Genomic DNA, 144,179 nt, shown 5'->3' on the forward strand with positions numbered 1-144,179 from the left:
TGCCATTAGATGACCCATGCATTTACTGCAGGACATGAAAAGACATTCCATTAAATTGCTTACCTGCCATCCTTAAGTGTGTAGATGGGGGGCGGGCAGGACAGAGGCATAGAATGCACAGGTGGCAGTTGGACAACTAGAGAAAGTGGCTGGCAGAAACTGCTGAGAGCCTCTATTATACCCTTTTCACATTGAAAACCTGGATCCAACCTGGGTTATTCAACACAGTTTCAAGTTGTGTCACAGCTGCTAAAATTGTGTTCACACTATAGGCTGGACCCAGGTTGTTGCCAGGTCGTCCCTTTCAAACTGCACCAGTGTGCCATCTGTGTGCAGATTTGCGTATTATCAGAGTGCCACGGAAAAAAACACAGTCGGCTCCCGGCGGTGGAAGAGAGGGCCGATGATGTCAGCATTGGCACAGATTTCCCTTACTTATGCGGCCGCTGCACGGGGGATGAGATTGCGAATGGATTTCCCCCTATTTGCACGGCTGCAAAGTAATTTGCTCCTGTGCACAGGGGCGGGATTTCACTCTGGCGAGAAGGCAGCTAACTGATCGCTGCACTGAAAAAAGTGGCAGCTCAGCGATTAGATCTGAATCGGGCCCAATAACCGATGGCAGTCCAGCATTAACTGGAATGCTGTGCGCGTCCCTGTAATGATGAAGATTGGGGCATTCTGTGAAACCATAACCCACACTCCGTTTTGGAGGTGTTGATTTGGCACACTGCATTTCACCAACCCCGGAGAGGTCACTAGTCTATGGGCTTTATGTAATAGCCTGCGAGATAAAGGCACAGGTGTGGTTACAGCAGGTCTGCTCAGATTTTTAAAGGGACAATAATTTGAAAGGAAAAACCAACCGAGTTTTCATGGAACTACTATAGTGGGAGATTTACCTAGCTTGGGCCCAGTAATTATACCATAAGTTAATGGAACCTGTTGCAAAATTTGCCTGGAAAAGGATTTATTTATTACGTTTCCTATATAGCGCAGCATATTTCATTGCGCTTTACAATAGGAGACAGTGATACAACAAACTGGGTATTTACAGACAGTCAAAGGTCTGAGGGCCCTGCTCGCAAGCTTACAATCTATATCAATAGTATCCCGTCTCAGTATTTAGCTATTGCATATTTGGAGTATGATGATAACGCATACAGAGTAGGGTATCTGATTGGTCCACAGTGTCTAGGTCAGTGGTGTCAAACTCATGACCCTCCAGCTGTTGTGAAACTCAGGGCAGGTGACAGGGGGGGGGGGGGTAAAGGGGACACTCGTACCGGGCCCCAAGCTTGTGAGGGGCCCCAAGGCTCTGAGGGGCTCAGGGGATGTAAATATGGCTAGTTTATAAAGGTGCTGCCTGCCCACCTGGCTTCCTGGAAGGAAACTTACATGGATCCCAATCCAGTAACCCCCCTCAGTCTGGTCACCTGTCCGGCTACCAGTGACATCACACAACACAGCTAACCATAGGACGAACCAATGCTGCGCTCTCCCATCTGCCCTGCCCAATTATATTGCATAGTGAATATTAATTATCATTTTTTTACTAATAATAAAAACACATTCAATATTAATAAATTCTGGGTGTGTCGTTGGGGGGGCCCCAGAGATATCAGTGTACCGGGCCCCAAGATTTCTGTTGCCGGGCCCTGGTGAAACTACACGACCCAGCATTCCCTGCTACAGATTTTACATAATTTATTGCTAAAACTGTGGCTGGGCATGCTGGGACGTGTAGTTCCACAACAGCTGGAGGGCCATGAGTTTGACACCACCACCACCACCAGTCAATATGTCGGCCAATATTGGTTGACTGGCAATAAATCAACACATGGAAAAGGTTTTTCATGATTTGTTTTTAAAACTGTCTTACTTTACAATTCAAGTGGGCGTAGAGGGAGAATATATTAGTGTGCCAAGTAAAGAAAGGCGCCGAGCCTGAAGCATGGCGAGCTAAGCAAGCTATGCGAGGGGACGCATTGGACTAATTGGCTACACTAACTGACGCTTTACACTAATGTCAACATAGACACCAAAAAACAACAACATAAAACGAATAGTGTTGACTGTTTCCTTTGTCGACCATTTCCATGTCGACATTTTTCTTATGCTGACCTTATGTCAATGTAAATTTTTTGCATGTCGACCTTTTTCATGTGATGACCCATTGCCTGTTGACCAATAGTGGTCGACCTACTGACTGTTAAGCCTAGACACTATTGACCTAACAATCCAGACCCGAAGGTGGGTCCAGGCAGCTAGGAGGGCCCAGCAGCAGGAATGTGCGAGTAACTTGCTTTCCCGCTCAGTACACAAGCCATGTCTCTGCCCTCAGCCAGTTCAGCAGTCTTAGGGGCCCATTTACTATTATAAATTTGCGGCTAATTCCCTGAAAACACCCATTTTGGGGGGTTAACGGCAAATATTAAGTAACCCCACACACACACACACACACACACACACACGTATCACAGAGGAACCGCAGCAGGACTCTCCAAACCCTACTGTAATCCCTCCTGCGCTGCCTCATCCCCCATAGGTTTTTATGGGGACGCAATGCTGCCTGATGTATCAACATCGGTCGACATCAGAGTGGGTCCTGGGTGGGGACCATTCTAAGATGGCAGTAGCCTATGGGCTATGGACAGCACTGCCAGGGGGCAGTGTGGTAGCAGAGTTGGTGGTGGGTTGCTGCATCTGCAGGGATAGACATTCAGGATAAAGGACCGGATATTGCAATGCGATCCTGGGCAGTACATTTTACATCTGCCCCCCTGCAGTGCACATGGTTTTGTCCATCTAAGAAGGAATTTGTCAGAAAGAGTGAACCAAAATAACCCCCAATGTTCTGGGACTGGGGTGGATGCTGTCTGCTGTCCTGTTGCTAATTCAGCACTAGTCCTGCCAGTCTGAGACCACCATGTATTGCCAGGTGCCATCCATAAAGGGCACTGTCAGATGCGGAAAAAGACATCAAACAAAGGGGCCCATTTATCATATAATATTTGCGGCTAATTTTCGGGGGTTTGGGGGTTAGCCGCAAATATTTAGGATTACCAGAACGTATGTAGGAGGGACCAAAGCAGGAATCTCTGATCCCTGCTGCAATCCCTCCTCTTGGTCGCATCCCTCATAGGTTACTATGGGCCAGATGTACTAAGCTTCAAAAGTGATAAAATGGAGAGTGATAAACCACCAGCCAATCAGCTCCTACCTGCCATGTCACAGACTGTGTTTGAAAAATGTCAGACAGGAGCTGATTGGCTGGTGGTTTATCAATCTCTAGTTTATCACTTTTGAAGCTTAGTACATCTGGCCCTTTGGCAGATGTTAAGTTGCCAACTGTATCAAAATTGGAATGCACGGCAGTGGTCCATTCTGAAATGTTGGTACCGCACTGTAACCTATGCGCTACAGACCGCACTGCTGGTGGGGCAGTGTAGTCAGTGGGGTCGACCAGGGGTCAGTGCTAACCAGCGGCGTAACTACATTTTGGGCGCCCCCCCGCCGTTAAAGGGAGGGCGCCTAGCCACTCACCCGTCCCTCCGCCCGCCGCACCAACCCCCGCAAAGCCCCCCCCCCCAGTCTTACCTAGGTTCAGTACGCGCTGGTCCCAGCTCCCTTCTTCTGCTATGAGGACTACCACAAAATGTCCGCCCCCATACAGCAGACAGTTTCAGAGAACTGTCTGCTAAATGGGGGCGGACATTTTGTGGTGGTCCTCATAGCAGAAGAAGGGAGCCGGGACCAGCGCGTACTGAACACAGGTAAAGACTGGGGATGGGGGGTTTGCGGGGGTTGGTGCGGCGGTCGGCGGGGTGTAACTATAGCACTGCAGCCCCCGGCGCCGCGGTCACAGGGGCTGCGGTGCTATAGTTACGCCACTGGTGCTAACCATGCATGCGCAGACCCCCCGCACCTGGCAAAACAGAGCTCTGAGATGGGTTCCCTTCTGAGCCCATGTACCTGTATCTGCAGGTTGATACATTCAACTGAAAGGATTGCATATTGCAATGCGATCCTGGGCTGTAAATGGGCCCAGAGTTTCAGAGACTCATGCCCTGAACAGCCCCAGCCAGAGACAAAGAAGAAAATTAAATCAGAAGTTCTCAGAGAATGCCAATAGACAGCAGTGTCTGCTGTCTATTGTCTAATGAGCTCCTAACAGGCCAAGTTACAGGCTGGGTTTGAAAAATGACAGATAGGAGCTGATTGGCTGGTTGTTAATAACTCTCCACTTTATCACTGGTCCACAGAAACAGCCAGTAGCCCTCCATACACTCAGTAGCTCACAGAGACAACCAGCAGTCAGCCAGTAGCCAGTAAGACAGCAAATAGCTCACAGAGGCACCCAGTAGCCAAACAGGACAACATGCTAACAAGGTGACAAAAGTGACAAAGCAATCTAGCAGTCAAAGTGGTTTCATAACACAGACTTAACAAACCTTAGCTTGCGAGAAAAAAAATCCATTTGGATAGTTTATATTTTTAGAACAAATACTTTGTTCTTTAGCAAGTTGACATTTGCAGCTCTAAATAATTGACTGCACATTCATTTGTGTGTATTGATGAAAGTTCTGAGTGGGATTACATCACTCCAACTGCTTTTCAAGGATAAATAGTTGTCCAGAGAAGCCACCTGTACCTAGCTGGGGTCGAATCTTTTACTGTTGTAATGTTTTTATTGGAAATATTCTCAATAAGGAAGAAGCAGAATGATCTAAAGTAGTGTTCGCATGGATCTAAAATATGTATGCTATGGCTGTATTCCCGTTATGTGAATGATACGGTCTTTGCGGCCTTTCATACATCTGACACCAGGCTCAACAGTGGGCATTAAGTTCTCGGCAGTTGCTAAAGACTAGGCAGCCCCACCAGATCACTAATAATTAATGGCTCCATTACAACAGTGATGATGAATAGGCCCCAAAACCAATAGATTTATTTGGTTACTCTTGTGAGGGACTTCCTGTTGTTCAGATTCCTATCTCACCAACTGTATATGTATAAAGGAGAATGGGATAAAACCACTTTCATTGTCCTTAAAAGCAATCACATTTGGAGTGGCACAAGCAAGGGGGCAGGGGGTGTTTTCTGAGTACCTAAAAACCCCATGATGGGCCACATTTCTTTTGCAGACAGAGACAGTTGTGTCTATCTCAGCACACACTGCGACCACAATCGTGATTACGGAGTTGCCACCACAAAGAGCTCTGATCCACAGATTGCCCATCCTCACACTGACACTTGTCTGCTCTAAGCCCTGGGCACAGCCGGACCGGCCATCTGGTGAAGACCTGATGAGCCAGTTAGCCATAAAAGCCTGGCCAAGCAGCTCTGCCTGTCCACCCGGCAACAGAAAAGCAGAGGGGGTACCCACTGATATAGAGCTTGTTGTCAGCATCATTAATGCAGCCAACCTGACAGAATGACTGGCTTGGCTACCACAGGAGTTCAGGGGGAAATATGTGGGAACCTCCCTTAGGTTCCAGGCTACTGACAATAAAATAACAGCTTTCCTTAAATGACAAAATAACTAAGTGCATTTTCTTTAAATTGATAAAATTCCTAAAACTCATTTATAAAATGTACTTTTGTGTTATTGAAATAGTGTGAATGCGGTTCTCCTTTCCATTCCATACTGCATGTGACTCCTTGCCTAGTGTTGGCTAATCAGAATATGCTGTTTCTCTGAATCCTACCGCCGCATTGTACATTCTATCCTGCTGATTGCTCGCTTTTCATTTACATTAACTGCAGCAATTAACAGTTTTTTTTAGCAAGGCAGAATTTGCTTCTACTAATCAAACACACCGACACTTATTTCCAAGCATCATTAGAACATTTGCCTCATTTGCTAGAGTAACAGATAAAAGTTCTGTTTATCATGTCATGCCTGCTGGTCATACGCTGCAGCTAAATGACCCAGAAGGCAATTTGTGCAAGTCTATTGCAGCAGGTGCCAGTTTAGGGAATTACACACAGATGGATTAGGTGGCACAGGCATAATACATGTAATAAGATATTCATGATAATCTTGCAGTAATAGCTGACTGAAAGACGTACTTTATGAAAAGCACTGGAATGTGATGGAGTGATCTCCTCCTTTATCTCAGGGCTGCTGACACATCTACAGTAAATGCTGCCTTGCTCTGTATCAGAACATTATGTACTGGGAGACACATTGGCATGTACAGCAGTGTGTGCTTCGCTGTGGTTGGTGGAGATGACAGAGTGACACATACACGCTGCCTCCCTGCAGGAGGTACTGCTTCGTGACACATGGCCTGTCTGGCACATGCTCCAAGAGTTAACCTTTGCAAGGACTCAAAAGCACAAAATGCTAATTATATTAGGTCTTCATTTCTACAGTAGCGCTAAAGATGCAGTGCAGCCTAGCAAACAGATCTGAATCAGGCCCATTGTCTGCCACATTAAACTTTTTTTGCTCAGGACACATTGCCTACAAGGGATTTACCAAAAAGTGTTAAGCCACCATACATGTTTTTAATGCTTAAAAATCTAATGGGGCCTACACCATACTTGCCTACCCTCCCGGAATGGCCGGGAGGGTCCCGCAAATCGGGTCCCCCTCCCGGTCCCCTGGGAAGGGGGGCAAGTCTCCCGCATTTCCCTACAGCCCCGGCTCCCCCTCTCCCCGCGGTCTAAAAACTATGACTTTCGCGGGTCCGCGGGGAGGGGGCGGGGCTAAATGACGCAATTCGCGGCATTTCGCTGCATTTTTAGCCCCTCCCCCCACCCACGGACCCGCAAATTTAGGCTTCAGTCCGTCATGGGGGCGGGGCTTGATGACATCACCCGTGCCCCGCCCCCAAAACGAAGCCTCTACCCGCCCCCTTTCACTCCTCTCCGGGCTTCTCCAGGAAAGGAGTATGCCAAAGTCGGCAAGTATGGCCTACACACAGGGAGATTTTGCTTAGTGATCTGAGCAATGCTAGTTCTGAGCACACGGGGCTGCACAGCGATGTGTGCTAAGCTATCTGTTAGGGCCACGCTTCTGTGGAGAGAACACTGGCCCTGGCTGGCAATTAACTAGATTTATCCAGCATTCTAGATTTGAATCGCTGAACGATAGCACCGCTTTCGCTATGGCCCCTACACAGGGAGTGATTTTGGGGCATTTTCGAAGCGATCTAGTCAAATTAAGTCAGATCGCTTAGAAAATGCTCTGAAATCTTCTCAGATGTAGGTACCATTGGAATTTATGTACATGTTCTTTTTTTCTTGTACACACACACACATAGAGGTGGAACTACCATTGGTGCAGCAGGTGCATTACACCAGGGCCCCTGAGGACTAAGGGGCCCACTGCTGCCACCCACTGCTGTGTAACATATTGTGAACTTGGGATGGAGTGGGGGGGGGGGGGGGGAAGCAAATTATATTTTTGCACCTGGGCCTACCGCTCACAAGTTCCGCCACTGCACACACGTATATACTAGCTACCTTTAGACAAAGTGGCTGCTAGTGTAACTTTGTGCGACACAGCAATATTAAGGCCTGACCAGTCCCATGAGTAATGCTTTTTCCGCAGGACCTTATATAATAAGTGTCCCATGGCTGTGGCATTACCCTGATTGAGCCTGGTTCTGGTTTCCAAAATACAGGGGACCCCTACTCCTCTTGTCCCAAAACAATTTGGATACTAGGACTGGGTCAATAACCTGGTGCTGGTTATAGAAATACAGCGGGACCCCATTTGATTTTTCCCTCTTTATTTCAGCAACCAGGACCGACTCAATGAGCACGGGGCTGGCTATGCTCGTGGGGGGCTGGGCCCCACGCTGTTTTTATTAAACAATTTTTTTTTTTTTTTTTTTACACAGAGAAGCCTGCAAGGATCTGACTGATCTGTACAATGCTTAAAGGTCCCCATACACGGTCCGTTCGCTGGCGGTCCGTTTTGTACTTTGAGATGCGCGCTCCCGCGCTTCTCATCGTACAGTACAAAAAGTATGTGCTGCACATACTTTTTGTACTTGCTTTACATTGCATCGCATCACATTGCATGCACACTGCATGCACAAGGCATGCAATGCGATGCGATGTGTACTATGTAAGTACAAAACGGATCCATTAAACGGACCGTGTATGGGGACCTTAAGCCTGAGGAGTATTTTCTAGTCATATTTTCTGCTGAATTATCGGCCGAATTCAGTAGAACTATTGTTAGTAAATGAGCATACCACCATAGAAATCATGGCCATATTCTGCCAAGTGCTAATGATGGTTTATTCATTTGCAGATGCTGATTTACCAGCCATATTTGACATCAAATGGGTACGAATATGTGCATTCATTCCCAGGGCAGCCATCAAGGGAGACTCCAAGGACTCCAGTCGCAGACAGAAAGGGGGCCCAGGACTGGAGTTTATAAAGTATAATTTGTGATAAACAAAGTTTACATTTCCCATGAAGCAATGTAATGGTTGAGTAGTGCAGCCAGTTTTACTAAATGCCCCCCCCCAGAGTATTATTAAGTGATGATTTGCTACTGACAACCAGCGAATCACCAAAAAAGCAGATGGAGCGAGGGGACAGAGATAGCCCATCCTGTCATACATAAAAGTTGGTCAATACCTGGATAGAACAACTCTGGCATCTGTCACAGCTAATAGTTTCCTGTGATACGTTTCTATTGGGTGCTTGCGTGGGTTTCTTCGGGGTACCCCAGCTAACTGGCTCCCAATATAAATTAACCCTAGAATGAGTGTGTGTAAGTACATGTGGTAGTGCAGTGGTCTCCAAACTTTTTTGGGGTGTGAGTTACTCGCGGCAAAATAAACCACCCGATGAGCTACTAAAATAAATGAAAAAAAAAAATCTGCCTAATAACCAAATAATGTCCTTTACACATTATGCCACACACTGTAATGCCCATGACACACTATGCCACATACATAACTGCGTGGATGCGCAGTAGGCGCGCCAAAAAAAATTGGGTGTAGCCACATGGGGTGCGTCCAATGAAAATGGGGTTGTGATGTACATATGCCCCTAATAGTGCAGTGCCAGATACACATATGCCCAAATAGTGCCAGATACACATACTGTATGCCCCCAATAGTGCCAGATACACATATGCTCCCACGTGCCAGGTATGCCCCCACAGTGCCAGAAACAGGAATATCCCCACAGTGCAATCTATGCCCCCATGGTGCTGGGTATGCCCCCACAGTGCCAGCAAGTAGTATGCCCCCACAGTGCCAGCAATTAGTACAGTATGCTCCACAGTGCCAGCAAGTAGTATGCCCCCACAGTGCCAACAAGTAGAATGCCCCCACAGTGCCAGCAAGTAGTACAGTATGACCCACCGTGCCAGCAAGTAGTATGCCCCCACAATGCCAGCAAGTAGTACAGTATGCCCCCACAGTGCCTGCAAGTAGAATGCCCCCACAGTGCCAGCAAGTAGTATGCACACTCACACACACACAGCACACTCACCATTGGGCCCGGTGTCCTCCTGCAGTGTCAGTGTCGCTGCCGTTGCTTCTCCTCTTCCCAGGGAAGGAGAGCACAGCACAATGCGCCTCTCTCCTTCCCTTCACTTCCTTGTGACTGAGCCTTCCGCCAATCAAAGTTCGCGGGCCGGCTCCTGATTGACTGCCGGCCCGCGAGCTCTGATTGGCGGACGGGCGGCCAAGTCATAGGGATGCACAGCACGGATGTGTCCATGCTGTCTGCTGAAGGGGGCACTATGGCTGCTGAAGGGGGGGCACACAAATGGGGGGAACTAATGGGCTGCTTAACTTGGGGGCTGATGATGAGGGGAAAAGTAAAGGGAAAATTAAAGGGTACATCTAGTAAGGGGGAACTACTGAACTACTACAACATATTAATAGTCAGGGTACAACTAGTAAGGGGGAACTACTGGGATTTAAACTAATAGGTACTGTATAGGATACTATTATGGGGTCATTACTAAGGGGGGCTGCAATATGGGACTGCTGTGGGGGACTACTAAGGGGAGCTGCAATATGGGACTGCAGTGGGGGACAACTATGTTTTTTCTTTTTACTGCAGGGCTGCCTGCTATAAGTCCAGCTGTGCTGCCCAGTATCCCGTATCAGTCCAGGGGAGCTGACCCCCATTTATTAATTAAAATAAAAAATGTGTTGTTTTTTTCCCTCAAGGGGTCTTAAGTGTCCCATATCATTCCAGCTGTGCTGCTCCGTGTCCCATATCAGTCCAGGGGAGCTGCCCCCCATTTTTTAATTAAAAAAAAGTTTTTTTTTAAACTGCAAGGGCTATTAAGTGTGCCACATCATGGCCCTTATTCTGGTTCGGACGGTACGGCCCGCGTGCGGCCGTACCGCCGATGTTTTTATTCTGCACATGCGCAGAGGTCAATCTGCGCATGTGCAGCCCCCTTCGCCGCAGACGTATTTCGTCCGCCGCAAAGGGGGCGTATAGGGGCGTGAGGGGCTTCATACCCTCATTTCCCTATGTGTACGCCCCGCGTTTCATGGGCGTTCCCATGCAAACGCGGGGCGTATGCATGGTAATGAGGGTATGACGCAACTCATGGGGGCGGAAAGCTGACGTCGCCGGATGTCAGCTCTCAGCCCCCATACAAGCTAGCACACGGACGATTGTCCGTGTGGTCTCAGCTTGCGGGAGCTGCTGGGGCGTGCGGACCTGCCTTCGATGGTCGACGACCATCGAATGCAGGGGGCAGCTCCCACCATGGTGGAGGCGTACGCCTCCACCATTTTTATGCGGATCGCCAGCCGTCCGTGTACGGACGGCCGTGGCGATCCGTCTCGTGGGCGGGGATTGGTTTGTGCGGCCGGAGCACCGTGTGCGGCTCCGGCCGCACCAACCAGAATAAGGGCCCATAACAGGGGTGTTGTATCAGTCCAGGGTTCAGCCAAGCCTGCTGTATAATTCTTGGGGTCAGCCAAGGGTGTAATATAATTTCTAGGGTGAGCAAAGTGTGTAATATAATTTCTGGTGTGCTACTAAATCAACTGTGCAGTTCCTGGGGAGCTGCCCTTTTTATTAAAAGAATTAAAAAAAAACTTCTTTTTCTTTTTTAATTGCAGGATTTCTGTCATGTGTGCTGTATAATTCCATGTGTGCTACCAAGTGTGCCGTATCAGTTCAGGGGTGCCGCCATCTGTGCCGTATAATTCCTGTGGTGAGCCGTACCAGTCCAGAGGGGATGCTAAATGTGCTGTATCAATCCAGAGGTGATGCTACATGTGCCGTATCCGCATAGGCGCTGAAACCGTGGGTACTCCAGGGCCCGAGCACCCACGGAAGGTAAGGAGCACCCACGGGCCATGGCCGGAGCTCACCGTCGGGGATCCTGGCAGCGCCGCAGCGGGGTCCCAGCAGCAGATATGCCGTCAGCAGCGGGGGTCTCTATGGCGGATGGGTACTAGTAGTGGTATTAATACCGCTGCTAGTTCCCATCTTCCGCAGGGCCCCCCCGCTGCTGATGATATATCTGCTGCTGGGACTCCGCTGCGGCGCTGCCAGGACCCCCTGTCTACCTCCATCCAGGACTGGGGGGCACCCTTGAGCACCCACTGGCAAAAATGTAAGCCGGCGCCCCTGCGTATCAGTCCAGGGGTGATGCTAAATGTGCCGTATCAGACTAGGGGTGATGCTACCTGTGCCATATCAGTCCAGGAGTGATGCTACCTGTGCAATATCAGTCCAGGGGTGATGCTACCTGTGCCGTATCAGTCCAGGAGTGATGCTAGGTGTGCTGTATCAGTCCATGAGTGATGCTACCTGTGCCGTATCAGTCCAGAGGTGATGCTACCTGTGCCGTATCAGTCCAGAGGTGATGCTACCTGTGCTGTATCAGTCCAGGGGTGATGCTACCTGTGCCGTATCAGTCCAGGGGTGATGCTACCTGTGCCATATCAGTCCAGGGGTGATGCTACCTGTGCCGTATCAGTCCAGGAGTGATGCTAGGTGTGCTGTGTCAGTCCAGGAGTGATGCTACCTGTGCCGTATCAGTCCAGAGGTGATGCTACCTGTGCCGTATCAGTCCAGAGGTGATGCTACCTGTGCTGTATCAGTCCAGGGGTGATGCTACCTGTGCCATATCAGTCCAGGGGTGATGCTACCTGTGCCGTATCAGTCCAGGAGTGATGCTTCCTGTGCCGTATCAGTCCAGGGGTGATGCTACCTGTGCCGTATCAGTCCAGGGGTGATGCTAGGTGTGCCGTATCAGTCCAGGGGTGATGCTAGGTGTGCCGTATCAGTCCAGGAGTGATGCTACCTGTGCCGTATCAGTCCAGAGGTGATGCTACCTGTGCTGTATCAGTCCAGGGGTGATGCTACCTGTGCTGTATCAGTCCAGGGGTGATGCTATCTGTGCCGTATCAGTCCAGGAGTGATGCTACCTGTGCCGTATCAGTCCAGGGGTGATGCTAAGTGTGTCGTGTCAGTCCAGGGGTGTTAATAAATGTGCCGTATCAGTCTAGGGGTGATGCTAAGTGTGTCATGTCAGTCCAGAGGTGATGCTAAATGTGCAGTTTCAGTTCAGGGGTGATGCTACCTGTGCCGTATCAATCCAGGGGTGATGCTACCTGTGCCGTATCAGTCCAGGGGTGATGCTAGGTGTCCTCCCCACTTGCATGGCTTAGCATAGATATCCAGCTACCTCGGTGCAACCTTTTGCCCTAAAAACAATATTGTGAGGTGTGAGGTGATCAGAATAGACTGGAAATGAGTGGAAATGAATGATATTGAGGTTAATAATAGCGTAGGAGCAAAAAAAAAAAAAAAAAACTGCAATTTTAGCAGTTTTTATGCTTTAAAAAAAAAATCAGAGCACAAAACACAAACATAAAACACGAAAATGGTGGTGTTTTGGAACAGATCCAAAACACTGCCCGAGATAGTGATACAGACCAAAAAAGCTTTTCACAAAACATGAAAAGTGCCCGGTGGACATCCCTAGATTAAATAGACTGCATATTTACCATTAACACTGCATGAAGGCCAAAATGGGGTCATTAATATCTTACAAATAGATGACAACCAGTGAAATTATATCAGGGATGCACCATACTTGCCTACCTGACCCTCTCCATGCGGGAGAAAATGCTCTGCTCCTGGACTTCCCTGGTAATGTATGATTGCCATCACCTGTGGGGAGCTAGGTAAAGGTGTTTCACCACAGGTGATGGCAATCATACATTACCAGGGAAGTCCAGGAGCAGAGCATTTTCTCCTGCATGGAGAGGGTCAGGTAGGCAAGTATGGGGTTGCCTACTTGACCCTCTCCTTCAGGGAGAAAATGCTCTGCTCCTGGGCTTCCCTCCTAATGTATGATTGCCATCACCTGTGGTGAAACACCTTTCTTATCAATTAAGAAAGCTCACAGGTGATCATACATTACCAGGGAAGTCCAGGAACAAAGCATTTACTCCCTCATGGAGAGGGTCAGGTAGGCAACCCTGAATTATAAAACAACAAAAGCAGGGAGGCGAATCGGCGCTCAGAGAAAGTACTAGTTCAAGTGCTTGCATCAATTCAATAAAAAATATTTAATAATTAATAAATAAATTCATACATACACATATACACAATAAACACAAGAAAAATAAATATAAACATAAAAACAATGAATGGCAATGGAGAATTATATTCATACACAGGTCATCTGTTCAAAACTAAATATTTGTTTTTCTTTATTAATCATTTTAAAGATTTTATATTGGTTTTGCATGGTCCTGAATACTACTGTAGGTTATTGTCAAAACAACATTTACAACATGGGCTTCCCCTTGTGGGCAGTTTTGGTATTTTGTGTTCTCTCTTGTGAATTACAGTAAGCTGCAAACTGCATAACGTGGTGCTATATAAGGGTGCCCCAATGCAAATTTGGGGTGTTGAACCAGCAGTAACTCTGTACCAGTTAAAAAATCCCAAAACAGCATATGATATAAAGAGGGAAACCACATACAGCAAATAAATAATGCACCATGAATATCACACTGCAGCACTAAGGACATACTGTACCTACTGTATGACTCAGATTTATGTGACTAAGAAGAGGCAGGATTGGTTAATTAATGACTATCTTTTTTTTTTTTTACAAATGGTTTCTTTCACGCAGTAGAAGCACACAGTACATCTAGGATAGAGTATTTTTGGTAGTGATCCAAACTATCCATAATATACCTGTAGGTGGCCTTGTAAATGTGGTGCTTGAGCCATTTCTTATTAAATAGCTCCAAACCTCTATCTATGCATACAATACCCCAGGCATGGGATGTTTCAGGTCTTCCTGACAGGGTTTTGTATAAACAGTCTTATATACATCGCCACCCTTCGCTGCTTGGCCACCGCGATGCCAGCACATATGTACTAACATATGCAGCTGGCATTGCGGTGCGGTGATGGAGGTCCCCTGCGATACCTCTAATGTGGTGTGCGGGGGGTCTCCATCACCTCCCTGGTGCCTCCTCCTCCCCTCATGCCAGGACTGCTCAGCGTGGAAGTCCCCAGCGCCTCCTCCTCCCCCCTGCAGCCGGAAGGACGTCCAGCTGCCTTGCTAGGGGGAGGAGGGATTTACCTTCCGGGTCCAGGCAGACCTGCAGCAAGGTAAGCAGGAGGGAGAGGGGGGTCGGCAGAGGAGGCGGGCGGCGAAAAGAAGCCCATAGACTTCTATAGGGTATCGCCACCCAAAAGTTGCAATACCCTGCCCTGAAGTAAAGTGGCGTCGGGGTTTTAGTACATATAAAAATGCTGTAAAACAGGGGTTTTACCATATTTTCGGCTTAGTACATCCCGCCCCCTGTGAGATATCTTTCTGAACATTTCATTCATATATTTTCTTCAACTTTATATTTGAATATCTTATATATCAGAGAAAATTTTAACCTGTTACTTAAAAAAGATATACTGTATATAAGGTTTTTAACCACATTCACCACATTACAGTACAGTACCTCTTACAAGCATACATGTTAGACAGATTACTATAAACACTGTACATTGAAATATGTTATTCAAAATGACTGAGCCCTATACCTCTCTCCAGAGCAGAACCAGGGGAGAGAGGAATGAGGGTACACAATACAAAGCTAGTGAACCACCCCCTCAATTTTATGGTTGCCATAGTAACAGTACAATTTCAGAGCCCCACTACATTTATAAATATTTATAGTTGTCTGAATTTAAAAAGGTAATCGTCATGATTACACCTATTACTGCATGTCATTCCATAGAAATGGTCTCACCGGGGATGGGGGATAATCATTTGCAAGGTACTTGACAAATTGCCTTTTATTATTGATTGTTGATTTTGTGGTCTCTCATCCAAAATATTGTGTGTGAATGAATGAGATCAGGAGATTTTCTTTTAACATTGTCACATAGCGGCAGCGTTTTGTACTAATTATATTACAGTAGTCATATCCCTTGGAACTAGACTACTGACTCTCCATTCTGGGAGTAATAATACCATGATTTATTTTACCAATATACCCCTTCATTTCTAAATATAAAGCCAGAGTTTATACCCTGAAAGACAAATCCTTGGATAAATGGGAAAAGTCTCATACATTAACCAAGATTGCTAAGAGGTACGGACCTTTCTGTATGTAACAATGTAAATCACCAGTCACGTTGATAAACACAGGTGAGAATAGCTAGGAGAAGTCTTGCTTCAGGATTGATAAGGATTATTTGTTCCTCTTTCTTCGCACTACATCAGCATCCCAAGTGTGCAGTGTTCCGTGTAATTGCTTGGCTAATGATTGACGACACCAATACAGTAAAGGGCCCTACATACGCAGAGATGTGTGCCAGAGATACATAACGGAAGATTCAGCACAAGAGATTTCACTCTTGTGGCTCATTTCAGACAATGAGCCACATACAGAGAGATTTGTGTCAGAGATTCAAATTGGGAGATTCAGCATGGGAGATTTCAAATTTGTCACAGAAAGTGAAGTAAAACACTGCATTTCATCACAAAAATGTTATTATTACTGAACACATTTAGCACATAACTAACGTCTTCTTTAATAAGTATTCTTTCACCTCCCCCTAATATTGCCCCCCCCCCCCAAAAAAAGTTAATCATTGGTGGTGGCTAGTGGACCCCCCCCCCCCCCCCCCCCAAAAAAAAAAATGTAAGCATGGTGGCTAGTGGTGCCCCCCCCCCCATATGCAAACTTTTAAACGTTGGTGGGTACGGACATAAAAAAAATACTTACCAAGTCCGGGGTCCAGCGTCTCGTCCTGTCATACAGACAATAATTTTGTAAAATAAAAAAATGGCATGGGGTCACCCCCCAGGCTTTTTGAGTGGTCCTGGTTCCCAAAATCCAGAGGACAAAATGCGTGGGGTCCCCCGGACCAGCACCAGGCTCTTGAGCTGGCCCTGGTTTCCAAAATACGGGGGACAAAATGAATAGGGGTCCCCCGTATTTTGGAGACCAGCACCAGGCTCCACTAGCAGGGGGTGTAATGCCATAGCCAGGGGACACGCTTGAGGGTGTCCCGTGGCCAAAGCATTACCCACCCTAACTAGTCAGCCCAGGCCGGGAGTTTTTGGGGAGGTGGGGACCCCCCAAATAAGGGGGTCCCCCCTCTCCAGGGCACCCCAGGCCTGGGCTGCAGCCCGGGGCTATCCCCTGCACCCCTGGGCAGGGTTGCTTGTTTAACAGTAATATTGTCTTTTACAGTAGGACAACAGGTCCCAGCAAGCCTGCCCCACATGCTGGCACTTGGGAGAACCACAGGTATCAGCATGTGGGGCATTAAAGGCCTGTAAGTACCTATAGCCCCCCTGTAAAGGAAATATTAAAATAAAACACAAACACAGATGTTTTAGTATTTTATTAACTGCATCTGGTCTTCACCCAGGGGGGCTCCTGCCCCCCCCCCCAGGGCTTCTGCGGTGTCTACACCTGGGGGCAGCGGCCCCCTAAGCTCTTTTGCATGGCCGCCACCTCCCAGGGCTTCTGCCTCTTCATCTGTGTTCTTCACCTGGGGGCGGCGGCCTTTTAAGCTCTTTTGCATTGGCCGCGCCTCCCAGGACTTCAGGAGCTCTTCTCTCCTCCTCCGCCGTCGGACTGACTGCCCCTACCCTGTCTCGAGCTGGCTAATATAGCCAGCTCTAGGGGGCGGGGCAATGACGCAGCGAGCCGTGATTGGCTGGCCGCGGCCATTTTGAAATTTGAAATGTATTTTTTTTAAACATTTCCGTCCCGATGCCGCCCCGCTGCCGCCGAGAGGAGAGGTGAGGTGGGGGTGGCGATGGGTGCTACTGCTGGTGGGGGAGGGGGGTCAGGGGTGGCGGCGGGTTCTGCGGCATCTGCAGTCGCTCGCCCTGCTCATCTGCCCGCAGCCACACATGCGGGAGATGAGCAGGAGCTTTCTGAGCGACTGCTCTGAATTGTACAGCCCGTCTTGGACAGATTCAGAACGGTGGGGGCGCGCATGTAAATCGCTGTGTAGGCTATATACACAGCGATTTACATGCATTTTCAGGCATTTTCTGAGCGATTTGTTAGAATCGCTCAGAAAATGCCTGAATATCGTGCTGTGTGTGGGGCCCATAAGACCCTTGTTTGAAGGCTGTAACTCCCATCAAGCTGGCCCCCAACATGAATCCTCACAGCAGGCCAATGTTATTAAAGCTTAAAATACATATGAAAGAGAAATCATTCATTCATATGCTGACCACATACATAGAAAATGTGAGTTCCAGCCTTCTGTCCACCTATTTTTCAAAGTCCCACTATTGGTATTATCTTAGGTGTTTATATAGCGCCAGCATATCCTATTGCGCTTTACAGTTGGGAACAAAATAGCAATAAATCAAGACTGTTTAATAACAGGGATAGATATAGATAATAGGGCACTGCTCACAATCTATAGGCCATTCCCTGTACCTAAAACTACCCCATGATATAACCATAATTGCACCAGTGGTTCAAACCCATAAATCCGTATCAAGCCCACCCAGGGCCAGATTACAGTTGGAGCAGTTCCCATTGGAGCTGCTCCTGGCGATAGAATCACCATTTGCCAGCCGCCGCCTCCCATTCCTTCAGAGCCCTCCACCACCCTCAGTAGCTCCCCCCATCCCCACCCATCCTGACTTGCACGTCTCCGTCAGATGGAGAGCCTGTCTGCCAGCCTGCGCCAACTCAGGTCATTTGGCGATAGAACAGGCTGACTGACTTGCGCTCCATCTGTAAGTGCCACATGGGCCTAGAGTTGATATTGATCAAGTGCAGGGCCAATTTAAGGTTTGTAATGGCCCTGGGCAACAAACTTGGTTGGGCTCCTTTCAATAAAAGTGATATAAGTGACACACTGGCCCTTATTCAGGTTTGATCGCAGCACAAATTTGTTCTCAAAATGGGCAAAACCATGTGCACTGCAGGTGGGGCAGATGTAACATGTGCAGAGAGAGTTAGATTTGTGTGAGTTGTTTTGTTTCTGTGCAGGGTAAATGCTGGCTGCATTATTTTTACACTGTAATTTAGATTTCAGTTTCAACACACCCCACCCAAATCTAACTCTCTCTGCACATGTTACATCTGCCCCACCTGCAGTGCACATGGTTTCGCCCATTTTAAGAACAAATTTGTACTGCGATCAGACCTGAATAAGGGCCACTGTGCCAGTTAGAGCCCCTTAGACACACTGCGCCAGGATTATGTACACTGTAATGCCCATTACATATTATGCCACACAGCGGTATGCCCATTATATATGATACCATATACTATAATGCCTATTACATATTATGCCACATAACTGCTGCTTACCTAGATTCTCAATACCATGGGTTACATGCGTATTGCCAGGGGCTACATGCTCCTCACTATGGGGTACATGCTCATTGCCAGGGGTTTCATGCTTCTTGCACTAGAGGGATACAAGGTTAAGGTTACATGCTCATCACTACGGAGTTACATGCTCATTACCAGGGGAAGTAACATGCTTGTTTCCACAGGGGATATATGCATGCAGGCCTGAGTGTGGGCAAGTGTGTGGCCGGGCATAAGCGTGTAATGAAGGAGGGATCGGAAGGTATAGGGGTACTGGGTACTTATATGTTAGTTGGGCGCCCACTAAGCTATTTGCTTAGTTTTCCGCATCCACTCGCCACGCTTCGGGCACAGTGGCTCGCTGCCGACATGGATAGTGGGGGTATGAGCGAAGTAACTATAGTGGGCGCCCAACTAACATATAAGTATAGGGTACTGTGTACTGTAATGTAGCCTCCCCCACAGCACATGCTCTGATCAACCAGGACTGCATCATTTGCCTGCCACCGCCAGCTGCCTACACGGCCATCTAGGTTGATCACAGATGGTGCTGCGGGCAAATGAGCAGGGAGGTGCCAGACATTAGGGGCTGCTGGACAGTATGTGGGGGCCCCAGGTCAACCTCCCCCTTTTGCCCCAGTACAGCATTGGACAAAATCATATTTATAAAAAAATGCGGCATTTTACCTGCGGCATATATGATTACTAAAAAATAACCTTCAAATGGACCACCTACCCTTCTTTCACCTGAATCATCTAAATGTATCGCCTGGCTTGTCACTCTCTAAAGGTGGCCATACACATGCAGATTTATCTGCAGATCTGTCTGGTTGGAACAAAAACATGGTTATGGATGAGAGCAAATGACAGTTGACCATTTGCTTGGAAATGCTGGAAAACTGACAAACTGACACTCATCCATAACCATGTTCTTGTTCCAACCAGACAGATCTGCAGATAAATCTTAAGGGGTGTACACATGGAGCAAATTTGCGCTATTTTCTAAGCAATCTGACTACATTGCTTAGAAAGTAAGCACAGATCTCTCTGTGTGTATGCTCCGAGAGATTAAATATCTTTTGCTAACTAAGTCAGTGCATGCAGTCAAAATCTAGTCAAATTGCTTAGCAAATGACTGCAAATCTCTCAGTGTGTACCGAATGAGAGATACTGATCACAATCTCTCATTCTGAACCATTACCCGGCCTTTTTTTGCTTAAGCAAAATTGCTTAGCAAAATCACTTAGCACAAATCTCTGCATGTGTATGTGCTCCCCATGGGAGATCTTGACACCAGCAAAATTGCTCAGCAAAATAGCTTAGCACAGATCTCTACGTGTGTATGCCCCTTTACTAGTGTATGGGCACCTTTACACCATACTTGCCTACCTGACCCTCTCCTTCAGGGAGAAAATGCTCTGCTCCTGGACTTCCCTGGTAATGTATGATTGCCATCACCTGTGGTCTTTCTTATCAATGACCTAGCTCCCCACAGGTGATGGCAATCCTACATTACCAGGGAAGCCCAGGAACAGAGCATTTTCTCCCTGAAGGAGAGGGTCAGGTAGGCAACCTTGTCTTACACTTCTATACACTTTTGGAGAGTGGAGAGAGATAAACTAACAACCAGAGCAGTAAGTACTACACATTACATCCATGATGAGATACATTCAACTACCTGTCAAATGCATACCATTATTAAGGGGAAAATTCAGCATAGACTGCTAATGTGAGAAATCACAGCGAACTGCGAGGAATAACCTGCTGCACATAAGAAAGAGAAAACGCCCCTTGTTAAATTGCAAATGGATCGATTATTGCCATTCACTCGCAAATTCATACTCAATTTCCAAACATGCAAAGAGATTTTTACATGCAAATTAAGTAGGTCTGAGGCCTCCATTTATCTTCGACTGAGACAGGGTGGAACACCCATGGGCACTACCTGCGGTTTTTCTCTACACCCAGAAAACAGCAGGTTCCCACCCTAAAATGTTGGCTTCCTGTCAGGCAATCTGCAAAGGGATTACTATTTCAATGCATAAGCATGCAGCAATCGGTCTACAGGCCGATTGCACTAACATCGGTGGTCATGAAAGTGCTTGAACGTATGGTGCTGAACCACCTGAGAGTTGTGACAAATGCTCACCTCGACCCCCTGCAGTTTGCCTACCGAGCAAACAGAAGTGTCAAGGATGCAGTCAACCTAGGGCTGCACCACATTCTACAGCACCTGGACAGTCCAGGCATCTATGCAAGGATACTATTGGTTGATTTCAGCTCGGCATTCAACACTATCGTCCCTCACATCCTGGAGCCAAAACTCCGTTCACTAGGAGTCCCAGAACCTACATGCTCCTGGATCACTGACTTCCTGACTGAAATTAAACAGGCGGTGAAAGCAGGGGCATTCATGTCAAACACATGCACAATTAGCACCGGTGCCCCTCAAGGAGGTGTCCCAACATCATTACAACTGTCAAGAAGGCTCAGCATCAGCAGCGGTTGTTCTTCATGGGGCAACTCAAGAAATTCAACATCCCGCAAGAGCTGCTGCTCATCTTCTACACTGCCATAGTAGAGTCTGTCCTTTGCTCCTCGATCACAATCTGGTTCGGAGGAGCAAACGAGAATGACAGACGAAGGTTGCAAAGAGTGGTGAGGATGATCATTGGGGCAGAGCTCTCCACTGTCCAAGAACTATACCTAGCCAGGGTCAATAAGTGTGCAAGAAAGATCTTGGCAGACAAGCTACACCCTGGCCACAACCTGTTTGAACCCCTTCCGTCAGGCAGACATTTTAGGTCCATCCCAGCAAAGACGACAAGAACTACAAAAGGCTTCTTCCCAATAGGTGTCCACCAACTAAACAGTATTGAACGTACCAAATACTAACTCGAACTGTTCTAGATATATGTGAAATATATGTGATGTATGTTTATGCCTCTCTTCCCACCCCCCTTGTGTTCCCTGCTTGATGCTGCACTGTTACCACAAAAAATTCCAAGCATACGCAAGTATACCTGGCCAATAAAGATGATTCTGATTAGATAATCACTTGATTTGCAAATTCTCTGTTTCACAATCCATGCTGAATTAGCCCCTAAGACCAATATGTACCTAGAAATGCAAATAAAATAAAAAAGACAGCTCTTCTGATAAGAGGTTTCCAGGTTTATGGCTCAGTATTCCTTCTGCGGACGTGCAGTATGACGCAAGTGTGAAAAGAAGCCCATAAGCTTCTATTGGGCTTCTATCTGTAATTGGCTTCTACTGGCCAATTCCATCTCTATTGCTTAATGTGTCCAGGGATGTATTGCATACCAGTGCTTGGTACGTGCCTGCATTTACCCTTTGCAGTCCATTTTTTTTTAATCCAAACAGTCTGGTTTAAATTAATTGTATTTTTTTTATTCAAAAATGGTCTACATTGAATGTTGAATGATGTTAATATTCTTATTTTAAAGTGGCTCACCATTGGATCTGCTACTAGCGCTAGGGCTGTTGAGCCTGACTAGACGTTGGACTTGTAAGGGTTAAGACTTTGGGATTTTGTGCCTTTTGTGAACAATTTGACTTTTCTAATTAATAAAAAACTATGGTCCATGTTATAATTGGATGTACCTTTCCTTATAGCAATGAATCATTAAGGATGTTGATTCTTTATTCTATTTCTTATTGGTAATACTTGCATTATTACAGATAGATAAATGCATAATGTCCTCCTTGCTGTTTTCTCCTTCCTTCTCTCTCTATCTCCACTTGCTGATCACATGTCCTTCTGTGTTACACAATGGGCCTTATTCAGACCTGATCGCAGGACAAACTTGTTCTCAAAATGAACAAAACCATGCTGTACTGCAGGTGGGGCAGATGTAACATGCAGAGAGAGTTAAGGCCCATACACATTGGGCGACTGAGCTGAAAGCCGCTGAAAACAGCCATTTTGAGCGGCTTTCGGCTCAAAGCCGCCCAGTGTGTATGCCCCAGTGATGAGCGCTGCTGCGCGCTCCTGCGCGCTCCTGCATCATCGCTGGGAAAGCCGCTCATCTGCTGGTAATACCAACAGATGAGCGGCTTTGAGGACGGCTTTGCATAGCTCTGCAAAGTTGTCCTCCCCCCTCTGTCATCATCGCTGTCCATACACGTTGGGCATAGTCGCCCAGTGTGTATGGACCTGTAAATTTCAATGAGTTATTTTGTTTCTGTACAGGGCAAATACTGGCTACTTACTTTTTTACACTGCAATTTAGATTTCAGATTGAACACACCCCACCCAAATCTAACTCTCGCTGCACGTTAGATCTGCCTCACCTGCAGTACAACATGGTTTTGACCATTTTGAGTACAAATCTGCTCTGCAATCAAGTCTGAATTAGGCCAGATGTGTCTACCAAGCAACCTCATAAGCCAGGCATTCCCAACCACGGTCCTCAAGGCACACCAACAGGGCAGGTTTTAGTGATATCCTGGCTTCAGCACAGTTGGTTAAATCAAAATAACAGAGGTGCTAATTAAGTCACTTATGATCAAGCCTGAATACCACCAAAACCTGCACTGCTGGTGTACCTTGAGGACCGTGGTTGGGAATGCCGGTCATAAGCAATGAGATCTGGCGGGGTATCCACCATAGGCATCAGTATACCCACTTTCCAATTTCCCCCCTCCCCGCCCGTCCGCCCGTCCTGCCCCCCGTGCCCCCTCCCCCCATTGCAGCATGCTTACCTGTCCGCACGTCCCGGCTCCCCTCCTGGCTTCAATAAATTCTATGCATACGGACCACGATAAAATGGCCGCCCCCATACCGCAGACAGTTTCAGAGAACAGTCTGCTTTATGGGGCGGCCATTTTATCGTGGTCCGTCTCCATAGCATTGATTGAAGCCAGGGGAGCCGGGACGTGCGGACAGGTAAGCATGCGGGGGATGGGGGGCGGGGGGATTACTATAGCACCGCAGCCCCCCCGGCACCCCCATATGTGGTGCTATAGTTACGCCACTGATGCCCCATCCTTCAGTACGTATTCATAAAGTCTGGTACCTAGTGCCATGGAAATTAAAAGAGTGTCTGGTAAATTCCAAAGCACTGCTGCCATTGACACTGGACTCCAGAGGGGTAAGTATTAAAAGGATGGATGCAGCATGTGCACTGTGGGGCCACCTGGACTTAGAGGCCTGTGTGCACTGCATACTATACCCATTACAAATAACTAAGCACCTGTATATAATCAAAAGAAAATGGAAGGCGTAGAAAAACATTTTTAGCTGTGAAATTAATGCGGAATATTAGGTAATCCTGCCACAAATGCTATGTAAAAAAGTGAGGGGCAGTACAAACAGTATAATGGTTCACTTTACTGCCTCACAGCACTGAGGTCATGGGTTCCATTCCCACCATGGCCCTAACTGTGGAGTTTGTATATTCTCCCCGTACTTGCGTGGGTTTCCTCCAGGTCCTCAAGTTTCCTCTCACAATCCAAAATTATACTGGTAGGTTAATTGGCTCCCAACAAAAGTAACTGTAGAATGTCTGTGTGTGCGCGTGTACATGTTATAGATAATATAGATTGTAAGCTCCACTGGGGCAGGGACTGATGTAAATGGACAAATATTCTCTGTAAAGCGCTGCGGAATATGTGTGCGCTATATAAGAAATAGGTGACTGACATAACTTCCAGGAATAGAACAATAGTGGGTGCCTGATATATTCTTATTAATAATATCTATAATTTTCATGTTTTTCTCTGGAAGTTTTAAATTCTTGCACTAGAAATTATTAACGTAGGATGATTACTTGCCTACGGCTCCAACTTAAGTGGCTTGGTAATGAAAGTATACAGCTCTGCCAGATAATATCACTGACTAAATAACTATTAATTAGAAAAGTCAAACAAATATTCTTTCAGTTTCAGGAAAGAAAACAGCAGCGAGTGGGCAAGCACAAGCTAAAGCCATTTGAAAGCTAAATAGAATATCTATAGAAGCATACGTGGGTCTCCATCCCAATACGTTCTCCTCTCTCCCCAGATGTGCCCCAGAGATGAATGATTGGGTGCAAGGCTTTGAACCAAATGCCTTCAAGGTAGCTAGCAGGTGCTAGAGCAGGGCTGGGCAATTGCGGCCCTCCAGATGTTAAGGAACTACACATCCCAGCATGCCTTGCATCAGTTTCAGCATGGCCACATAGCAAAACAAATGCAAAGCATCCTGGGATGTGTAGTTCCTCAACATCTGGAGGGACTCAATTGCCCAGCCCTGTGCTAGAGCCTAGTTCACTTTTAACCTGTTGAAGGGAGCCAAGGAGACTGATGCCCCTCCAATCACTCTCTGGTGACTCAGATTTGCTGCACCCAGCTATGTGAACATGGCGGGGCAGCTGACATCCGGTGACATCAGCTGCTCACCCCCGGCACCTGCGTCACTGCCATTAGCATGGGAACACCCAGCGTTTGCTTGGGAACATCCATGAAATGCTGGGCATTACAATGGGCGCTACCAGTGTCCGCCGCCACAAGCTCCGTGTATCAGCGTCTCATCACCTACCCATACACACTGAGCGGCTTTGGAGCTGAAAACAGCTCAAATGACAAAACTGTTTTATATCAAGTGGTATAGAAAGGGAGCTGCGCACCGAGATGGTGTGCCAAGTAGCTGCTATTATAGAGTATTGGGGGTAGAAGCTCCCCCCGGTCAAAAAAAAAACAGGTAACAGCACTAATACACCGGTATTTAAAAGTTCACAAATGTAATATTAAATTGACATATGAAACGCGTTGATCCTGCTGCCCGTGGAGGAGAGAAGAACCTGCCCGCCTCACCCAGTCATCCAGATCAAGCCCAGTGACGCCTTCATCCATCAGCGATGACACGCGCTGAAGCAGTGAAAGTGATGGAGTGGAGCAGTGGCGTAGCTACGTTTTGGGCACCCCCCGCCGTTAGGGGCCCCCCGCCCTGCCAAGCACCCCCTCCCCCCCCCCGCCGCCCATGCAACCCCCCGCCACAAAATGGCCGCCCCCATTCAGCAGACAGTTTCAGAGAACTGTGTGCTATATGGGGGCAGCCATTTTGTGGTGGTCCTCAGCAGAACGGAGCCGCCGGGACCAGCGAGATAGGTAAGTAGGGGATTGGGGGGGGGTGTAACTATAGCACCGCAGCCCCCCCCCCCCCCCCCCCCCCCGCGCGGTGGCGGGGGCTGCGGTGCTATAGTGCTGGAGCGGAGATAGACGTGGCTCTCACAACTACTGCCGCCAGCTCCTAACACTGCACACAGAGGCCTGGATAGAGGTAGGGACAGTGTCAGCATTCCACATGGACATTGCAAACACTCCTTTAAAGGAGCGTAAACATATTAACAAGTTTATCTTACAGGTGCTTTTTTGTTTCTTCTCCCGTGTTTTTTTTGTATCTTCTCCCGTGTTTTCTGCTACTCTAAATTTTCTCTCATCTTACAGTACCTTTTAGCGCTCATTCCCCACAATGCATGTATATCTGATGAGCTGCTTTTCCAAAGATTTTAGTGCAAGTGAATCTTTCCAATTACATCACCTCTTAGAACGTATGTGTGAAACCAATGGGTGAATGTATTTCATTAACACGTACATGTATTTGGCTATGGTATTTTAAATCTACAATGTCTAGGTCTACAGTCATATGGTCGGCCACTAATGGTCGACAGTCAAAAAGTCACCAGGGTCCAAAAGGTCAACAGTGAAAAAGGTCGACAGGGTCAAAAGGTTTTGGGTGTCTATGTCAACATGGGCAGTGTCTAAGTGTACCGCGCCCGCGCTCCGCACACTATTATATTCTCCCTCCACGCTGTAGTGGATGGTAGGGTATGAAATACCGCCTGTCGGCACATGACAGCTCAAAATTTTATAAAACAGCATGTCGGCCTTTTTCATATCGACCATTTGTCTGTCGTCCTTTGGACCTGGTCAATCTATCATGAGTCTGGTTACCATCTGGTCTTTGTGTGATGCTTATTTTCAGTTAATTGCAACCTTTATGGGAAAAAAGCACATGGAGCTGGGATGGAGACGATCCAATAGTAGTCCTTCATGACTAGCATTAAGCGCATACCACGAATATCAATTGCTTCCTAATAGATCAGTGGTTCCCAACCTGGGGTACTAGTACCCCTGGGGGTACTTTGCAGACCAGTTGGGGGTACTTGAAAATAATATTGGTAATGGCGGACAATGAAAAGGTCTGTTGATGTTTGAAGAAGACCCATTGCCATGGAGACAAACCATGTTGTGTCATATGCCTGACCAGCAATCCACTGGGAGCTTCCCATGCTGCCCTCAGACATCAGCAGTTATCTGCTCAGCAGCGGTGTAGCTAGGTGCCACGGCGCCCGGAGCAAGGGCATGTTTTGCGCCCCCCCCCCAATTTGTAGTAGGTGAGGCTCCTGCGCAGTGAAAAGGGGGCGTGGCCTAACATTACACAACACGCTATAATGCCCATTACACGTTATACCAAACTCCGTAATGCCCATTACACGTTATGCCACACACTGTAATGTCCATTATATATAATACCACACACCGTGATGCCCATTACATATAATACCACACACTCTTATGCCAATTACACCTTATGCCACACACCGTAATGCTTATTACATATTATACCACACACCATCATGCCCATTACACATTATGCCACACACTGTAATGCCTATTATATATTATGCCAGACAAATGCGGCTTACCTAAATGCTTGTTGCCAGGAGTTACATGCTCGATGCCAGGGGTTTCATGCTCGTTGCCATGAGAAATTCATGCTCGTTGCCATTGGGACTCACATGCTCCTTGCCCAGAGGGTTATATGTGTAATACCCCCATAGTAGATACATTATGGTTGTGGTTGTTACCCCCATTTCCCCCTTGGCAGCAGCAGGGCAGACAGGTATACACTCATATTCACCTTATTACAGGCCAGCAGAAGAAGGGGAGCCCACCCCCTATGTTTGCCACTCCGAGTTCTTTTATTAAACTAACAGCGGGGCAGGGAGGATAAAGAGGGGAGCCCAGCCCGTATAATGTGTCCTGAATTTGCAGAGTATTGCAGCGGAAGGGGTAACAAGGGCAGAGTGGTGCAGCAGAAGGGCATGTGGAGTCTTACCCTCTGTTGTGGCGCATCTGCCCCCTTCGATCTCCAGCTGCTGTGATCTTCAGCGCTGCCCGGGATGCCAAGCACCGCTCCAGGCTGCGCACTTTGTCCAGGGCTGTCCTTCTGCTGCAGACGCCGGGGTGAGGTCCTCCACGGAACTCGGCGGTTCCTTCACTGACTCGCGGTACAGGGAAGTGCAAGGCTGGCGGCGCCCTGCATGTCACCCGGGCCCCGGCACAGCGGTAAATGCTGAGCGGGCGGCAGAGCAGGTAGGGCTGGCGGCGCCCTGCTTGTCACCCGGCCGACACAGTGGTGAGCGGGGAGGCGGGAGCGGCTGGGGGAGCAGGTAGGGCGGCTGGCGGTGCAGGGCTAGGACGCGATGGAGGCACGGCTCCGGCGCCATTTGATCTTCCTGCGCCCGGAGCTGGTGCTCCGCCAGAGCCACCCTCGCTACGCCTCTGCTGCTCAGCACTGACAAAGGTAGAGGAAGCAGCGGCATTAATCCTACTGGTGTTAGTGGGAATCCTGGAGATAATACACAACCAGTGTCTAGACACAGAAGGGCATGATTCCTTGCTGTATACTACTCCTCCGCTCCTCCTTAATATAAGGACATGCATAAGGATCCGCATACCGCTAAGTACTGTCCATATTTCAAAATGAGAGGGGGTACTTATCAATGAAAAGCCTAATCAAGGGGTACGGGAGAGAAAAAAGGTTGGGAACCACTGTAATAGATGATGGTGGCCAGTGGGAAGTTAAGCAGTGCTTACACCTGGCCACACCAAAGGATGCTGCAAACACTATGCTAGGCAAGTAGAATCAGCGGTGGTGGCAGAAGCACCCCATTAGTACCATACTTCTGTAGCCTTATTAATGCTGCCCTTTTATTTCTATGTCATTAATAAAGACAATATTACTATTTTTGCCATTTTACTTAATAGGACTACTACAGTTGGCATATTCATTGGCCTTACAGTTGCCATTTCTGGTATTATAATTGTTGCTGGCTACATATTAATATCTACTATCAGTGATCGTGTATGATTGGTCATTAAGAAAACTGCTAGAAATACTACTGTGTGTTATTACTACTACTGGCAAACGGTGCTGCACACACTCTCTGATAGTAGTTAGCAAAGGTTAGTACAACTAAGTCTGAACCTAACATAAGAACCTTTTAAAAAACACATGAAAAAGACACGGATGGATTAATAAGACATTTATATTCTTCTGGAAAATTAAAAGGCATCAGTTTCTTATTCCTATCTTTTTAACTTTATTAATAAAAATTGCTATTTTTTTATAGCGGAATTATATACAATTATATTGAATTGCATGTAAGCCATTAAAGTACCTTCCAATTACTGATGTTTGACTTGTTTTTTTTTCCTTTGGTAATATGAAACTAATTAAAAAAAAATCCTCCTGACGCCGGAAATCCTTCACCGATATAAGAAGGCCACACAACGTAATGCCCATTACACAATATGCCGCACCCCATATGGGCATTATAATGCCACAAACCATAATGCCCATTACACATTATGATGCAAACTGCAATGCCTATTAAACCACATGCCTCACACTATAATGCCTATTACACAATGGCAAATGTCTCATTAGGCGGGTGAGGGGCATCTGAATTGTAGGGGGTGTCAGAACCACTGTTCTATAGTGTGTATGGGGCTTAAGAATGCACTACTCAGCATTACTGCATGTACTGATGCTGAGAGTGGGCATCTCAGTCCTTGCACATTGGCTGCATAGATGTACACAACAGATGGACTTGTAGGAGGTATTTGCATAAAGTCACAGAACTGCCAATAGATGCCTCTGTGTCCACCTCTGAATCAGGTCTTGTGTGCCCTCTCAGATGTCTGTCTATCTCCCAGCAGTAATTGTGTCTGTCCCTCAGACTCACTTGTGTTTCAGGTTTTAATAGGGAGATTAGGTCCCAGTCCTGATTGTGTGTCGTCCAGTGCAGTCATGCCAATTTGTGATGGATATCGGTATTCAACCACAAACCAGGAGTTTGTGCAATATTAACTGCACTACAGACATGTTATAGTGTGTAATCGCATTTAACACCAATATCACTAGATAACATTTTGTGAATATGCAAACCTTTGGGAGTCAGTGAATAAGACCCAAATGGGTAATGTATGAATGGTTATTAGGGAGAAAAGCGGTATTAGTGTTATTAACTGTGCTGATAGCAAAGATCTCAGATCTATGAAGGTATAAAGTGAAGTACCAGCCAATCATCTCCTGTCTTGTTACAGCCTGTGTTTGATAGATTACCATTACATATCTGTTTTCATACATCTTTGTTGCAGTCCCACCAAATAGCCTCATCACACACCAGGTGGGTCGAGACTTTTCATGTGTCTTCTTCAGGGCTGAAACAGATGCCTTAGACTTGAAATGCATTGGTAATGACACCCTGATTCCAAACTCCTCAGATTTGCAGATGGAGTTTTACCGAAACGCACAGGAGCCACAGCAGGGTATTCCAGACTAGCTTGATAAACCACCACCTGCAAATCTTCCACAAATCCTATGGTACGATCCACTATCAATCTAATTTTATGATATATATACAAGTTTTAACTGCTTTTTTTGCCATTCATACGAGTTAATAAATCTTGGAATAAATCTTTTATTTAATTAAGGTTATGCTCAAGTTGTCCACCATTATTTTTTTGTGTGTGTTTTTTCACTGGCAAGCACCCATTACATACATTTATTGTTTGTTTAACTATTTACCTAAGGTTTAAGGGTAACACTGTTATATGTACATGCTATCCTTGTTATGCCCATAAATTCTTTCCACAGTTTACGCTGGGTGAGAATCTTTTTACAGTCTGTACAAAAAGTGCTAAGCCACAGCTATTTTCCAATACCAGGTATGTTCTGTATACAGATTCAGGAGTCTATTTACAAAGCCCTGGATTAAGATAAAGTGGACAGAGTGGAAGTACCAGACAATGAGCTCCTAACTGCCATGTTGCTGGCTGTGTTCCAAACATGACAGGAGCTCATTGGTTGGTTATTTATATCCTTCCAAGTCTTAATAAATAGATCCCTCAGTCACATACAGTATTCAAGTGTCAAATAATAAATTAATCAGCATGGTCTCCTGGAGCTTACCATTCACAAAGCATTGCTATTAAGACTTTCAAATGTTAGAGTCACACAAGACCTGTTGGCTCACTCGCATTTTTGTGTATTGAAGATACACGTATGGTGACACATCTATAGTAGCTGGCTGGCTTTTACTTTGGCTGTGTCCTCTGTCTCTTTCAGAGGTTTATTACGCTGAGAACAGTGGGAACATTGCATTATCCTGGAAGGTGTGGGGACATCCCAGTAAGAGTAGACGAGTGCATAGGTATGGTTATTGCCCTGGACACGGGACAGGTGAAGGAGGTGGAGGCATTTAGTGTTACAGTGGAGAAAATTGGAAAGGAGTAACACTATTCCTTAGAGTTGGTAACTGGAAAAAAAGCAACCAAATATCCGGTGGATAGGTAAAAACAGCCTGCAAATATGGTGAAATATTTTGATTATGGTGTATTCCGAATCTTACCTTTAAAAGTCTGAAGATGAGGAGTCACCCCCTGCCCATTCCTAGCTTCCATCCCATGACCAAGATTAATCCTAAACTGCCACTGGATGCACGCACACACACACACACACACACACACACAAAAAAAAAAAGCAGGTACCATCTTACTATTGCAAAGGACAAATAGCCACGTATTGGGCATTGATGCTGTCCTTCGCCCCTACACATGAGGTAGGACATGAGTTGCGTTGCATGACAGACCTTCCCTAAAGTAAAAGTCTATCTTTTTCCACAATTAAACCATGTGTAACTATGGGGGTTATTTTGGTTCACTCTTTCTGACAAAATCCTTCTTAGATGGACAAAACCATGTGCACTGCAGGTGGGGCAGATGTTACTTGTGCAGAGAGAATTAGATTTGGGTGGGGTTTTACTTCAAAGTGAGATCTATATTGCAGTGTAAAAATAAAGCAGGCAGGGGTAGATTTATTAACGGACAATCAGGGGAATATGCGCTATCCCCGTGCCTTATGGCAGGGGATAGCGCTTCCCCTGATCTATGACACCCGCAGAGCGGCAGTGTGGGGCAGGAGGCATAGCGCACCTACAATAATTTGTATTGCGCGCCTGCCTCCTGCCTGATTTATGAACAGTTAGCATCGCTTCGGCGCACAAGATCTTAGTAGATCTTGTCGCTCTCCCCTCCTGCTTCGCCTCGCTACTGAGGCGAAGCAGGAAGTGTTATAGCACCGCTATAATAAATCTACCCCTCAGTATTTTCCCTGCACAGAAACAAAATAACTCACCCAAATCGAATTCTCTCTGCACATTTTACATCTGCCCCCCTGCAGTGCGCATGGTCTTGTCCATCTAAGAAGGATTTTTTCAGATAACAGTATATAGGGGCTATTTTGGTTCACTCTAAGTGGTACCATATACTGTGTATTCTGCACAGGGGTCTATTTATTACACATGTTGGGGTAAATTTACTAAGATGGGAGTTTTACTGAAGAGGGGATATTACCCATAGCAACCAACCAATTTAGTACCTTCTAGAACAGGGACCGGCAACTGGCGGACCGCGGTCCATCTCCGGACCGCAGAAGCCAGATCACCGGACCGTCACCGCACAGTTATTGTGTAAAAAATGCCAGGGGAAGTGAGACTGACATGACGAGCGAGCGTGCTATCACGTGGGCGGGGGCTGAAGACGCACCCAGCGTGATCAGGGGGAGACGCCGCGCACGCCAAGCCCTCCCCCCCTCCCTACCGCCCGTCCGCCGAGTGAAGGAGCTGACGCCAGTGCCGCACTCCACGCCTGAGCAGGGGCTGTCAAGCAAGGGCTGTCCCAGCGATCCCCATCCACTGCTGGAGAGAGGTGCAGGCAGCGGAGCCGGGAGGCACTTTTAAGTGCATCTGTGGGTTGCTGCCTGCCCGTCCACTTTTAAAGTACAGTATGCAGAGTTTGCATTTTTAAAAAGGTGAGCAGAATGTGCCTTCATTGTCACTGTATTGCCAGCATTGTCCCAGTGTTCAATACAGGGACAATGCTGCCAATACAGGGACAATGCTGCCAATACAGGGACAATGCTGCCAATACAGGGACAATGCTGCCAATACAGTGTATTGCCAGCATTGTTCCTGTATTGGCAGCATTGTCCCCGTATTGGCAGCATTGTGCCTTGTATTGGCAGCATTGTGCCCGTATTGCCAGCATTGTCCTTGTATTGCCTGCATTGTGCCCGTATTGGCAGCATTGTCCCCGATTTATCGGATCTAGAAAAAGCACTTGCGAGGGTCACATACAATACATTGTGGCAGATGTATTACGCCTGGCAAAGAGATAAACTGGAGATAAAGGGGGGGTATTCAATGTCAGGGGCACGGCTGTCGAGCAAGCTCGACAGCCGTGCCCCTGTCCAGTTCTTGCTTTGCTCAACTTGAGCTCGGCGGTCGGGATTCAATGTCCCGGCCGCCGAGTGCCGAGAAAGGGCGTGGGCGCGAGTTTAGGACGGAAATAGACGAGCTCCGGCCGGGATTTCGCCTATCTCCGGCTTTCCTCGGCAGAACGAGCCCAACAGCTTGTGATGTCAGGCTCGGTCTGCGGAGAACCCCTGTTTAATGCTGTCGGGGAAGACAGCGTTGAATAGGGCCCCGCAGCCATCTCCCCCGTCGGGAGATGGCTGTGGGAGCACGACAAAGTTTGAATACCCCCCTAAGTGGAAGGAGATGACGCACCTGCCAATTAACTCCCAACTGTCCTATGTCAAACACAGCTGATTGGCTGGTGCGTTAACTCCTTTCACTTTATATCCAGATTATCTCTTTGCCAGGTTTAATACATCTGCTCCAATGTGTGCTAAAGGACCTCATATGATGTATTGTATGTGGTCCAGCCGCTGGGGAACTGATGACAGAGAAAATGATTTACAGTAGTCATGTATCAACAAAGACCTAAATCAGACATTAGCTACACAAAATAAAATATTATTATCAATGAATGCAATTGTCAAATAGCTGACATTGTGAAAAAGCTGACATATTATCAGCTGCTTCAGTAAGCTATTTTCTGCAAGTTCCTCCGTCGTCAAGATCTACTGTCCCTGGCAACAGGCAGAACTATGTCTAGAAATTTGGCTGTCCCCAGATAACTGCTGGGACTGATAAACACAAGTTAGAAATGTGGCATGGGGACACCATTTCCAAGGGTGCTGTTGGTTGCCTAGGTTATCAGATCCTTTAAATAAAAATATATATATTCATGCACGAGACCGACACCCAATAATCACCATAACTTTTACTTGCTGGGGTGCCTTCCGGGAACCATCAGGTCCAATATATAGAAAAGGGCAGACCGGCGGCACTCCATCAGACTGAATAATGATGTTAAAACAGGGCTGGGCAATTGCGGCCCTCCAGATGTTGATGAACTACACATCCCAGCATGCCTTGCATCAGTTTCAGCATGGCCAAAACTAATGCAAAGCATCCTGGGATGTGTAGTTCATCAACATCTGGAGGGCCGCAATTGCCCAGCCCTGTTTTAACATCATTATTCAGTCTGATGGAGTGCCGCCGGTCTGCCCTTTTCTATATATTGGACCTGATGGTTCCCGGAAGGCACCCCAGCAAGTAAAAGTTATGGTGATTATTGAGCCCCAGCCTCGGCCATGAAAAATTATATATATTTATTATAACCCCAGAACAGCTGAATTGGATGTAGCAGAGGGAGTCTAGTTTTATTCCCCACTAACTGCTTCCTTATTAATTAGCTACATTTGTATGTAGTTGGTTGACGAATACTGCATTCACACCACAAGTGCAGGGTCGCATCGGGACTTTAAAACGGGTTAGTCCTGATGCAACCCTACATGTGTGGTTTGTTCACATCGCATTAGCAAACCGGCAATATTGCCAGTTCGCTAACGTCATCCAGGGGCACGGCAGAGCGTCATGGGGGGTGTAGGAGGAGGCAGTTCTGCTCCAAGTACTGCCTCCTCCATAGTGTGAACGGGAACTGGGTATTTCGACCCGATTAACCCATTCACACCGTAAAGAAACACAGCAATGAACCGTTAAGAACCCTTCTTTTAACCGGTTCCTAATGTCGTGTTGCTACCGGTTTGCTGTAACCGGTAACCCCTTTCACATCGTACCAATTACCAGGTCGAACCAGCAAGAAACCGGCATGAACCAAGTAATTAGGTGCAATGTGAAAGGGGTATCAGATTCAGCGTACCCTATACAATGATTACACATTTCACAAATGAAATATTTTCAGACCATGCTTAAATAAAACTGCATAGAAAACGGCCATTATTACTTTGTTTATTCAGGACATTTTATTTCCCATATGTAACAAACAAAAACAATATCATATGGTTGGATCCAGACTCCTTTATTAACACACGAGCACAGTCTGTACAGTGTTGTGCTTTCAGAACGGTACTAAACATGGAGAAAAAAAGCTTTGCTGTAGGTAATGAAATCAGTCAAAGAAGTGGTCAACAGAATGGGTAAAAAGAAAATCTATGTGCACAACGTCCCTCCTCCTCCTCCACGACCTACCCGCATGAGCCAACGATCCAAGAACAAGGCATGGCAACCCCACATCCAGGGAATAAATAGAAGCACAGAGCAAATTCAGAATATGGAAAGGAGGAGAGTGCTACAGCGAGAAATATGCCCCCACCCTCCCCCTGCCCTGTGGGGTTGTGCAGGTGCAGTTAGGGTTAATTATTGCCATAAGTTTCTATTTTGTTTTCTCAAAAAAGCTGCATGGACAATATACAAAGATAAAACTACAACAAGAAATCCTCTCAGCATCCTTCAATCCGAATGCAAAAGGCAGTCAGGAACAGGCTGGTCAAAGAAAAAAAACAAATGATAAATTGTTATTCCAGCTAATAACACTGACTGAACCAGGCGATACGCTGCTGCTCCTGGCTCTGATGTACCAGTTCTGTCCAACCTAGAGGAGTAATAGCAATCTCCGGAATTCTGTCAAACAAAGTAGAGAAAAGCCAGTAAGGCTATCACTGGCGCATTAGTATATATAGAAAAGAATAACTGAAAGGTGGGGAAATAAGGGACCGTCTGCCTCCTACCCCCCAATATCTCACATGGTGGTAAATAGTGGGTGGTGTATGTTAGGGGGGAGGGAGCAGACAGGGTCTTACTGGAGCATGGGCTCCAGTGAGGGCAGAAGCCTCTGCCATTACTACAATACTTCTGTCACACGGCTGTGTCACATGGTTTTTTTCTTTGTCTTTTGGGCACATGTAATGGCAAAGCAGGATTACTAAGCACTTTCACCAAAACCTCTTCCCTCTTCGTCATCATCTTCTTCTTCCATCACTGGATCAGAGTCCCAACATGTAATGTCAATCTCTGAAAGAAACAAGTTATTTCTAATATGGTGTCCAATTTATACACTTTTCACTTATACAAGAAATCACAATAAAGTGCACATTCCCAACCAGCTAAAGCATTTGCAATCTTTTGTACCTACAGTGTTCATTTTACCTCAAAATGGAGATTTAAGGGTAACTAGAAGACATTTGCTACTTTAATTCCCCATTATATCAATATGAGAATTCAGCAATACTGGAGTAGCCCCACACAGAGGAGTAAGCAGCACCAGTGTCGAGAGAAAGCTCCCCCATCCCTAATACGTGGTCCCCACTCATTTAGCTGCCTCCCATGGCAAAAATGACAGGAATCATAGACCATTCTATAAATGAGGGGCAATCTAATAATAATTATTTTTCTTTTTCACTATTACAATCCCCTTTAAAGTCACCCATCTAAGCAATGACATTTAACAGCATAAATATTAGGTTATTACAGATGGAAAAGGGAAATATACATTTACTCAACCAAATGCTTCTACATTGCTAACACATTAAGGGCCATTTCTGCAAATAAAAGTCCCTACCTGAAGTGCTGCACAAAGACTGCCTGGTGGATCATTATCTTCTTGGTTGCCAGGGGCAACCACTTCAAAGGCCAAGGAAAAGTGCTATGACCAATCCCAGCCTGAAAAGCTATTAATTTTAAACAAACCAGGCAGTTCTCCTATAAGCATTTGTATGAGTGTTTAGTGAAGGTAGCATTATGGTGAAACAGCAACAATCAGATAAACAAATACAATGAGGGATGCAAGTAGAAGAAATGACAGATAGAGGGAAAAAATTGGATTGAAAAAAAGTTAAAATGGGAGGAGGCGGTGGCAGAACGAAACTGCACCCAAAAAAAAAAAAAAAAAAAAAAGACTTTTACATAGTATGGAGATATGAATACAAAAATAAGCACCTTTTTTTCTTGGGGGGGGGGGGGGGGTGGACGGACGACAGAGCACTAGGACACAATTAATGATATTTACCACCCACAGCTACAGCTCCCTCCATATAACAAACCACATATGAACTAGGACTGTCTCTGATAACAAAAAAAACAACAAAATAAAAAACCTTGGATTTGTTACCTGGGGGTTTGTTGTAAAACACTGGCGGTGGAGCTTTTGCAGACAAGTCGTCGGGCTGAGCAAAGTCCTCATCTTGTGACTGGCTGAAATACCCTTCACTTGCCTGGAGAAACATGCACACAACAATTTAGAGCCATGTTAATTATCATACGAGGGCCTTCAGAACAATACTGATTATTAAGGAAAGCAACAAATTCATAAACTGCATTGTGGGGAAGCAGGATATACTGTATAGAGGGAAGGGGGAACCAATTACCTGATAATTGACCACTGGTGACCATTTTGTTGAAAACTAAAACCTATATTGAATCACAAGCTAAAAGCACTTATTTAATGTAGTCTCTAACTCAGAGGACATTAAAAGCAGTATTCTTCTTGATATAAGGACTGGAAATGTAAGAGAAATATGACATTTCATGGCTTGGTTTGCCTGGAAAGTAGTAAATCATCTAAGTTACAGATACAGGGGAGTATCCAATTATGTGGGTTTTTTATTATTACAAGTCAATAGCTCACCGGTAAAGAAAAAAAAAAAAAATGTACAAAAACACCTGTTCAGTAAAATCTGTGTTTTCACTGCCCGTACACCCATTTTCATGAGACAAAAGGGGTGCTTTTAGAGATTTGGTTTTGCCTGCCTGAAGCAGATGAAATAAAATCCCTGATAAGTGGTGGTTCATGCCAGTTTTTTGGGGCTAATTATATTTTCCCTGTCAAAGCAATTACATGAAATATAATTTATATTGAACAGAAACAAAATTTAGGAACGTTATCTATTGAGGCCAAAGACTATCATCAAGAGAAATAGATGAAAACTTGTCTACCCTTTTATTGTACCAAAAAGGTATCACTACATATATGGAGATGCATTAGTATATACACTATTTCTTTTCTTACTAAGGTTTCAATGGGCCTTATTTTGGTTCATTCTTTCTGACAAAATCCTTCTTAGATGGGCAAAACCATGTGCACTGCAGGTGGGGCAGATGTAACATGTGCAGAGAGAATTAGATTTGGGTGGGGTTTTACTTCAAAGTGAGATCTATATTGCAGTGTAAAAATAAAGCAGTCAGTATTTTCCCTGCACAGAAACAAAATTACTCACCCAAATCTAATTCTCTCTGCACATGTTACATCTGCCCCCCCTGCAGTGCACATGGTTTTGTCCATCTAAGAAGGATTTTGTCAGAAAGAATGAACCAAAATAAGGCCCAATGTTCTGTCACTTTTCACTGCGCTGAATAGAAAGTCTCCACACTCAGCTGCAGTATTAAAAAGCTCCTCGCTGCTACTTAACCAAAAACAACACTCTGTGCCAGTTGAAGCCTCAGAATGCTGTGCAGGCACTTTAGGGCTACATAATTAAATCCTGCTATGAGTGAAGAGAACTCAAATGTGCCTATATTCTGAGCAGAAAGTGCCACAAGGTAATGGAGGGAAAAAGGTCCCAGAATAGAATCCTATTTATTAGTTATGGTGCAAGAGTTGTCATCAAAGCCAAACGCACTGTGATAGCACCGGAATAGGCTGCCATCAACAAAAAGTAACAAAGTGTAGTTTGTACTTTACAGAGAATAAAACGGACTTAAAACAGCAAATAAATACAGGGGAGGAGGAGAAGTGATGAAGATATACACTTCACATATGTCGGACTAGTTTATAGAGGACAAGGCAATGGCGGGCTTTGGTATGGTGCCATATCTAACGTACTAGTTATCCAATTTCTAAGCCCCTGAGAAGTTAATGTTGGGTATCTTGCAGTCAAGGTGGCAATCACCATTGGTTGCACTAAGTCAGTGCCTTAAAACTACAAATATAACAAGCATCCCATATCAAAGCAAGGACACCGTCTAGCTGAAGGATTTTGGTTAATTAGATGCAACAGTTTCATATAAAAAAAGTTTTCATAATCTTTAGCTAGAAAGCTATAATAACTTGCTATAACAGCCTATACATAAAATTAAGCATGTTCATTAAGCAATTGTAACAGCAGTATACAATTAGCCCCTAAAAGCCGGTGCAAGTAATAATGGGGCTCTGGAAACACGTTTCACTGAAACTGTTTTTACAAGAAAATGTTGTGCGTGTCTTAATAGAATCGCCCAAAACAAATATTGGTGAATTTGCTCCAGATAATTTTTTACCACTGATTGGATACCCCCATTATTTTTTAGCCCACAGTCTGCTCTCTCAAATTAGTAGACCTGTTTACCAGAAAATAAGAATTGGGAGGGGGAAATTGATATTTTTTCAGGCATAAAATACCCAGGGGCTTATTAAATAAATAGGCAGGAGGGGTGTGAGCAGAAATCCACTAGACGGACTTAGCAGTGCGCTGATCGGAACATCAGCTCCCTCCCGGCGCTATTCACACCGCGGTGGATTGAATTGACCCTAATGTGTAAAGCAGTTTAGATATAACTTCTTGAGAACAAACCAGGTCAGTCCAGAGAAAGGTATCTGGCTATAAACATTAACCAATTAACTGATTGTGGTAAAGGAATTCAGAATACACCAATGTATAGGTTCTCAAACTCGGTCCCCAGGAAGCCAAAAAGTGCATGTTTTCTGGGTCTCCTCCTGGTAGAGATGAATACACCTGTGCACCTACTAGGTGACCTGGAAAACATGAGCTGCTTGGGGTCCCGAGGACAGAGTTTGAGAACCATTGCACCAAAAAATAAACAATGTTGGATTTTAAACAAGAAGTTTAGCAGCTATTTATGTACCATGATCAAACCCTCCCATAGGTGCAAGAATGCTTTTGGGTGAATGACTTAATACCCAACTGGGCGTGTAGCTCGCTATTCACATTTGTTAGACTTTTGCAATAATGACTTTTATAACCACATGTTCACTTTGGCATGTTTCTACGTATCCAAATTCGGCCCAGTTTTCGATGGTGGGGGTCTGCGCAGAAATAAAAGTCAGTTTCGTTTTTTTCAAAGGGGAGAAAAATAATTTAATGGTCGGGGACCATGGAATGATTTCTCTTCCCTTTGGCCGCTCTCGTACACATCCCCTTGCTTACTATTGAGGGGATGCGGGTGGCGAGGGAGAGGCCACGCGCAGGGCTGACCTGTTCGCTAGGCTGTGAGTATACGCAGCCTAGCGACCAGGTCTAAATCAGGCCCTATGTTACATGTACATTTGATGCATATCAGAATACGATATTGGAATAATAATCGTGATCTTAATAAGCAGTTACTTAAGTTTTTAAAAACATAAAAATAATTTTGTTGGGGAAAGTGGGAGCTTAATACTATCTAAGAATTTGGATAGATTATTAATACTAGACAGACTCAGTAAAGCCAGTCTAATAGTCTGCCCGATTCAAGTGGCAATTGATTTTGTTTTTGACAGAGAATTAACATTTGTGTTCTATTTGTTTTGCTTGGACAGTTATTAAGAAGATGAGATTTTTAGCACACCTGAGTTCCTTCCCTTTGTGATGTCTCCCCATTTGTAAGAGAGTCTGTGAGTTCTGGCTGGTGGCAAGAGGCTTCCTGGAGTGCATGCTGATAGCTCAGAGTCATCTGATGGGGACCCTCAATGTGAATGATACTCTGTGGATCCTCCTCTGCCTCCATATCACAGAACGTAGGGGGTGGTTGTGGTAGCTCTTCAAAGTTCAGCAGATTATCATCAGGGACAGGAGGACATACCTCCGTTTCCCCAATGACCTTTTGCTCTGTGTGGCTGGTCTGATGAGTCATCAAATTGCCATCTGTCCAGGTAGAATCCTGGGCTTCGTCATTCTGCCACAGATCCAGCAAATTAGAGGATTCTTGTTTTGGAGGTGGATGATCACTAGACATCAAGTCAACCTCTCCCAGCTCCATAACCGCTTCCTCCTCACTCCCCGTCAACTGAGGAGCAGCCGGGAATCCAACATCCTCATCTCGGGTCTCCATAAACACATCTTCTGTGAGCCCCTGTGGCTGCCATGCTCCATCTTGGACAGGCTCCACTGAACTCAGGGCTTTGTTCCACTCTTCCCCCAGGCTACTACGACGTTCTTTTTCTGGAGAATGAGGTGGACCTGCTTCTGAGGAACTTCTCACTGCTTCAAGTGAAGAACACGAAGCATCACAAGTTAAAGTAAACTCTAAAGGAAAATAATACTAATATAAATTAGTGACATTATATGCTTGTTAAAAGTGTGCCAAACCAAAAGCACTTGACAAATAGGATACGGCTAAACATCCTTATAGAAAAATATATTTATTTTGGAAACTTGTATTTTGTTAAGCTCAAATTAAAAAGGAATATCATAATAGGCTCCCTTTTATGGACAGGGAAATAAAGCAGTCACAACATCATCCCAAATTTAGAGAGATGGAGAGAGACTACTGGAACTTTTCTATAGCCAAAACAGAGGTGCACTAAAACTAGGTACACACTATACAGTTCTTGGGGCAATTGTCCAGCCATCAGATGAGCCGGTTTTATTAAAAAATGTGTGAAGGCAACTTGAATAAATCTATCCAAAATAGTCCAGAAACATTTGGCATGGATAATGTGATAGGATATGGGTGACAAAAGGACTGGACATTGTGCAGTGTGTGTGTTTTCAAAATAAGTTACCCATATTTCCTATGGTTTAGCCTGATTACATGATCCCAGTGGTGCAAAAATGCTTTTGAATCACGGCACCGTAAGGTATCAATATTTTTTTTCATGGCACCAAAATGTATAAATTATTATAATTTATCAACTTCTGCATCTTAACAAAGGGGTTTGTATACCCCAAAACGTTGGCTACCATGCATTTTGTTTAATAAGCATGTTTGAATGATGACAGTCTCAGAGTACTGCCATTTCTAAAGGTTTAAATTGCATCCTTTTGCAGGGCACTGAAGCATCTACTTCGTAAATCTGGTACAGGATGGGAGCAAAGTTAATGTGTTATTTAGTAATTTGCTCCCAAAATCTGAAAACGGACCAAAAACTGTCAGTTAAACAAGGGGGCATATTCAATCTTGGCCGAGTTTTTCACTGGGTAAAAAACCCCAAAGATTTGCCTTTCACTATTCCAATCCCGGGCATTTTTGGCCATTTATTTAGTTAATTTTCACCAATGCCATTTCACTTTTTTGTTGGGGCGCAACCAGCATGGGTGAAACCATCTGTGAATTGGCCAAAAGCACATGAATTTGAGGCAATTTTGTCGATCCACATGGTTTTCGCTGATGCGGCTATAAAAAAAATAGGATTCCCCGCTTAGTGTGCAAACTTCCACTGACAAATTGTCAATATAAAAAATTTCATAGTGTGTAGCTAGTTTTAGTTCCAAGAAATTTTACTGAAATTGTCAAGTACCAACAGTGACGATGAAGGGTTGACACTCGGATTCTCTGCAAACATTACAAGATTTTTAGCATTATCTAAGTTTAAATTAAAATGAGTGCTGTTCTTATTAATTGAAAGTTGTAGTGCAAGTAATTGTAAAAAAAATAAATCTATATATATATATATATATATATATATATATATATATCTAATATATATATATATATATCTAATATATATATATATATATATATCTAATATATATATATATATATCTAATATATATATATATATATCTAATATATATATATATATATCATATATATATATATATATATATATATATATATATATATATATATATATATATATATATATATATATATATATATATATATTTTTTTTTTTTTTTTTTTTTTTTTTTATAGTACAACAAAGAAGTTCCACTGCATATATCTCTCTACTCCCACAGTGACCCACAAATGTGGAACAGTGCAGCTGTCTGAAATACCACTGACTTCACCATACAGAAAGATAATAATAATAATAATAATAATAATAATACTACTACAGGTTGAGTATCCCTTATCCATAGTTCCCAGAATGTCGGGTTTTTTTTTAAAGCACTACTGGGACATCTGTATCTGGCACTAAGTATCTGCAAGAAAATGATTGCTAGGCATTCAAATGCAGCGCCCAAGATAGCACACCAACTTTGTTTCATGTTTTGAAACCTTGTTTCGTGCACAAATAAAATATATTTGTGTGTATTTCATGTGTTTGATGCGTTTAAACAACATAAATGCAAGATACTTCATTGAAATATAACAATATTTAAAAATACAGAACAATACGTTATCCAAAATGCTTCTGGTCCCGAGCATTTTGGATAAGGGATACTCAACCTGTATTGCTATTCATCAGGCTAAAAAGATTTGATAGATACTGCATATGAATGCATGCTTCATTCATCGGTTCACACTGATCCATCTTAAAACATACCCGTCCTAGGGGTTAACAACAAAACACTGCCATCTGATGTGGCTCTCTCTTGCTTTTTGAAAAACTCCCGTGGATTTTCTGTGCGCTGCGCAATAATGGCTGCAGCTTCCTGTTGAGAGGAAACAAGAAGAACAATTACTGAAAGCACACCTCTCCTCTTCAGGAAAGAACATTTGGAGACTGCTGCTTTTTGGAGACATATTTTATGTTGGTGCTCAGGCATTTGTACGTCCCTGTATAATACAGATGCTGGCATATTAACAGTGCTTTGGCATCAAAGTTAATGATGCCAATTTGTGGAAAATGGAAGCCATATTCATCCTACAGGTGTCATTTCCGGTGAACAGCAACACAACACACTGATAGTGATGCTGGTTGGATTGCAAAAGCAAACTCCTTTAATAGACAAAACCATGCTGCACTGCATGTGGGGCTGATGTAACATGTGCAGAGAGTTAGATTTGGGCAAGTTATTTTGTTTCTGAGCAGGATAAATACTGGCTGCTTTATTGTGGGTGCTGAATTAGAATGAAAAGCACACATGGCTGGTCGCATGGACCTGGGCCAGAATTATGCTGTTTTTTTTTTTTAAATACATTTTTATTAGAATTATGCTGCTTTAAAGAGCATCATGGGAATATGTGTGATCAGGTGCAGTTATATAGTGATCATCACTTTAATGGTTTATTCAAATAACATGTACTTCTCCTTCAGGGAACTCCAGCAACAAATGAGTGTGCTGAAAAGCAGTTAATGAGTTTTAATGACAGCACATGTAGATGATTGTTTTAGCAGCCCCGAGTCCCTTCCCTGAGACCTACAGTAAGGAGCAATAATAAATTAGCAACAGCAGGGGAAATAACAGCATGAACACATCAATCTACTTTCATGGTATACTAGGGAAAATACATGCTACTGACCTCCGCTGAGGAACATTCATCAGCCAATCAAGGCAAGGGTCTCTTCTGCCTTACCTCCACTTCACTTTCTGTCCTCTTCTGCTCCGCCCCCTCCTCCTCGTCTCTCTGATCCATCTGGCAGGGTATGAACAGACAATTCTATTAACAATAATAAAGCACTGCTGGCTTATTACAGGTGGTGGAAATGGCCTAGAACTCAAAGATTCACTCACAAATATAGAGTTGCCCTGTAGCCTTTTTTTTGCCTCCTCTTCCTCCTCATCTTGCAGCTTCCTTCTGTCAGTGAACCAGACAACACAACCACTAAAGTGATTTTTAAACATACAGTTAGTTCCAAGTCAATGTAGATCACTATATACATGGTCTAGCCATATAAGCAGTTGTTTGCATAAGAAATGAATAAACAAAACATAAGGGCTAATGTATTATGTACTGGTTTAGAACAAAATAGGTCTACGTAAATGGCTAACTACTCGCTGTAAAATGCTGCAGAATATGTGCGCTACATAAATAACAGGTAATATAGAAATAATAAATATGTAATAAACAAAACAAAAATCTAAAAAAAGACATGATCTTCCTTGCAACTGCATATAAGCAAACCGATTGCCCGATTGTCACAAGAACCGAGCCTGTGTTACTGATCAATACACGATCATTGCTTGGAAACTTTCATATAGCATCTATGTGCAGACACCGTTTCAATGTTCCCATTTGGATAAAGAAAGCAGGTACCTGTGTTCCTCTATCTGCTGCTCTCTTTCTTGATAACGTTTCTCACGTTCTTCTTGCTCTTTCCGCTCCTGCTCCATGCGTTCCTGCTCAAAGCGTAGCCTCTCTTCCAGAGCCTTCTGCCTCTCTTCCTCCTTCCTCTCCTCTTCCTCTCTCTGGTGGGCACAGAACCGCAGGAGTGTAAAGTAAGCAATACAAGAGGTGGGAAAAACACATATCCAATGCATTCATATAAAGGAACAAAGAAAATGTTATTACTGGCAGAATTCATTTGGCGTGTGGGATATTTAAGGCTTGGCCTCCAATTTAATCCAGCCTCATTATAAGGCCCCACCAAAAGGCCACAAATCCAGTTTCTTAGTTGCCGAAATTAGGACATTAATAAGTTACTTTATAATGAATAGTTGCAGTATCGGTATGAATCTATGCTGTCTTATGGTAGAGCGGTGATCGGTAACCAGATACACAGACCTCTAACCTTCTCCAAGATGATAGAACATTAGCTTTCTAAATAATCCTAAAATACAATAATCAAAAAAGACTAGTAATAGCATAGAAAGCAGGCATTTTACACAAGTTTCTAGGCTATAACAAACAGCCCTGAATATAAAGAATTAAGAAGCTTGGGTCATAGATGAAGGTTGGAGAACCACCTGATGTCCTACAATGGAGAAGTGTCTGAGGAAGGACAGGTGGGGTTAAAAAAGAAGAAAAATATTAATTGGGATTTATCAGCTCAATGCTAAGAAAGCAACAAAAGGTGTTATGACGCCGAACTACTATAGTCTTAACATTTCAGATCAGAGGCTAAACACTGAATTATTGAAGATCAGACCAAAACATGAGTTTGTTGGAGTGAAATAAAGAACATGGAATAAAGGTGTATTCATTCAAGAACAGAGGTACATAAAAAAGGGTTTTACTTTTGCTTGTTCCCAGAACTGTTCTCTATTGAGCCGTTTCATTTCCACAGCTGCATTTGTTTTCTGGTAATTGGTTCCCTGTGTAGGAGATAAAACGTGAGATTTCCATTAAGTATATACACCCCAATGATTCTGTACTCCTCACGCTGGGCTGTACTCACCACAGGGTCACCACTTCCCTCTTCTCGGACCTGCAGCCGCTGTAGGACAGGACTGGCAAGTCGTCCAGAGCCATTGGATAGGCGCTGGCTGATGGCCAACGGATCTATGTCCTCCACACTGCTGGCATTCACTATAACATCCACACCCTATATAACACAAGAAAACAGCAAGATTTAAAAACAAAAACTGCAAGTCGGTGATGGGTATCTTTGTATAGGAAAAATACCACAATTCACCGCAGGGCTAGTCTGGCTACTTCTCATTATTGATACCTAAACTCATTTAACAATTCATTTTTCTCTGGTAATATTTCCCACCTGGAAAAAATCTGCCACTTGTGCCACATGACTGGCACATGTACACTTCCTGGCATCCGGTACATCTTCGCCAACCTAAAGAAAAAAAGGAGAATAATAATAATGCTTACTTGCTTAACCTTGCTGCAGTGCAGTGACTTATTACACACATCTGAAAATACAAAATCCAGACATGGCTTTCTACAGCCCCATGCATACTAGAATATACAATACAGAGAATTTTCCAAAGTACTAGCGCAGTAGTGAAAATTTTTTTCTTATCACTTGGGATCTTCTATTTTCTGTATCAGATCCTTTCTGGTGTCTAATGGAAACTGACTTACAGTGAAATTCTAGCAGGTGTACCCGTAGCAGTTTCTTTAAGGACACTTCAATTTCTCAGGAGAATATACAGCATGAAACAAACTTACATGAGCTTCCAATCACGCGTGCACATCAAGGTTTCTTTGTCTTAGGATGATGACGGACCCAAATTGCAGGTAAAGTATTTATTTGCACAACAATCCAGGTATTCCAACATGGAAAAAAAGTTTAAAAAATAGTCTCAAGCAGGTGGGTGGATCACTGGTGGCTGTTATCCTCTGTCCTGGGTATGCTGCAGACAATGCCGGACAGGAGAGGAGAAGCTTGTGTACGCCACTGCAGGTCTGTCCTCACGCTGCTTGTAGGATGCGGCCAATCAACGCGTTTCAGATAGTAGTCTATCCTTTTTCAAGATGAAAAAGGATAGACTACTATCTGAAACGCGTTGATTGGCCGCATCCTACAAGCAGCGTGAGGACAGACCTGCAGTGGCGTACACAAGCTTCTCCTCTCCTGTCCGGCATTGTCTGCAGCATACCCAGGACAGAGGATAACAGCCACCAGTGATCCACCCACCTGCTTGAGACTATTTTTTAAACTTTTTTTCCATGTTGGAATACCTGGATTGTTGTGCAAATAAATACTTTACCTGCAATTTGGGTCCGTCATCATCCTAAGACAAAGAAACCTTGATGTGCACGCGTGATTGGAAGCTCATGTAAGTTTGTTTCATGCTGTATATTCTCCTGAGAAATTGAAGTGTCCTTAAAGAAACTGCTACGGGTACACCTGCTAGAATTTCACTGTAAGTCAGTTTCCATTAGACACCAGAAAGGATCTGATACAGAAAATAGAAGATCCCAAGTGATAAGAAAAAAAATTTCACTACTGCGCTAGTACTTTGGAAAATTCTCTGTATTGTATATGTCTCAAATTGGGTTAGGGCGTTAACCCTCTCCATAGTACACAGCTGCACCTCATCCAGCGCTGGGTTCTCACAAAACCTTTCTCATACTAGAATATATTCAGCTATTCCCCCTTGAGGTAATGTTAAGTTGAGCTGTGTGTACAGACAACAGGGGATGTCAATAACCCGGGAAAATGCATTATGAATGATGTTGAGCATTCACACTAAGGGCGGGATGCTCTAACATCTGCACCCCGCGACCGCCGCACATCGCCGGATACCGCTGACATAACTATCGCATATGCTCTAACATATGCGATAAATATGGTAAAGGACAGCTTTTGCTCTCATAAGAGGATTTTTAGTGCAGGGAGGAGGAGGTCACCGTTCCGGGCAGCACAGCGCTGTGCTGCCCGGACACAGTTGAGGGGGGAGTCAGCGCGAGGTGGCGGGGGTCCATTCGGGGCGGCATGGGTATGTTAAGAAGCCCATAGGCTTCTATGAGGTATCGCCAGCTTTTGCTGCCGATACCCCATGCAGTGAAAACCCGATGTGCATGTTTTGCTGCATATCGAAATGTGGTAAAAACCCGGATAACGGGGTTTTTACGGCATATTTAGATTAGCGCATCCCCCCCCCCCCCTATGCGATATTACAAACTAGATCGCACATAAGGGCCAAAATACGTGATCGTGATGAAATCTCGCTAAAAGGGGAGCACATTTTTGTATTGGGCTGGACTGGGGCGGAGCCTAGGGGGAGGCCCACTTGACAGGGGTTGGAAGGAGCGTTATGGGTATCAGGGTAATAGGGTTTGGGGGTGTGCCTGCGTAGTGACATGGGGGGAGGGGAGGGGCTTAACGGGGTGGCAGGACGGTATATATTGAGGGGGCGCGTAGCCCCAGGTCAGACATTTTGTCAGGGATCAAGAAGCTCAGTGTCACCTCAGACAGAATGGCAGAAATTGACGCTGCGCTGGCCTCCTTGAGAAAGGCGGCCGGTACACAGGGAGCGGCCTGGCTACAGGAGCAGGTAGCGGGCCTCATTAGGGGGTTGGGGACGGACGCTGATACGTCTGACCCCTCTGGCGCACGGCCTCGGAGGTCTAGGCCTCCGGAGCGCCTTAGCCCTTCTTTCACCCCCAGAACCCGGCGCCGGTCCAGGAGCCCCATTCGGGACCCTCCAGGCAGTTCCGCGGGACGGACACCTTCCTCCCGGCAGGTGCGGTCTGGGAGGAATCCTACAAGGCGGCGGGGTTCACAGCGCGGGAAGGGTCGCCTCCCCGTGCGAGAAGAGGCAGCAGAGATATCAGCGGGCACGAGTGCGGTGGAAGATGGCGCCCATACGGAGCTCCGGGGAGAAGGCAGCAGCACAAGCGGGGGGAGAGCCCCTGGGAGCGAGCGGCAGCCGGCTGGCTTCGCCGGCGAGGAAGAGCCTGCACGCAGTGCGGCACCCGCAGGATCTGGGACGGGTGCGCGCCCGGCCGTCAGACCAAGCAGAGCTGAGGAGACGCCAGGAACATCTGGAATTGAAGGTCCGCGTCAGGACACAGGAGCTGCGGCTGCTGGGTTCACAGCCCCCAGGCAGCCTGGTGAGTCATCATCTTTGTCTTCTGGGCTCCTGTCAGGTAGTCAGGGGGGGACAGGAGTAGGTCAGCAGAGTGAGGCTACTAAGGGTATGTTGGAGTTGGTGACTGGGTTTGCGGAATGGTTTACTACAGTGAGGCAGGGGTCAGGTCAGTCGCCAGCAAGCGCATGGGTTACGCCAAGCAGCGGGGTGGGTGCTGGCAGCGTAAGTGTGACACAGACTAGTGGGGAGACTGTAGTGGAAACGGTCCAGGTTAGTGACTCTGCTAAGGGTGAAGTCTATGTTTGTTTTGAGGGGCTGCTTGGGGCTCATTTGAAACAGGAGGTTAGGGACAAAGTGTGGAAAGGGGAGTATGTGGACTTATTCTCTCTGCTCCCATTGGAGCGCTTTAATTTGGATAGGCCGCGGAAGGAAGAAAAGAAAGAGGAGGAGGAACGTCGGAGGTATCGGCTGATACCGAGGACATTTTCTAATTGGCTCCAGGCTTTTGCAATTTTAGCTAGTGTGATTGGGGAGAAAGCGCCTGAGAATTGTTCATCCCTGTTTTGTTACATGGATGCGATTGCGGAGGCAGAGAGGGTTTACGGGGGTCAGGCTTGGCTGAGATATGATGAACAGTTTAGGCAGCGGAAGGCTGTGCGGCCTAATATCAGGTGGGATCATAAGGATATTGGGCTCTGGTTGAAGGTGACAGCACCAAATAGGTTGGGGCAGCCCTTTCGGTGGGACAGGGGGGGAGCAAGAGAGGGGGTTAGTAATACGGCCTTACAGAAGGGCCTCTGTTTTGCATTCAATGAGGGATCATGTCGTTTTGGAGCAAAGTGCAAGTTTAAGCATGAGTGCTCCTCATGCGGGGGTACTCATGGAGCAAACAAGTGCTTCAGGGGAAAACCGCGGGAGTCCACCTCAAAAGGGGGAGACGCCAATACGATTGGAAAGGATGTTGGGTTATCTGCATAGATACCCAAACAGGCAGGCGGCGGTGTTGTTAGAAGAGGGGTTTAGGGACGGGTTTACAATTCCTTCGGAGGTTGCGGGGCCAGGGGTTTTTAAGGGGAATTTGAAATCAGCCAGGGAGCACCCCGAGATAGTGGGGGAAAAATTGAAAAAGGAGGTGCAGCTGGGGAGAATGTCTGGTCCTTTTTCGTCACCGCCTATGGCGGATATGATAGTGTCCCCATTGGGGGTTGTGCCCAAGAAAGAGCCGAATAAATTCCGCCTCATTCATCATCTTTCTTTCCCGAAAGGGGCGTCGGTGAATGATGGTATTGATCCAGAAATCTGTTCTGTGGTTTACACGTCATTTGATGAGGCTGTACAATGGGTGAAGAGATTTGGGAAGGGAGCTCTATTGGCAAAGACTGACATAGAGGCCGCTTTTCGGTTGTTGCCGGTTCACCCAGCGAGTATCCGGTTGTTAGGTTGTTTTTGGGAGGGGGGGTACTTTTTGGATCGTTGTCTTCCAATGGGGTGCTCCCTGTCGTGTGCCTACTTTGAGGCCTTTAGCTCCTTTCTGGAGTGGGTGGTTAGGGACGTTTCAGGGTGCAGTTCAATTATCCATTATTTGGATGATTTTTTTATGCATTGGCCCGGGGGACGGCAAGGTTTGTGCGCTGTTGCTGTGCACAGTAGAACGGGTGGCGGCAGATTTTGGTGTGCCGTTGGCTCCGGATAAAACTGAGGGGCCGACGTCAGAGATTAGTTTCCTGGGAATTACTATTGACACCGTGCGGATGGAATGTCGGTTACCTGCAGACAAGCTAGCGTCACTCAAGGCAGATGTTGGGAGGGCGGTAAGATTAAAGAAAATCAAGTTGAGGGAGCTGCAGTCGTTGTTAGGCAAATTAAACTTTGCCTGTCGTATTATCCCAATGGGCAGGATTTTCAGCAGACGCTTGGCAGGGGCGACGGCCGGAGTTACGTCCCCTCATCATTTTATCAGGTTAGGGAGAGAGTTGCGGGCTGATCTGAAGGTGTGGGCGGAATTTTTGGAGTCATTTAACGGCAGGGCCATGTGGATGTCAGACGTGGTGGTGGCATTTGACATGGATCTGTTTACTGACGCTGCCGGGAGCGTTGGTTACGGGGCCTATTGCCAGGGTCACTGGAGCACAGGAAAATGGCCACAGTCATGGTTTACTCGGGGCTGGGTGCGTAATCTAGCGTTGTTAGAACTGTTCCCCATATTGGTAGCGGTGGTGATTTGGGGGCCATTATTCCAAGACAGGAAAGTCTGCTTCCATTGTGATAATATGAGTGTAGTGGAGGCAGTCAATCACTTGTCGGCATCGTCACCTCCGGTGGTTAAGGTGTTACAACGGTTGGTGTTAGAGTGTTTAGCCTTGAATGCTTGGGTGGTGGCTAGACATGTTCCGGGAGTGGCTAATTGTATAGCGGACTCCTTGTCTCGTTGGCAGTGGGAGCGTTTCAGGGAGCTGGCACCTGGAGCGGACCAAGATGGGGTCGATTGCCCGAGGCATCTTTGGGAGCTTCTGGAAGAATAGTGGATCAGCTCATCAAGGATTCGCTCGCACCCGGCACGTGGTCTGCTTACTGCCAGGAGTGGCAGCAATGGAATGAGTGGTGCAGATCTGTAGGCCTGCCGGAGGGAGAGGATGAGATCAGGGTGTTGCTGTACATAGGCCATTGTAAAGAGCTGGGGTGGTCTGTGGCAAAGATAGGCAGGTGCATGGCAGGATTGGCATTTGGTTTCCGGGCGAGCGCAAGGCCAGATGCCACTAAGACTTTTTTGGTATCACGTGCACTAAAAGGGTGGAGAAAGGGTCATGCGGTGCAGGATAAGAGGAGGCCGGTCTCGTTTAAATTACTGCAGGATCTGGGCAGGCAGTTGGGGTCAGTCTGCAGATCTGTTTACGAGACAAACCTGTTCAGATTGGCATTTTCACTGGCGTTTTTTGGGGCATTGAGGTTGGGGGAACTGGTCAGTCCAAGCGTTGGGGCACCGGGGGGCCTCAGGTACGGGGAGGTGATGTTGTTTTCAGACAGGGTGGAATTCGTTATAAGACGGTCAAAAACGGACCAATTAGGAAGGGGAAAGCGGGTTGTGTTATTTGAGGTACGGGGTTCTTTTATGTGCCCTGTGGAATGCCTCAGAGTTTTCAAAGACTGCAGGTTTGCAGAGGGGCAGCAGAGTGACCCATTGTTAGTGCATGCTGACGGTTCATTTCTCTCCCGTTTTCAATTTGTTAGTGTTTTTAGGAAGGGGCTGCGGTTGTTAGGCCTCAGTGAGCAGGACTATGCAGGGCACTCGTTCAGGATCGGGGCAGCCACAGAGGCAGCACGCTTAGGTTTTGGGGAAGATTTAATCAAAAAGATTGGAAGGTGGGATTCGGCTCGTTTCAAATCCTATGTGAGAGTAGGAATGTTATAAGGTGTAGGGAGCTGATTATTGGGAGTTTGTTTCGTTTTTTATTTCTTTATGTTTAGGGCAACCTTCATGTCTCATATGGATCATGGGACACTCATACGTCTTTTGGGGCGCCGTTCGAGCTGGAATGAGACCGAACGGATGACGATTGGGTTTGGATGGCCGGGAATTCGAAGTCCGTTGGCTGGGGAAGCGAGGCATGGTCTGGAGTGGCGTACTGCCGGAGTTCCATCGTTTCGTGAGGCTGGACAGGCCCCCCGAGATCTTGGTGTTACATGTTGGGGGTAATGATTTGGGGGTTAGGCCTTTCCGGGAGTTAATTCGAGATATCAAGTTCGACTTGTTACGCCTCTGGGCTTTGTTTCCGAAGGTTATTACAGTATGGTCCGACATAGTGCCCAGAAAGGTTTGGAGGGAGGCGCGTTCAGTGGAGAGGATTAATAAGGCCAGGATCAAGGTTAATAGGGCTATTAGTAAATTTGTGGCTAGGAATGGTGGAGTGATGGTGCGCCACTTAGAGCTGGAATCTGGGTTGGGCGCATTCTGGAGGGCGGATGGGGTCCACCTGAACGCGGTGGGCATGGATATGTGGGCGCTGGCAATACAGGACGGGGTAGAAGTGGCCGTGGCTTTGTGGCGGATACGCAAGGGGTAAGGGGTTAACCCCATGCGTTGTGGCGGAGGGGATCCTCGAGGTTGGTGGTCATGGAGGCTTGGTTTTGTGGAGGGGAGGGCCCCATGGCGGGGGCTGGACTCCTCGGGGTGAGGCTATATGGGTACATTGATAATGAGCACGGGGTCTATGCAGACCGGTGCCCTCGAGCCTGCGTCAACGGCTGGGGGTAAAAAGTGTGAGGGAGAGTGCTCTGATATGTATGCCAGGTTTTTAGGGGTTTTGGGCCTCGAGGATCACCTTTGACGGGTTATGTGGGGATCATGAAAATGTTATTTGTTATGCGTTACTGTTTTAATAAAGATGGCTGCTGTGGCCAATTTAATCCAACATCAAGGAGTGGAGTATTATTTTGGGAAAGGGGTTGGAAAAATAAAGGGGGTCACAGCGATTTGACAATACCCTGTCATGCAATTTTCTAAGCAATATGACTAGATTGCTTAGAAAGTAGGCATAGATCTCTCCGTGTGTATGACTCGAGAGATTCATTATCTCCTGCTAACTAAGTCAGTGCATGCAGTCAAAATCTAGTCAAATTGCTTAGCAAGTGAGTGCAAATCTCTGTGTGTACAGAATCAGAGATACTGATCGCAATCTCTTTATTCTGAACCACTATCCGGCCATTTTTTGCCTAAGCAAAATCGCTTAGCACAAATCTCTGCATGTGTATGTGCTCCCCATGGGAGATCTGGACACCAGGAAATCGACTATCCTAAATAGCTTAGCAAAATTGCTTAGTACACATCTCTACGGGTGTATGCCCCTTTAGTGTGTATGGGGCTTTAGAAGTAACGGAGATTCCAGATCACATGCAGAGAAGATTATAAAAGCTTTGTGTATTGAGAATTGCCTCACTTAGGACATTCTAAAGGTTACTGGCCACTACATTGTAACAGGTATGGGTCATCATTACGAAGGTGGAAGGTCATTAGGTCGACACAAAAAAAGGTAGATATGAGTTTTTCATGGTTTGTGTGTCTATGTCCACTTAAATCGCCATGGACACCATATAAGCGTAACGCTTCCCTCGCCATGCTTCTGGCACAGTGCCACGCTAGGCACACTATTGTATACTCTATCCCCACTTGGATGGTAAAGTATGAAAAAAAAGAAAAACTAATGTCGAGCTAATGCTTGTGACGAACGAATGCCCATGTCCATCTAGTGACTGTCGACCTAATGCTTGTAGACCTACTGTAGTGAACGCATCCCATTGTAACAACTACAATATAACAACTACATTGTAACAATTACAATTTAGTGGACATAACCTACATATAAACACCCGGTTGGTCTCTCGTTCAGTAAAGTTGCCTTCTGGGTAATATTCTGAACACTCTTAAATGTTTTTCCACTAGGGGGCAGCAATAGTACCACATATTATACATAACCATTCATCCTTGGCCATGCTTACAGCCTCCAGTTCTCATTTGTTCTTACAATGCCCAGACAGGATACGGAGAACCATCCAGTAATTTCCTTTTACAAGTGGCTCGGGAGTCAAAAATAATTGCTATAACATTTTTATCAAATTGGTATTATTAAATCAGGATCACAACAGTTAAGATCTTAAATAGGCATCCTCCGTTGTAAGTGTATTGATTAGTTCCAATTAAAAACAGATGAGAAACATGAAAACATGAAATAAATTCATGTACAAAGCAAAGGTTCATACAGGGCACAATGATAAAATGGTGTAATATTTGCGCAATAACCGATTTCCTGACTTGATTCATGAAGCGCATTCTATGCAAAAAAGCACAAAAACTCTGCTGTAAGAAATACATTGCGTAGGAAAGAATAGCACAAGATAGGTCCTTATAGGTCTTCAGTATATTTATGCATAGGAGGGCCCTCTCCAACGAAATTAGGATCGGTCAGGATTACGGTTTTATTAGGGGCGTGCTTCCACTGGACAGGTAATAGGACATTCAAATAGGACAGATCTTTCCTATTCAAAGACAAATACTATTACGTATAGTATATTAATGCACACCAATGACTTCTGATACTGGACACCCTTCCAAATGAATGTCAAATTCCATTGAACAACCTTTGAATGGTTGTCCGAGAAAACAAAGCTCTTCTAACATTTATAGAAAGACCATATAGTTCCTATTCTCTTACATAACCAACTGCATTTATCTGGTGTAGTTAACCTACTGTATATAACCAAACAGGTATTTTTGATAGAACAACATCTACATTTACAAAGCTGTAACTACTATATACAGTATAGGGACGTCAAAAGTAACTAAAATGAATGCGAGTGTGTAAGAAGGCCGACAATGATCTACTGTACACACTTATTGGCAAATGCAGTTCTCCACATTTCAATTGGAATGCACTTGCTTTGGACATTACTTTGGTGGGTGGGATCTTCAAGTTTTCTAATACCGCTTTCAGACCGCAAATGCAGGGTCGCAATGGTACTTTGAAACTGTTCAGTCCCGGTGCGACCCTGTATTTGCGGTCTGTTCACATTGCATCAGCGATCCAGCAATATTGCCAGTTCGCTGATGTCATCTGGGGGTGCGGCAGAGCGGCATCGTGGTGGAGGAGGAGGCAGCGCTTACGAGCTGGCACTGCTCCAAATACTACCTCCTCCATAGTGTGAACGGGAAACAGGTCACTCGACCTGAGTAACCTGTTCACAACACAAAGCAACGAACCGATAAGAACACTTCTTTTTAACCGGTTCGCATTGCGGTGTTGCTACCAGTTTGCTGTAACCGGTAAACCCTTTCACATTGCACCAAGTACTGGGTCGAATCGACAAGAAACTGGCATGAACCCTGTAAATTAGGTGCAATGTGAAAGGGGTATTAGATTAAGTAGGGCTTCATCCAGACAGGAACCTGCTCAACACAAAATATATGTGTTGGGTACATTGCGGGACGAGGGTCAATTAAAGTACTATTTGAGAGTCAGGACAGAAACAAACTACAGTATTTTAATGTTGGTTACATTGGCAAAAGGTACTTTAGTAAATTCCCTCCATGCCAGTGATATCACTGTGAACCATTTTTTGGGATCTAATATCTTAAAGCTTTAATGCCAGCCTGAGAGCAATTTTTTGCCACTTCCTGAAATAAAATAAAAAATCTGCTAATTCAATCATTGTTTCCTCAAATAGTATTATAAAGGGAATGAGGATTCTATAAAGCATGTCACACTTGTAGCACATGCATTAACTCCATTCGCCACACACATTGTAACCTAAGCACCAAAGCAAGTGTTACGTCATTGGGGTAATCTTCTGACATCCAGGTCACATTTTGGTCCTACAGGTAGGACTAGCTTCTCTTCCATATCTCATTTTTAGATGATCACATCAGAATGTTGCATCCCAATGTATGGAGGCGATATACAGCAAGTTTTTCCAGATCAGACAATGGTGCTGAGCAAAGGGACCATTACATGTGTGAGCTGGTTGCAATATACTGTACAATGCTGCTTCCTCTTAACATTTTAATATTCCCATCCTGGAAATTGCAATTCACAGCAAATATGTCTGAAGTAATGCGGAACAGTGTCTATCTCTCACCCAGTTGATGAGCACATATCGAGCTAGCATTGCATGGGGCTCCTTCACACTGCAGAATCCATACATCACTTTCTGGTTCACAAAGTGGCTCGCAAGTCCATGCAAGCCACCGCCTGGAATAAACAAGAGACAGAACAAAAGCTATAAGGAAGAACAGCTAGGCAAGTTCTCATGGCTATGGCAGGGGAGGAAACAAAAAAGTAAGTAACTATATAGTCCTGATTACTAGAGGATTGTAATCCAGTTTCCAAAAATGGCCACAGAGACAGAACACTAGCAATATACACTTTGATGTTGCCATTTCCCTGGCAGTGGCATTTAGACTATAGCCGAATACTGCCTACCAGATTACTGATGAAAGTAGCTGTGGAATGAAGCAGGTACTTGTCCCATTAGGGGACCGATTCTGGTTCACTTGCAAAAGCAAATTCTCCCTCTAATGGACAAAACCATGATCACTGCAGCAGGGGGGGGGGGGTGATGTAAAATGCAGAGAGAGTTAGATTTTGGTGGGGTATGTTCTTCAAACAGATATTTATACACGTTACATCTGCCCCACCTGCAGTGCACATGTTTTGTCCATTAGAGAGAGTTTTTGCTTTTGCAAGTGAACCAGACTCAGGCCCTAGGTTTTGATTTCAACACACATCCAACAGTAACTTTAAAAGCGTAACCTGCTGACGGCACCATACAGCAACATACCATTGAGGATACCTTACAGCGGAGGTTCCTAAACTTAGTCCTCGAGGCACCCTAACAGTCCAAATTCTAAAGGATAACCAAGCATGAGCACAGGTGACTATTAGTCCCCCATTCAATTCGATTTAACCATCTGTGCTCAGCCAGATATCCGTAAATCCTGGACTGTTATTGTAGGTACAAATTAGATGATATTTGTTCCAGCTGATCATGAATATGAATTGCCCTAATCAGAATATGTGCATCCCCACAGTTGTAAGTGAGGACTTCCAGTCATCCCTGCTGCAGGGCCAACAGAAGACCGCTAACAAGGGTTATGTTGCTAAATGCAGCATGGCCGCCCCTATCTCTTCCTGTAGTGGTAAGTGTATATGCACTTGCCGATGCAGGGCCCCTGTCGCCTGTGAAGCTGAGCTAGGTACACATTGTTTAATGTGTACCCAACTTTAGGGTGCCTTGAGGACTTTGTTTAGGAACCTCTGCCTGCACAAGATCTTGTATAATGCAGCCATGAATATAAGTTATTTCTCTCTCTAATTAGCCATGTAAGAATTCAAAAGGCTCCATATAATCTCCCATATACATTAACAAAACCAGTTTTAAATTTATGCAGGTACTTCATCTTTGTGGCCACCGATACACCAGTTACGTTAGCTGCTATATTCACGATTGTCCCCCGCTACATAAGGATTTTCAGCGAGGGAACCATTACAAATCCTGTGTCTATGTCACCATCGATTACCTTTAGTAAAGGTTTGGCAAGCTAAGCGAGCCACTGAGCCCGAAGCTGGCCGAGCGAAGCGAGCCCGCAGGGGGACAATGCTATGTAAGTTCCGTAGCATAAGCGGTGGCCGCAAACATGGGAATACCTTTATGCAATGAGAATAGTGTTCTAGAAAATACAATTATTAATAAATAAAAAAAAAAGACTTTAATCCATGGTATCCCCCCCAAGAAGCTTACACACCAGTGCAACTTCATTATAAAAACTATATAATTTAGTGACATTTTACTTTTTTTTTTTCATCAAAACCAAATACAGGGGTAGATTTATGACCCGGCGGTGTGGGGCATATGCGCTATCGGCGGACGGTGCGGGGGCGGCGACGTAGCGCATGTACTGTTTTAAGTACAGCGCTCAACAGTCATACCTAATTTATGAACGGTCATCATCGCTGACCGTTCCGCTGCCTGCACCTATTGACTTCGACAGCTGCCTACAGCAGGGACAGCGCTGTCCCTGATGCTGGCTCTGAGCTGCGCTGGGGATCTTGCTTGAGTAGCGAGATCCCGCGCATGCGCAGTCCAGCCGGCCGGGGAGAAGTATCGCCAGCTGAAGGAGGTATCGCCGGAGGGGGGAGTTAGCGCTCCCCCGCTTCGGCGGGCAAGATGTTCGTAGATCTTGTCGCTCTACCCTCCTGCTTCGCCTCGCTACTGAGGCGAAGCAGGAAGTGTTATAGTGGCGCTTTTAGCACCGCTATAATAAATCTACCCCATAGTTCCCGTTAACTTTTAAATTTTAAACACATGGTGCCTACACTTCCATAGGTCCTAGGTCTTGTTTCTGTGTGCAAATATGCTCATTCACATAGCCTCCAAATGTACAATCCTGTTTTTATGGTCTGTATTGGCTAAAATGGGCTTTTAACGGTTTTCAGTGTGTTACCCAGCTGTATTGATTCCTATGGGAATGCCACATGGTCACGTCTCCTTTACCCATGGCCACGCCTCTTTTGCCAATTTGCACCAGTTTTCTGTCCAGCCACTTTGGAGTGTTCCCATATCTCTGCATGACATATGTCTCTACCAGCCCACCCCTGACTTCTCTCTCCTCTCTTATCCTGCATGTCCAACTGCCTGGTTGATATTTCCACCTAGAAGTCCTAAAGCACAACATGTTCACCACAAAGGATCTTATCTACCTCCCTCTAATCGCTCTCACAGTTGATAATATCAGAAGCTCCCCTTCTTCCCAAGCCCTCACAGTTCCTTAACTTCATCCCACACATCCTTCTTTAAAATATTGTCAGAATGCTGTACTTTAGCAGACTCCTCATTCATTATCTTATTTACTCTCACCTAGACTATTGTGGTCTCCTATCTGGCATTCCCATCACCCGTCTTTCCGCTCTAAAATCCATCCTAAATGTCGTGGCAAAAATGTGCTTCCTCTCTTGCTGTACCACTTGGCAAATTCCTACATAGATTCCCCGTTTCCTCCAGAATTAATTGAAAACTGCTCACCCTCCTCAACCCCCTCCTACATAAATCTCTGTCCTTCTCATGAGAAACCATACCTCCCCTTCACAATATGCTCTAGTATGACCTACACCTCTTCTCCTCTCTAGCAGCCACCTCAAACCTTCTCCTGTGATGTTGTCAAATATGCAACACCTTAAAGACTATCCCAACCTAAGTCATTCACAAGTGCTCTTAAAATCACTATTTAGTATACCCCAATCTGAGACTTCACCACTTCTACCAACTGCAGTCCCATATTGTCACTCTAGCTTATGGTCTCTATATTTTGCATTGGTGCCAAAAGTGGTTTGCAGCTCCATACATATATTACAATACAGAGCAGTGATAACAATTGGCAACAAAATCCTCGGTACACAGAGTGGAGATGTAGGGAAGCAAAGGAGTTGTCCCCATGTTTCCAGGGGTGGGTTGTTATTGGTCGAGATGAATTCATACAAGCGAGAAGAGATGTGGGTATAGATGGTAGCTAAGTGAGAGAGAGCTATAACTGAAGTGCGATAAAGAACAGGAGGGAAGAGGGCCCTGCTCCAATGAGCTCAGTCTTGCATTATCTGGAACAGACTATCCGGAGCTGCATAGCTAGCTGTTACCACTTACCTCCTGATGCTGCCAGCATGAGGTTATCTGTGCCATCTTCATATGTGTACAATGCCCTGTAAAAGGGAGAGAATTCAAATTATTTACTACAATTTCTTAATTTTAACCCATAGTCCCATCCCATCACCACACACACACACAGAGTATATATATATATATATATATATATATATATATATATATATATATATATATATATATATATATATATATATATATATATATATATATATATATTTTCACCCTATAGTTCAGAAGTCCTCCCAATATCTATAGTACCATTACTTACACAGCTTTCAGAACGCAATGCCAGTTAGGAACAGGGAACTTGATTCAGGGCCTGACCGGGTTCAGCACTTTCACAAATTAACCCGGGTCGCCCGCTATACACAAGGAGACCCGGATTTAACCGACCTTAAAACCCAGGTCGAATAGCAGGGTTGGTCAGCCAAGGCTATTCGGTTCAGTACTAGCACACTGCACCTCCACGTGGCAGCAACCCAGCAATTACCCGGGGTTTCAGTGCGATCTGAATGGGTGATACGTGACTTAGGATCTATGTTGGTAGAAAATATACTGTGCTATAAACCAATTTATACTAACAAGTAAGCTTTTATAGAGTCACGTTTGTGTCTTAAAACAGTAAACAAATGGAACTAGGATTGTTTTTAGCCTATAAATGGGAGAGGTTATATTCTTCTTTAAGGCTATATAGCTCTAATACATAGTAACTGATGCTATATTTAGGTTTCAACTTACAAGCTCCCCCTCAAAATGATTCCTATATTACACAGAAAATGTCCTCTCAAACATTTTCTGTATCAGGTTTAAATAACGACATAGCGCTAAATGCATAAATGAGACAAGTACGGTACTTTCTAGAATTGAATATTTAGAGGTTTGGAGTTAGAGATATTCATATGCAGAGATCTAGAATATATTTCTAGGTCTCTATTTATAGGTATAAGATGCATTATAAATGTCCTATAAACATAAACATTATGCAAATTCATCCCAAGGTATTCCAAATGACCCTGTTCTTTTGTTATGTTGTGGACGTCCACAAAGATCGAACATCAATTAACCATATACAAATAAAAAAGGTAACCGTATACAAATGACCAAGAAATAATGATGGTTACTTTAGATCGCAGCTCATTTTATTTATTAGCGTTGCATAGAACATTTGTGGACCGTGTTGATAATGGTAATAGCTGCCATTGCTTATAGTTACACAGCAGTAACCTGGATTTCCTCACAGCGGAATATATAGCTGATGTGAGCAATCCGATCATTGAACTTGTACAGCCAGTGATAATAGCGTGCCCAGGATTCTGCTACAATAACAATGGGCATGATCTCCTAAGTGGCAACTGCTGGGTCCAATGCTGCTGCTGCCACCCATTCTTCTCTAAGCATTGGTAAACCAAAAGCCTAATGTGAGCCTTAAACTGGTGACATGACCTCGCTAAAAGGGAACTTTGCTTTAAAAATTGGCTAAAGATAGCACAAGTAGGAGATTCTTACTGTAATAGAAGGGTCTAGTTCAGGGCTGGGCAACACCGGCCCTCCAGATGTTAATGAACTACACATACCAGGATGCTTTGCATTAGTTTTGCTATGTGGCCATGCTGAAACTGATGCAAGGCATGCTGGGATGTGTAGTTCATCAACATCTGGAGGGCGGGTGTTGCCCAGCCCTGGTCTAGTTACTAAAGCACCACACACACACTATGAGCAATATCGGCAGCGCTTCCCCCTGAACTCACGGGCAAACGACATTCAGTGAATGAACGCACTGAACTATATCGGTCAGTGGTTATATCGACCGGCGTGTTGAGCAGATGGGGAAGGATGAGGGCGGGTGTTGTTATGATGAGCAGGAGTGCGCATCATTAATGATACTGAGTGTAGAGGGCCCTTCTGGACAACATCTTTTACATTCTCCTCTAGTGTGTATAGTGTATAGGGTAAATACTGACTGCTTTATTTTTACACTGCAATATACTGTAGATCTCACTTCGAAGTAAAACCCCACCCAAATCTAATTCTCTCTGCACAAGTAATATCGGCCCCACCTGCAGTGCACATGGTTTTGTCCATCTAAGAAGGATTTTGTCAGAAAGAGTGAACTAGAATAAGGCCCTTGGAGAGAGATAACAGTAGCAGCCAATCAGCTCCTAAATATCATGTGCTGGCTGGCACTTTGCTTCTCTCCAGGGCTTACTGCACTAGGCATAGACATAAGGTTCCATCCAACCAGCTTCTGTAATTTCTCAAACACAGACTGTAAAATAATGCATAGCCACAGCCATCTGGTAGTCCCTTTGAAAGACTTAACTTGACAATGGGCAGATAACCAAAAAGCCACCAACATGAAATGAAGGTCTATTTTATTACCAGCCCCCCCCCCCCCCCCCCCCCCCCCTTCCCTCCAATCAGCATTGGGGCCTCTACTATTTGGCATTATCTCGGGTTCTAAAATTGAAATCTGCTCAGGGAATAAGAGAATGAGGAGTTCCCTCCTTTACGGAAAAGGAGGTTGCACATCATGCAAAGCAGGAGGAGGAGCTAGCCAGGTCATTGGTAATTATGGCGAGGGAGTGGTGCATCAAAAGACTTAGGGGCTGAGGTAACAAGCTTCAAAGAGTGATAAAATGAAGAGCGCTAAACAACCAACTCCTAATTGTCATTACAGTCAGGGTTTAAAAAATGAAAGTTGTAGGCTGACTGGTTGGTTGTTTATCACTTTTTTGAAGCTTGATACATCTGGCCTTCAGGGACATGTCTCTCTCTAATATTCTGTCCTAGGTGATGCTGCCCCCCAGACATGGCCCTCCAGTATGCCTGTGCAGTGCACCTCTCTAGATTTGCCAGGATGCACACCCAAATGAACTGTGCTGCACATCCTCATTAATGTGTATGAACCAGTGGGATTTGTTTGATGGGAAGTAATAAGTATTATAGATGCCAGGTTTGTCAGTGCACCCCCCCCCCGCCCCCCAGACATGGCCCTCCAGTATGCCTGTGCATTGCACCTCTCTAGATTTCCCAGGATGCACACCCAAATGAACTGTGCTGCACATCCTCATTAATGTGTATGAACCAGTGGGATTTGTTTGAGGGAAAGTAATAAGTATTATAGTTGCTACAAATACATAGTCCCCAGGTCCGGCCGGATCCTCCTGCTGCCTGCTGCCCAGGGATTTTGTCAGTCCAGGGACCCACAATTCCTGATGGCAGCCCTGCTTAAGGCCCTCATGCACTAGTAAAATTTGGTCTGATTTGATCCGCTATCGACAGATCGGGCCGATAACTCAGACCAAATATCATGTTTTGACATCCTGTCCGGTGAGTGGTCACCTGCACATAGGATCGGAGTTGGGAGGTTGAACAGGCTGCATATAGCTTATAAATCTTATGTGCAGCCCGCAACCAGCTTCTGGGAAAAAGGGTGGAGGGCAGGGACTAAGAGAAGCGATGAGTGGACGCGGGTGGGGGAAGCTGGGTGGCGATGTTTGTGGAGAGCCAGGCAGGGGAGCCAGGGTGCAAAAAACCCATACAAACGAATGGGGGGGTCGCTGATTGGCTGAGATCAGCCAAAAGCCCGATCTCCCATTCAATTGTACAGTTTTTTTTCTACAGCTCGTCTCCTGGCTCCCTTGCCCGGCTCTCCGTGAACTCCTTTAGAAAATGCCATTACATTGCTCCATAACGATAAATCTAGTGAGATTGCTGGTCACAGCCAGTGTTCTCCCCAGAGAACACTGGCCCTGACAGATCGCTCAGCTCTGATATGAGTCTGTGCAGCATTGTGTGCGCCACTTAAAAAAAAAAAATAAAAAAAGGTAGAAAACCACTGCTTTAGGGGGGGTATTCATTCGCCGGTGACCATCTCCCCACGGGGAGATGTCTTCCGGGCCCTGTTCAATGCCGTCTTCCCCGACAGCATTGAGCAGGGTTCCTCGGCCGGGAAGTGACGAGCTGCCGGCTGCAGCTCGCCTCTTCCTGGCCGCAACTCGCGGCCACACCCCCTTCTCGTCCCACTTCAGGTGGGACAATGAATCCCACCTGCATGTTCTCGGTCGAGCTGACCTACACATTGAATACCCCCCTTAGATTTACTATTTACCACGGACAAAAAAATAAATTTGCTATATACATATAATATTGGTCTTTTCATATTGGCCAAATCATGTGGTTCTTAAGTGGTTAATATACAGGGGGCAAAGTAGACTATTGCCCTCATTTGCTGCACAAAAATAATTGCAACATGTCATTACTTATAGTTTCATAAGCCAATATTTGTTGAGCAAGGGTTGCAATGATAAATAGTTAAACCTTCCTGAGGATTGCATTGCCTGTGTGTGTGTGTAGTGTGGAGCTGTGCTCCCAGGTCAGCACAGTCACTGACAGCCAACATATGTCCCACATACTGGCTGGTGCTACCATTACCCTCAGGGCACTGTAATGGTAAAGTGATCCACTAGGCCAGCTTGTGCGTGCTGCTGCAGAGAGAACCGTGAATAAACATACATCTCCCTATTAATTCACAACCGAGAGACACATGACCCAGGGCTCACACATTGGACACTGTTTAATATCTTCCTAAAAGACTATTAAAATGCATTTTGACATTGACTATACACAGAAAAAGACCCGTATCTCTGACATTTACTGTGCCTGTCTTTTGTATTGCGATGTGTAACAATACTTTGTAAAAGGTTATGGAAAAGCTGTTCTAGAACACTCATCTAAGGACACAGAACCCAGTACTGCAAGGAACCCTCCATGTGGGGAAATTATTGCAATCTAATGCTTTTATAAAGCAAAGTACAAATAACATTTTCCTATAACAGCATGTACAAACCCTGGGAGAGGTAGAATAATAATGTGTTTAGCCGGCAAGTGCCAGGCATCTATCTGGTTGCTTTTCTCATTAATGCTAATTATATGATTAACACAGTGGCACAACGGATGGACGGAAATGGGGGATGGTACAGAGTGGGATGTTAGGAGAGATGTTGGGGGGGGGGGATATGTGAAATATATGAAGAAATTGGTGCTAGAGACTGTGATAGTGCTGGGTTCTGCGCTTCTCCATAAACGCACAGACAAAAGCAGACCCCACAGCTCTCCAATAACAGGGGGCTACAATATGTTGCCATGGTAGCAGACTGAGGAACCTCATGATGGAATAAATGCATGAAGCACTGAGGACACCGAGCTACCTGTTAATAAACATGTCAGATTTCTGGCGTTTTGGAATGATGAGATAAAAGCGAGAAGGCGGAACAGGACATATAAAACTGCACACTTCCATCGGGGGGGAAAAAGTGTTTACAAAAGGATATTGTGAAATTGTTTTACAGTTTTTAAATATAGGATATGATTATTAAAACAATGGCGTAGACCTGCACACTCAGCTATGCTGAATATCACCAAGTCGTGCACAGCAGCTATATCTCACGGAACATTTTCCTTCATTTAATCATTCAGCCTGGTCCAGGTTACCAAGGCTTTAGGCTACACAGTCAGCTAATTAGGGACAACACAACCACCTATTGTTTGCAGCACAGTGGCAGAGTGATAAGCATTAGAACTGAAGCTGCCCATATACTGTATGCTATATTAATGTCAGCCAATTAAGCTGGTAAAGGCCATTGGGCATGCTATACTGGAGTCTAAACAACTGCGATGTTGATCATCATTTAATAGAGGTGTTTCAGATGTTGAATAGTTAGGCTGGAAACTCTGCTTATTTACAAAAACACTCAGAAATTGCTTTATTTAAAAAAAAACAAATACTTATTATTATGATTATTATTATTAGGGTTCCACAGCACATAACAATACAATTTTATTGTACATGATCTATAAAAATAACATGACATAATAATAGTTTTTGCAGCTATAGAGTGTGTCAGCAAACCGGGCAAGAACAATACTATAATAGTGAATTAGTATTGCTTGACCGTACAAACGTTTTGGAGGCTGAAGCCAAAATTGCCCAGATATCGATTCACAAAAGCAAAATGGCGAGTTCATAAAACTGTATGCTTCTTTCCAGCTGTCAATGTAAGTCTTGCCTGTTAAATAAGGTATACCGGGGTGTGTAATTGGATGCAGTTGTACCAAATGCTCAGCGCAATTTTAAGTAATGCGTACGAGCGACAGAATCCTCTTTGACACTTTTTTTTCCATCTAGCATATTTTCATCTAGCCTGGAGAAAATGCAAAATTGCATTATGACAATAGTGGTGGCCAGAGTTAAGGTGCCCATACACTGAGACGATTTGGTCCGATTTCGACCAATCGGCCCGTTAAATTGGACCAAATCGCCTCTCCCTGACATGCCGTCAGGACCTGCTGCACGTCCGACCACCCGTCCTGGGACCTCCCTACTGGCGGTGACAAGTTTGTATTGCCGTTATTATATATATTATTATATATTAATATAGACCATGGGATTTCTGGTTGGGGCTGCAGTTGGCACTTAACCAGCCACCAAGTGAGATGCTGACTTGTACTGTAGGACAGAACGAGAAATGAAGATGTTCTATTTCGAAACACTTCCAACTGGAATTCCCGAAAGCAGAACTTGGCGTACTGAATGATCTCTGTCTCCACAATGTCACCCTCCTCTTTGAATCTGTAATGTCTTAGTATTCACTTCAGATACATCTGATCAGATCATTGGTGCAACACCAATCTTCCATTACATGCAAGCATCCCATGGCAGCACTAAACAAGCTCTCACTTATGGCATAGCCAAGCTTCCAATAACCTGACTACATCAGCTAGACTTTTGAATATTGGTAACCAGTATAGAGAAATCAAAATGGAGTTTACAGTGTAAGGGGGCAGTCAGACAGCCAAGGCTCAATACAATGGTCTGTAAATCAAACAAAATATTGCTTACTTGACACCTACAGTAAAACACTGTACAAACTATATGATAAAGGCAGACGATATGCATGATCAGGTTATCAGTATTATCATGCATATCTGTTCAGTGTATACGAACGATAACTATGCATTCTCCATCCGGTCGTTATTGAACCGCTTATCAGTACATGCAGTCACATTTTCCCTATGTCGGTTTAGTGTTCAATCTAGCACCCGCTATCTTTGAAAACCCATGCAGTTCCTCTTCCCTGCCTGGGGTGTCGCTGTCTGCTGTGGTGTTTCTAGCACAGTGTGGTCTGTATATCAGCACTTATATGCAATCCAGACCTGTGCTAGAAACACCACACCAGACAGCGACACCCCAGACAGGGAAGAGGAACTGTATGGGTTTTCAAAGATAGCGGGTGCTAGAATGAACACTACGTTTGTGAGTAGATGCATATCGTTTAGTGTGTATAAACGATAACAATAAAGATAAATCTATCATAATACAAGATGACCAGTGGTAAAGCAAACACCTTGGGTGGTATTCAATTGCATTTACCAACATTTCAGCTTGCTATCCCTGGGGGCGGTGAGCTGAAATGCACAAATACACTGGTAAACTGGACTATAATTAATACAAGATGACCAGTGGTAAAGCAAACACCTTGGGTGGTATTCAATTGCATTTACCAACATTTCAGCTTGCTATCCCTGGGGGCGGTGAGCTGAAATGCACAAATACACTGGTAAACTGGACTATAATTAGCACTCTATGTGCAAAAAAAAAAAAAAAATAGATCAATTCGATATCATCCTACAATTTCCCATCAATATAGACAGGACACTGCAGGAGATCTAACAATTGAATACCACCCTTTATCTTTAGAAATCCTTCCGTGTGTATGCTTTATATCAGGAGTAGCCAACTCCAGTCCTCGAGAGCTACCAACAATGCATGTGTTCCAGGTCTCCTCACAGAATCACAAGTGAAGTAATTAGCTCTACCTGTGGATCATTTATAATGTGTCAGTCAGTAATGAGTGCACCTGTGCCCCAGCTAGAAAACGTGAACTGTTGGTAGCTCTCGAGGACTGGCGTTGGCTACCACTGCTCTATATCTTTCATTCTGTAACTCCGGGGAGTTCAAGGGAAATCGTTAACATTGCCGTCTGCCTTTATCATATAGTGTTTGCAGCTTAATAGAAATAAAGAGAAAAAAAAGCTGTATAAAAATGGATTTTACAATTTGTGTGCATGTTCATGAAATTATAAAAAAATTATTTTATAGCAAAATCTAAAACACAAGACATAAAAGATTCTATTAAATATTAGAAATACCATAATAGCAAATGACTAAAAAGGTAGTACTACTGTCAGTTTAGTTTGCGCTGACACCTCTTGCAGAAGCAGACATTGGAAGTCCCTCGCCATTGCACGTAGTGTATTATCAACGTCTCTGGCTGGGTACTAAAATGTGTTTTTGCTAATGTGGAAACTGCAGCAAACTGAGGCAAGCGGCATCCCTCCGTTACCATGGCAATGCTGCGACTGCTGAGCTGGGCAGCTGACAGGTTCTTTAGTATGGAAGGAACAAAACGCCTCGACCCACCATTCTCCTAGCAAGCAATATAAGCCTTGAAGACACCCCCACTAATAATTACAGACTATCCAGAGCAGCTGGGAGAAAGGAGGGAAATCTCTATTGTCTGAATTGAGGCCGACATGAATTGAATCTAGTTCAGCAGCCTTAATGTGTCATCAGACACTCATAGGGGAAGCAGATATGACAATCTAAGTAGGCTTGTAAAAGGCAAAGCAATGCCCAGGAAGGGGGGGGGGGGGGGGGATGCAGACAGATCTCATGAAATGAGTGATGGACTAATGAGGTCATATCCTGCAGGGATAGGGGGAAATGTGACCTTCCATCCCACAGAGAACAAAGAACTTTATCTTTAAAGTAGAGGACCATTGGCTGTTGCAGTACATGAACCTTTGACATCCCCCAAAATCTGAGCAATTGCAGAGCTACTGGGAACAAAACAACACCTTTACTAAAGGAGACATTTACAGGGCGGCTACATTTTTCCTTTAATATAGATACTAAAAATTAATTTCACCTGGTTTTCAGCCATTGATCCTGTGTAATTCAAAGGTGTCCCTGAGTAAAGGAATAGCAACCCTATCTGGCAGTCACTTTGACAATGTCATTATGTCCCCTCAGTACCCTTGTGCTTCCTCACTGGTGTGAAGGGGCAAAAATAAATATACAGCAATACCACGTACCACATGGGTTTGACATGTAATGTAACCACCTCACTATAGGAAAGGGGGTGGAGGAAGCTATCCATTAAAGCCCAGAATGTAGATGTACATGGGAAAGTGTATATGTAACGGCAGCCAGTAGGTTCCATCCAATACACCTTGCTTTTAATGATGTGCCATAAGTGGGTAAAATACATTATTATAATAGAATGGTCAATGCTTATAAGGAAGGTCTATGGACGTGTTGCTGCTGCATTTACAACTACCATGCAAATTGAATACGGTTTAAGACCACCTTGGAGCACTACAATCCCCATCATGCCATATTTAGCAAAAGAACACAATAGAAGTATTTTTTGCATAAAATATACTAAATAAAACACATTGTTTTTTAACATAGGCTGATAAACACCTTTTTCCATGCTCCATTTCCTAGCTTCAATGAAGCATGGAAAACATATAGCACACTGATATAAAGTAGTTTGCAGTTAAAAAAAAAAAATGGTTTCGCCAATAATCCATACATTATAGGGCAAGGGAAGCCCTAACCATCTGTTTTCCGGCTCACCATTTGGGGGAAACATTGAGAGTTGATTCCAGGTGGATTGTCTTGATGAAAGATACCTTTATAGGCGTATATTACCTGCATTCGCAGTGAGTACGGTACGCCATTATTTGGACCACCCTGATTGTATGGCTGGTGACCGATGTTGATGAGTTTGAAAAGATACCTTTACACACTTTATTCCTGTATTTCACCAGTGAGTATGGTACGCATGCCAGAGCAACTGTTCATCACAGTTGGTGTACCCCTAAAAAGACACCGTTACACATTTCAAGCACATCACTTCAGTGTAAGTCTCGGTACGATATTGGAACTGGGATTCCTTAAACCACACCCACCTTTGTGTTTTGCTGTGTCACTTAAACTCGAGATATGAAACAATAAACAAAAAACGTGTGTATCACATCATTGGACATACAAGTCAAGCGCCATCAATTCCCCATCTTTTCCGGAAATGTCTTGCAAGTGAGAATTATTGAGTGGTCCTTTTTTTCGAGATTGAGGCTGCAAGGACTTTATAGCGCCTTGGGACTTTTCTGTATTTGTTTAGAGCTAAAATATAAGTTTAGTCATTCTCTATGGGCTACCTGCAGCCAAAATGGAAATTGGGGGAAAGCTTAAGTGACTACCAATAGGCATATTCATAGACATTGGTATTGAAATACGGCCGTATATTTGTGTTTTTAGAATTTCCTAAGGCCAGCACACGCGTGTTCTTATTTATCTACAAACGGTATATTCATTCATATTTTGTTTAACGGATGAATACACTATTGAAAGTATATGGATGGATTTTACCATTCACCTAAATGGTGAATCCAAATGTACCAATTAGGCCCTATGCTAAATGCGGCTGTAATTGTTCAGAAAATACTCCCCATTTTCCCAGGTGTATTGGCCTGAAGCCTGCACGGATCAGTCAGATCCCTGCAGGCTTCTCTGTGTAAAAATATAGAATAAATCATTTAAAACCAGGTGTGCAGTCCTCCCGTCCTGCATTTACCGGGGGGGGGGGGGGGGGGGAGTAGGAGTCCCCCATATTTTGGCAACCAGCACCGGGCTCTAAACAGCTAGCAGACTAATGCCATAGCTGGGCGACACTTTATACAAGCTCCCCCGGCCAAAGCATTACCCGGTGGCTAAATCCCACAATTTTCATGAAAGGAAGAATTCCCATCAGTACGATCCTAGCCACACAAAGGAGGGGGCAGGAAATCTGGACCTCACAGTCTACCAAAGTCTGACATCATACAGTGTTGAAGCATTGCATTAAGGGAAATAAAGATACCGGACAGCAGGAAATGATCACAGTTGGGAACAGCCAGCTTAAAAGGCTCTTGTTGCTCTACGTAACTGGAGGAAGCGTAAATAAGAAATGGAAGCATTACATGGGAGGTGAGTGATATGCCTGAGAATCAGCAGCAGTCTTGTGCTATGTGGCCCTGGGCAGCTTCCTAGCACCTGATCTACTGGAGCCAATCACAGCCTCAGTAACGGACATGAAAACAACACATTCACAAGTTATCTACAGTACATCTCCACCATACACTTATTGTATTCTCTCTCTTTCTATCATTCACTTTTAACGCTATATACTTCTCTCTCAGTAACGAATTTGCCCTTTACCACTCTCCACATCAGGGCTCATGTGCAATTGTATTGCCCAGTTCCTCCCCGACAAGGAACTATAGCAAGGGCTGGGACACAGCCAGAGTCTTTGATCTCCTCTGTGCAGACATCAATGTCATTTTGTCATAGCCCTGTTCGGAGTCCCAATATCAGTGCCTAAAGAAACAGAAATGGCTTTTGCCATTGCCATCCCTGAAGAAAGTGCCAAAAAATGGCACCAATGACTGCTGGAGTACAGGGTAGGGAGCAAAGCTTCTTGACTCATGGGTCTGTGAGCACTTTGCACCCAATACAGATGTGCCACTACTCTCCATTCTACCCCCATGAACCATTATAGTTCCTGTACCCGCCACACTCTGCAGCATACCTAGGAAGAAAAAAAAGTCGTCCTTGCATGTCCCTCTTTATGGCTGTGGGCAAACACTCACGCACCCTGGGTAACCCCCACTATTTGCTCATCTACCTCATTCAACTCCAAAATGTTCCATTCATTGCTCATTTTCACCCCCTCTCTTCCCTGCAAGATCCGTATGTAACAATTTGCGTCCACACCCAATGTACATTCGTTTCTAAATCGCTCAACCTTTTTTTTTTGCAGAAACCGATTTACAAAGGCCTCCTACAGAGGTCTTGCCCTCTGCCACACTCCATGCCCAGGGTACAGAAAGTTTCTGTGGTCGGCATTGTACTCTCATGCTTTCTAGAGTCAGCCCTGCTGTCACTAAAAACTTAATTAACTTCCTTCTTCATTTACTACCCACTGTGATACCTCTGACCACCTCTTCTCCTACTTCTGTACAATCTCTTGTTCTTCCATATTGGATTTCTGACTATAAATGACTTTTGTTCAGGATAATTTAATTGTGTGTCTGCACTCCAAATCACAGGCACACAGCAACACCAAAATACCCTAACCTGGGGAGATGTAGCACAATGTTAAGCAAAGCAACTAAGTAAGATCACTTTGCAGCTTGGTATTTAGAAACGGTTGATGTCCTTACCAGCAGCCATTAACAAGCCTCATTGGGGGTTTTTTTCTTCATATTTTAGAAAAACAAGGAGACTAGGCTGGTGACGTGCGACATGCTGTTCCATATCCTTGTAGGGTGGCTCAGAGGTTGTGCGTTTGCTAACTCCTCACTTTAGATGTGCTAATTGCTCATATTTTGTAATAGGAGTCAGCATGTGCCTTTGTGCTGCATTATTGCAGAGAGTATTGAATAGCTGATACCCCTTTCACATCGCACTTTTAAAACGGTAAATTGCCGATTTTTTTTTTTTTCATTTTAAAACGTTTAAGCCTGCACTGTGAATGCACCAGAGCCGATTTACTGTTTAAAGTTAACTGGTATTTCGAACCGTGTAAAAAGCAGCGTCCTACACGGTTCCTTGCCGTTTTTTGAGCAATGTGAATGTGTACAATGTGTCTGAAACGGTATTTCAGGCAAACAACACAAGCTACAGAGCAGTGATAGGCTGTCCCCTTTAAAATGACAGGCAATTTTGACACTCTGGCTTGAAACGTGTTCGGGTTGAAACGGTTTGACTGCTATGTTGAATGAGACTTAACCGGTATTTAAAACGGTAATCTGCGGCAATGTTAAGGCTCTGACCCGTTTTAATTACCGTTTTAAAATACCGGTTTTTAAAACGTGTCGGCGATGTGAAAGGGGTATCATAGTCTGGTTCCAGAATATGGCTTTAATCAACCATTGGTAAACATCAGTTGTTGTTTTGCTTTCTTTATAGTTAACCCTTTAGACTGGTTTGCCAGTTTATGAAGGATATGGTGAGGCTGAGTAAGACTCCCATCCTTTCTTTGGCAGGGATTGATGATGACGGCCCATCCAATTACAGCATTTGTGCCAAGCACCCTGACAATAGGATTGCTGGCAATGCAACATTTCTCTGCAGTGACAGTGCCAGTGTTGGCAGCCTCAGCCAGGATTACATGCAAGGTAAAGGAATTAAATGGCAGTAACTTTATTTCCAACCCCCATAAAGAATTATTATTATAAATACCTGCCGATAAAGCACTCAGATTCTTTGTGACCGATATAACCAAATTCCTCAGCTACTGTATACACTAATTCCTATTGCAAAACAACTGTCAGCAGGATTTGCTGTAGAACATTGTTTGTTCTGCATGTTGCCTGTGTAATGTAGTGAAAGGTTATCGGCAGTATAAAATGGCTAGAAATAATTGCTGCTAGCTTTCCCTCTATTCCAGAAATAGCGCTGGATTTAATTGTATTCAATCTTTGGCCCTGTTTTTTTTATGTTTGACCAAACGCACAATGGCGCTCCTATTCTCCTCTGTGATCTAGAAGTAGTTTGCATTGAATAGGAGTATATAAAACACAATACATAGATATGCACAGTAGTCACATACTGTTGGATTGAGTGTTTTATATACTAAATGCATTCACGACTTTCTGGCAATATGTAGAATAAGAAGACCTTGCTCCTTTTACACCTACAAACCTGGTCGCACCCAGGATTTTGTACATGGCTCCAACCTGGGTGCGACCCATCTTGTAACCCCTTTTCCACCAGAGTCTGGTGAAGTCACCAAAGGCGGGTCCTGAGTAGGCATGGACATTGGAATCCCACCTTAAAATGATGGCTGGGCTTCCGCCTCCGAATCTTTCGGTGATGGTCACTGAAACAAGTCATATGATTTTCACATGTGCTTCCATCTTCAGCGCAGCCACGCATGTGCAGAAGCACTGCAGCGTGGCTGGCTGGGGGGGAGGGACCATTGGAACACCATTGAAGGTTTACCATTCCATCCTGGCAAACATCGGAATGCTGCCATCAGATGGTAAAACCACTAGCCTCTAAACAAACACATTGATGGTAGTGAATGGTCGAAATCGATGTCCATCCCTAGTCCTGAGCCAGCGCTAGGAGGTGAGAGCATCTCCCTGCAATTGCATTGCAGTGAACAGGTCCCAGGTCATTACCCATTTACACTGAACAGCGAGCTGGGTTGAATCAGTGTTCCAACACTGATTTCTACACTGGTTGAAATACTGGGTCTCAGGACCCGGGTCATTTCAAATGGGAGCGTTTACACTGCCTGCAAACATGGGTTTTTGCATGCTCCTATTTAGGCTAGTGGAATATTTGCAACTGTTTTCTTGTAGCTGTGTGTTTTGTCTACTGTTTGGAGTGTTTAGTCCAGACATTCACAACCACGGTCCTAAAGGCACACCAACAGTGCAGGTTTTCTAGATATCCAGGCTTGAGCACAGGTGACTTAATTAGTATCTGAGGGTTTCTGATTAAACCATCTGTGCTGAAGCCTGGATATCACTAAAACCTGCCCTGTTGGTGTGCCTTGAGGACCGTGGTTGGGAATGCCCGGTTTAGTCTATCACAATTCACATTTTAACATAGCTTTATTGAACAGTAGTAACAAAACAATATTAATTACACGCATGCGATCTCAGTGCATCAAATGCTATATTTCATTGTACACCAATGCCACCCCGAAGTGTGGCGAGCGCAGCGGAACGCATCCTCCGACCTTTTCATACCCCCACTATCCACGTCGTCGTGAAGTTCATTTTATATAGTGTGGTGAGCCCCCCCCCCCCCCCCTGCTTGATTAGGACTTGGTTGTACAATAGTTGTTTTTAGGAAAAATTAAAAAATGCATTCTGGAGAGAATATGTCAATGTTTGTAGAAAGATAGAGCTTCTAACAGTCATTTCAAAGACTAAATGAAAGAAGCTGGTTAATTTAACTCGATTGCTTAGAAGATGCCCCAACATCGCCCCCGCACGTCAACATCGCCCGGCAATTAAGATTTAGCACGCTAGATAAATCTAGTTACAATGCTGGGCAGGGCCAGTGCTCTCACCGGAGAACACGGGCTTGGACAGATCGCTCAGCACACAGCTCTGTGGAGCGTTGTGTGCTGAGCGATAGCTCAGCAAAATCTCTATGTGTGTAGGCCCCTTAACACCACAAACATTTTACATGGAGAGCACTTAGAAACATATGGGCCCTACACACATAGCGATGTGTGTAGGGCTTTCTAGCTATGCTACTGTAGGTCGCCTCTGCTGTGATGGTGTCGCTCAGCACACAGCGCTGACAGCCCACACACACAGCGAGCTATCAGTGCCAGTGTTCTCAGGTGGAGAACACTGGCGATCAGCCAGATTGATGGACACGGTCCATCAATATGCGACAGCGACACGCATTGCTGTCGCTATAGCCCCTACACGCACACACACACACACACACACGTAGGGGCAGTTCCTAAGCAACTTTGCCAAACTAATAGTGTGTACACACGGTTCGATGTTCTGTGCGATCCGATGTACGATTCGATGTTTTGTCCGATTTTTACTTTTCCCCTTTTTTTTTTTTTTCCTGTACTCCTTAAGATATGCCTTAAGATATGCTTAAGATTTTGACTTTTTACAATACAATTTGCTATGCGATTTCCTATTTGATTTACTATGCGATTTCCTATGTGCCTTAAGATTTGCTTAAGATTTTGACTAAGCGATTTCGACTTAACAACAGGATGACTGACAGGGCCCTGGAAATCGTATAGCACATCGCATCTTAAGCATATCGCAAGGCACATACGATGCATGCGATATGCTTGCGATTTGTGCTAGATAGAGTGTGCTGCCCTCTCTATCTCCCCTCCGATCTGTCCTTAAACGGGAGCGCGCATCGGGCTAGGAAGCCCTTACAATGCATACAATCAGTATGCGATATGTATGCGATATGGCTTCCGATGTTGACGATATCGTCAACATCGGAAGCCATATCGAACCGTGTGTACACACTATAAGACAGGTCACTTAGAAAATACCTTTATATTGCCATGTGTGTAGGCCCCATTAGAATTTGACAGCAGAATCACTTGGCCCTTCTAATCTGCCCTTTTTTTTTTATCTTTTAGATGACCACAACTCTATTGCTCGTCAATGTATTTAGGACACAGAAAGCCACATGCATTGATCAGTACATTTAAAACCCACAAGAATTAGCAGAGCCCTGACAACTTGTGTCTTCCTCTTTGAGTAACTACTTTGTGTTCACGGTTTATACACCTTTCAGAACATAAATCCCAGCTCGAACATGGGATAATGAGCATGGGTTGAAGCCAGGGCTTTTCTGTACTTGCTTTCTTCTCACACATGGGTGAAGACCAGTTACCCTTTACCCTTTATACCAGTCGCGGGTGTTCTGGCTTACAGTACACGCTTGTTCTCTCCAAGCACTACTGTCCCAGCCAACTAATTTCTTAAAGCCATGACCCAGACCATACCTTTCACATAGCAGTCATGGCACCATCCCTGAAATAACCCAGGCTGGATGCAGGGTTGTGGACCCGGGGTGGTCAACCCAGGTCAGACCTTTTAAGATGCAATAAACAATATAGTAGCTGATATTAGATCCCAACCCAAAATAAGCACCTAAATCTCCATATTGGTCATTTGTTTTTCAGACTATGGTGGATGGTATAGCACAGACAACTTGGATGTAGCAGCGCTGTAAATTGTTATATGTTTTAGAAAAATGAAAATAAAATTATAATAATAATGAAAAATAATAAATAATAAGGATTGGACTGATTGTACAATTAAAAACAATAATACATTTATTAATAAAGTGACCAGGTGCTGGTATGGTAAATTTGGGGGGCGGGGATAAAATCAACTTGCAGAACTGTCCATTCCTATTGTGCCGAAGACAATATTGAGTGCATATGCATAAAAAATGGATAGGGGTTACCGTCCACCTGTAGACACACCGGGGTGTAGCTTGTGCTCCCTGGGACTCAAGGCCCGGGTTGTTGGTAGGGCCGAGTCACCGTCCAGAGTAGGGGAGACACCCGGAGATGGTACTCCCAAAAGATGGTACTGGGGTCCTTTTCGGTGTTGAGTGTCCACGGTTAGGTAAAGTAATCCAACGAGGTCCACGGCTGGTCTGGAACAGTTCAGGGATAAGATAAGGAACACCTGACGCGTTTCGCCGGCTCAGCGGCTTTATCAAAGGTATAGCACCACTCTCAAATATATGTGGTAGAGGTGTGAAGGTATAACCACCTGTTTGGGTAGTCCAGGTCAATTGCCCAGTTGGAGGTAGATCGTACTCTGAATAGAGGTGCGTCTATTTGAAGTCAGTGTTTAGCAAGACGTCCTCGCAAAGGGTATAGGGCACAGCGACGGTGATGTAAGAGCTTCTCCAAGCTCCACACCTTCAGGACCCGTGTTGACTCACAGGCACCAGATTAAACCCAGGTTGTTGAAAGGGGCATTAGTAAACCTGTCAATGGACGTTTTAAAAAGCCGAAGCTCTATCCAAAAAGCATTTTCATAATGGATTCCATGAATGCACAGCAATTGATGTAATATTCAAATTCAGTGACCTGTACACCTTGAAGGTCACAACCTCAAATCCTTAAAAAGGTAATTATACGTTCTTACCAGCCTATCTGGTACCATAAAATAGAATGCAGTTGTCCGTAATAAGCTGGAAAGGCTGGTTGCCAAAATATACATATTCGGTTTCAGAATGTACAACAATGTATCATGATAAAGTACAGGATTTCTACTATAGCGCGTCTTATCATATTTGTTTAATATGCTCCAGGGGGGTAAGGCTCCCCCATACACTAGTCCCTTTTCACCCAAATTTCAATGGATCGGGCACAAAAAAAAATAATAATGCGAAAAATGTCAAATCATAGGTATTTTATCTCAGATTCTGATCCGAAGCACGGTTCCCTGCTCGTCGGATCAGAGCCAGAGATGGCAAGTACTAAGGATGTCGGAACCCACATCACTTACTGGGACTGCACAAAATAAATCATATGCAAAAGGACCGCATACGGTGTGACTTCCCTCCACAGAGAGTCGCACAACTGTACCTTTAGTCTCAACAACCTCTACTTGTTGCCTGCTTTTCTATGCTTAAAGTTAGCTATTAAGCCCCACAGCACTGACTGTACTTTCCACAGTACAAACAATTTACAAAAACAGTAATATATTAACAGATATTAGGAAAGCTGTTTACCAGCCTGGAATGTTCGGTTAGGAAATTTCAACCATATCTACTATAGTCTGGTGCAGCCATGACGTATATTGTTTAGATGCCCTTGTACAAAAAGGGTAATTAGATTATGTCATTCAATATCAAGATATTGCAGAACCTAGCATGGATATATGAGGATAGTAATGTAAGCTGGTAGATCAGCATGTTCTAAAGAGTCACAGGGACTTTAAAGCAGCAATCTTTTACAAACAAGTACACTATTAAAAAACAGGCCAAAACTTGCTGAAAGCAGATATAGAAAACGGAAAAGGAGCATTTAAAATAAAGTACCAATTATAAGAGAGGAAATAAAATTAATAGCAATGAAAACAGTCTGCTAGGGTAGTGGTTCCAAAACTCTGTCTTCAAGGCACTTCTACAGTCCAGGTTTTGAGGCTAGCTATCCTCAAAAGCACAGGTGACTTCAGTCAGATTAATTATACCACCTGTGCACAAGCTTGAGCTGGGTACACAGCCTAAAGAGTTATCTGTTCAATCTGTCTGGTGGGAACAAAAATCTGGTAATGTCCAGAAACAAGCAATAATTTGCTCCCAAATGCTGGAAAACACTCAAATTGGTTAAAGCTGTTCGATTTAACAGATTTCTCCAAACCATTGTTTTTATTGGTTTTCCAACTTTTGGGGGCAAATTGTTTATTGTCCTTGGCATACATTACCAGATTTTTGTTCTAACCAGACAGATTGGATAGATGAATCTTTACGTGTGTACTCAGCTTCAGAGTATCTTGAAGATCCGAATCTAGCACTCTGCACTTTTCAAAACCTGTGCAGTTCCTCACTGCTGTGGTGCTTCCAACACAGCCTGGTCTGTATGTCTGAGTGGATTTACAGACCAAACTGTACTAGAAGCACCTCAATAGAGAGTGAACACCGTTCTAAAAGCAGAACTACACAGGTTTTGAGAGGTGCAGGGCGCTAGAATGAACACTATGAAAGTTTAGGAAACCCTGTGAGGGCACGCCAGGATAAACATCTTTGCTGATTTTTCCTCACACCCAATAGGAGGTGTGCAGGAAAATGTGTGAAAGTGTCATGCTCGTGAGGAAAAGGTAATCGCGTCAGAGATTGCCAGAGGTACTGGATGCCGGCCCATTGGTAAGGCCTGCATTACACTCCAATAGAACAATGAGCATTTTATGTCAAGTCAGAGTTTCAAAAACTTTATCATTGCTTCTACAGAATTTCTTGAAATTTAAAGAATAGGTACTTGTGTAATAGCACGGTGCCAGGATACGCTACGTTTTCAGCGTAGTCTAAGCTACGCTGTTAGTGTAGCCCAATGGCAGCCTAGCGCAGTGACTCCGCGGCAGCCCAATGGCAGCCTAGTGAAGTTAGCTTAGTGACTCGGCGGCAGCCCGGCTCTGTCCCTGGCATCCATGGCTCTGTCCCCGGCGTCCACGGCAAGCATAGTGAGCACCTCTCACACAGCGCTGATAATCACCAGATCACCTGCGCTGGCAGACACCAGCGGAGAGGGGATCATGCGGGCAGTGGCGGAGAGGTGCTCCAGCTGTCTGAGACGCAGGTGCGTCTCAGACGCTCCTGCGTCTCAATAATTATTGCGGCAGGGTACGGCAACCCTGCCCATGTACGCTTGAGGGAGATGGGGTTAGGGGGTTCAGTAGCACGTGCGTCTCGTGCACAAAGGGGGTATGTGGGCACAAGTGCGTCTTATGCACAATAAAGGAGGCATTTGCCAGTGCTCCATGTTACATACTGGTATATGTCTCCTTCTCAAACCCCCACTATACATGCGAGCCCCGCGAGAGGACACGGATTACTTTACATGTATTCCGCGTCCGCTCGCCACGCTTTGGGCTAGGTGGCTTGCTGCACTCACCACACTTTATAAAATCAACTCCACGCCGACGTGCATAGTGGGGGTATGAACAGGTCATGGGGGACACTTAATGCTTCGGGCTGGCGTGGATAGTGGGGGTGTTTCAGGAAAACATTCACACCTGCCATATCATACATCTGAGAAAGTAATGACGACATGTGATAACTGATAACTGTATTTTAGTGAATAATTAAGAAGAACAAAAACCACTTAAAGTACCTCTGACTGACTACGGAGCACTACACTGTATTTGACAGGGATGCGGACTACGCTGGCCAAGGAAACACTACGCTACTTCTGACAGGGCCACTGACTACGCTAAGCGGCCGCAGGAACACTACGCTACTGATTCTGACAGACGCTACCCTAACTACGTAATGGGCGCCATGCTATTACACAAGTACCAAAGAATATTATATTTTTGAAAGAAGACTAGTTCTTTAAGTTAAAAATAGGCACCTTTGCAAGTAATGAAGAGAGCAGAACTTCAACCCATAAGTACCAGATGAACAATCAATATAATGCTGGCTTTAGAAACGCAACAAATTGGGATACATAAAAATAACAAACAAAAATAAACCATATAAAACAAAAACAGGAACCAAGCCTTTAATCTTCAAAATCCTCTTAGTTAAATCAATCAGTTACCTTAGCAGCAGCTGTAGTCCTGAACAGACAAAAGAACGTCAGCTTATGTGCATACATTGGTCTTTGAAACTGCAAGTGTTTCATTCATAAAGTACTTTACTACGAAAATTGGTGTCCTTAAAGGCAACAAACCTAGAAGAAACATTACAAAACTTTCCAGTACAACAAATAAAAATGCATCAATAAGAAAAACCTGTATGTACACAACAGAAAGAGCATTGTTCTATTTTAGAGGCATATCCTATATAATAAAAGGCTAGTGCTGTGCCTTACCTCTAAGGGGGGATCAAGTGCTTTGCGCACCAGTGGCCACTAGCTGGCGACTGACAGAGCAAGTCAAGTGTTCTGTTGGGCCGTATACAGCTACTGGTGCTGACATTCCAGTTATGTTTTACCATCATTTTGAAAGCTCAGAATTAATATTTCCTTAATACTTTCAATTGCCCGTTACCCTTGGTCTAAGCCATCCTAATAATTATTTCAGTGACGTGTCCCCTGATGCAACAATTAATTTACCATCTACTTGTCCCAAATTGCTTTGTACTTTAAAGTCCGTTACACATGGGACGATCGGAAGCTGTGGATTGCTCAGCACACATCACTGGCACAGATGCGGTGCTTCAGAGATGTGTGCGGGCCAGTGCCCTCTGGTGAGAGAACACTGGCGATGACTAGATTTTGGGGTAATTTATACTGCTTTCAGACCACAAACCTGGGTCCAACCCTGTATTTTGAACACGGGTCCATGCCTGCTACGACCTGGGTCAGACTTCTTTTTGGCACCTTTCACACTGCACTTCAACCCGGGTTATTCCCTGGTTGGCCGCTTTCACAATGGACCCGGGTCAGCACAGCAAAACCTATATGTGTCAGTAAAAGTGGACTTTTTTCAGGCTCACAAACATGACGTCACAAAGGAAACAAAAGTGAGGGGCTGAGAGGAATGCTGAGCGAGGCCTGTATTTGCGCAGGGGAGGGGGGGGGGGGGGGACATCTATTTTAGGTATGTTTTTGTAAACCACAGCATCTTTTACTGTTCTAGTCATTTGTCTGTGCATTTCTTCTTCTCCCCTTATATTCAGCAATTGCCTCACCTCTCAACTGAGGACATGGCTGTGCTACTGCCGGAATGCTGCCGCAGACGTGTACTCTGCAGTGTGCTGCTTGTTTTTTCCAGGCTCTGGCCACTGACCTCATGAAAGGAGACAGAGGAATCATCCAATAGCTGCGGTTGATGAATTCAGTGTTGAATAACCTGGATAGGGAGCTTTCAGACTGCACCCGAAACAGAGTTAGAGCCATGTTCAACCCTGGTCAAGACCAGGGTTGAAATGCAGTGTTGCTCAACCCGGGAATTTTCACAGTGGCGCTTTCACACCGCACCTCGACCCAGGTTGGAGACACAAGGACATGTCAAAAACCTGGGTCCAGAGTGCGGTCTGAAAGTTGTATAATTGGTGTGCTTAATTTCTAAGCGATCTAATCAGATTCTTAGAAATGTTCCTAAAGTCGCCCCATGGGCCTTAAGTCATTGTGTACTTGTTTTTGTGCATTTATGTATTTTGTTAGGCATGGCGGAACTCGTGGCGCTATAAAAATAAATAAATATATTTAATTTAAAAAAAGACTAGTTACAATGCCATCCTGATAGCTTTAAGCATTAAAAAAGCAGTTAACAACTGCTTCAAAATGAAAAGAATAAAATTGTCCTAAACATTTTAATCTACAAAAAAAAAAATCCCTACGCCTCAGTTGAGGTGATTAAAATCACTGACACAAATATGAGTTTCTGGGCCCCAGTGTAAGGTTATTTCTCAATCCCTCAAGCTCAGGTCTGTAACAATTTGTTCTGGTCATAAACTGGCACCATGGAAACCACAGTAAATCACAGTAAGGACAGAGCAGCCTAGGGTAGGTTGACAATGCCTTTTTGAGAATTCAATTTCAACTCAACTACAGATGTGACCTCATACACCAAACCTCAATGCTCCATTCACCGCCAGTGCTGTTACACAACAACTTTTCCTTTCAATTTTGCATCTTAGAACACCAATCTGTACCACAAATGCTGTGCTGTCACTTTAACCCTTTGAGTGAAAATTGGCAAGCAAACATTTTTAATTCATCATAACATCCTGTAAGGTTTACCTTATATAGGAAATTATCTTTTTTACACATTTTTTAATTTGAATTTATATAACAAATTTGAGCAACACTGGCGTGTTTTAGCCGATATATCACACAGATGTTCGCAATCAAAGCGTTAAACAATTACATATTTTAGAGAATTCTAATACCTGACATAAGAAATGACATAAGAAAAAACTGTAATATTAGGTTGACAGTATCTAGGTTGACCACAAAAGGTCGACATACACAAAATGTAAACACAAGCAAAAAATCTACACATGAAAATGGTCAACAATGGTTTTTCATATTTTTTTGGGTGTCAGTTATAACAGTCTCACCTAATAAACCAGGAGTACAGTATAAACAGAGACAGGAAATATAGCAAAGTAACATAACTTTATGTTGATGAAAGTATATTCTCCTCAATATCTAAAATGTAGGTACTTGTGAGTTATCCGGGCGTCCGATTTTTTGATTGTATGCCTTAAGTTAAGGCATACAATCAGATGCGATGCGATGCGATATCGCATCGCATCGCATGCGACCATCGGATGCGATGACCCGATTTTTCCATAGGAATCAATGTTAAAATGATTCCTATGGAAAAAGGGGTCCTTTTCATACCCCTACTATCCAAGTGGGCATGGAGTTGGATATAAACCTGTGGCGAGCGTAGCGAGCCACCGAGCCCGAAGCGTGGCGAGCGAAGCGAGCCCCGCGAGGGGACGGTATTCCGTGTCCCCTCGCGGGGCTCGCTACGCTCGCCACGCTTCGGGCTCGGTGGCTCGCTACGCTCGCCACAGGTTTATATCCAACTCCATGCCCACTTGGATAGTAGGGGTATGAAAAGGACCCTTTTTCCCATTGAATTCCATGTTAAAATGGACTCAGTCCATTTTAACATTGATTCCTATGGAAAAATCGGGTCATCGCATCGCATCCGATGGTCGCATGCGATGCGATGCGATGTCCCGATCCGACCCGATTTAAAAATCGGACGCCCGGATAACTCACAAGTACCAAAATGTATTTTTAAATGTATAAGATTTTCAAGGCTTTGCCAGTTTTGGGATTCAACTTGTCAGAAGTGGATTATCAAATGGTAAGTGTTAAGAAGCACTTTCTATAAAACGCATATCTTTGGGGGCAGTGGAGTAACTCTGAATTGGGCGCCATACCAAAACTAAAGTTTGTGCACCCCCCCCCCCCCTCCCCCACCTGGTCCATTGCTGCCCGCTGGGACCAGCAGATCCTCCTGTCACTTGCAAAATGGCCGCCGCCTTAAAACAGACCGTTGCAAGAGGAGGTCGACACCTTTTTAGGATGCAAGAGGAGGTCGCCAGCTTTTCTAGCATCCTTAATAACTAACTGTCTGCTGTGAGGGGGCAGCCATTTTTAAAGTGACATTCTAAAAGGAGGACCTGCTGTTCCTGGCGGGTAGCAGTGGACTGGGCGGCAGCAGTGAGGAGGGGAGGGGAGGAGAAGGCACCCTGCAAGCAGCAACATATGCGGCGGCGGCCCCCCATTAACCCCTAGCAATAGCTTCAGCAGACCCCGCGGTGCCCAAACTTACCTAGGCACCGCCAAGCCCCCGCAGGGTCTGCGGAGCTACTGTTATGCCACTGTTTGGGGAACTTCTGCGTGGCTGTATGTAGACTAGTCAGAAGGTCTTTTTTTTTTTTAAGGGGGGGTGGGGGCTGTTGTCATATATACAGTTTAATTTCAAATAGATAATTTCATCAAGTAAGTATTCAAAGAACAACCTTGACACTTATCTGTTGTTCTCTCCAGAGGCGAACATTATGTACTAAGCCTGGGGCGGAGATAAAGGGGACTATTTACTAATGGGGCCTACACATGTGGCAATTTCAGGGCATTTTCTATGCCATCTGACTAGATCGCTTGGAAAATGCCCCTATGTCGCTCTGTGTGTATGGGCTATATTGATATGCGGCCCTGCGCATCGCTATTGCCCGGTGATGAATATCCAGCATGCTGGTTAAATCTAGTTACATCGCAGGTCAGGGCCAGTGTTTTCAAAGGAGAATACTGACCCTCACAGATCGCTCAGCACACAGCGCTGACACTGATCACTGTGCAGCTCTGTGTGCTGATCGTTCTTGCTTAGCGATTTGAGAAGTCTACATACAGGGGCGTAACTATGAATTGGGCGCCCCCCCGCCATTAATGGGGGGGCGCCCCCCCCTCCGCAGCACCCCCCCTCTTCCATCCCCTACCCGCAGCCTTACCTGTCTTGCTGCCGCTGGTCCCGGCTCCCTTGCTGGCTTCATTCTTCTGCTATGGAGACGGACCAACACAAAATGTCCGCCCCATACAGCAGACAGTTTCAGAGAACTGTCTGCTATATGGGGCGGACATTTTATTGTGGTCCGTCTCACTAGCTGAAGAACTGAAGACAGGTAAGGCTGCGGGTGGCGGATTGGCGGGCGATGGGCGGCAAGCGGTGGATGGGCGGATGGGAGGGTGCTAACTATAGCAACGCAGCCCCCCGGCGCCCCACATGCACAGCGCCCCCCCCGCGACCGCGGGAGCTGCGGTGCTATAGTTACGCCACTGTCTACATATGTAAAGTACCAACCAACCAGCTACAAACTGCCATGTTACAGTCTGGGTTTGGAAAAAAAATTGCAAAAGCGGATTGGGCGATACTTTATCTTTCACCAAGGATTAGTATAGATAGTCCACAAAGTATCAACCAACAAGCTCCAACTGTCCCTTTTCAAACAGACAGTGACATGGCAGTTAGGAGCCAATTGGCTGGTACAGTCGCTCAGTCCACTTTATCTCCCTCCTAGGCTTAGTACATAGAACCCTTGGAGATATATAACCTTCAAACTTGCTTGCTATTAAAAGCGGAAGTGGTCCTTATAAAGTGGCCAGTGGGAAATTAGGTCAGGTACAAACTGAAGCAATGTCGGGCTGATTTACCACATTGTACTGGTATATCGCCTACTGTACATTCCTCGGTGTATATGCTCAATATGCGCACTCCTGCTGCATGCAATGTCAGTTTTGATGTGCTGCACGCCAACCCTGATAACATCGCTAGAGATATGGTGCACATAGCCTAGTGTGTACGTCGAATCAGAAGACAGACAATATGTCTGATGATTAGACATCATCTTCTAGACATTTTCCGTTCCTCCCACTGTCCTCTGTAACCTGGCGTCTTGCTTCTCAATGTAGTGAGTCACCAGATTCAGTAACGCCATTAAGGTAACATCATTTATCTGCAGGAAATTCCTGTAGTCACCTGGATTGTTCTTCTGAACGTTTAGAAGGAAGGAATGTGAAACATGGAGACACAATTGAAAGTTCGGTACTTGTTTCCTAGCACGGCACACACAATTCTTATCTTATTACACCTTATACACTCGCTTCGCATGCAATATAGCGGCATGCGATTTTTAATTGTACAAGCACCCTGATGGGTGCTTTCAATGTTAAAATGCACCCCATTGGCAACGCCACCCCCCAATATCAACACCAACCCGAAGCGTGGTGGCAGTACGTGTCCTCCGACCTTTTCATACCCCCACTTATCCACGTCAGCGTGGAGTTGATTTTAGATAGTGTGGCAAGCACAGCGAGCCACCGAGCCCAAAGCGCGGCGAGCCCCGGCAAGGGGACACGGATTACTTTACATGTATTACGTGTCCCCTGGTGGGGCTCGCTTCGCTCGCCGCGATTCAGGCTCGTATTCCGCGTCGCCTCGCTGCGCTCGCCACACTATCTAAATATCAACTCCAAGCCGACGTGGACGTGGGGTATGAAAAGGTCGGAGGACACGTACCGCCGCCCCTCGCGGGCTCGCCACGCTTTGGGTTGGCATTGATAGCGGGGGTGCATTTAACATTGTAAGCACCCATCAGGGTGCTTGTACAATTAAAAATCGCATGCCATTTGCTGGCATGCAATACTATGCGATATTTCATTGTACAGGCACTCCAGTTAATTTAACATGAATATCGCATCGCACACGACTAAGTATGGTATGCGATGTGCTAGGAAACAAGTACCGAAAGTTCTATTGAAGATGGGATGTTGCCTATAGCAACAAATCAGGTTAGGTCTTATTTTCTAAAAGGTGCTAAATATATAAGAAGTATAATCTATACTATAATGACATTGTAGTCAAATACATAGACTTTAATATAGAGTGAGCCCCACTTATATATCTATTACAGTTCACACTCTTCTTGGAAGGCTTTCCGCAAGATTTTGAAGTCTTTCTGTGGAAATTTGTGTCCATCCATTCTGTAGAGCATTTATGAGGTCAGGCACTGATGTTGTATGAGAAGGTCTGGCTGACAATCTCTGTTCCACTTTATCCCAAAGGTGCTCAATGGGGTTAAGATCAGGGCTCTGTTCGGGCCAATCAAATTCTTCCACAGCAAACTCACACCATGTCTTTATAGACTTTGTTCTGTGCACTGGGGCACAGCCATGTTGGAATATTTAAAAAAAAGCCTTCCACAAACTGTTGCCAAAAAGTTCGAGGCCTACAGTATACAGACAGAAGTATTTAACCACAACTGTCATTTATTGAATTCAGATTTATTACTAGTCCTTTATATAGCGCACGCATGTTCCGCAGAACTTTACAGAGAATATTTGCCAATTCACGGCAGTCCCTGCCCCAGTGAAGCTTCCAATTTATATTCCCTACCACAAGTATACGAACACACACACATTCACACTAGGGCTCATTCCTGCTAGTACCAATTATACCAGTACATTTATGAATTGTGAAAGGAAACAGGAGTACCCGGAGGAAACTCGCACGGCCACACAGAGGGCACAGTTACGCAGTAACGGGAACCATTACACCATCTGTGCTGCCCGGTTATAGGCAATGCACTTACTACCCACTTCATATTCATCTCAGTCTGCATTATACTATTGTCAATGAGGAGCATACATGCAGGATGGGGTTACCCTAATGTTTTTTTGCACTGGAGAAGACTGGCCCACAGGGGTAATCTCAAGTGGGCATCACTTCCTGAAGGCCCACTCTCTCCTCTAGGGGTCATGTTGTCTGTATACTCAAATTATACATTATTTCTCTATTAGAGGGACAGTTACCTAGTGAAACACAGCAACTGAACAGGGGTGCTTATTTCTGTGTAAAAGATTTATCCTCATGCCAATCAAAACTGGCACAATCCCATCCACTCCTCTTGTTGGCTGTGGGCTTTCACATAATGAACACCATTGCTGCCAGTGACTGTAATCGTATTCAGACCTCATCACATGGCTGCAAATTCACCGGCTGGGCAAAAAAAAAAAAAAAAAAAAACACAACTGCACATGCGTACGGATTGTATTACATATGCGCAAGGCAACATTGCAATAAAATCTTGCTACTTTACTTTTTTTTTTTTTTAAATCGCTGGCCTGATGCAAGTTGATTGACAGAAAGCCGGCATTTCTGGGTGGTAACTGGACATTTTCTGGGAGTGTCAGGGAAAGCACGGGCATGCCTAGGCATTTGAAGGGAAGTCGGGTGACATCAGCTCTGGCCCCGATCAGCCTGTTTCTATCGCAGTGGCCAAGTTGTGGACCACACACACACACACACACACACACACAGACCGTACACACTGGAAAAATCATTCAATGATGAATGGCTCGGAAATGGGTTTGCCGCTAATTGCAGTGCTGTGAGATTTTCCCAAGCCTTGTCCAGAAATTTGCAGGCTTGTACAGGGCAGGATTTCAATCTTTCTGTTCGGCGATTACCTGATCACAGGGGTATGCAAATCAGCAGCCCAACGATAAGGTCTTAATAACCCCCATTGTATCTTTGCACGGAGTCTCTAATCTACAATTAAGTCACACCATTGAGATATGGGCATATAGTGTTCCTTCTAGGAACTAGGGCGGGCAGGGTGGGGGGGGGGGGGTCGGACCGGGCCACCAACGTCACAAAAGGGGCGTGCCCAGGCCGTGACGAGAAGGGGCGTGCCTGGCCGGCGGAATCACGCAGAGGAGTGGGCACAGCCGGCGGCATCACGCAAAGGGGTGGGCGCGGCCGGCGGCATCATGCACAGGGGGCGGACCCGGCCACCCGGAAGGCTGTACACTGCCGGGGAAGTTCCGGGCATCGCTATGTACAGCGGCGCCGGGCTTCCCCGGTCAAAACAGCGGGGACAAAGGCAGGCTGGTTTAGCGGGCACTGCCAGAGGGGCAGGGCGCATTTTTCACTTTAAAAAAATCGGGCAGGGCGCAGCGCCCGCTAAAACAGCCTAGCGGGAACACTAGGCATAGTTAACAAAATAAAAATAAAACATAAATCTACAATGTCATCTAATCCCACAATACATTATTTAAGGGATATTTTTTACATTGATAACAGGAGTACAGACTGGCCTACTGTTTGCCGATGTCCATTCCACATAAATTTGCCCATCTCATAAATACACACACATTACAAGGAAATACAGAGCACAGGTGAAGACATCTTTTGCTGAGCTATTTCAAGCATATAAACAAGCTTGGTTAGAAATCATATCACTAGAGTCATACCCTTATACAGATTCCTTTTCCACAGCTTATTCGCCCTTGGTCATACAGAAGTTTACCTACAATTACTGGCTTTCCTTGAACATTTACCTCGTGATTGTGTCTACTGTCAGCCTTGAGGGGGCTATTTATAGTAACATCTGCACGTGTACAGTATAGCATACCATGACATACTTGGAAATAAGATTCCGATCTCAATGCATATATCAGGCAAAATATTTTTTTTAATGAACAAGGGCACCAATTCTGGCAACAGTCCTAGTGCAGACGTATCACAGTAAATTCATTTGAACCTCGCTATGTGTAAAGGAGTGACAAGCTTGTATTGCCGTTATTTCACTGCTGCATTAACAAATATTATATATGTATTATTATATATTAAATATAGACCATGGGATTTCTGGTTGGGGTTGCAGTTGGCACTTAACCAGCCACCAAGTGAGATGCTGACTAGTACTGTAGGACAGAACAAGAAATTAAGATGTTCTATTTCGAAACACTTCCAACTGGAATTCCCGAAAGCAGAACTTGGCGTACTGAACGATCTGTCTCCACAATGTCACCCTCCCCCTTGAATCCGTAATGTCTTAAGCTGGCCATACATTTACAGATGGATTGTCCGATTTGGCCGGTTGGAACACAAATCTGGTAATATCTGAACAACAGTTTGTCAGTTTTCCAGCATTTTCAAGCAAATGGTCAACTATCATCCATTACCAGGATTTTGTTCCAACCAGCCCAATCTGACAATAAATCTATAGATGTATGGCCAGCTTTATGGAACTCAGGAAGAAGCAAGATGATTATGCACCTTAAACAACTTAGGATACTTAAGTAAAGCGTTCCAAATAATAGGAAACTCTTTGAAAATCATGATGCACATAGCCAGGGTGGATCAGACACTGATTGGGGAGTCATACCACCAGAAGCAGGCGACGTGGAACAACGCATCAAGAAACCAGGCACAACAGTTACCTAAGCCTGATCCTCTTGCTGGTAATTTAATGTTACCCAGGGGCCCATAGCAGCGCTTTTAGTTAAGATGGACTTTGTCTTGTCAGTCATAACCACCACACAGCCCCACTATACATAATGGACACAGGGAACAGACAGAATATTGCAATAAGAAAGTGTGGGTCCCTGTTACACCACAATACAAAGACATAAATAAAAGATCTACTTAGTCTTCCTTAACATGCTTTCAGCCACAGAGTAGAGGTGCTAAAGAGAAAGTTTTTTTCTGAATGGATTCCTAGACCACAGTGGCAAACATGCATGCAGGTAGCCAGCTGCAGAGCACTGCACAGAAAACTGGACTGAACCAGTATCTGCAGTGATGCAGGGGCAGGTGGAAAACCAAAAGAGCTCATCTAGCACCATAATAAAACAAGAAGCACAGAAAGAGGTGATTGGACCCAATGGAGGCCTTCTACGTACATCAGTGAGTGACTAAGCAAATATATAACGCAGCTTCATGATCAATAGCCATCCCCCCAGGGACCAAGTCGAGCCATATGCAGAGAACAGGGTCAAATTCAAGCATCCACCTCTATCCTCTCTTGAACTGCTTTTCTTTCAATCACTTTTAGCAACCAACTGGAGTTAACCAAGCTTCTGTGCTTTCTGAATGGCTGCTGGAGATCAAGGGGATATCGGAAAGCAAGCAGATGTGCAGTCAGAACTGGCTGCTATAGCGGCAGTCATTTTGCATGAAGGAAGAATGAGTGCTCAGTGCAAGGACAGAAGGCTTATATCTCATAGATCAAAAAGATAGAGGGCCAATTAATTTTATGGGGAACAACATAGTCTTTGATTTGTGGATAGATGTATAGTCAGCCTAGAGTTTTGTATACAGGCAGTATAATGAGTGGCTTGGGGACAGTAAAAGAAAATTAAAATCTCCTTTAGATCAATTTTTATTGGGAACACAAATAAAAAAAGATAATAAAGTAAGTAAACAAGCCCCATTAGATAACAAACCATATCAGATATGTCCAGAAAACAGAGGGATGTAAATGTTGATTTGGGGAATCCATGACATGAGGTTTTAACCATGAAAAACTCTTGTCAACATTTTGACTGTCGACCTTCCAACCCTGTCGACCTCATGTGGTCGACCCAATGACCCATACCCATTTCAAGATTATCTAGATTGTTGTCTCTCCAAACAAATGCTCAACAAATAGTGTTCATTCTGGCACCCTGCACCTTTCCAAACCTGTGCATTTCCTCTTTCCTGTTTGGGGTGTCACTTTCTGCTGTGGTGTTTCTAGCACAGGGGGAGATTCTCTAAACTAAAAATGCAGTAAAAACCCAGTTATCAGGGTTTTTACCGCATTTTGGGATGCTCTAAGCATCCCCCGCCGGGTTACCGTGGCGTGGGGCATCGCCGGAAAAATCTGGCCATGCCCCATAGAAGCCTGTGGGCTTCTAACGCGACCCCCCCTCACCTGCGTCCGGTACATCCTCTTCTGGGTGCAGGGAGGAGGAGAGCCAGCCCCCCCTGCAACAGTAGCTCCAGGCCGGGTAAGAGAGGGAGGGTCGACCCGCCGTTCATCGCCGGGTCAAAGCAAAAGACAGCTCTTAACACAAGCATATGTGATAATTATGTTTGCAGTAGCCAGCAATGGGCGGCGCGGATGTAAAAGCACCCCCCCCCATCTTTATTTCAGCACAGAGACAGACCACAACAGAGTGACATCCTAGGCAGGAAAAAGGAACTTCATGGATATTGATAGGTGCAGCGTGCTCAAACAAGCACTAATAAAAGACTATTCTTTTATTTACTTATTTTTAATAAGAATGGAGGTCTACACTGATACAGACCTTCCGGAACTCCACAAACCTCAACTTTGGATACCGAGAGTATTCTACTGTATCTACATTCTTATTACATCTTAAACTTATCCCTGCTAGCTCATACCAAGAGATGTCATACAAAATATTTCATAGAGCATATTTCTCCCCTAAACACTGTCACTTAATGGGAACAGCTACCACCTCTGAATGCCCAGAGTGTCACTCATGCAATGCAGATCTTCACCATTGCTTTTGGACCTGCCCCCACATCCAAACTTTTTGGAGCTCCTTACACACCTACGCTTCCACCTCTTTAAAATTACCCTTTCAACTTAATGAATCTTGGGTGTTATTCGGCTATGTCGCAGATCAACTTTCGGTCCCTAAATGTGATAAGAAGCTCCTAGTGATTCTCTCAGCGGTTGGGAGGAAAGCCATCCGACTGCAGTGGATACATCTCTTCGGCCCCCTCTCTGGAAATGGCAACCTCTAGGTTACTCTTTCTATTTACCATGGACTGGCTGGAGACATTGCTTCATAAAGAATCTATGACCCCTGCCCTGTTTAAATGTTGAGACAGATATATTCAAACCTTACCTCTTAGGACCAAAACGGCAATTCAGGCATGCTTCCAGTCTACCTCATGGTATCATTTACAACTTCTCCAAAATAAGACCCCTATTACAACCTAACTACTAATATCCACGTCACCCTCATCTCCCCCCTCTTCTACCTTTTCCCCTCCGTTACCTCTCCTTCCGTCTCCTGCTGGATGGTCGGATCAGTCCATGGATGGGATGATGGCTTGACCTTAGGAACGGGCGAATGTTTTGTTTTACTCTTTTAATTAATGTTAGTGTTAGATTATGGTGCCTCTCCTAGGATTGATGGCATCTCTTTTTTATGCGGCGGTCGTTGTCAATCCTATAATAATATATTTAATATTACCACTTAGACACTGAGGTCACCACATCATGTTTCTAATCTACTTTTATTTTACTTTGAGTTTATTGATATTTGTTTGGAAAATTTGAAAATGTGGATTGTTCCTCATCCAATATTATTGTGTTATGTTCTTTTTGTCTGTACACTATGTGATTGGTGAGGCTCAATAAAACATATAAAAAAAAAAAAGAATGGAGGTCTATTTACATTGAAGCGGCTATCATCTAAACTAAAGTGTTATTTCAATCAGCTGCGAGGAGAACCAATGGTCCAGATTTTTTCTTGTTTTGTGTGTGGGGGGGGGGGGGGGGGGGGGGACGGACACAAACACACACACACAAATACACTTTGCTAGTTCCGTTTGCGTTCAGGGCATGGAGACAGAATAGAATATAATGTCCAGATGACATTGCTGCCCTGAACGGGTTCACCAGAAGTTTTTGAAAATGTTTGCCCTGTGCTGACAATGTGGACAGGAACAGGGCACTCCTCTCTTTGGTGGTAATGCCACATACTAGTGGGCTTCTGGCACTATGGGCCTTAGTCTAGTTCACTCTTAGAGGCAAATTCCTTCTTAGCTGGACAATGCCATGTGCACTGCAGGTGGGGCAGATGTAACTTGTGCAGAGAGAGTTATATTTGGGTGGGGTTTTTCTTCAAAGTGAGATCTATATGGCAGTGTAAAAAAAAAAAGCAGTCAGTATTTTCCCTGCACAGAATCAAAAAAAACTCACCAAATGCTAAATCTCTCTGCACCTATTACATCTGCCCCCCTGCAGTGCACATGGTTTTGTCCAGCTAAGAAGGAATTTGTCTCTAAGAGTGAACTAGAATAAGGCCCTATGTCAATAATATCACTCAAACTCAATGGATACCCAGTCCCAGAGACCACTGAATTCTGGCTCCTTAGTTTAGTAGACATTCTTCTTTCTCAATATAAAAGATCTCTATTACAACATCTGGTCAATGCAGCTACCGTAACTTGCTATTGGAGAATTTCTGTATAACCAATATCCCGCTGAATTCAAAGCGTTGATATCTATATGGCCATGAAAGACCTAACCACCAACCCACAAATGTCTTCCTCTCGGGTTTACTGCCTCCTGGTCAGAATGGCTTACCTTCAAAGAATCTTCTGACACCAACACCTACTCTTGCATCCTAATACCACAATGACAATTCCCTCTTCCTCCTTTACGCCACCTCCCCCCTATCTTTTTACTACATATTTGAGTATTTATTTATTAACAGTTTCTTATATAGCGCAGGGGCTGATATCGCTGGCGACCATATTGCCAGTGATGGGAGTGTGCCCCTGCGATAAATCGCCTGGTGCGTGCTCCTGTTTTCAGCCCTGTTATAAATCGCTGGTCGCAGGAGCCTGCTCCTGCAACCAGCCGATTACCTCTGCGGCTCCCCCGGCAGTGGTTTCTTTTCATCGGTGACCATCTCTGGTCGCCGATGAAAAGGAGACATTGAGCAATATATCGATCGGCGATATATCACTCAGACATATCGCCCGTGTATACGCACCTTTACGGTTAATTGAATTGACCCCATCTGCATATCTGTAGCAGTCCAATGGCAGCTATTCAATTGTTTTCCAATCGGGTGCGAGTATGTGATTTATGCTCATAGCCTACCAAGTCAGATTAGGTGCTCATACTTCACTTTGGTGTGATAACCAGGACTTGCATGGCCTTAGCCACTTTATGCATTGAAACCTGGTATATGTTGGGAGAAACAAATGCAGTAAAGGGCAGACTAGATGGGCCAAGTGGTTCTTATCTGCCATCAAATTCTATGTTTCTAAGTAATGCAGTTGTGCGCCAATCTGAAAGATTATTGGAATAGCTCCATCAGCCACACATTACATATTGCCGCACACGGTCTGTGTTTAATTGCATTTTATATGATAAATGAGTCATTTACATTTTAAAGAACACTGTTGAGACACTATTCTATCGTATGTATATGACAAATTAAGAGTGGATCAAAGTGTTAAAATGCAATAATAAAAAAAAAGTTGTTTAATGAAGGGGATATGAACTAGAGATTATTGTAAAAATGTTATTTTAATTGTGGTAGTCTATTAAGATCTTTACAAGTTCTAATAATTTCTTTGTAAACCTGTAAATATTATATTTTCTTCTAAATGTAGCACAACAGCTTCGTCCACGTGCCTCTTCATTTGAGAACAGTATTATATTGTGTACAATTTGTGTAGTGTAGCGTTAGCCTTTAATAATGCCAAGCCACAACTATGCACAGGAATAAGCCTGGCACATGTGCTTCTGTTGCAAAACTGGACATTTTGGATTACTGACCACTGCACAGACATATACAATGTGTGGCCATATATTTTATTTATTTACAGTTTCTTATATAGCACAGCATACTCCATTGCACTTTACAATTGTAAACAGCGGTAGTAACAAACTGACAGAGGTAAGGAGGGCCCTGCCCGCAAGCTTACAATGTACAAAGTGAAACAATGTCAAAATTACATTTTTTAAATGGTCCTTTAACTCATAGCATAAGCCTATGGAAGCCACTTTCTTTGTTCGAGCAAATTTTTGGGGGGGACCTGACTGGCTTATTAAGCAGATGGTGTAACATGATAACTAAATGTAAAAGGAAACACCCATCCTCTTACTCCATCATTAATACCCAACCAGACTGCAATCAATTAAAAAACAGCTGTTAGAAGCATTGTAAAAACCAAAGGGAGCACCATAGCGAACTCATTTCTACAGAGACCTTTTAATCAAACCCATGGGACTGGTGCATCCACCAGTCAGTGCAGAGTGTGACATGTTATATGGGGACACATTTAAGCCTATATTGAACAAAATGTATTCTTTCATATCATACATCAGTCATGTCTTTTACATAATTACACATCTGTAGTACAGTATATCACTGTGCTCTCATTCTGGTCCTGATATTCTAAGATTGAAAAGTAATAAAGGGCCTTATTTTGGTTCACTCTGACAAAATACTTCTTAGATGGACAAAACCATGTGCACTGCAGGGGGCAGATGTAAAATGTGCAGAGATAATTAGATTTGGGTGAGTAATTTTTTTTCTGTGCAGGGAAAATACTGGCTGCTTTATTTTTACACTTCAATATAGATCTCACTTTGAAATAAAACCCCACCCAAATCTAACTCTCTCTGCACATTTTGCATATGCTCCCCTGCAGTGCACATGGTTTTGTCCATCTAAGAAGGAAATTGTCAGAAAGAGTGAACGAGAATAACCCCCAAAGTGAGGAGGGATGGAGTAGTGTCCATTCTAGCACCCGCTATCTTTGAAAACCCATGCAGTCCCTCTTACCTGCCTGGGGTGTCACTGTCTGCTGTGGTGTTTGTAGAACAGGTCTGGTTTGCATATCAGTGCTGATATATAGACCACACTGCTACAAACACTACAGCAGACAGTGACACCCCAGGCAGGGAAGAGGAACTGCATGGGTTTTCCAATATAGCGGGTGCTAGAATGAACACTAATAGGAGTACCAGCCAATAAGCCCCTGTCATGTCACAGGTTGCGTTTGAGAAATGAGTTAAGCCCTGTACACACTGGGGAATAAAAGGAGCAATATCGCTTTAAGCCCCTGTGAGCAATATTGGATCATTACCACGCTTAGTAATGGCCCCTGCTTTTATTGCTTGCTCACAAGCATATATACAAAAATGTTAAAACCTAAAATGTAACATGCAGTCATTCAATTACTATGGGCCAGATGTATCAAGCTTCAAAAGTGATAACGTGGAGAGTGATAAACAAGCAGCCACTCAGTGCCTACCTGTCATTTTTGAAACACAGGCTGTAACAAGGCAGGTAGGAGCTGATGGCTGGTTGTTTATCTCTTTCCATTTTATCACTTTTTGAAGCACATCTGGCCCATGTGAGGCTTACCAAGATGTAGTCTGCTTCCTTCTGTCTACAGTATGTACTGTGGGCCTCGATGCAGGGCCTCACACCTGTTATTATGGAGGTTCCTCTAATGTCTTATCTGCCACACCTACATCAGCATCCTGCAATCCTCAATTGTCCACACCATGCCCCACTGACCCCATTGTCTATTACTTCCTCCCTTTAAACCATGGGTCTTCAAACTGCAGCCCTCCAGATGTTGTGAAACTACAAATCCCAGCATGCCTTGCCAGTTTTAACACTCCCTTATAGCAAAACTGTGGCAAGACATGCTGGGATATGTAGTTTCACAACATCTGGAGGGCCGCAGTTTGAAGACCCATGCTTTAAACTGTCATGAAGGGGAGCATCAAGCGTGTGTGTGTGTGTGATATATTACCTGCTCGTATTTAAATTTCCGAGTGCCGCACCATTGCTCTGTTGTATTCACGTTTCTGTGAGGGCACTGGAGCCACTATTGTGGAAAAGTTATTGGGAGTGCCAGACCACAAGCCATATATACATATACACTGCTCAAAAAAATAAAGCGAACACTAACATAAACACATCCTAGATCTGAATGAATGAAATATTCTTATTAAATATTTTGTTGAATGTGCTGACAACAAAATCACACAAAAATTATCAAATCGATATCAAATTTATTAACCCATGGAGGTCTGGATTTGGGAGTCACACTCAAAATTAAAGTGGAAAAACACACTATAGGCTGATCCAACTTTGATGTAATGTCCTTAAAACAAGTCAAAATGAGGCTCAGTAGTGTGTGTGGCCTCCACGTGCCTGTATGACCTCCATACAACACCTGGGCATGCTCCTGATGAGGTGGTGGATGGTCTCCTGAGGGATCTCCTCCCAGACCTGGACTAAAGCATCCGCCAACTCCTGGACAGTCTGTGGTGTAAGGTGGTGTTGGTGGATGGAGCGAGACATGATGTCCCAGATGTGCTCAATTGGATTCACGTCTGTGGAAAAGGCAGGCCAGTCCATAGCATCAATGCCTTCGTCTTGCAGGAGCTGCTGACACACTCCAGCCACATGAGGTCTAGCGCAGGGCCAACCACACTAGCATATGGTCTCACAAGGGGTCTGAGGATCTCATCTCGGTACCTAATGGCAGTCAGGCTACCTCTGGTGAGAAAATGGAGGGCTGTGCGGCCCCCAAAGAAATGCCACCCCACTCCATTACTGACCCACTGCCAAACCGGTCATGCTGGAGGATGTTGCAGGCAGCAGAACGTTCTCCATGGCGTCTCCAGACTGTCAAGTCTGTCACATGCTCAGTGTGAACCTGCTTTCATCTGTGAAGAGCACAGGGCACCAGTGTTCTTCCTTGCACAAAGGCGGAGGTAGCGGTCCTGCTGCTGGATTGATGCCCTCCTACGGCCTCCTTAACTTCTCCTGATGTACTGGCCTGTCTCCTGGTAGCACCTCCATGCTCTGGACACTACGCTGACAGACACAGCAAACCTTCTTGCCACAGCTCGCATTGATGTGCCATCCTGGATGAGCTGCACTACCTGAGCCATTTGTGTCGGTTGTAGACTCACTAGTCTCATGCTACCACTAGAGTGAAAGCACTGCCAGCTTTCAAAATTGACCAAAACATCAGCCAGAAAGCATAGGAGCGGAGAAGTGGTCTGTGGTGACCACCTGCAGGACAACTCCTTTATTGGTGGTGTCTTGCTAATTGCCTATAATTTCCACCTGTTGTCTATTCCATTTGCACAACAGCATGCAAAATTGACTGTCAATCAGTGTTGCTTCCTAAGTAGCAGTTTGATTTCACAGAAATGTGATTGACTTGGAGTTACATTGTGTTGTTTATGTGTTACGTTTATGAGATATAGATAGGTAAATACACACACACACGCTATATTCACACAGAAAAGGACATCTGTGTGGTGTTTCATTTATGTGTGGAAACATAAAAAACCTCCAAAATGGGCTGGGAAGTCCACAGCGATCCAATCACAGACTACTACATTGTTGCACATTAAAAACAAAGTAAACATAAGTTCTACATGAAGCACTAATGGCAGGGCTATTTTTCTGCAGGCTCCAGCAGGAACTGTGGCCCTTATTCTAGTTCACTCTGACAAAATATTTCTTAGATGGACAAAACCATGTGCACTGCAGGTGAGGCAGGTGTAAAACCCCACCCAAATCTAATGATCTCTGCACAAGCAACATCCGCCTCACCTGCAGTGCACATGGTTTTGTCCATCTAAGAAATATTTTGTCAGAAAGAGTGAACTAGAATAAGGGCCACAGTTCCTGCTGGAGCCTGCAGAAAAATAGCCCTGACTAATGGAGTCAAGTCAGTGAAGCCACACATTTAAAATAGCATAAATGTATAAATGGTCAGAATTGCAGTGCATCTAACCATATATCACCCTATGCCAGGTACTAGTTGCATGTGAAGGTGCAGATACCGTTTCTGCGCTGGAGACCACATGGAGCAGAAGAGAATCTTTTCTGGAAAGGAGATGCCAGATGAATGCAGTACAACAGTGTAAATCCACTGAATACACAATCTGGGGCTTAGGCCATGACTGCATGGACACCTAGAGCACATCTCTTCCTCCTGTCAACAGCTGATTTCCATCAGTTCATGGTGGTGGGGGTGTTGAGTATCCCACATTTGATAAATGTCATCACAACACAAGAACAATGTAGAGATGAGCGCATTTGGATTCAGCATTAGAAAGTGTAACATATTTCAGAGAAATCTTTAATACATGACACCCTTGTATTAACTGAAAAACATTTCCTTTGAATTTCAGCTTCATGTAAGATCAACACAAATACAGTAATAATACGCTTTAACTTGTTTAGTATTTGCCAAGACTCTGAATAAAGACACTGTATATCACTTTAGTTGACCAGGCTAAGGGTACTACTGTAGATCTATTTTATGCAACATGTATAAGGATATCTGCTTGAATTTCTATAGCCCACTGTGCCGAGATGGAATTCATGGTACTGCATAATACTGTAGCGTGGAGTGCTCCCAATCAGACATCAGCTGCTCCTGCCAATTATCAGGCATAAAGACAATGCAGAGGTACAAGACACAGCTGTAGCCATTTCTGTGTATAGCCAAGTTCTCAGCAAATCTCCGCATCCACTGGATGCTGGTTCCAGATTTCACTAATGAAGTATGAAAATAGGAAAGGTTCTAGAAAATTGATAGCTAAACTGATTGTACACACCATTTCCAATGATTGATTATTATGGGGGAGAAACAAGTAATTGTGATAGCCATAAAAAATGCATCCAGGAATGGTCGGGGGAAGGCAATTCATAGCCAATAGCATCACTGATTTTCCTCATTCTCAATACAGCTTTTGCAGGAAAACTATCAATGTTTGGCTAGTCTCATTTATTATCAGTTATTTATATAGTGCATGCATAGGCCCTTATTCTGGTTCACTCGCAAAGGCAAATTTCTTCTGAAATGGACAAAACCATGTGCACTGAAGGGGGGGGGGGCAGATATTACATGTGCCGAGAGATTTAGATTTTGGTGAGTTATTTTGTTTCTGTGCAGGGGAAATACTGACTGCTTAATTTTTACACTGCAAAATAGATCTCTCTTTGAAGTAACACCCCACCCAAATCTAATTCTCTGCACAAAGTAACATCTGCCCCACCTGCAGCGCACATGGTTTTGTGCATTTGAGAAGGAATTTGTCTTTGCGGATTATGGCCCTTATTCTGGTTCACTAGTAGAGCATCACAGAGAATATTTGGCCATTCACATCAGTCTCTGCCCCTGTGCAGCTTACAATCTATATTCCCTATGAGATGTACATGCACACACATTTATGCCAGGAGGCAATTACATGAACAGTCTATTTTTGGGTTCTGAGAGGAAACTAGAGTATCCGGAGTAAACCCACGCAAGCACAGGGAGAATAAACAAACTCCACAGTTAGGGCCATGGTGAGAATCAAACCGATGAGCTCAGCGCTGTGAGGCAGTAATGCTAACCATTACACCATCCGTACTGCCTACAAACATGCAATAATGGGCCTCCGCTAGCCATGAAATGGCGATTATAGGAAACCGCCATTTCAGGGCTGGCGGCGACAAAACAGTGGGGCGGCGTATCCAGACTACTTAGTGACTCTGTGACATCCCACACAGCCACTGTGACCCCAAAACACATATGTGCAACCAGTAACTTCTCTGTGCAGCAAAGCACATAAGAAATGTGCCCTGTGCTGGGCGCTGCCCCCGCCTTGCACCGCCAGTTGTAGTTCAGCAGATCCCTGCTAAACCACAACTGTGTCTGAATAAGGCCTAATGTGCGGTAATGTGCACAGTTGAATTTTGCAGATAATGGACTCTCTACCCAAGAGGAAAAAAAACTATTAAGGTACTTGAGATACTTTCAACTTTAAGAAGACCATAAAATAATTTGTTGGCAGCGATAAGAAATTAAATTGAGGACTTGAAGAGAGTACAAGACCGAGTAGAGGCAAGGGAAGGGCAATTTGGAGTAGTACGCTATGGCGATGTTTTCGTAACTGATCGATTATTTATTGCCAATCTATACATGAACCGTGATCGCACTGTGCTTATGTATAGGTGCCTTTGTGATCGCTCTTGCAGTGACAATATCATTGCAGGGTGATTTACCTTTGAAGAAGGTAACTGCAAAAACGCAGGCGCCTTATGGCAGTGTTTGGGGGCGTGTACCTGATGTCAGCTGTGATCATGTACACAGAGAAACATGGTGCCCGCATCGGTGCTGCCAGTGTCCACTGGGTCTGCGAATGTGTATGCAATTGTGAATTAGTTGCAATAGCTCTGATTGCGAACATTAGAAGTTCCATAGTCTAAACCGCAGAAGGAGGAGAGCTGCATTAAAGATACTCCCTACGATTGACAACAAGGTGTCAAGTGTTGAGGTGAAAATCCAGGACCGATTTGTGACTAAAGTTCGCCAAGCCCCCCCCCCCCCCCCCCACACACCCGAAATTCATCAATTATCACTTATTTAGATTACATAAGGTAAAGAAATTAGAGGATCCACCCCCACGAGAACAAAAATAGTCCTAACCAAAATGATCCTGAAATTTCATGGTAATTTAGATGTTAACCATTGTAAACCAAATACCATTTCCAATGGATTAGCATTTTACTTTTAATTAACAGCACGGATGGTGTAATGGTTAGCATTACTGCCTCACAGCACTGAGGCCATGGGTTCCATTCCCACCATGGCCCTAGACTGTGCAGAGTTTGTATATTCTCCCCGTACTTGCGTGGGTTTCCTCCCACAATCCAAAAATATACTGGTAGGGTAATTGGCTCTCAACAAAAATTAACCCTAAAATGCCTGTGTGTGCGTGTACATGTGGTAGAATATAGATTGTAAGCTACACTGGGGCAGGGACTGATGTGAATGTTCAAATATTCTCTGTAAAGCGCTGCAGGATATGTGTGCGCTATATAAGAAACTGTTAATAAATAAATAAAAGTAGTAAAATTGTTCAGGCAAGTGATTTTATGCATGTGGAGAGCAAAAGATAGGGGAAAGGAGTATAGGAGATCAAGATGAGGGAGAACGAAGAAGACGGAGGAGCAGGAGTAATACAACAGGCTGGTTTGAGATAAAGGATAAAGGTTCTGGGCATCTAGGTGATGAGCATATGAAAATAACAAGGACTATCAGCAAAGCAGAGAGGCAAGGTAAACTACCAGTAAACATGTGCGTACTGTATGCCAATTCTACACAACTTCCAGGAAGTAGAACCAGCTACCAGTTCCATTAATGCACAGCACTGGTGGCTCCAAAAAGTGGAGCCACACCTACTGGCAGTGAGCGCCAGCCAAAAATGTTTGGCAGCGTTCCTGGGTGAGTATATTTGGTGTCGCTCCCCTATTTGAAGTTTGGCCTGGTATAATAGATATGTTGCCAGCAGAAAGTATTACTTTATATCTATGTGCTCAGCATCGTGCATGGTGGTCACTTTCCTACTCCCACCAGTTCAGAATCAAGCCCCGATTCCAGCAGCGTCGGCAGTATAGTATATGATCCAAATAGGATTGGCAAAACACAGCCTTTAATGGTATGAATTCAAATAAATGAGGGGTGTAAGAAGTGTAACGGTGCTCGAACGAAGCCCCTACATTACACATTTTACCTCACACTGCTCTGGAGTAGGCATGATGTTAAGCAGTATGATCGGGTTAGTGATCACTGCAAGTCACCAATATCTCCCGCCAGAACATGTCATCTTAAATCACATTTCATTGAATTTTCCCCCAATATGTCTACAGTGCTCCCCCATTGCAGATGCAAAAAAACTTTTACAAGGGAATCTTGGCTCCTTCATTGGTACTGAATGTTAATAGAAGCACAGGCACACCATGTGCACTGCCTGCACTGCAGCAATACACGATCACAGAGCAGTTGACCATACAATGCTGAGGTGCACAGCACAGGAGATTACACTGGCCATAGACACAACACTTTCTCATTTTAAAGTGACAGTAATACTGGATAGGTCTAGATACATTTTCTATGGCAGCACACATAATTAGATGAATAGAATAAGTTATCGTTTTACACATTAGAACACTGTTAGTGTTGTCAACAAATTAAAATACACATTTAAAAAATTACAAATATGAATTCATCTAAATTATTGAATGAATAAGTTGAAAAGGTGATTTAAAAAATGATATACTGTATGTAAGTTACAAATGAATAAGCATGACATGTTGTATTGTGGTATAATGTGTAATATCAATATAGGCCAATTTCATACGCGAAGCGTTAAATCTTTAAATATCGTCCATTCGTTGTTCCCCCCCCCCCAATATTATAGATATTTCTCATGCATTGGGGTCTGTCTGGGTATGTAGGTATGTCTCATGGGTTATTGAATGGTTAACGATGATAATGGTGGAAGGAACATAGAAGGGAGCAGTAAAAATGACTGTACAAAAGAAAATAAATTCGGAACAAAGAAAAGAAGGTTTGGTAGAGGAAGAGAAAGGGATGAGGTAATACACAGTGAGATTGAGGATTGCGAGCCAAGAACACAATTCAGTGGACAGAGCTGGCCGAACGCTTTAGTAACTGGAGCTGTATCATCCCCTCAGCTAACACCCACATATTTCTTCCAGGGAGCCAATGTATTCCATGTCTAGTTCGCCTATTCCCAGGGTACACACAGCAACCTCCAAAAAAGGTAAATTAACCCCATAAATGTCCTAATCCCACATGAAGTGAAAGCAATCCTGAGAGCTGATCTCAACCATTTCTTTCCCATGCTGTAATCACTTGTCTGATCTCACCATAACAGACTACCCCCCATCTCTCCTAGATTCTTGACAGACCCACCCAAATGTAAGTTCTCAATGTCTCCCCAAGGTCTCCTCCCACACTACCCCCTAAATCATCTCAGATAACATACAGGAGGACAGAGAGGGAGACAGAGAAAAAAAAAATCTGAGAACTGGGCTCCCTCCTATCCTGTGACCCACCCTCCCTATTCACCAGTAATGTCCTCCAGTTCCCTTTCTGCTGTTACCAGACACAAAGAGGCAGATCTCATACAGCAGCAGCCCCCATTCAGACCCTCTGCACAGCTCAGCATCCTTCCTAGCCAGCCAGTGTGAGCAGCATTCCCCTATGCCTGGCAATGCAGCACCCTCCTGCTATTGTAGCTGCACATACTGCACTCCTGGTCACAATCAGCAAAATAAATCTGCAGCCAAACAACCTGCAGGAACACTAATACAGCTATCTGTAGCAGCAGCTGCAGTTACACCAATTAGCCCTGTATCCCATTTACCACAGCACCCCTTTGACAACCTGCCTGGTGACTGGCACAAGGCATGACCTGACCAGATTTCTATGGTCTTGCAGTGACACATTCAGAAATGAAATCAATAACTAATCCTAAACATGTTATATTATATTCGCCCAGCATTTGGTTGTGCCCCACCCCTACCATTACATGTAAGCATCTCTACCAGTATACCAGCACTGACATCAATCATGGTATGGATTATATACACACCCCACCCCCATCATAACACACCCCTGCACCTTTTCTACAATGCAATCCAGCTCCATACAATGCCCTATCCAGTGTGCCCATACAGTCACCCCAAACTCTGGTTCTGGCACCTCCTACCTTAGCCCTGCCCTGCTCCTCCACATTACCTGGTGTACTGCACCATCTTGTCCTATGCACCCCATGTACCACTTACCCAGTACCACTGCATACACTACTGCACAATGCAATCAGCATCTGCTCTGCAGAACAATGCTTTGACCTTAGCATCCCAGTGCTGCAGCACAATGCAGTGCCCATACACGTGCATGCCCACAGTCACACTCACAGCATCATGTCATGTACCCACGGGAGTGCCCATGCACTGATGCCACTTACCAGTCTGTGGGGCTCTGCTCCTGGATGACATCCTGATAGACAGCCAGCAGCTCCAGGCGGTGGGGTTTGAAGCTGACGGAGGCCATGCCGGCTGCAGGTTTGCTGTGTGCCGGGGGATGTAGAGACGAAGCAGCAGCGGACTGGGGAGGGATGAGGAGAGAGGGATGGAGAGAGGAGGGGGCAGCGACTGCAGCTGGGGAAGAGGAGGGTCGGGGGGCGGGGAAGCCGCGGGGTCCTAGTGCAGAGCCCGAGATAAATCCAATATTTTCCTTACTGCTGTCACATTATGCTGCATTTACACCACCGTGCCATAGTGCGTGCCTGTTGGGCAAAAGTGGTATAATGCCATAAACAAATATATATTATTCTAACCGTAAATGACACTGGCAGGCATAGCAATTATTTTTACATGTTTTACAAATGTCATCTGTCTAGGCACCATTATTCTGCTGCACCGGTATAAAATGTGCTCTAGCCTATGAAACTGAGTTCCTACCCCCATATGTATGTACATGGCTGAAACTACGATTTTCATCATGTATGGGTCATAGGGTCAATCCAATTAAGGTCAACTACTATTTTCAACAGGCCATAGGTCGACACCTTGAAACTGTCGACATGGCTTAGGTTGGCAGGGAAATTAGGTCGACACAAGCAATAGGTCGACATTAAAAAGGTCAACCTGAAAAGGTCGACATGAGTTTTTTCATGGTTTTTGGTGTCTATGTCGACTTATGTCGACATGGACATCGTATCAGTGTACCACATTCTGCTTCTATGCCCACATGGATAGTTAAGGGAGGGGGGGAATTGTTCTAGATAAAAAGAAAACGCCATTGACCTTTTTCATGTTGACATTTTCTATGTAGACCATTTGTTGGTGTCAACATTTCTTTCCTGTGGACCTAAGCCATGTAGACCTTATTAAGGTGCCATCATATGGCCTGTTGACCAATAGTGGTCGACCTATTGAGTGTCTACCTAATAAGCATTGACCCATCAACCGCATACCATTTTCATCACCCAGGGCAAGGCAGTAATTTGGCTCTACTCCGTCTCTACTCCCTGCATGCATGTATGGGTATTACATCCGGCACTGAGGGCATGCAACCCCCTTTACCCTCTCTGGGTGTGACCCCGGTACGTATATGTATACAACTAAACTAATATGCAAAGTTTTAGGGACCCGATGCCAGCAGCATTGGAGCAGGGGCAATGGCCATGCTGCAATCCACAGCATGGCCCTAAATTGCAATGTCCTCCATCATCTTGCATGTACAGATGACGGAGGATGGCGTTGCTGACACGCAGGAGCACACATTGTCAGCGATATAGTGCATACACACTAGACAATATCATTGATATTAAAGGCAGTTCCCTGCCTTTTTTTCTCTCCCATACCCCTTGATTAGGCTTTTCATTTAGGAGTACCCCCTCGGAGGAGTAGTTTGCGGTCAGGAATCGGTTCCCTCTGTGTCTGGACACTGGCTGTGTCCTGTCTCCAGGGTTCCCACTAATGCCTATTGGATAAATGTTGCTGCTTCCTCCACCTGTCTCAGTGCAGGGCAGATGAACGCTGATGTCATACCCTCCAACATGACCCATTCCATTAGGTACAAAATGCTCTGTTCCTGGACTTCCCTGCCAGTGGCAGTTACAGAGGTTGGGCTCCAGCACAGTCCAATATTCAAAGAGGGGCAGTAACATCAACTGCCAGTGAGTCCAGGACAGTGATGTTTGGGGTGGCATTAGGTGTGACTCCCCTTTTTGAATTTTGGACTGTGCTGCAGCCCAACCTCTGTAACTGCCACTGGCAGGGAAGTCCAGGAACAGAGCATTTTGTACCTAATGGAATGGGTCAAGTTGGAGGGTATGTGATGTCTGAGGGCAGCGCAGGTAGCTCCCAATGGATTGCTGGTCAGGCAAAAGCACAGGGAGACACTGATGATGCTGCAGACAAAACCGGAAGTGACTCGACATGGTTTATTTCTATGGCAACGGGAGACTTCTTCCTCTACTTCCGCCATTACCAATATTATTTCAAATACCCCCAAGTGGTCTGCAGTGCACCCTCAAGGGTACACGTACCCCAGGTTGGGAACCAGTACCCAGCTTTAATGGCCTATTTATGAAGGCCATCTTACATAACACAGTGGGTCTGCATTATGTCTAATTAGCGCAATAGACCACAGTCCCATACCTCCCAACTTCCATTCAGGAGGAGGAAGGACACTCACATGCGCGCCGAATGTGCGTTGAATATTTTGCAGTATGGCCTAATAAAAGGGGGCATGGCCTATTCTCGCGGCTCTCCTGCAAGGCCACGCCCCCATTTTCACGGCTGTGGGGGCATGCCCAGCAGTTCTGTGAGCTGCTGGCTATGCCCCCAGCCCCTCTGTCTGCAGGAATAGACGCTATGCGCATGTCTATTCAAAGTGATATGGAGGGATTCCCAACTGCCCCCCGCCATGCAGGGCCGGCAACAGAAATCTTGGGGCCCGGTACACTGATATCCCTGGGGTCCCCCTAACCACGCCCCCTTCAGCAGAATATTTTTAGTACACTGCATATTGAATGTGTTTTTTATTATTACAAAAGACACAAATACAATTAATAATCACAATAAACACAATTAATAATCACTAATAGTGGAGGGGTGTCTGGGTAAGTACCCTTACAGGAACCCAGGCGGGTGCCTTTATAAACCATTTCTAGGCAGTGCACTGCCGCAGCTATGCTTACAGCCGTCAGAACTTAGGTGCCCCTCACAAGCTTGGGGCCCGGTACAAGTGTCCCCTTTGACCCCCCCTGTCGCTTGCCCTGCCGCCATGGGACACTGCCGACCCCGGGAGGGACGCAGGAACATTTGGGAGGTATGCAGTCCCCATTATTATCAGCAGAGACTAGTGTGATGACTTTCTACCATGCTCAGGAAAGCAACTTTGGTGCCTTTGCTTTACGGCATCATCAGAATCAAGGCACCCTAGAGAATTTTATTTCACAGCCCCCATAGGCCAAAAGTTTTGTAAAAAAAAATAGAAGAGGATTATAAAATGTAAATTGTGTTATCCTTAGGGTAAGTTATGTGATTAGGGACAGGATTTGCTTCTGTTTGTTCACATATTTTATCAGTGGAAGCTACCAGCAGTGTCGCATATTACATTTACCATAAATAATTTGAATTGGTCCTGTACCACCGGCACTACCAACCCAGGGCCCCCCACCATGTGTGGAGTAAAAGGATTGACATGCAATAGGTTGACAGGTCAAAAGGTTGACACGCAAAATGTATAGACATGAAAAGGTAGACATGAGTTTTTTACATCTTTATGCCGTCAATGGCGACAACTGTCAGCATGGACCCCCAATTAGTGTAATGCGTGCCCTCACATGGCTTCCTGCGCTTGCAATGCATCGGGCTCTGTGCCTTGCTATGCTCGGCACCCTATTATATTTCCCCTCTATGATGACATGGGTGGTGAAGTAAAGACAAGCCATTTAAAAAAACAAAAAAATCATGAAAATATCATGTTGACCTTGTCATGTGTCTACTTTTTCCATGTTGACATTCTGTCCCAGTCGACCTATTGGATGTCAACCTTTTGATCATGACAACTTATTGCATGTCGACCTTTTGGGGTAGACCTATTAACTGTCTATATAGACACTGTAGATCTATCTATATAGTGTCCTTATATGTCTTTATAAGAGTCAGATTCAGACCTGATTCTGACATACAGGTCTGAATTTGGCTTCTGTCCGATGGTTTGGGGACTGCACATGTGCATTTTCCGCAATGCGCATTTGCAGGGCCTGGCTGCCAGCACCTTCAGCAAAATTCTGTGTTAGCAAGGCACTTGCAGCCTGAGTGACAGGGGGTGGGCTTGTCGGGGTGGTTTCCTGGCGTTTCTAGGGCATGCCCTCAAAAATGGCCATACCCAATGAAATGCTGGGAGTTCCTGGCAAAACACAGGTATGCTTAGAGGTGGGTGCATGAAGTCAGCACCCGCCCGGAATCTCCTGGTTTCCTCGCAACTGACGTATGAGTCCTGGACCACGCAGCGGCTGCGAGCGGCAGGGAGAGGAAGAGAAATGATTTGATGGTTAGTAAACATTGAATGATTTTTTCCCACTCAGCAGGCAATTGCAAATCCCCTTGTAAGGTGGTATTTCATAGGACTACCTGCTTGTTGCGCTCCGAACACTCGCAGCCCAGTGAGCAGCTCTGAATCCAGCCCTAAGTCTTGGGGAGGGTACACTAAAGCTAAAATGCAGTAAAAATCCTATTTTTGAGGGTTTTACTGCATTTTCTAATACACTAAAGCCCCTCTGCAGGGGTAGCCTGCGCACGTGCAGAGGGACTCCCGGGTCTCAGAGCCGGAAATCCAGCACTGGAGCTGCATCGCGAAGGACGGCCCCCGGTGCCATGCGATGTATGCTAACACATGCGACCATCGGATGATTTATCTCCCCCTTCATAAATAAAAGTTAGTCTAAACTGATATTTATTTCCGTCAGAGTCCACTGAAGAAGGGGCATACACTGACGTCATGTGATGTCATCTGCCCACCTCTGACAAACATTGGCCTGCCTGCACCCCCAGGGGAACGCCCATAAAACGCTTGGTGTTCTCCTCCCTCCCCTACCTGACTGCGATAGTCACTAAAAACGTTCGCAAAGTGGCCCTGCAGGCTTGCACATGCATATAATCACACCATCTGTCCCTGTCACAAATATGCTAGAGACCCAATGATATTGAATCACCCCCAAAGTACCAGCCAATCAGTTTTTAACTGCAAAGTTAATGGATCTGTTTGAAAAATGACAGGAGCTGATTGGTTAGTACTTTCTATCCATCCACTTTATCTCTCTCTATTGGTGAGGTGCATGTGTGCGCCTTTGTCAAGGACGATACTGTGCTTTAAAGTGAGTTGTTCCATGAAGCCTTATAGTCAAAAGGGAGGAACTCCATAGTGTGGCTCAGTCACCATAGAACAATGAATGGTGGGTGGTCCATTAATATGGTAACAGTTATGTTTTATTGTTTATTTCACCACCATGTGATTACTCATCTATGAGTGCAACTGTTAATAAATTGTTCAAAAAGAAGAGGATACAAAATACATGTTCCATGTTTGGCGTATACTGTCCCTATTTTGAGTATAGGGGGTCAAAATTTCTCTTTATGGCACAGGGCACCAGTTATTGTGCCTATAAGAGCAGAACTTTAATGTTATTTCCATCTTATATGAATTGTCATTGTGTAGGCATAATTTTATAATCAATGAACAACTGGAAACAGACTATATATCTGCAGCCTATACTACCGTAGTCTTTAAGCCGGTCCTGGGAATCCTGGGGACAGGAGAAAGAGGCAGCCGGACCGGTATGGATAGGACACACCGAGTGACCATTTGACAATGGTGGTCCCTGGAAGCGGCCCTGGCATTCAGCATAACAAGAAACAAGAAAATTTATAAGACAATGACTGCGCCCAAACAACACTGCTGCTGGTCGACCGTTCCGAAGATGTACCAAATCTTCTAACAAATCGATTGGAGAAAAAAAGGAATGTCACCAGCGCTGTGTTCCCTTCTACACCACTAGAAGGCAACACAGCGCTGCTGGCATTCAGCATGATCGCACGATAGTGGCTATTGACAGCAGTATGGACACAAATACTTAGCCTGATTGTAGTCCTGACCTCAACGAAGTGCACAAGCTGCAGGAATTGCCAGAAGACTTGAAATTCAGAACCAGCAGTTAAGAATAAAGAAGAGCCCCCAGACCACCGGCTATTCTGGCATGGACAATTGCCTGTCTACATTAAACTGTACGGGAGTCATAAATGGCACGAACATCCAACCTGAGAAAGGAGACATGGAGATCATTCCAAACCTCCACACTAAGCTAGAAGAAATGCACTTGGGGGAAAAAGGACATCCCCCGCTTAAGGGTGGACTCCCAAGTACAGTATGACATATCAGTAACATATGCGGTTATTAATGCAAGGGACAGCTCTTCCGATAAGACAGCGCTGCAGAAAGAAGCACATAGGCTTCTATAGGGTATGATCAGCTTTTGCTGGCGATACCCTCCGCAACGGATCTCCGGCAGACAGGCTTTAGTATATTCGGAAATTGTCGCTTTGGTGCCTCCCACCCAATAAAAGGTATAGTCACACAATAGTACTCCCAGTTCAAATTACACCACACAGTAGCAGTGCCACTGATTCATATTACACCACATAGTAGTGACCCTTATTCATGTTATAACCTACACTCATGTCCCTTATTAACATTATGTTACTCAGTAGTGCCGAATATTCATGTTATGTCACTCAGTAGTACTGGGATGCAGTTGAAATCCAGACGCCGAAATCCCAACCACCGAAATCCCGGCACTTTGTCCCTCTGTGGGTGTCCAAAGGGGCGCAATCCACATTTCCGGAAGAGTATTATGCTATGAGATACTGTATATACATTTTGAGGTAATCTGCAGAGCATTCACAATGTTGATAATATGTTTGCAAAGGACAAAAAGTAGGAAGTGCTAATCATGTATTGTAAGAAAATCCTGTCTGCATCATCGAACATAGGGCCTGGTTCACCATGCAGACAGAGTGAAATTGTGAATTGCCAAAATATCACTATCCAAGGTAAGAGAGGATTGGGAGCATGTATGAGAAGGGGTTGGGGGAGGTGGGGTTGTATAATGTGAACCATGGCCAAAATATATTCAATATTTCCCTGTAAGATCAATGACATTGTTATTTTTTAGCACAGTTTAATGTCTTACAACCGTTCAGTTGGCATTTGTACTTACTGATATATGTTAGATGTATACTTATTAGTTGTAGGCGATTAGGTAACTATAGCGATATCACTAGTTTAGCTTCCTTATGTTTTACCATGAAAACTGTGTCATTGTATCTAAATATGGGAGGGCATCTTTCCCCTCTGGGAGAGCAGACATGGAGAGGAAGCCTGATTTCTCTGCTATAATTAACTTGCCTGCCTAATGTGGGAGCTGTGAAGACACCTCTGGTAGGGTGACAATGCAACCCTCATACATATGCAGCAATGTTTCACGCTGCTTATATTTCCTCGTCCCTTGCATTCTGCAGGTATCCTGTGCTCAGGCGGAGGTGGGACACAATGGGAAGTGAGATTATTCTCCTTTCCTTAAAAGATCCATAGAACAGAGCAACTTGAAGTGGTGTATTATGTGGGATGAAAACACCTCTTTCATATATAAAAGCATTTCTTTGTCAGCTCTGATCAAGGTCAGAACCACAGGAAACAATTGTTCAGCATATGGTAATACGCAGTGTATTTTTCATGCTAAAGAATAAAAGTTCCCTCCCCTTCACACAGCTGGCTGGCTGGCATAGTAATAATGGTTGTCAATGAGGAGCGTAAATATGCCTATGATTCAGATCCCCGAGAGTCATCTGGCCAGATCAATAATTGGCATCATGTGACTCATGGTTAACATGAAAAGCTAAGGGAGATTGAATGTTGATAACTTGTCACAATTGGACTGATTCAGACCTGATTGTTGAGCTGCAAATCTTCAGAGCCCAACGATCCAGTAAATGTAATTCGCAGCCATGAACACAGGAGGAAAACCATTCGCAATTACTTGCTCTCAAATGGCCATCGCTGGCTTCATTCGCTGGGAGATCCCGCGCATGGATACTGCATACCATGTGCATGATCGGTCGTTCACCAGCCCAGCGATCGGGTACTGAATCAGGCCCAAAGTTATCAACCAGCTGCCAATCATTTAAATTAGAGTGTAATAAATCTCTGTGTGTGGTTAGCAATGAATTGCTTTAACTTTACTTTCTAGCCCAGGTGAATTCATACCCACAAAGGCTGTGGCCACACATTGCGTTTTAACAGGTCCTTTTCAACGGGACCTGTATGGAAGAAAGAAGCCTGCCCATGTAGGTCTATGCAGCCATCTTCACATATTCTGCTGAAGCGCAGCCACCGGATCTGACTGCAACACCCTCCTGGTGCATCATTTCCAAGTACACCCCAACCCCTCCGGGATCCTGGGCAGTGGTGGCTAAAGGGGAAGGAAGGGGAGAGGATTTGTGGCGGTGGTGTAGTTCCCCCATTGGCAGTGACAGCTGTGAGAGTCCCACATCTGTGGTGGCGGTCCGGTTTCCCCATCTGCGGTGGTGGTCCCGGTACTCCATTTGCAGTGGCTGTAATGCAGAATGGTACGGTGATGAAATCCAGGCGTGAGCCCGCAACCGTGACCTCTGTTTAGGACGGCCACCACAAACCCTACGCTGACTCTATTGGCAACCTCTGGCAGATGACAGACCCCTGCGGAAGCTAGTGTTCACCTTTAGCCGACGCGTCCAAAGGAGTGAGTTAGGCCCGCTTCAACCCCGATGCAACCAGGTCTTGGGAGGAGACAAAGAGCTTGCGATCATCAGAGGTAAACCAAGAGGATGATCTAAGCTACAGGGCCTGACTGAAAAGACACCCTAACTACCGGCACCAGGCCAAGAGGGGAATGTGACCCAGTCGCAAACACAATATGACCAACCAACTGACCTCCCTGCCTAAAAAGGACTATAGGAATGAGACGCAAGAAAGAAGGGAGAACCAAAGTGTAGTCTGACTGCAAGGGAAAATGGTCAGGACAAATTAAATAAATGGCGAACCGCCAACAAACTGAAGAGTAAGGCGATGCTGCCAAATGACAAAAAGATAACGGCGAACTGCCAGTACAAATGGGAACGTAGAATAATAAGAAAATGATCAGGCTCCAAGTGGAGCACTTACGTGACCCTAGGAAGGGACAACAGATGGGTAGATGCCAGATGGTCCACAGAGGAAATGCTGACAGCAACAAGGTGGACGACCAGGACAGGACCCAGGACCAGATACAGCAAACAAGGAGCTATAACTGGCGCTATCTTCCATCTGCAGATCCCTTAAGAGGGATGGAACTGCCAATCAGCGGGCGCCGCCACTGGACCCAGCCCTCTGCTCCAAATCATCATCAGGTGGCCGAGCACGCTTCTCACGGCGTCCCCTGTTGCTAAGCAACCTCTGAGCGGCTGCAGGGGAACGCCGAGAGCCGGAAGCCGAGTCACCCCGCCGGGTGGATGTCGTCTGCGGGTACTCGGCGACACTGGGCGGAAGTGCCGTGTGCATCCTCCGTGCACCGGCCTTCCGCTGCCGCGTCCCCACCGCCTGGGAGCTAATAGTGGCAGCAGGTTAACACAGCGGTCAAAAATATCAAATACAAAATGGCAGCAACCAGCCAATCATGGCTCATCGCATCATCGCCCCTCCCCCTAGAGCTGGCTATATTAGCCAGCGCAAAACAGGGAGCAGGCAGTCCGACGGTGGAGGAGGAGCTGAGAAGAGCTCTTGAAGTAGCCAAAGTCCTGGGTGGGTGGCAGCCAATGCTAAAGAACTTAAAGGCCACCACCCCCAGGTGAAGCACACAGAAGAAGATACTGGAGGAAGCCCGGAGAAGACAGAGGACATGCAAAAGATCTTAAAGGCCGCTGCCCCCAGGCAAAGCCACAGATAAAATATTACAACAAAAGGTGTTGTGTGGTTATTTTAATATTGTCTTTGCAAGGGGACCCTTCATGTCCCACATGCTGGTACTTGTGGTTCTCCAAATACCAGCATGTGGGGTAGGCTTGCTAGGACCTGTAGTCTGCTAATATTACTTAATGCACAAGCTATCAACCCCACACCCACTGCCCAGGGGTTCGGGGGGTAGCCTTGGGCTTCAGCCCAGGCCTGGGGTGTCCTGGAGAGGGGGAACCTCTTTACTTAAAAGGTTCCCACCTCCCCAAGAACTCCCGGCCTGGGCTAACTACTTAGGGTGGGTAATGCTTTGGCCATGGGACCCTGTCAAGTGTGTTCCCTGGCTATGACATTACACCCCCTGCAAGTGGAACCTGGTGCTGGTTCCTAAAATACGGGGGACACCCCACATATTTTGTTCCCCGTATTTTGGGAACCAGGGCCATCTCCGAGAGCCTGGTGCTAATTCAAAAAATATGGGGGACATTACTCATATATTTTTCAAACCAAAAACAGCATCCTTTTAAAATGCAATGTGTGGCCCAAGCCTTAGGGATTCTGGGGTTGTCAGACTGGCTTGGGCAAACCAGTCTGCTGGCTGATTGAAAGTATCTTAACCATAGTTTTTTTGTGGTATCCGTAGGCACATTGGGGGCAATTCAGCTTTGTTAGTTTTTGACCAAATTCATCCAGTTCTGATGTTTTGGGGACTGCGCATGCGCAATTATGCACATGCGCAGCCCCCCTATGCGAACGCCTTTGGTGACTTTCACAGTTTCCGAGGCGTTTGCACACATCGGAGCGGGCAGGAGTATGGGGTTGGGGACACTCAGTGTTTCCTGGGCATGCCCACAAAAACAGTGTGTGCACTCGCTGGGTGTCCCAAACGTACGTTCGGACATTCCTGAGCCAAATAAAAGTCAGAATAGTCTGACTTTTGTTTGCGAACAGGAGGGGGAGATCATTTGATGGTCGCCGTACACTCAATGTCAGCATACACATCCATTCACATGCTTCCGAGGGGATTTGCAGGGTGGCCGTTCCTTCACCGGCGCGCTAAGCAACGAATGACCACTGCTTAGCGAGCAGTCCTGAATCAGACCCATATTGTGTAACTAATGCTCTTCATTCGACTAAATGAGTAATACCACCTGCAGCGCTACAAAATACTTTTATGCATTTTCCTTTAAACATTTTAATTTAAAATGATTAAAATAATCACAGAATGTGAATGTAGAAGCAAATAGCTAGAATCATGTAACCAATTATCTTTTTATCACTGTATGTAGGTTAGAGAGTATTTCCATCTACAGCAATGCTGTGTCTTTGAGATGTATTATGCTGCTTTCACATTGCCTAAACGTTTAAGACCCTGTGGGTGACATTTAATAGGATGCGATTTTTAGTAACATTTTGAAATCGCATTTTATTGCACTTTTTAAAATCAATTTTTTTGCTGCAAATTCGCATATTTAATGAGGTGCATATTCCGAGCAAAACAGTGCGAATGAGTGCGATATTGTGCGATTTTTAGTCATGAAAATGTGCGAATTTGAGGAAATGTGCGAATTTGTGTTATAAAAAAAAATGGCAGGAGGTCCCCCTTCCTGAGCATAACCAGCCCTGGGCGCATTGAACCGGAACAGGTTCCAAATATACGGGGGACAAAAAGCATAGGTGTCCCCCGTATTTCTGAAACCAGCCCCGGACTCTTGGACTGGTCCTGGTTCCAAAAATACGGGGGACAAAAATTCTGGGGGTCCCCCGTATTTTGAAACTAGCACCGGGCTCCAACAGCCCGTGGTGTCATACCACTGCCAGGGGATACTTTTTACATAATGTCCCCCGGCCGAAACATGAGCACCGTGGCTGGTCAGCCTTGGACGGGGCACCTGGAGGAGTGGGGACCCCCCCAATAAAGGGGTCTCCCCCCCAGGCTTCACCCGTCCAGGGCTGAAGCCTGGGGCTGTCACTGGTGTCCGTGGGCTGTGGACGCCGGCCTGATAGGGTTAAACCAGTCATTCCTAACATTGCTTTATGCAGGTGAACTAGAAGTGCCAGCAGACCTTCTCCGCATGCTGGGACTTGGAGAACCACAAGTGCCAGCATGCAGGTTATTAATGGGCCCGCTGGGACTCGTAGTCCACCTGTAAAAAGAATGTTAAAATAAAAGAGACACACACAGAAAAGTATAACTTTATTACACATACAAACACACACCTCACTTTTACACCAACATACTTACTGCACCAGGGTCCAGCGTTGGGCTCCCTCTTGCAGAGCCAGCTCACCCCGCACTGACAGCAGGGTATTCCGGCTTTCTCCGGCACAGATAACAGCTTCTGTAGTGCTGTCCCAGTGCTACAGAGGCTGCTAGTGTGGTTGCCGATGCGTCTCCATGAGGATGCATAGCTCAGCCCTGATTGGATGGAGCATGGAGACGCATAAGCCAAAGACGCTAGCAGCCTCTAGCATGCACAGATCTCAATGATCTGTGCAGGGTTCTGGCCAATTCGCCTGTCAGAACCTGGTCTGCATATGTGGCGATTTTTAGACACATTTTTCCAAATTTGCATCTCATTAAATATGCGAATTGTATACTTTTCAATGGGAATACATCTGGATGTGAGTTCCGGCGCGACTAAAAATCACACTTTCAGAATGTGCGATTTCGCGGGAAAAATACAGATATTTGTTAAATGGGTGAAGCAACCTGGAGCTTTCCCACTGCAGCTCTACCCGGTTTAAAAGGCTTAAAAAACAGCAATTTACTGTTTAAGAGCTGCAGTGGGAAAGGGGTATTATTCAATGTTTAAAGAAATATTCTATCAGATGTTTTGATGTGTTGCACTGAATTCAGCAAAATAACTAGTAGTGTATAACATTTAGTAATGGCTGAGTGATGCCTTGAGTATGTAACCTGCACTGTCAGATCAACAATTTTCTATGGCAGAGATTTTCTGCACCCTTTTAACTAATTACAACGTATGCTTCACTTAAAATGACAACAGGGTACAGCTATTAAATTTGTATATTATTTGTTCTCAGAATATGTAACACAGAACATTTCACTCTCATTATAGCAGCAATCATTCATTGGCCCTGATTCTGGTTTGATCGTTTCCCTGCGCGTCCGCACAGGGGAGCGATGTTTAGCTACTGCGCATAAACTTTTATGCGCATGTGCAGACGCTTTGTGCGAGCGGGCGCTGTGAATTGATTTATTCGAGGGCCTGTTCGCACGTGGCAGTGCAGTATGGGGCGGCAAGATAGCTGGAAGCAGGGGTTACCAGCAGAGTGGGATAATTGGAAGATGTGGATACCAGCAGAGCAGGATAGCTGGAAGCTGGGGATACCAGCAGAGTGGGATAATTGGAAGCTGTGGTTACCAGCAGAGCAGGATAGCTGGAAGCTGGGGATACCAGTAGAGTGGGATAATTGGAAGCTGTGGTTACCAGCAGAGCAGGATAGCGATACACAGCAATACACAATAGTTTCTTATTTATTTTTTTACACATTTATAAGCCCATTGGCCACAGCCAGGGCCATCGGGGACAGCCCCGGGCTTCAGCATGGGTAGGTAAGTTCTGAAGCGGGGACCCCTTTATTGGGGGGGGGGGGGTCACAACTTCCCAAGGATCCCTGCCCATGCTGACCGGCCAGGGGGAGAATGCTTTGGCAGGGCGGACTTGTATAAAAAGTCTCCCCCAAGATGTGGCATTACCCTGCTGGCTGGTTGGGCCCAGTGCTGGTTCTTGAAATATGGGGGACCCCTACTCATTTTGTTCCTCCTCATTTTGGTAACCAGGACCAGCCTTTGAGCCTTTAGGATTTTGACCATCATGTTTCCGCTGTCAGCATTCTGACCATCGAGATTGTGACTGCCAGGGCTCCATACCATACTGTGGCACAATAAATGTGTTTTTTAATAAACACATTTCTTTTTTTATTATTATTATTATTATTATTATTATTATTATTATTATTATTATTATTATTATTATTATTATTATTATTGCAAAGGATGAAATACAACAATAAAGAATATCATTGAACATCATTGTACTGTATATTGCAAACATTTAACATTTTTCCTTTTCCTTACATTTAATATTGATTACATCTATGAGTTAACCAGTTCCTGTAAATGTTAGTTTTATATAAACAAACTTCAATAAATGAGAGCAATGATTGAAATCATGGTATCTGTTTGCTTTATCGTGAACAGTGGCGGGCTGGGCTGGGGGGCAGAGTGCCATGTGCCCCCCGGGCCACTTTATCAAGTGTGCAGCGGGCTGGGCCGCCTTAAATACCTGGTGGACCAGTGTCTCTGACTGCCGGGCTATAAAAACATGGCCGCCGGCCTCCTGCACTGAGGACATGTCTGGTGCAGGAGGCCGCAGCGTAACAGAGCGTGCGGGCAGGTTTGTGCGCTGAATTTAGGAGCCGGGTAGCAGTCAGATGGATGGAAGCTGGGGAGAGCAGGAGAAGGTGGCAGCGGCGGCCGGCAGAGGTCGGACAGCAGGGAGTGCGGGGCTGCCTGTCACTTGTGCCCACGCCCCCTTATCACTTGACCCGGTGCCGGCGCTGATACAGGAGGAAGAAGAGCTGATGCTCACCGCGTCATGCAGGAAGAGCTACCGCTCACCGCGCCAGGAGGAAAGGCAGCAGCGATAGCCCTCGCCTCACCAGTGCGCCTTTGCCGCACTGCACTCTGTCCCCTGGCCACAATCAGCTGGTGTTTGCAACGGAATTTATGTTTCACAGGACTCAGGAGTCAGCGCTGTCATCAGAATTTGCAGCAGCCAGTCTGTAGTGAGTATTAAAAAAAGTTTTAACTTTTTACTGTGTGGGGGAGGGGTTATTCTATATTAGGGGAGATTATCTGTCTATGGGGGAGGGTTATTTAGTGCTGGGGGGGGGTGGGGGGGTGGGAGTTGGGTAGGGGGAGATGGCTAGGAGGAGATGAAGAGGAGGGAGGTGCATACTCCTTATACCGAATGCAGCTAACTAAAGTGGCCAATCTTGGAATTGGGTGGCGCATGCGGTCTTCATACCGTGCAGCGCTGAGATGCTGTGGGTTGCACAGCGCTGCCTCATGTACGCCCGCCCCTCAGCCAGCTGAGCCAGCTCACCCACCCTCCAGCCTGCACCCACCATTCTGCCAGTATGCCTGCACCACATGGACTGACAGGCACCCACTGTTAGTGATATATACTCTGTAAGCATACACACAGTTATAAAGTATATCTGGAACCCCCCTTTGAAAATCCTGTATTTGCCCCTGGGTAGCATGAAGTAGTAGCCTATGCTGATCACACGCTGTGTGGTGTGTGCCTCCCACCTTACTTCCAGCCTGCGTATTCTACCTGCTTCTCACTAGTGAGTGCCGCAGTCCGCTTCAGGGTCCGGTGTAATAGAGTAGGGGAGCAGATCATCAGGTAATAGCAACCGTACATGGGGAGCAGTCTTTGGTGTCCTGTTAATATACAGGGGGAGCAGCCTTTGGTGTCCTGTTAATATACAGGGGGAGCAGCCTCTGGTGTCCTGTTAATATACAGGGGAGCAGCCTGTGGCGTCCTGTTATTATTATACAGGAAAAGCAGCCTGTGGTGTCTTATTAATAATAATAATAATATTATACAAGGGGAGCAGCCTGTGGTGTCTTGGTATTATTATACAGAGGGGAAGCCTTTGATGTCCTGTTGTTGTTGTTGTTGTTGTTGTTGTTATTATTCAAGGGGAGTAGCCTTTGGTGTCATGGTATTATTATACAGGGGGAGCCTGTGGTGTCTTGTTCTTTTTATTATAGAGGAGCAGTCTGTGGTGTCCAGTTATTATTCTTTTTTTTATTTTTTATTAATACATATTTTTTAAGTGAAAAACCTCCATTTAATGATGCGCTGTTATTTATGGGCCAGTGCTCTGGACTTGCCCCCCAGGCTAAAAGTTGCCAGCCAGCCCCTGATCGTGAATATAAAAGATTCATATCATCTTCTTTCAATGTTTAAACTTTACACCATGTTATTCTTATTCAAATGAAAAAGAAATAAGTAATGAAAAAAAAATGTAAAAAAAAATGAAGGGAAGACTTAAAGAGGGGGATGGGGGAACCATGTGTGTCCAAGATGTCTACTACATTTTATTTTATTTTTAAGCAATTGGCGGAAGCACTTCTGTATTGTAATGTAACTTCCCATACCTCAAAAAAATAATTTGTTTGAGTTTCCTTATGGAGAGTTGTTTCAGTCCATTCGAGTTTAAATATTTGAAACATAAAAACTGAAGGGGGTGTGGCTGATATCCACTGCTCAACAACTTCATACAGCTGACTGAAATTTTTGGAGTAGCTGGTAAAAATCCCAAAATGGCCTACTCTGGTGTTAACAATAAGTAATTTACCAGATGATCTACTGCACATTGTCCGGTGCTGTACAATTTTTTTGACCAATTTGGTTGAACCCAGTGTCCTGGACAAAAGATGTTGATGAAAGATATTGACGACAGACAAACGACGAATGATGATGCGCATACATGCCAGTTGTTCATCAACATTGTTCGTCAACTGTGCATGCAGCTCAATTTGGAGATCTTTCAAAAAGAGCCTATAAACTGTAGCTAGATCTTTTGTCTTTCGTCTGTCGTCAATATCTTTTGTCAACATCTTTCTCCAGGACACTGGGTTCAATGGAAATGTCTTTCAGCCAAATTGATCAAAAAAATTGTACAGTGTGTATACACCTTTACTGTTATCCAGAATCGTTGAATAGCTGTGCATTCCCATAAACAGTGGTATAAATTTGCGTCCGAATGATTGCATTAGGGCATGCCAAAGAATTGGTTAGAGCCTTTAAATTACAGCGATGAGGAGATAGATATCCCTATTAAAATATTTTGAAAGACGTCTTGTAAGACGTTCGCATTCTATAGCTGTGGACACACGGTACAATATCGCTGGCAATATGGTCGCCTTCACGCAATGCGCCTGTAAAATTGTATGGGCACATCGCTAAACTGCAAGCATTTTACTTCACAATCTCTCACATGTCCGGCAGCCCCCTAGCTGCACAACCTAGCTACGAAGCCATGCACAGGCTGGCCATGTTTAGGGTTGCAGCGGCTGCGTATGACATCATACAGCTGTTAAAGCCCTCTCCCAGAGCAGCCCAGACACACCTGCATTTTCTGGGCCACACACAAAAAACATGTCTACCCCCCCCCCTCCCCCCCCAATGGTCCACCGCCGCCTGAATTTAAACTGCGATCACCAGGGCACAGATGTCTGAAAATCGTGGACATCAGCACACTGGTGTGGATTAGGCCCCACGTCCATTGGTGCTCGAGTAGCCCAAAAGAGCAGTTTACAACAGTGGTTGTCACCCCAACTGTCTTCTTTATATCTAGAATGGCCTCGATAGAAGCTTCCTTAAAAAAAGACCTCAATACCCAGAGATTTCTCCCAAGTGTTTGCCTTGGGTATGAAATCTAATAACTGTTCTGGCAATATGGAAGTTGAAGCAGCGCATTTCCAGTCTTAGCTACCCATATGTGCCTCTGGATGGTCAATAGAGGAGTAGTGGTTTAGCAAAGAGAGGCTCAAATTTTAGTGAGATGAATCATTACCACACGTGCTCTCTCACCTCTTACCTTTGCAAACATTATTCATAACCCCTGAGGTGATAGAGGTCACTTCTGCACCATTTGTGAGTAGACTTGCATTATATGTTCTAACTAAATATGACATATGGCAATGCTCTGCTACAACAATAGTGCACTGTGGCTTTATGTATGTTAGAGATGGGAGATTTTGCTGTATTCAATAACTTGTTAAATTTGTGTTTTTTATTCAATAGTAGCTTTTTTTATAATTGTGTGTTTCTTTTGTGTATTATTTTTATGGAAGCACAAACAAAAGGAAAAATAAATAAAAAAAAGTTCTAAATTGTACATCAATTGCAAAAGTCCTTCATAAAATCAATATACATAAATAGGGAAAAGACATGCAGGTAATTATGCAAAGCTCTACCCCAATATCAATTAAATGGGAAAGACAAAGAGGAGTTTCCTGAAGACATTCCCTCATTGCATACCATGTAATATACACAAACTAGGGATGCCAATCCCGGGGCATTTTTTCAATCGGAATTGAAAAATGCTTAATCCCGGGATTCCCGGGATCCCGAGTTTGGCATCCCTAAAAGAAAATTGCCGCTGTACCCCCACATAGCTTACTTTTTGGGAACTGTGGAGGGGGGCAGGCGGCAGTGGTGCGAGGGCAGGCGGCAGAGGTGCGGGAGCAGGCGGCAGAGGAGTGGGGGCAGGCGGCAGAGGTGCGGGGGCAGGCGGCAGAGCTGTGGGGGCAGGCGGCAGAGGTGCGGGGTCAGGCGTCGGGAATGACGCGGGCGGCTGGGAGGCGCATCGGGTATGACGCGTGAGGCTGGTATAGGCCACCGGTGAGCGTCTTTCAGGTGCTCGGGATGCCATGCTGCGGCCTGCGCAGCGTGACCTATGACCTAATCATGCTGTGCAGGCCACACACCGGGTCAGGAACAGCCGGGCAGCGTCTGAGTGGCTGCTCAGACGCTGCATGCGCAGCAGCAGCCTGAAATCCCAGGATTGGATACTCCAATCCCAGGATTGAAATCCCGGACATTTTGGGGCCAAATCCCGGGATCCTGCCAATCCCGATCCCGGGATTGGCCACCCTATCCCGAAACTGAAGCTTTGAATGTCATTGGCTGCCGACATTTTAACAATGTCAATGTCACAACTGTCAAGATAAGATATCAAAATTATTAATGTCAACATTGTCATAGTCGACCTTTTGACTACATCCCCATGTGAAGACAGACCATAAGGGGCTGATTCAGAGTCACATGCTGCTGCCACCACTTTAGCCTCTTCTACCATAGTCACATTATTAATAATAATAATAATAATAATAATAATATAATAATAATAATAATAATTTTATTTATATAGCACTTTTCAAATAAGACTCAAGTGGGGTAGTTAAGTACCTTTGCTAAAACACCGGCAGCAAAAAAAGGCTGTTTTTCACAAATGTTTTAATTATTTTTTTTTAATCGGACAATCTATCGCCTGATAAAGATCCATTTCGCAGTGAAAGCGCACAGGTTAGGTGAAACCTGTGTGTTTTCGCCCAATGTATTTTCAATGAAAATGGGCCTGCTTGTCAGGAAATTTGCAAAATTCACGGCACGGGTACGGGCCTGCTTCTCCAGGCTAATTAGATCTAGCCTTGAGTGAGCCTATTACCTGCAATCAGTGACCGCAGGTAATAAGATAAGACCCAAAGTACTTATTGTGTAGAAAATGCCAGAGATTATGGGGAGCCATTAAGAGAGGAGGTGCCGGCCGCCACAGTCAGATGTGTTTGCCATCCTACACCTGCTGCTGTGTATATCACCCTACTCCACAATCACAGTGACAGCAGTGTTTGGGGAGGGGGACAACAAGGGGGAAGCTTGCTGCCATAACATGCAGAGCGGAGGAGGGCAACAGTGGGAGCCCAAGCATCTCCTGTCCGTGCAGTGCCTGCTTTGCCTCTCCGTCCTCTGGCTCACACAAGGGGCTGGGAAACATACAGAGAAGGGAGGGGGCAGAGTGGGAAACATACAGTGAAGGAGGGTCAGGCTGGGGGACATACAGTGAATGGAGGCAGTGATGGCCATTCAGAGAAGGGGGAGCAGGGTCAGGCTGGGGGACATACAGTGAATGGGGGCAGAGTGGGGTACATAGTGAATGGGGGGTCATACAGTGAATGGGAGTCATACAGTAAAGGAGGGTCAGGCTTGGGGACATACAATGAATGGAGGCACTGATGGACATTAAGAGAAGAGGGGCAGGCTGGGGGACAGAGTGAATAGGTGCAGAGTGGGGAACATACAGTGAATGGGGGACATACAGTGAAGGAGGGGCAGGCTGGGGGACATACAGTGAATGGGGGCAGGCTGGGGGAAATACAGTGAAGGGGCAGGCTGGGGGACGCAGAGTGGGGGACCATTCTGATATGATAAATGATTCAAAGAATGTCAGGCTGAATGGTCGGCCCCCACACATTTTACACTTTACCAAATCTGGCCCTCATTGCAAAAAGTTTGGACACCCCTACTCTAATAATGTCTTGAAAATTGCTAGATGTTCGCTATGTGACATTTTTGCCTGTATTCCATACCCCTTTTGTTATACTGTACATTGACATGAGAAATGCCTTTTCCATGTAATATGCTTTTTGTTAATACCTATTGCACTTTATTTTCTGACACCTGGTTACCCCCCCCCTCCCCCCGTGTCTGCTCCTTATCCATTCCCCCTTTGCCTGATGCCTACTCTGAGTCCCTTGTGCCTGCTCCTTACCCTGTGTCCCCTGTGCTTGCTCCTTACCCCATGCCCCCTGTGCCTGATGCCTATCCTGTGTCCCCTGTTCCTTCTCCTTTCCCTGTGTCTCCCCCCGTGTTTGCTCCTTCCAAAACACCTGCTTACCCTGTTCTCCGGGCATACTGCCAGCGGGCCATGAGGAGGGTGGGTGGCAGCAGGATCCGGAGGAGCCGGTGATCCAGAGGCAGTGCGGGAGCCATGAGGAGACCCAGCATGGAACCTATTGATGCCGCCGCCAATCAGTGTAGGGGAGAGGAACGGACCAGCAGCACACCTATTCATCTCTAGAGCATTCCACCTCCTTGCTATCACCGAGACCTGGCTCTCCACCTCTGATTCTGTCTCTCCAGCTGCTCTCTCCCACGGTGGCCTCTCTTTCTCTCACACTCCCAGGCCTGACGGTCGCCAAGGTGGCGGTGTGGGTTTTCTCCTCTCAGCCTCATGCACCCACAGTGTCATTCACCCTGAACCCTCTCTCCTTTTCTCCTCCTTTGAGTCTCACTCTATCCGTCTATACTACCCCTACCACCTCCGTGTCGCTGTAATCTACCGCCCCCCTGGCCCTATCTCCCAATTTCTTGACAACTTCGCCACCTGGCTTCCACACTTCCTCTCCTCTGACCTGCCATCTGTCATTCTTGGTGACTTTAACATCCCCTTGGATAACCCCGCTGATCCTGGCACCTCCAAACTCCTCTCTCTCTGCTCCTCTCTTGGCCTATCTCAGTGGACTACCTCTCCCACCCACATCCAAGGACACTCCCTCGATCTCGTCTTCTCTCGCTCTTGTTCCCTTACTGACTACACTATCTCAGCTTTTCCTCTTTCTGACCATCACCTCATCTCCTTCTCCCTCACTGCTTCCCCCTCTCCCAACCCCCCTCCCAAGCGCATTGTCTCACGGCATAACGTCAACACACTTGATCTTGCTGCCTTCTCAAACACGCTGTGTCCTCTTCTCGCCCCAATCGCCCTCATGTCCTGCCCGAACCTCGCTGCCTCCCTCTATAATGACACCCTATCTTCGGCATTGGACTCTGCCTGCCCTCCCTCCTCTATCCCCCTTCGATGCTCCAACCCCCAACCGTGGCACTCACCTATCACCCGATTCCTTAAAAAGTGCTCTCGCACTGCTGAGCGCTTCTGGAAGAAATCACGCTCCCTTGCGGATTATCTCCATTTCAAATTCATTCTTTCCTCCTTCAGCTCTGCCCTTGCTCTGGCCAAGGAATCCTACTTTAAGTCCCTCATCCTTTCCCAATCATCCAATCCCCGCAGGCTCTTCGCCACCTTCAACTCCTTGCTCTCCCCCCCTCCTCCAGCTCTTCCGTCCTCCATCGTAGCCGCTGATTTTGCTACCTACTTTTTAACCAAAATCTCCTCTCTCAGGACTGCCATCACTGCTGCCATGACCTCACCCTCTCCCTCCTCCCCTCCTACATCTCCACTCCCCTCCTTCCAACCCCTGTCCTCATTTTACCCCACCACTGCTGCTGAAGTCCACTCTATCCTTCAATCCGCTTCTCCCTCCACCTGCCCGCTTGATCCTATCCCCTCCAATATTATCCGTCGTCTCAGTCCATCAGTCTGCTCTCACCTGGCTCACCTCTTTAATCTTTCCCTATCCTCTGGGATCTTCCCTTCCTCCTTCAAACACGCTCTTGTCTCCCCAATTCTCAAAAAAACAAATCTGGACCCCAACTCTCCATCCAACTACAGGCCCATCTCCCTCCTCCCTTTTGCCTCCAAACTCCTAGAACGTCTGACCTATAATCGTCTCCTAAGCCACCTTACTGCTAACTCCATTCTAGACCCCCTCCAATCCGGGTTCCGCCCTTTACATTCCACTGAAACTGCCCTGACCAAAGTCACTAACGATCTACTATCGGCTAAATCCAAAGGCCTCTTCTCTATCCTCATCCAGCTTGATCTGTCGGCTGCCTTTGACACTGTTGACCACCCTCTCCTGCTCAACACCCTCCGCTCCTTTGGCATCACTGGCACGGTCTTCTCCTGGTTCACCTCATACCTCTCCGATCGCTCCTTCTCCGTCTCCACTCCGAGCTCCTCCTCTCCTACTACCCCCCAGCCAGTCGGTGTTCCCCAAGGGTCAGTCCTTGGCCCTCTCCTCTTCTCCCTCTACACCACCTCTCTGGGCACCCTCATCAGCTCCTATGGTTTTCATTACCACCTTTATGCTGATGATACCCTAATCTATCTCTCCTCCCCCGACTTATCCCCATCACTTCTGTCCAAGGTCTCCGAATGCCTCACGGCCATCTCAGCCTGGATGACCCAACGCTTCCTGAAACTAAACATGGCTAAAACTGAACTTCTAATCTTCCATCCCCCGAACATCCCCTCTTCTCCCACTATCTCCATCAGCATTGGTGAAACCGAGATCACGTCCACCGACCAAACGCGCTGCCTCGGTGTCATCATTGACTCCTCCCTCTCTTTCACCCCCCACATTCGTGCTCTCTCACAGTCTTGCCGCTTTCACCTACGCAACATCTCACGCATCAGACCATTCCTCTCCACTGACGCGACCAAAATTCTCATTCACTCTCTTGTCATCTCCCGCCTTGACTACTGCAACATCCTTCTCTCTGGGCTACCTCTCACCCGCCTCGCACCTCTCCAATCCATTCTTAACGCTGCTGCTAGGCTCATCTTCCTCTCCCGCCGCTCTACCTCCGCCTCCCCCCTCTGTTTATCTCTTCACTGGCTCCCCATTCCTTTCCGAGTTCTCTTTAAACTCCTCACCACCACCTACAAGGCTCTCTCCTCCTCCACAGCTCCCTACCTCTCTTCACTGATCTCTATCCACACTCCCTCCCGTCCTCTTCGCTCCATCGCTGACCGCCGACTGACCTCTCACCTAATCACCTCCTCCCACTCCCGTGTCCAAGATTTCTCTCGCGCTGCCCCCCTGCACTGGAACAACCTCCCGCCACCCATCAGGCTATCTGATTCCCTTACCTCCTTCAAGCGCTCCCTCAAAACCCACTTTTTTCGACTAGCCTATCCCTCCTCCTAACCTCTTTTGATCCTCCTATCCTGCCTCCGTTCCCCTCCGTTCCTACTTATCCTATTGTATTTCGTTCGTCCACCCACCTATTTTTAGTATGTTAACTCTTATGAGCAGGGCCCTCCTTCCTCACGTACTCACCCTACCTCATTACCTCACCTGTGCTCCTGTCCTGTTCTTCCCTTCCTCTACTTCATCTTCGGTCTCCTTGACTATTTTGACACCTACTTCTGAACTGATGCTGATTTTAGTTCTACCAGCTATACCCCTATTTATACTGCATCTTTCTACACACCCTGTACGTTACCTTGTAATTTTTTTTTTTTTTTTGTTTGCTATGTACGGCGCTGCGGACACTTTGTGGCGCCTTATAAATAAACGTACTACTACTACTACTACTACATCGTCCACAGTAGTGCTGCGCCTCCTCAGCCCACCCCTCCCTGCAACCAGCTCTCAGCTTTTGGTGAACTCTAACCCGGGCCCAGACAATATATACCCCCCCCCTCTCAGCGGCCCTGCACATCACCCGGCGCAGCGGTGAGTTGGGTGCGGGCGGGGTAGCAGCGAGCCAGGAGAGTGTGCAAGGCTAGCAGTGCAGGAAAGTGCAGGGCTGGCGGGCGAGCTGGCAGTGCAGGCACGGTTCCAGTGCCCTCTGATCTTCCGGCACCCGGAGCTCGGGCTCCACCGGCTCCACCCTCGCTACGCCCCTGGTTGTTACATCACAATGCAGCTCAGTAGGTGTTGTCTCCATTTTGTCTGATTCTTTTCCGCGCAGAAGATTCTAGAAAACATTAGAGAAGATTAACCTGCCCTTTTTGGGAATCTACTGATCATACCCCAAGAAAAGCCAATTGTAGTCAATTATCTCCTGAAGGTACAAGCCCTGGAGCCTAACATGTAGTAGGAAATGAATCTAAAATAAAAAAGTATACTCTGTGCTATGTATCAAATTAATAATAATAAACAAGTATTTACATTGCATTGAAGACTATTTATAATGTGGGTCATTTTATCCAATGTGTTGTCAAGATAAGAATTCTTCATTAATTGCATGTCTTTCCTTTCTCTTCTGTAGGGAGTTATGGATGCACCTCAGGTAAGGTAACATCCAGTTGGTAACCGTGACCATAATCTTTTCTAAATCATTTAATCTACATTAAATAGCACTATAGAGTGTGAGCCAGGAGTTATGGGATACATTTGGACCTATCATTAAGCTCTAATGCGAAGCGTACGTCAGGACGCTCACGGGGGGACACGGTTCACATGTTCCATGTGACCGGCCTCACCCGCTAGAAGCTGTTCGTTAGAGGTGTGTGTTAGCATTCATGCTATAAATTATTGAATAAGCGTAAATTGTGTGGCACTCGCTATTGTATGCACTGATAACAGCAATGGAATTTATGTGCTCAGATTTACACAGCCTGTATGGCGGAACCATCAATTGATTAATAGACAACTTTGTGACATTGCCGACAATCTGATTATATAATAAAAATTGCACATGTTCCATACAATGTATTGTACCTAAAGGACTATTCTATATTTCGACATTACACTGTTATATATACGTGTTGTATGGTGACAATAGAGCCAAAAGTTCTGTTTGAGTTACTATCAAACAACAGGTGAATTGTGTGATTACAGTAACTGCTTTAAGCAGTCGGCTAATTTAGATTCACTAAATTATATCAAGTAAGGAGCCATTATCATGTGGCTCCTTGCTGGTTAATCGTAGACCCAATTTAGGGTAACGGTGGTGTGGGGTGCGGTGCTCCTGGACTGGATGGGCTGGGTGGCTTTAGTGCGGCATGACCTTACATTCTATTAACACTTTTCCCTCACTAATACTATCTCTCTCTTATTTTAATTACATTTCATTTATCTCTCTCTTTATATATAGCTTCGGCTTCTTATCACTAATTATTAACACTTAGTATCTCACTGGCGTGCTGCACTGGGCCTCCTAGCTTATGATAGTTTTTGGGGTGCCGCACCCTGCACCTAGATATAGCGCTAGGGACCCCCAATATACAGAGAAGCCTTGACGCGGCTTGGGGGCATAGCATACACCTGCGCAGGTATATGTAACCAATATCTCTGAATTCTATTATCATGTAGTGTTCAAGATTGGTTACTAATACTACTCAGTGTGCTGAGGGAAAAAATGTCTTGTTTACTAATTTAGATTCACTTCAGAATCATATCATTAATAGTGATATAACAACGTGGCACAGTTCAAATTTATCCTGGCAACCAGACCAAGGCCCTTATTCTGATCTGTGCGGACTTTTCCGCATTCTTTCGGATGGCGTTTTTTAGCCGTCTGCGCATGCGTGGAGAACGCGACGCGCATGTGCCACGCATGGTCTCCGTACTTGTTCTCACTAATCCCGTACAGAACTGTGCACCGCATACATTCGGCCAATAGGGGTGTGTTATGGGCGTCATGCGGAATGACACAGGGGCGTAGTTTCAAAGTGGGCTAAACTGGGCGGAAACATGGGCGGACACGGGGGAGTACACATATATTGGTAGGCGTGCATTCGGACAGCACGCCGAATGCACGCGAACAAAAAGGGAAGAAATGTGCGGTGTCCAAAAGGTTACTTTTGCTTTGCGGACACCACTCGGTCATGCGCTAGGCAATCGGAACGCCTAATCAGGACGGACGCACCTCAACCAATGTCACCTGAACCCAATACAATCACATACTTTACCCATGACTTGTTAATTACACGCTTCTCACTGCTACAATTGGAAGCATTGCAGCTTAAAGGGAACATTACATGCTGCACTTGTCACACACTTTAACACTGCAAATAATGCACACAACTTAATAATATTAATACTAATACACATGCCACTTCTGCATGTCTAAATTAATACAGACATTTGTGGGGCCAAAATAACATTTATTAAACAAACTTTGGCAATAATTGAAAATACATAACAAAACAAATGGTACCATACCAGGACAAAAATTACATAATAAAGAATAAATAGCCACAGCAGAATCATTGGGAACACATCAGGTGGCTTCACAACAAAAGTACAGCACCAACACTTCAAGTACAGCACACTGAAACAGGGCAACAGAGGAACCAAACATGACATTTGAACCGCGGGCAAAAGTGGTGACCCTGGGCACGGATTTGGACACAGGATGCTGACACACACAGCTCAATGGAAGATTTGGGAAGACATAACGGAGGAGATTAATGGGGACACAAGTTCATTTGCGAGCACGTTTGCCCCTGGCAGGCTCCTTGCCACGTGCAGCAGCTCTTCTGCCTCGTCCACGGCCAGAGTCAGATGGTGGCTCATGTGGAGCACGTGCTGGTGAGGGGGTGGATCTTCTTCCCCCTCTGGCAGCAGGGAGTGATGAGGTTGGTAATGCACCCGAAGCGGGTGACATTAGGGCCCTATTGCTGTTAACTAGCTCCACCATAAGTTCATTATGGCGGAGGAGGAGGTCGTTTTGCCGCAGGGCTTGATCAGCCAGCACCTGCAGGCTACCAGCAATAGCTTGGTGGCTGCCAGCCATAGCTTGCTGGCTGGCACTCATAGCCTGCAGGCTCTCAGCAATACTCTGCTGGCTGCTGGTCAAACCCTGCAGCACCTCCTCGGCCCTACGCACCCGCTCGAATGCCGACTCTCCCTGCTGCACAATACTATCCAGCACACGGCCCCACATGGACAATTCAGCCGCGGACAATCCCGGCGGCTGCTGCACGGGCCTGCTACTGGGGCCAGGTGGCACAGACTCCACAACCTCCTCAAGAGAATCTTGACCAAGTGGTGGCGATGCTGTTGAACAAGAAAATTCCAATTACCACACATTCCATGCAAAATGTGAAACATCTACTTATGGCCTGGCAAATAATTACCTTCTAGAGTAGAAGCCATCACTTCCGCTGGGGACTCGCTGTCTATAGTGCTCACCCCCCGGACCTCCTCCACTGCTATACAGCACTGGGCCATCTCTTCCAGGGGGGTGAGCTCCAGCTTGGCAGGCATGGGGCCAGCCCCAGAGGTCTGGCTGTGTTGCCACCGCTCGGTCAATTTCTTATTGAGGTTGCCTTTGAAGTCGTGCCACCTGCAATCAAAGTGTACATATTAATACATGTAACTCCTCATGTTTGCTGTAGCACCCATTGCAATCTGAAACATAATACAAAATGTGCCTACTGACACCAAACTTACTATATTATTTTTTCAAACCAATCCTTATAAGATACAAAAACAGTCACCCTCCAATAACTATCAATTCAATGTCATGGCCTACATGTCTGTGCGTCCAAGCAACGTGAACACCCATTGCCCAACTCCATCTAATATTGAATGTAAACATTACTGGACTTGTCCTACTCAAATTTTACACACATGTACTTGCCTCTTCTTAACGTGCTCCGTCTGACGAACTTGTGGAGCCACTGCATTAATCTCCGAAGTTATCTCCTCCCAGATCTTCCATCTCCTTGTGTGTGTCAACTTCACCGCTGGACACTCAATTAAATCACGTGCCCGGGTCACCAGGATGTCAAGCTCCCGCGGTTCATATGCCATGTTTCGTGTTGTGGGTTCCCGTGTTGCCCCACTGCGGCCACGGGCACTGCCACTGCCACGGCCACGGGCACCGGTTGCTGTACCTGAAGTGCTGGGCTGGCTACTCTGTTGGGAAGCCACCTGCTGGGTTCCCAATGATTCTGCTGAGGATGGCCCAGCTGCTGATTGGCCTGATGTTGATGGGCCAGCTCGGTCCTCTGGGTTGAGGGGTACATATGTGGTGTTGGCCTCCATGCGGGACAACAGATTCTGCACCACCTGCTCTTCCTCAGAGTCTGAGCCTGGCATGTTTGCAACAAGTGTTTGCCTTTCTAGGACCACTTTAAATACTATTTCTGTAATTGGCGTTAATCAGCTGCAAGCTGCGTTCCGTACGGCCGCGTTCCGTACCCCAGCGTCAACCGTGCGGCGCATACGGCCCGCCCCTTGGTGTGGCGAAATATTTCCAGAAAACCTGGCAAACTCAGTAAGTGTGATTTATTTTCTAAATGCAGATTCCAACACCAATGACCAAATACAACTGAGGTCAGACATGACATGTATATTTGAATGTACTTCTGTACTGTGCACTTGTTTGCTATGTAGTACAACTGACACTACCCATTCCATATGTCAATCCAGTCCACCACTTAGCCACAAGTAATCAGTGCTACCATCCAAATCACATGTGAAAGCACTCCACATTCAGGTTAGATGCTAGCTACTTTTCATTCCACCTCTGTAATATGGCCCAGTAGAAGGTAAGTGTACACATGGCTGCATGGGCTCATTTTGGGAAAAGGTCTGCCTTCATTATACATTAGCTGTTTGGTACCTTGTTGAGTTAGGTGTAGTGTAGAGATGCACACTATTTCACCTGTTGCTTATACCCATGTTTGTGGAATGTTAGAGATTAGGTATAATATGTTTCCATCTTATTTTACACTGTTTAGGATGGGTGTGCGATGCAATGGGTTAGCCGTCTGTTCGGGCGCATACACGCTGTTAGTGTAAAAATGAACAATAAAGTTAATACCAAATATCACTCTGATCAACCAATGACAGCACATGATTGTTTGATGTGTGCCATTGCTAAGATGGCGGCTTATGGCAGAGCAGCACCCTTCTCTGCAGCCGAGCTGAAGACACTGGTCTCCGTTATGGAGACCAGGCTGGGTCGTGCGGGCCCATTCATCACCAATAGGCAGAAACGCTCTGCCTATGCGGTGGCCCGCCGGCGGATCTACGCCCGCACCCAAGTGCGGCGGACCATCGCACAGCTTGAGCGGCGGTGGTCCGACCTCCGGCGCAGGGAGCCAGAGAGGCTTCAAAGCATAAGGGCCAGCATTGCTCGATGTGAGTATTTCAACAGTAAATGTGGATTTGTACATGATTGCTTACCTGACATTATTTAATCCACTAAGGTCAGCAGCCTGATCATGATTTAAACATGCCATACAGTATATGAGTGCTACTTCCTGATTGACACCCTGTAATGGTCATAAAATATGTTATTGGGGAGGATTAATGCTTGTGATGCTTACAATGGCCCAAATGTCACAGCATACCTGCCATGTTACAGGCTGTGTTTTGTAAAGGCCACTGAGGAGCTGTTTGCATGTACAAGTATCAGTACCTCTAACCTTTGCATTTATAGGTTGATAAGGCTTATTACAAATTACCACTAATTGGCACTTTTTTCATTTTTCCCAAACACAGCACGTGCACGAGCAAGGCAGGCCCGGGAGGAGGCAGAGGCAGGCCTGGCACAGGAGGAGGCAGAGGCAGGCCTGGCACAGGAGGAGGCAGAGGCAGGCCTGGCACAGGAGGAGGCAGAGGCAGGCCTGGCACAGGAGGAGGCGGAGCCAGCGATGGCCGAGGAGGAAGAGATTGAGGAAGGGGTGGAGGAGGCTGAGTGGCCAGTGGAGGCAGAGGTGGCAGCCGAGGAGGAGGTCGTGGCGGCCGAGGAGGCCCAGGAAGAGGGGGAGGATGAGGAGGCCTGTGTGGTTGACCAGGCGGCCGAAAGTGGTATGTATACATAAAGATTCGTTCTTCCTTTTGTCATCCACTATTTGATATGTAGCACTGTTGATTCAAATGTGTTTGAAAATACTATAAAGCCAAACAACAAATTGGGTAGCAACAGACACACTTTGGGGTTAGATAGGGTGGCCAAACCATCCCTTTCATCCTGGACACATATTAATGACACAGGTTGTGCGGATGGCTTTCAGGTCGAATTGAAGTGCCACTGAACCTGTGTAGTTAATCTGTATCCAGGAAGAAAGTGATGAGTTGCTCATGTAAGGGTTACATGTCCCTGCTGGTTGCATACAATCTGTAGGCTCATATAGGTGAGTAGAGTTTACTGGCGAATGATCTTTGTTAACTAGATTCAGTATGGCATAAATGGAGTATGGCCAGGCGTGGCTTAGACTGGAGTAACAAGTGGTGAGTGCCCCTGGGCCCTCCTCTAGCTAACCACCCCCTGCGGTCTGCATGTATGTTTTTCACCATAATTGTGTGTTGATTTGGTCTTAGTAATGCTTTTGACCATGGGAGTGGGTTAGTGCTGCAGCTTCCCCTAACTGGCATTCTGACAATGATTTCTGGAGCAGACCATCAGCAGGCAAGCCATGCTTGATTGCACAAATGTACTGAGCATTCCTGAGAGTTGTGTAACTCCCCTGCCAGGCTCCATCATATAACAGACACTGAACTTTGTTTGCCGAATTGTGATTGGTGCAGCGCGTGGCATGCTTCTCAGAGCTTAGTCATGGGTGGGTTTGGATGGAGAAGGAGCAGTATGACTGTGAGGTGTTCTACAGAGTAAAGGGTAGAGGGCCAAAATCAGGCTTTCAATGTAGTATGTATGCATGTATGTATAGGTGTATGTCTCATATATATAGGTAGATATGTGTGTATAGATATATATATAGTTATATATATAGCAACACTTATTCCTATCAAGGAAAAGAAACCAGCACTCACGATTTGGTGAAAAAAGAAAACGATGTATTTCAACAGGTCATGTAGGTAATCAAGCTGTCTGCCATCCCAACAGCTGTTTCGGCCGGCAGCATGCCAGCCTTCATCAGGGGTAATGATCGGGTGTCCTCGCAGGATATATATACACAAGGTAATTGACATAAATGGCGCCAATCCCGCCTCTCACAAGCTCCGTCATGGAGCTGTCACTCAGCACCTCTAGCGGGGTGCGCACGGCTGTTTAGTTATCAGCCGGGGATGTGTGTGGGCTTGGCTCGCAAAGGGAATCCTTTCGTGACGTCAGGGGATACCCGCTGACAGACGCGCTGACAACCGCGCTCTGTGATAGGCAACACACGTGAGGGGTGTGTGTGAAGGGTAGTCCGACTGCACAGTGATGTCGGTACGGCTGTAGAGATGTGCGTGACAGCTCCCTGTCAGCGACACATGCAACAAGAATATGATAATTGGTTTAAGGACAGTGATGGCATTAATACAGTAGAGGTTACCCGCAATGGTCTCATGGGCACCCGCTGACCTCGCATCAAGTTCTGGTGCAGAGGTGCTTTATAAGTAGCTATATTGACTATATCAGCGTATACAGTGTTAGGGTGCACTCAGGTACCGTACGTGAGATGCTACACAACAGCACGGCGGCATGTCGTGCGCATCCTCCAGAGTACATAGATGGTTAACCCATGTGTTGATCACAAATATAATGCGCCATTGTAACAGATATAAGTTGATATACTGCGATACCGTGTGTGGAGTACAATACATTGTGATGATAGGCAAAGTATTTACTCTAACAATAAAGGTTACGGCACACGGCGGTGCTGGGGATTAAGGGTACACTCAGGAACCGTGCGTGGTGTTATTACACTTCAGGGGTTTTGAGGTGTTAACACAGATTAGTGTTAGTCCCAGTGTTTGTCAAATGTCAGCCAGTCTATATGAAACAGCCCATCTTAAAGTCCTCGTTCAGTCCTTCAGGGGCCAAACAATTCAAACGGTGGATCCACTGTAGTTCTCTTTGCAACAGTAGTTTATCACGGTCGCCACCTCTGTGCAGGGGTGGTATATGGTCAATAGGTGAGCACTTCAGCTCACTTATTTTGTGTTGAAGTTCCTTAAAATGTCTGGCAACCGGTAGTAATTTCAAGTCCAGTTCACTTGTGCCCGGGGTCAGGCACTTTTTTATTGATGACCTGTGTTGGCTGATTCTCTCCTTAATCATCCGCGACGTCTTGCCGACGTAGACTAGGTCACACGGGCAGATTAGAGCGTATACAATATATTTGGTATTACAATCGATTTTGTGTCTAATCTTGTAAGTTTTCCCATCTTTCGGGTTGGTGAAGCGGTCTCCAATTTTCTTGAATGGACAATTAGAGCATCCTGTGCACTTGTAGATGCCATTCTTTTTGGATAGCCAGTTCCTATTCATGGTCTTGTTCCGTGAGAAGTCTGTAACCACCAACATGTCTTTGAGGTTAGGACCTCTTCTGTAGGCAAAGTGAGGAGGAGTTGCAAGTACTGGTCCCAGAGTTGGATCACTGGCAAGTAGATGCCAGTGTTCCCGAATTTTGTCCTTAATGTGCTTAGAGGCCACAGTGTAGGTGCTGCAAAAATTTAGACGATTTAATTCGTCCGGTGAGCGTTCCTTGGTTTGTAGTAAATCATCCCTTTTTAGTAATAGCGCCTTCTGGTATGCCGCTTTGATATCGTCGGGGTGGTACCCACGGTCCTTAAAGCGTTGTCCCATTTCTCTTAGTGCATGCTGTAGACTCTCTGGATCAGAATTAATCCTGCAGACTCTCACCATCTGCGAGTATGGGAGTCCCCTTTTCAATGCAGTAGGGTGAAAACTTTCATTCTGTAGCAAAGTGTTTTTATCTGTTGCTTTGGTGTAGATTTGTGTTGATAGCTTCAGGTCCTCAAGTTTGACAGTTACATCCAGAAAATTGATTTGTTTGTCGCTGAGATTCATGGTGAATCGAATGGTGCCGTCAATAGTATTTAGATGATTAAAGAACTGTAGCAGCTTGGTCTCTCCTCCATTCCATAGTAGGAACAGGTCGTCTATAAACCTTACGTAAAAGGCGACATATTTGGAAAATTCTTCATTCTGGTAAATGTGTTGCTCCTCGTACGCTGCCATATAGAGGTTGGCGTATGCAGGGGCCATGTTAGACCCCATGGCTGTGCCTTGTCTTTGTAGATAGAACCTATTTTGAAATAGGAAATAGTTTTTATTTAGGATCACCTCCATTAGGAGTGAAAGGTATTCCGTTGGGGGACCGGTGTAAGCACTGCTTGTGGTAATGGCCTCTTTACACGCTTGTACACCCCCTTTGTGGGGGATATTTGTGTAAAGGCTTGCCACATCAAGGGTAACCAGCAAAGTTCCTGGCTGGATGTTTGTTTGTTGGTTCAGTTTTTTTAGGAAGTGTGTAGTGTCCTCAATGAAGCTGGATGTGCACCTTACGACTGGTTGAAGGAAGTAGTCTACCAATTGAGACAGTGGTTGACACAGTGAGCCTCTTGCACTAATAATTGGGCGTCCCGGTGGTGCTGTAAGTGATTTGTGCACTTTGGGGAGAGTGTAAAGGATGGGGATTTTGGGGTGTTTCTGGGTTAGAAATTCAGCTGTTTCCTTGTTTATATATCGATTGGTGAGTCCCAGTTGTATTATCCCATCAATTTCCTTCTTGTACCTCCAGGTGGGGTCGTGGTCAAGTGGAAGATAGCAATCAGTCTGCATCAGTTGGTTTGTGGCTTCTTTCACATAGTAATCAAAATCCATTAGCACTATTCCTCCTCCTTTATCTGCAGCCCTTATTACCAAGTCCTTGTCCTCTTTGAGTGTTTTAATTGCCTGCAATTCGTCGCCAGACAAGTTGCGGTAAGAGATTCTTTGCTTGGAGATAAATGGACAGGTATCCCTTTTCAAAACTCTTAAGAAAGTATTGACGGAGGCATTCTGCGTCGGAGGGTCAAAAGTACTGGGGTTTTTTGGAGTGCTGGTTATATATATATATATATATACAAAATTGGCGATCCGGCACTCGCTTCACTGAAATCAGAGGACCTGGGTGCCTTTGCAAAGATAGAATATCCGAGGTGATGGTGTGTAAGTGGATGACACACCGCACGGCACTCCAGGAGTTTGGTGATAACAAAAGTTTAATGCAACAGTTTCGGAGCACTAAGCTCCTTCGTCAGGCAAATAGGTTACACAGTGAGCAATACGAAAGGTGCCTACCTTATAGGTGTATGAAGGGCCCTTAATTCAGCCAGGATCCGGTGTGGTGCTAGGACGGAGGGGTGGCCGGAAACCGCGCGATGCACGGAGCCTCACTTCCGTTTCCCAGACTGCTCCCTGCTCAGTATCGTCACAGCGTCATCCCGTTGCCAAGCATACAGGGGGCGTGTGCTTCTACGTTGCTTGGGTTACCACAACGCTGGATCGTGCGGCTGAGGGCTGTAATACAAAAGTGTATACGTGAAAGAAATGGTGAAAAAATATGACATTAACATACACATATATTAAAAAACATCGGGCAGTATAATACTATCCAGTAGATAATAAAGTGCTTATGCGTGATCTATATGTGCTGAGCTGAAGAGACAGGTAGCGACATTCACGTATGTTACTAGGCATGCATTGCTATGGAGTTGACAGTTCCTTATGTCGACCTTGTTAAGGGCAGTCCTCTCCCTGATGTCGGCAATTGGAGCACGTTAGTGTACGTGGGTGTGCTGAGTGATACAGCTATACTGGCCAGCAGTCTGTATGTCAGCACTGGTCGTATGTCGACCATTCTTAGGAAACATGAAAATATGCGGTTTTACACAACTGAATGCATGGTGATCGTGCAATAGAAGTCCATAGACTGTTTTATACCAGTGTGTTCCACATTATTCGTTCGTTGAGGCCACGGGGTGATACCGTATCTAATCGATATATCCACCTTGCTTCTAGCCTGAGCAGGGCTTTCTGGCGATCACCACCTCTTGGCATGGGTGGGACATGGTCAATAATGACGTATTTTAATGATGACAAAGGGTGTGCTAGCCGTTTAAAGTGGACTGCCACTGGTTGTTCCATGGGCTTATTAGCCAAAGCCGCTTTAATGGCGGACCTGTGCTGAGCCATTCGCTCCTTGAATTCCCTAGTCGACATGCCGACATAATATAGCCCGCACGGGCACATGATTACATACACAATGAATTTAGTGCTACATGTGAGCACATGTCTGATGGAGTGCATGGTGTCATTGTGGGGGTCTTTGAAGGCAGTGCATTGGAGAAGGAATTCGCATGTTGTGCACTTAATGCATCTGTAGCAGCCTTTGGCTTTCAGGCTACGTGTCCTTGTTCCAGAGTCGTCAAAGCCCGTGACATCTGTGTGAACCAGCATGTCACGGAGGTTTTTACCCCTCTTATAGCATGTCATGGGTCGGAGTTGAGCAAAGCACGGAAGATTTTTATCAGTTGCCAATATGGGCCACCGGGCCTTACTGGCAATTGGTATTAGGCTGCTGTTTATATCAAAGGTAGTTGTCCACGGAAACACGTTTGATGTCATCTTGTTCTTACTCGTGTTGAAGAGAGTCTCTCTGTTAATGCGCAACACTTTGTTCTTGGTGGCTAGGAAAATTTTGCTCCAATTGCCGACATCAGGGAGAGGACTGCCCTTAACAAGGTCGACATAAGGAACTGTCAACTCCATAGCAATGCATGCCTAGTAACATACGTGAATGTCGCTACCTGTCTCTTCAGCTCAGCACATATAGATCACGCATAAGCACTTTATTATCTACTGGATAGTATTATACTGCCCGATGTTTTTTAATATATGTGTATGTTAATGTCATATTTTTTCACCATTTCTTTCACGTATACACTTTTGTATTACAGCCCTCAGCCGCACGATCCAGCGTTGTGGTAACCCAAGCAACGTAGAAGCACACGCCCCCTGTATGCTTGGCAACGGGATGACGCTGTGACGATACTGAGCAGGGAGCAGTCTGGGAAACGGAAGTGAGGCTCCGTGCATCGCGCGGTTTCCGGCCACCCCTCCGTCCTAGCACCACACCGGATCCTGGCTGAATTAAGGGCCCTTCATACACCTATAAGGTAGGCACCTTTCGTATTGCTCACTGTGTAACCTATTTGCCTGACGAAGGAGCTTAGTGCTCCGAAACTGTTGCATTAAACTTTTGTTATCACCAAACTCCTGGAGTGCCGTGCGGTGTGTCATCCACTTACACACCATCACCTCGGATATATATATATATATATATATATACACACACACCTCGCAGAATGCATGTTTAAAATGTAGCTTTGACTATGTTAAATGTATGCATGAATATCATTAGTCATTTTTCATTTTTAATTTCCTCCACAGATGAGCCTGCCCAAGCAGAGGAGGGTCGCCGTGGGGCCCTCCTTAGACTCCGAGGCCTGATGAGGGAAATGTTGGTCCTAATGGACGAAATCATTGAGGGGGAAATTTAAAGTTATTTTTTTTTACGTTCTTTATGAATAAATTGTTATTTAAAGTTGAAAGTTGTCAGTGTTTTTTTCTAACATGCTAAAGTATATGTGTAAGTTGTTTAAAATGTTTAAAATAAGCAAAATGTACATAGTGTATCTAGATGTATGTTTGGGTCACATGCTGTAAGGGTTAATGTGTGTCATGAATGTAGTAGGAATGTGGGTCAGTATAGATGAGCATTTAATTGATTGCAATTGCTAACAATCCCTTTTTCAAGAGGTTGCCTAATAGCCTAAGTGGGTCATGTGATCGCTGTGTGTACTCAGTACAAAATTGTGTTGGATTGTGCGTAAATACTCCGCATCGACAGGACAGCTTTCCGTACGTTCTCACGCGGTAAGACCGTGCTTGTGCGGGAAGACCGTGCAAGAATCTGTACGTTTCCCCCGCACACGCACGGTTTGTATGTCGTCCGTACACACGCCCTGTTCTTAAAGAGTGACTCCGTCCGAATGCGGAGGACACGTGGGCGTTTCTACGGACGATGCCCGCACGCTGCCGCACAGCGTTGCGTGCGGCCCGCACCGTAACAATTCGGGAATATCCGCACCGATCAGAATAAGGGCCCAACTGTTATTGGGGTACTGTGAGGTTATTCTAGTGGGATAGGATAATTATAATCCGCATCAACAGCACGCTAAAAAACATACACACCACAACCACATTTATACTGTGGGTCGTTCCCATTAACCCTCTAAGCGTCCCCCAGCTCTCCTGTCATCCGCACGTAGTGGTATGTGACTACATCTGTGTACTATATTCAATAGTGCAGCCAGGGGTTTTGTATTAATACAATACAAGCTGAAATTAAAATCACCATTCACCTAATTATTACCATCATGCTGTCGCACATGGCATAAAGTTCTATAAGAACAGATTAATTTATGCCAGTTGCAGCACATTAATTCTCAACAGAATATTGGCTCCAATAAACATACTCACCAACAGAATTAGATTCCAACAATCACGCCATTCATATTATGACACATTATTAACATACATTGTTGCCAACTAACTCTGACAGTTCAAAACAAAATTTAGGTATTGAAAATAGACACAGTTGCATAGGGTTATTACCTAATAGCAATACAATAAACTCATTATAGTACCGTTTGACATAGGTCAGAGTGTTACAAGTGTCATATACCATATTGATGGTCTTGTGATTGGAATACACAAAATTATACGTGCAACATTTCACACATTGGCATTTGTTCAAAAACTATAGGTCATTGAACCTCAACGAGAAACACACTAAACGAACAGCTCTATTTTAATTTAATTATTTCACTCTTTAATACACGTAATTGCACTTTCACAATTGATTTTAACCATATTTTCGCTGCTTTTTATTTTGACAACATGAAGATGCGCGCAGCTACCCACTACACTACGCAACACAGTGATGTGTATGGTCGGTAGAGTGCTGATATAATAATCTGTGGCATCCGCAGCCCCAGTGGCGAAACCCGAGTCCCGGCAGCATCTGATACGGTCCTTTAATGAATTAGCGCTGTAATGTGATGTAATGTACTGTACTGTATTTCAGGTCAAGTCGACCCCCTCCATCCCTGGAAAGGGAGGAGGCGA

The 144,179-nt window shown here is 45.3% G+C and overlaps 1 protein-coding gene across 8 annotated transcripts; it reads right to left on the bottom strand.

The window, feature by feature from the left end:
* Window positions 1-35,288: 35,288 nt before the first annotated feature.
* Window positions 35,289-106,674, bottom strand: DBN1 (drebrin 1). 8 transcript variants are annotated; one of them, XM_083182088.1, is made up of 13 exons: window positions 106,481-106,674; window positions 60,772-60,827; window positions 57,214-57,326; window positions 46,809-46,883; window positions 46,491-46,637; window positions 46,330-46,407; window positions 45,410-45,561; window positions 44,887-44,977; window positions 44,729-44,812; window positions 43,755-43,863; window positions 40,892-41,568; window positions 37,461-37,563; window positions 35,289-36,364 (listed from the first exon to the last, which is right to left on the bottom strand). In XM_083182088.1, the coding sequence occupies exons 1-13, from the start codon at window positions 106,564-106,566 to the stop codon at window positions 36,276-36,278; spliced, it is 1,860 nt and encodes a 619-aa protein (XP_083038214.1). In that variant the 5' UTR covers window positions 106,567-106,674; the 3' UTR covers window positions 35,289-36,275. The 8 variants fall into 8 exon arrangements, with proteins under 8 accessions (XP_083038214.1, XP_083038215.1, XP_083038208.1 ...); XM_083182089.1 differs by having other exon boundaries at window positions 44,887-44,950; window positions 106,481-106,673; XM_083182082.1 differs by having other exon boundaries at window positions 44,729-44,788; window positions 106,481-106,670.
* Between the last annotated feature and the right edge of the window lie 37,505 nt (window positions 106,675-144,179).

Source organism: Crinia signifera, chromosome 4 (assembly GCF_055691185.1).
Source record: "Crinia signifera chromosome 4, ASM5569118v1, whole genome shotgun sequence".
NCBI classification, from domain to species: domain Eukaryota; kingdom Metazoa; phylum Chordata; class Amphibia; order Anura; family Myobatrachidae; genus Crinia; species Crinia signifera.

Excerpts from the sequence above, each read along its gene's own strand:
- DBN1 (XM_083182088.1), bottom strand. The coding sequence starts at position 106,566 with ATGGCCTCCGTCAGCTTCAAACCCCACCGCCTGGAGCTGCTGGCTGTC. Across the intron at positions 57,327-60,771 it reads CATGCTGGCAGCATCAGGAG|GCGGTGGCTTGCATGGACTT; the intron begins GTAAGTGGTAAC and ends TGTTTATTCCAG. Across the intron at positions 46,884-57,213 it reads GATATGTGCTCATCAACTGG|GTTGGCGAAGATGTACCGGA; the intron begins GTGAGAGATAGA and ends TTTTTTCTTTAG.